Source organism: Aphelocoma coerulescens, chromosome 1 (assembly GCF_041296385.1).
Source record: "Aphelocoma coerulescens isolate FSJ_1873_10779 chromosome 1, UR_Acoe_1.0, whole genome shotgun sequence".
In the NCBI taxonomy this organism is placed as follows: domain Eukaryota; kingdom Metazoa; phylum Chordata; class Aves; order Passeriformes; family Corvidae; genus Aphelocoma; species Aphelocoma coerulescens.
In genome coordinates, this window is record NC_091013.1 from 23637651 (window position 1) to 23781829 (window position 144179).

The 144179-nt window shown below is 36.9% G+C and overlaps 1 protein-coding gene across 2 annotated transcripts; it reads left to right on the top strand.

The window, feature by feature from the left end:
- The first annotated feature begins 57863 nt into the window (after positions 1-57863).
- On the top strand, positions 57864-120229 carry PRKX (protein kinase cAMP-dependent X-linked catalytic subunit). 2 transcript variants are annotated; one of them, XM_069003953.1, is made up of 9 exons: positions 57864-58299; positions 82711-82879; positions 87001-87264; positions 93586-93705; positions 99521-99616; positions 103254-103311; positions 105388-105465; positions 108529-108677; positions 120185-120229. In XM_069003953.1, exons 1-8 carry the CDS (start codon positions 58116-58118, stop codon positions 108652-108654), a joined length of 1095 nt encoding a protein of 364 aa, XP_068860054.1. In that variant the 5' UTR covers positions 57864-58115; the 3' UTR covers positions 108655-108677; positions 120185-120229. The 2 variants fall into 2 exon arrangements, with proteins under 2 accessions (XP_068860054.1, XP_068860047.1); XM_069003946.1 differs by lacking the exon at positions 120185-120229 and adding an exon at positions 109096-112796.
- Positions 120230-144179: the final 23950 nt, after the last annotated feature.

Consider the following 144179-nt stretch of genomic DNA (forward strand, 5'->3'; position numbering starts at 1 on the left):
GGATAGTCCATGACACCAGCAGTTTTCCTAATAAGGAAATGGTTTGGGTATTTTTCAGCATAGATTTGCCTTTTGCTTTCACCAAGAATGCATTTCTTTGAGGCACAGTGTCAAAATGAATCCTGCAGATCAAACAGCCATGGATATTTTCAATGTGCAAACACCAGCCTGAAAAAGTGAGGAACTTGAATTCAGGTTTCCTGGATGACCTGTTAAACAGTGCTTTTTGTTTAAAGAGACCTTGACATCATCATCATCAGTTCACATTGTTCAGGACAGAGGAATGAAAACAGGCCACAACTCTGTGTAAAAGTGTTTAAAAGAATCAAAGAATTACTAATTATATTTTATTTCTGGCAGAGGTGCATTTCTCCCAGGGCAAAGTGGGGTTTTAACCTGTAGCTAGCAATTGGAGCCTGTTTTCATTGTCTCACACTGAACAAGCTACGCTGTACAAGTCTCTTCTAGGAGAGTACAACTCCCTGCTAATGTTTCTGCAACCTCCCTTAGGAAACTCATGACACTGCTCAAGGTAATTAATATTATCTTCTCCGTTCAAGTCACAGCTCTTGGACAAACATTTTGCTCTTTTTCTTTTTGTAGTCTAGCCAAGAAACAGCAAATGTGATATAGGGGAAGAAAGGGAGTAAGTGTCTGTGCCACTCTAACAGGCTTGGCATGGGCTCAGAATGGCAATAACCTCAGATAAGAGCTCTTCTCTACAAACAGTAGGATTTCCCACCCCCACTCACCAGATCAAATAAACAATGATGGATTGGTAAAGCACATGAACTCTCCTTTCTTCACAACTGACCATAATTCATGATGGCACAAGATGGGCAGATAGCACAGACAGATGTTCAAGCTCTAAATCTCTTAAGAACCGGGCCATAGAGCTCACTGATGCCCATGACCTTTTATTTCAGTCTTAGAATCTGGCCATGCATCAGCTGGGTACTACACAAGCTCCACATACTTGTTACTCACCTTAACTAATTTCTGTTTCCTGCTCATAGCTCATTCCTTTAAATCTGCATAAATTAAAGTGCTTATTGTTTGAGCAATGCCATTATAAAAAGCTGCTTCTCTTCTCTCCATAAGATGCTTATTTTGAGAAGCTGGTATGGGCTGGGAGGAATCCTGACAATGGTACAGGAATCACTAGCAGGGAAAATTCCCTGACACAGGAAAATTTAAGAGATTCAAATTCTTTGGTCCTTTGTATCTTCTGTAGAGAACATCTGAAAGTTTCCTGTAAAGCTTCCTCATGCCCTTCTCCTATGTTCTGTAGATGAACAATCCTGATGCTTTCAGACACAAGAAGTTATGTCCCTTCAGCATAAGAGTGACTAAATTATTTTGGCACTTACCAGCTTTTATGTGACTATCCAGGGAGAAAAATTCTATGCCCCTGATACTTCTTTCAGCAAAAGGCCTTGTGTGTCAGTAATATTAAGCTTTCATACTAGATAATAATCCATGGTGGCAAAAATAGATACAATAGGCTCAAGTGGCAAAACCTTTGAAACGGCAATAATGTTGGGGGCAGGACAGGACATAAAACTGCTTTAGATAGATCCATTTGGCCTTACCATTGCAACTGCTAAAAGGCTGTGGATGCCACTAAGACACTTTATATTACGGCCAGGGGCCCCCAAAGAACTCAGAATAACAAATCTGTTTAAATTAACATCTCTGTTTGTTTCCAGCTTCTAATGTGACCTATCCTATGGATTATGCTACTAGCCCAACAAAGTTGCTCTTTCCAGGATACATTTACCTTTCACTTACATCAGCCCCATTGATAACAACGCTGTGGTATCTAAGCTGGAGAATTGTTTCAAGAATGGGAAGAGGTTTTGGAGTTCATGCCTGAAACACCCAGAGCATTTCTTTCTTGTCTGACCCAGACATACAGAAACCCTGGCAAGTCACAGCTCTCCCAGCAGCAGGAGCAGTTTACAGAGCTGTGCAGCTGTGTGCTGTCAGGATGTTGTCTTCTGTTCTCATCTGCTGAAAAAGTTAAACACTGTGTAGAAAGAAATGGCAAAATTTTTATTGCCAAGTCACTGGACAGAGTGAGTCTGAAAATGATGCATAATGCTGAATCTTTGAAACTCATATTTATTAAAAAGAGAGAAACAAAAAATTTATGCCTCATGATAAATGATCTACATCTTAGTGGAGATAAATAACCAGCCACCTATTCTATGAAATATTGTGACATTTTTGGGCTTTTTTATTAAACACATAATCAAGATGAAAAAGGTGTCCCTGGTTGAAGTTCTCTCCTTCCCAGCTTTGGAATGTCCTTCCAAAGGTAAATGAAGCATTCCAGATACAGGTCCCTCAGGTGTTGTATCATAATTTGTGGGCTACATGCAGAAAGTTTTTTAATGGGTTTAGAATAAAATAGTTATCATAATTGGAAATACATTTTCCTTTCAATGCATTTTTATCAGAAACTGCATTTAGATAGCATATTCCAAACCAACTCTTAACAGCCATGCTACCAGCAGTCCAAAAAGTCTTTTTAGAAATCAGACTAGTAAAATTATCTGAAATTACTTACCAGAAGAAACTGAAAGAACAAATTTACTCCAAGGGAGATCTCAGTAAACAAAAATGCTAAAAACATTATTTAGATAATTCCATTAACTTTTTTTCTTTGCTACCACCCTAAGTTCTGCAAACATTTACAGTTTTTTATAATGTATTAGGATTTTTGGTTGGTTAGTTGGTTGGTTGGGGTTTTTTGTTGTTTTGGTTTGGTTTTGTGGGGTTTTTTTGTTGTTGTTGATTGGTTGTTGTGTTTGGTTTTGATTTTTTTTCCCCAAGTGTGAATTCTTTTGTAATTTTTTTTGTGATATTTTGTGAACCTTATTCAATACCTGTGTTTCTACTTAACTTGCTTTTCTTGATGCATTTTTTTCTTGCCTTCACACAATAGTATGCATTGTTCTAGTATCAAAATATGTCTGACCCCTGAAGTGTTCTTGCAACACTCAACTTTCCTCCTCCAACACTTGTCTAACTCCTCCTGCTTATGTCAGACTCACTATTCTGCACATGTGACATCTTTGGTTTTTTTGTCTTTTCCATAGTGTTAATAAATTATATTCATGCCTAGTCTAAACATAATTTCTTGGAGTCAGATTTTAAAAAGCTATACTTACCACTTTTTTTGTGAATCTTCAGTTTTACAGAACCTAACTTCCTCTTCTCAAGGTATTTTGGGACTAAAAACATGGTTTGTAACTGATCTTCAGATACTGAAGACTCAAAGGTCCTACCAAAGCCACTTGAATGCATGGGGATTCAGCATCCCTGTCAGTCCCAGAAAAAAAGACTTTTGGCAACGTCTCAGTTCATCACTTACAAGATCTGGTACTTCGTTAGAAATAAAGGCTGCTTAAAAGCCATTTTAATCCATTGATTCATCTCTTTTCACAGAGCACTTTCCCACTCCTTTTCCATTTAATACTTTCCTCTTCAGCCACACTGTTTATTTTCATTCCCCATTCCAGCTGCAGATCGGGCCTCTGGACACCTCTCTGCCAAGACTGAGAGAACTCATTGTTAAGTCTTTAATCTTGATTCTCTCTTCCCCTCCCCTCTCCTGGCTGTCGTGGTTGACACTTACTCTTCCTGCAAAACAAATTGCTCTACCATGTTAGTAAAAAACCATTCTGAGGTGGCACTAGTCTTTGTGCTTGCAACAGAACTGGGTTTCTGATATCCTAAGTTATACCACACTTCACTGTTTTAACCTCTGCAACTCACAAAACACTCCTTAACAATCACTAATTGCTAAAAAGCTTGGCACTTTTGAGGTTTAATTTGTCTTTTCAATTCAGATTTTTAATTAAACAATTTCTTTAGGATTCTTAAGAGCTTTATCTCTGCTTCAGCTGGGTCCATATTTATTTTTATTAACCTCCATGCAAATCCGAAGTGTTTGGTATTATACAGACAAATAACGTCTCAGACTCATTTCTATCCTGCTTGATTTTCTTTTAATGTGGGAAAATATTTTCATATAATTTCCAAAAGATGCTTAGAAAAAGATAGCAGTACTCTTTAATTCAGCCGTATACTGCTTATTTCTTTGATGTTCGTTGCTTCTTTTTCTGAGTCTTCCTGCAGAGAAGCAGAAAGCCTTTGAGTGTGCAGCAGGGATGCAACGCAGAAGAAGCCCGTGAAGCCCAGCTAGGCATACACTACTCCAGCTCTATTTTAAGTGATGGAAAAGGACACAGAATTCCCTATTTCTATAACAGGCAGACAGAGAAGAGGAATGCATGGAAGTGAAAGTGCCCACCTTGAAGGAGAAAGTCCCCGCCCAAGGCTTTTCTTGCTCTGTACCAAGACCTGGATCCCGGTCCCAGCAGAGGGTGCTGCTGCTTCATAGCGCAAACGGGAATTTCAGCCGGACAGAGCCGATTGCTCTAGGCACAATGATGTCATGTCGTGACGGAGGTAACATCTCTCCTAAAAGCGACAAGACAACTTACATATTAGATATAAGGCAAAACTCATCCAGATTACAGAAAATAGAGATGCCTGGGTGCCTTTATGGTCCACATTACTACAGATGTGATCCCAGCAATTCAGTGTGGGCACTAAAATAAAGTATTTGTGAATATGTAGTGAGCTTAGAGCTCAAAATAAACGAGAGTTTTCTAGACAAGCATGAATTTTAACAAAAGTTAAATACTTTACTGCAAAGAGTTAACACTAATGTAATAACACAAATTAGGTTTGGCGGGAGGGTGCAGGTGCTTTTAACAAGATCTCTAGTTGCAGGTTAGCAATCTCTTTCCTCAAAAGATACAGAGAAGCTGAGACACAAAGATGAAAAACATCTGCCAATCACTCATCAAGCTGCTGTTAGAGGTAGGAAGACATCAAATCCTCCTAAATCCAGCACCAAGAATATTGACAAGATACTTCAGGTCATAACTCAGAGACTTTTAAGTTCTATAAGCTTGGACCAATCAGTCTTGCTAGTCAAATGGGATTTTTCAGCTCTGTACTCTCTCACTTCTTAACAGGAGCACAAAAATTATTCACCACACTGTGTAAGACCAAAAGTCCATCTAGCTGAGAATCATTTTTCCACCGATGAACAGAAGCAGAAGCCAGAACATTGAAGATATTAAACCACAGAAAGTATAATCTGACACTTTGCCACTTTCTACACTATTTTTCAGCAGCCAGCTGTTCCAGAAATTTCTGAGTGTGTGAGTGGACTATGTTATTAATTAGTCAATGATGATCTATGCTCAGCAAAAGTTTTGAACCCTTTTCAAGCTGTTTCTGGACTCCACAACATCCTGTGGCACTAAGTTCAATCAGTTAATTATCTGTCTAAAGAAAAACTACTTCCTTTGTTTGTGTTAAATCTGCTGCCCAATATGTTAATGTTGTACTCTAGTTACCAGAACAGCAAATACCTCTCCTATAATCAATTGGGAGAAAGATGTCTCAACTGTTTGGCTTGCTTACACAACTTCTGACTCACAAATAGTTTTGTCACGTTTGTTGACTCTGGATATCAAACAGCAGATTCAAATCTATTTTCATTTTACTCGTACCACTGTCTATATCATGTTGACCTGAATAATTGGATTTTAAGTAAACCCCTATAACATAAAAATGAAGAGATTATTAGTGTATTTATGTGTTGGTAGAAGTAGCTTTTCTCTTTTTATTGTCTTGTCATGAAATATCCAGTGCTAACTAATGAGAGAAGAAGCATAACAGAGTAGATAGCTTTTGGTTTTTTGTCCAAGACCTTTCCTAAATTCTGGAATTGTTATTTTTTTACTTGAAACTCTATATATTAAAATCTTGACTTCTCATGGACAAAATATTTAATTGACAGCAAGAGGATGCTATAGCCTTAATTACCCACTCTGCAGCCTCTGACTTACTTTCTGGTATGAAAACAAAAGCAGTAACTATGTCATAAAAAGCATCAACATTAAAAGATTGGTAGCTGTCAGACACTCTTCATTAATATTTTAGTATTTCTCTACCATTACACAATGTTCAGAGAACTTTCCCAGACTCAACCCTTTACGGTGTTATTCCTTTCAGTGCACATCACCACCACCATACCACCCACCACCCAAAACTCCTCCCTCACTTTTCCTGCTCCTGTATTTGCAGACAAAGCCCTATTGTACTTTTTTACCAAAATAAAGACATAATCTATACTTTAGAACTGCCTCAAACTCTTGGCTGAACAAACAATAACATCAGCTGAACACTCACATCAGCTGATACCTCTGTAACAGTTGTGCAGCAAGTGAATCAAGGACTGATATTGCAGATTATTTTGATAATTAATTCCCTGGGGAAACTCATTTTCATCTGGGGACAGTAGCAATGGTTCTCCAAAAGGAAGAAGAAAGTCAGTTCTTCCTTTACAAATTCCCTGTTGATGCAGGACAAACTTGCAATTAGAGTACAAAAGAAATAAACATGACTTTAAGGAGCAGGTATATATGTGTTACATTGATTTCAAGACCAAAAAGGCAAGTCAAAATTCCCCAAAATTATTAAGAAAAACAGTGTATTTATTTGTTTAGCCTGTAACAGGGTTAGACAGGACAGAAACATTGCCAGATTTACTATGACAAGACTAGAGTTCCTGATTATGCAGGATAGATTATGGGGCAAACAATGCAAATGTAAAGTCCTTGTTGTGAAACTCCAGGCAATTCAGTTGGTGGTAGTTCTCCTGACAAAACAAAAGGCTATGTTCAGAATTGTGTAACTTGGGTGGGGCTATAATGAAATATCCGGCCAGATGATACACTTGGTATTCAGTGGCTTAAATTATTCCAAGGAAATGTGTCCATGCCAGCTGAAAGATTAAAATAAGAGTTCAGTCTTGGTTCTCAACAAAAGGGGTGTGCTGGCTGGTAAGTACCCTGGTGCAAGGAAAGGAAAGGCCCTTATAGGATCAGAGGGTTCATCTTTGCTCTCCATTGTCTTTACAGAGTGTTACTCAGTGTTCTCCACCTCAGCAGATTCTACCACAGCTACATGGGAGCAGGGCCTTGCTATTGTACTGAACAGCCGCAGTGCAAAGCCATTTCCCCATTCCTGTGTGACAAGTTCCTCAAAATGAGAAACCACGGTAGCAAAAAACCCCTTCCAAAGTCAGCAGCCAAAAATTCCCCTGGCAAATATATTATCATGATTTTCATCCAACACCAGGTCTTTTACTGGATCTTCCTCTTCCTGGATGTCTGACAGCTGCTTGGCCTTTTGAGCCACTCAGACCTCACACATCAAAACGGGTGCTTTTTCAGCACATGCTGTCATCACAGTTTTGGAGCAGAGACTTGCTACTTCACTTACTTCGGAACCATAAGTGCAGAGGGCCAACATGCACAGCCTGAATCCTCACTGACCACACAACTGGGGAAGAATTTAAGTAATCTGTGCATGGATGGGAGCACTGTTAGAAATTCTATGTCTTGTTACAAGTATTTCATTTAATTTATTAAAAAAACCCCAAAACAAACAACCGAAAAACAGAAAAAACCCAGAAGGGTGGATTTGGACTGATTGGAATGACTATTCACAGATTTGGGACTACTACAGAAAGAGTAGTGGATAATTGTGAGAAGCTGAAACTTTTCCCTTGTAGTTTCTGCATTTTATTTTTGTTATTTCAGTTCTTTTTAAAAAATTGTTTTAAAAGAACTCAGGACAAAATAAAATTTGGGCTAACTGAAAATATTTATTTTTATTATGGTTTGCTCTTTTAACCAGTGCTGTTCCATCATCTTTGTGTTGTTTGTTCGACTTGAAGGCAGTGGTAGGGTTTTAAACAATGTTTCTTAGCTCCACGTCAACACTCTATCCCAGTATTTTCATTAACTTTTTGATAAAAATGGCTGAATGATATCATTCAATTGTTGCATGAGAAAATTTATTTTTAAGCAAACAAACCCTATGATTTTTTTTTACTCAGTTTCACTCAGCCAGAAATAGAAACTTTATGAGTACATCTGCAAAATATTTCTATAGTTTTCAGTTAAATGTTTTGCTTCTGGACAATCTTCACTAGAATACTTCCTTAAAATATTTTCTGAGAATAGAAATATATTAAAAAAAAAAAGTGATAACATTTTGCCTATATCTGCTAAATGTGGTTTTGCTTTGTTTTATTAATATTTTTCTCATTATATATTTAAAAAGCTTTTTTTAATCTGTTTTTGGAGAATGTCACTTTTATTCACTGCAAAAATTCACTTTCAAAACAATCCTTTTGGCAACAGAGAGGAAAATGTTATCAGAGGTAGAGGAGGTTAGTTATCAGAGGTAGAGGAGCACAGTATCATATTACAAATGCTCCCATCTATTAAGCTTTTTACTGTTGAGAACTAGAAACACTCCCAAATTGTCAGGAAAGATACAGAAACACATTTGATATACCCAGCAGAAATAACAAGCTAAGGCTGCTTCATAATCAGCCATGTGGAAAGCTGATCCCACCTCCCTGCTTTGGGTGAGCTTTTGAGAGCATTTCATTCCAATACTGGTAAGTCCTTCCTTTCATACAGGTTCTTAGAATCATAGAAAATGCTGAGTTGGAAGGGACCCATCAGGATCACTGAGTCCAGAAAGAGGTTGTGAGAGACTGTACCAAAAGCTTTGCTGAAGTCCAAAAAGATTACATCTACTGGCTTCCCTTGATCAGCCAGGCAGGTTACCCTGTCCTAGAAGGAAATCAGGTTCAACAAGCAGGACTTTCCTCTCATGAATCCATGTTGGCTGTGACTGATGGCTGTGTTGTCCTCCAGGTGTTTTTCAGTATTTCTCAGAATAATCTTTTCCATGCTTTTACTGAAAGCAGTAAAATGACACTGACAGGCCTGTAGTTTCCAGGGTCATCTTTCTTTCCCTTCTTGAAAGTCAGAACAACCACTTTCCAGTGAGCTGAGACCTCTCTGGATTCCCAAGACAGTTCAAAAATCTTCAGAAAAGGTTTTGTGATGATATCAGCTCTTTGAGGATCCTTGGATGGATCCCATCAGGCCCCATAGATTTGTAGAGATGCAGCTGGAGCAGCAGATCCTGCACAAGTTTAGGGTCAAGTGGGAGCTGATCATTCTTTCAGTCATATACAGTTTTGAAATATGGAATTTGCTCCTTTGACAACAAAGGAGCTAGATGGAGTTGATGTAGGCTTTGGTACTGATTACTGTAATCAGTAAGAAGAAAATACTGTGCCCTGAATCTACTCCAGCCACTTGCAGCACCATAACTGATGTTCATGGAATGACAGAGTTGCTACAAATAATTATAAAAGCACCTTTAATAGGGGGCAGCAAAGGTCATCTAAGATTTTAATTTCTAAATAGCCTTTTTAGCTGTGATTCTGTGTAAGAAATATGCAGAGATCAAATGTAGTTAAATAAGTGTTGCATAAAAACACAGAATTAAGATGAAATTGATAATGGTTTTTAAACATATTGAGGCTTTTTTCTCTCTCTTTCAGCTTGTTTTGAGCCAATGACCCTATCTTTTTTTACAAAGTTGTTGATATTTGCAGTGACTTTTCTTTGTTCTAGTTTCCAACTACTATCAAATTATGCAGCAGATGCAGAAGTATGTTATCTTGACTAAAATATCAATATAGGTTTGGCCAGTTTCCTTACAATAGAGAATTTACAGCTGTAATTTTATATATACTTTACATTTCTAGATTGAGAACTGCAATTTGTTCTATAGAACTACATTTTGACTGTTGGGCTAGGTTTTCTCTCCAACTGACACCTTAAAGTTTTCTCTCCAACCGATACCTAAACTGATACCTGAAAGTGGTGCAAAATTTAGCTGCTTTCCTTGTCATATTTTATTATGAGAATTTTAGGCTATTATTTTTGATATAGCACTTGGCTTTGCCCCTGGCTTTCTGAAAAAAACCAAGTGGATATTTAGGGATTTGTTTGGTCTTCTATAGTCCTGAACTCCCTAAAAATGAGGCTCATCTGAAACCATCCCACCAGTTATGATCACAAGGATGTCTCAGTTTGACAGCCTAATCTTTCGTAGGGCTTTTCTTTTTTGCAGAGGCTTTCTTTCATCAGCCATCTCATCAGCATGATTGACTAAAGACTTAGCTGAGAACCTACAAGGACTGCTGCAAGACCAGATAGGTTTCCGTTAGCAGGGACGGATTATGATATAGATCTTGAATGCTTTTGGTTATCGGTGGTTTTTGTGGAATGAGGTTTGTATTTCATTAATGTTTATTTAAGGACTGTCAGAGAAGAATCTAGAGCAGTTAGGATGTTTCTTTGAGTAGAAGGAATCTAAGTATATACATAAAAAGATGGATAGATATGTTCAGAGGAGCATGGTTAGTTTATAAGCTCTAGCACTCAAAAGCTAGAGAACAGCAAAGTAATGTATCCTGTGCAACCCTTGGATTACCCTGCAGTTTCTATTTCCCTGGCCACACACTCTTTTCCTTTCCCACCAGTGAATATCCTTTCCAGTGTGCAGACTGAAGTGTGTTAGTTCTTGTGCTCCTGCCCCTTCCTGTCCGTTACATTTCAAGCAGATGAGCCAGGATGCACTTAACCTGCTAAAATCAAGTGCAGCCAACATGTGATATCTAATGCCACTGCTGATCTGTTCTCTTTCCACATCTTGTTTGTTAGTCATTGTCCAAAATGTGTCCCACACCCTGTATAATGCACGTGACTCAAGGTTTTTTCTAGATACAAAATTATTATTTTCCTCCTGGGCTTCCCTGAAGCCTGCTGTAGTCACCAAGTGATGTGCAAACACCAATTAAGTTATTTTCACAACATACCAGTGAGACAGCATGCTATTATTATACCTAATTTACATGTGGAGAACTAAGGTATGAGGAACTGTGGTTCCACATGTAAGGTATGAACATCTTTAACTATACAAGTTGAGACCATTCTTGGAACAGAGATGGCCTATTAACTAAATGAGGTAGGGATACTGTTGGAAAATAGCATGTGATCCTGTAATTAAAAATGAAGTCATACCACAAGTGCCCGATAGGGTCAAATGAACATTACTCAAGCAGAGGTAATTTTGATATTTCCTAATCTTTCAAGCTAAATTTATAATCCTTAATCATGTATTTTAATCCAGATAATATTTGAAAATTGTAGGATTAATCCTCCACAAAATCATAAAAAAGGAAATTTCATTAGATCTCACTATCCTGACTTTCGTGCAAGTCATCAGAAGGGTGTGAGCTCTTTGGCTTCACAGTGCAGTCCTACAACACCTGGCTGCCCCAGGCTGTGCTTCTGCAGAGGTCTAGACCCATCTCATGCTAGCTAAAAAAGAAATCTGAGAGGAAAACAACTGCAGTTTCTTTTCTGGATCAATGAGCACTCACAGCAGATAGGTAATATGAAACCACAACCTGAAGCAGCAGCATTATCTGCGGGGGCAGGATGGGTGTTTTGGTTGGTTGGTTGGTTTGGGGGAGATTTTGAGGGCTATATGTATGAGCATTTGTTTCTAGAGACACTGTTTCATCAGCAGGTTTCACGGGGGTTTTGTAACTTTAGAGGCTCAAATATGTCCAGTTTGAAGAGAAAGGCATTGATTTACTCAGTCTCCCAAATGCGACCCTTGATGTTTCACTTGCACATTGACCTCTGCTGGTCAGATATATTTTGAGCTGCTTCTAACATTTCTCCTACTACTTTGCTTATGTTTGTAATAAAGCTTCATGAAAATAGTTCTATTAATGCCTACATTTAAAAATGAAAAAAAGAAAAGAAAGGGAAGGGAAAAGGGAAAGGGAAAGGGAAAGGGAAAGGGAAAGGGAAAGGGAAAGGGAAAGGGAAAGGGAAAGGGAAAGGGAAAGGGAAAGGAAATAAAAAAAGAAAAAATAAGAGAAGAGAGAAGAGAAGAGAAGAGAAGAGAGAAGGGAAGGGAAGGGAAGGGAAGGGAAGGGAAGGGAAGGGAAGGGAAGGGAAGGGAAGGGAAGGGAAGGGAAGGGAAGGGAAGGGAAGGGAAGGGAAGGGAAGGGAAGGGAAGGGAAGGGAAGGGAAGGGAAGGGAAGGGAAGGGAAGGGAAGGGAAGGGAAGGGAAGGGAAGGGAAGGGAAGGGAAGGGAAGGGAAGGGAAGGGAAGGGAAGGGAAGGGAAGGGAAGGGAAGGGAAGGGAAGGGAAGGGAAGGGAAGGGAAGGGAAGGGAAGGGAAGGGAAGGGAAGGGAAGGGAAGGGAAGGGAAGGGAAGGGAAGGGAAGGGAAGGGAAGGGAAGGGAAGGGAAGGGAAGGGAAGGGAAGGGAAGGGAAGGGAAGGGAAGGGAAGAGAAGAGAAGAGAAGAGAAGAGAAGAGAAGAGAAGAGAAAAGAAAAGAAAAGAAAAGAAAAGAAAAGAAAAGAAAAGAAAAGAAAAGAAAAGAAAAGAAAAGAAAAGAAAAGAAAAGAAAAGAAAAGAAAAGAAAAGAAAAGAAAAGAAAAGAAAAGAAAAGAAAAGAAAAGAGAAAAGAAAAATCCTTATCTTTCATATTGTCAGATCCATAGGCAGTCACTGTGTACTCAGTAGTATACTCCAGAAACTGGCCTAAAAATAAGACAATTGCAAGATCCAGCTATATTATATACTAACTTATTCCTCAAGGAAGGCATTTTACTCCTTGTCACTTCCCTTGTTATCTTGAACAATTTCCATAATTTAATTGTGGGTTTGGTTTATCATTTGTACACATGGCTTGAGTCCAGTCTTCTCATATGCAAGAATTTTTTTGCATTTTTATTTTGACAAAAGACAATAAAAGCAATGAGTTCTATCTAAATTAGAAGCTTCATTTTATCTTTTAGTTTAAAACCTACAATCCACTAACACCTGTCAGGCACAAAGACATATCAGGAAAGTTTAATGATATCTAGATTAATCATACATATACATACATATATATCAGAATTGTGACTCAGTGTATCCACCTAGCCTGTGATTTGTGCGTTAGTAATATATCCTGTGTATCTCTTTGTTACACAGTGCAAGGTTGTCCTTGAAAAGGGGATTAAAAGGTCTCTAAATATGTATGGCTTTAGGAAAAATTATGAATATTCATTACTATTACTTAGGTATTATTTTTTTCTATGTGGAAAAGGGTGTTTTTTAGGGTTCTTTTACGTCTTATGGCTGAGAATCCAGGAAAATCTGCCAGCAGCTGGAGCTGTAGGTTTGTGCAGTAGCTCACACATTAAAAGCCCTGGAAATACCTGTGTATTTTATTATAAAACAACTTTCTCAGAACTACAGCCTTATCTGTTTAAAAAAAGAAATTGAGTAATACAGAAGTAACACTACATCTTAAAAGGATTGCTTTAAAAAGGTTAGCTCAGAGAGATTTTCCCCTTGAATTTGCTTTGTTTGCAGTCAGTGACTGCACTCCTCCATAGCAATATCTGTCCTATGAGTATTGAGCCCTCAAGGGTTTATCAAGTCTGCTCTCCCTCTAGTGCTGATGCTAACGTATTCACACTCAGGAGATAAAGGGAAACACATCTGATGGCACACCAGAGGCAATATTTCATTGTTCATTTCAAACTCCTTTTCCCAAAGAATAATGACTTCTTTCCAATTCTCAGGAACCACCTCTTACATAAGCACTACATGGGTTGATACCTTTAAAATGCTCAGTGCTCTGAAGCCCTGCTGAAGTCAGTGGGAAATGAAGTGCACTTTTCTTCTAAGAGTGATCAAAGCCTGGCCGAAGGGACACCTATCCTGATGGTCAGAGTCATTACTCACACTGAGACAGGAGTGATCCCTATGAAATGTGGAGGTGCACACAAAGCACTGTTGCAGACACAGAATACGAGAGTTTTCCTTCATGTACAATCTGCCAGGTCTCAGCTCCTCAAGGCTGTCCTCAGTCTTTAGCTCAGCAAAACACTTGAGATAAGTACAAAAGTTATGTGTGCAAATATTCATACTTAAATAACACTGAAATGGGTAGTATTACTGTATTATTAAGATTTATCCTCTCCTCTATCCTTTAATAGCTAAATTCTCCTCCACTTGCCGGAGACCCCAGAACAAGCTTGGAAAGCCCTTGGGATCTTTCCCAGGCTGAGAACTCTCAGGAATATTTATCTGCATTTCTAGCCTTATCTGTCCTGTAAAAATTTTTACAAATAAAACATCATTCACTTGATTTACAAGGGGGAAAAGGGGGTCAGTAAAGTGGCAAGACAAGGTTTTGCACCTTTTTCTTTAGGTTTTCCTTATTTTTAAATATCAATTAATTTTCTGCAACTGTTATATTCTATTTTTACCAGAATCTCCTACTGATTTTTTAACACTTTATTTCAGCTACAGGCTTCTCAATGTCATTAGCCTATTTAATCCTGCTTTGATTTTAATACGTCATTGTAAATCAACAGCAAACTGGATATTTGAGCCCATATGGCATCTTCATTGTTACCCTAAGCATTTCATTACCATATTCTGAGATTTATTTATTTTTTAAAGCAAACATTTTTTGCTTTGTCTCTAGGATGTTTCTGCAGCTTGTTGATTAAGCTACAAGTTACAAAGTTTGACTTCAAGCCCTTGGGGTGCTCTGAACCCACACTGAGCAGAGCAGAGCTTTCCAAAATAAGCTTGCTAACGTCAGAAACTCTTGTTGCTAAGAGAAGAAGCGAGTGTAGCCTGGTAAAAGCACGTTGTTTCAACAAATCCATTTGAACTGTCAGCCAACCTGTCCAAAGACAATGGAAGTAGCTTTAAGCAATACATGCCGAATTGTTACATCAGCCTGTTTTACTGGAGCAAGAAGATATGGGAAGACTATTGAGGAAAATAGCAGGGGGAATAAAAAAAACATATTCTCTACTTACACAGATTGCAGAATGTATATGTGTTCTATCAGTCAGAAAACTAATGGAGGTGAGAATGACCTACCCCAGGCTAATAATGTACAGTACATGCAAGTTCTCAAAAGAATTTCCAATTAAGCTTCTTTTTATTACCACACTAACCAAAGGCTCCAGTACTGCATGGTACATTACTTTTGAGAATTAAATATTAATTTAGATCAGAGGTATGTATTCCCATCCCAGCTAGGAGGAATGCTACACAATACTGACCCTCCTCTAGGAGCAGCATGTAAATTCTCCCATACTTCACAGCCTATACAATTTACACTCAGCTGCTGGACCACCTGGATGAATATCTGCACTGTGGTCCTTTATTTTCTTCAACTGCTAATCCATTAGAATGAAACGCCCTACAGTCTTGCATTCTGACCTTCTTTAAGACACATGCAAACACACACACATGCCTGAGAAGATGAAATTAGAGTAAAATACAAGAGAATCCTTAGTCTTCACAGATTACAAAATGACACATTATACTGGTTGGATGGATAGGAATTAAAGACTTGTCACTTTTTTGAAGGTTCACAAACTTTACAAATAAATGGTAGCTATCACATGTTTAACTAATGGCAGTGGAATACAACTTATTAATCCCTCCTGTGTCATCAGACAAAACAGAACTGAGGCTCCACAGAGTGAAAATATCCAGTGAGTTTCAGCATGAGAAATTTACCTTGGCAGGAAGACCACTGCATTTGTATGTTTGATTAATTTATCATGTGTTTTATAGAAATTACTTACATATTAGTGGGACTGGCTTGATTTCTCAGCAGAAAATTATTGTATCTCAAAAATACTGAAATTTAAAAAGCACAGGAAGAACAGTTTGTGTGGTTTGTGTGTCCTACCTTTGCATTTTCTTTCAATTTATTGCATTTTAATTCCCTTTAAATCATTGCAGGATGAAATGTCATGTTTTAATGACCAATTTGCATAGCATTTACGGATACATATACATTTATACCAAAATCATTCTGGTTTAAATCCCTAAAGTAAGAAGAAAATATCTGTGCTCAAAAGAGGTAAAAAATATTCCCATTTTAGAAAACAGGTCTTGATTCAAAAGCTCATATTTTAGTGCTGTTTTTATTGGCTTAGAAAAGTTGTGAATCCTCTCTTATGGAACACATACAACTGACACTGACTTCAGGGACATTCAGTTCAGAGCAGCTCTGCCTTGCTTATATGTGTGATCATGCTAATTGTTATGAGGAAAAGTCTTTAAAATAACATCAGAAACACCCCCAAACTATTGCTTTTATCATTCAGACAATACTGGAAGGAAAAATCTGTTTTTCATGACCCCAAACTAATTTCCCTTGGAGTTTAAAGACCTGGGAGACCTGGGATTTCTCAGTGGTCTTTCCATTATATGCAATAGGTGTTCAAGTAGAACTTTCTGCTCTCTGGGCTTCATTCATGTTCCCCCTTACTACGTGGTTCTCCTGATTTTAAGACTGAGCACCAAACTCTGCCCTGGTTTTCTCAGTGTTATCATTAAACTAACTAATTAGCATTAAATCTGTAAGGTCCTGTCCTGGAAAACTCTATGTTAGCATAGTGTACTGGTACTGCTATTATCTAGTACAATGAATTGCAAAATAATTGTCCCTTAAATACAAGTTAACTCAGCCACGATCTTTTGAGATCACTTGCAATATATATCTGAATAAGACTCTAGATAGATTTAATAGACAAAGTTTTTTGCAGGGTTGTAGTTCAAGTTTTTATATACAAGACCTTGAAGGTGAAATGTACAGTTATGCAATCACAGGCAAAGATTTAATGTCCCTCTAATTAGAAACATGACCAGTTCTGTTAATTTACCTGAAGGAGGAAAGGCTGTTCAATGGAGTGAGCATTATTCTGGGCCACAGGAGACTGCAGCTCAGCTCCCTGCTTTTCCAGGTATCTCCTCTGTGACTTTGTCTCATATATACTCAGATTCTGAAAGATATTTCGTTATCTGCTGTTAAAATTTTATTTAATCTCAGTCAGTTGCCTAAGTCAAAGAACTAAAAATAACATTATGAAAATAAGCAGGGATGTTTAATATCTCTGAATATTCCCTATTCCACTTAAAAACACCTCTTTTGTCTATAGCATTCCTTACAAATGTGTCCTTGGTATTGTCACCTGCTTGATCTGCTTTAATACAAAGCTCATTTCTTTCAAAACCTTATTCTACTACTTACCTATCCTTAAATCCTTATTTCTGTGCATCAGAACTAAAATCTTCCATGCCTTTTTAATTTACTTAGAAACTGGGATGACTTTAACTGAATTGTTGCAAGAATAAAAACACTTCAGTCTGAGAAATTTATATTAATTGAGTTTAGATGCTGAAGTCAATGTACTTCATATTTAAAGAGCTTATGTGAATAGCTAATCAAAACTAAGCACTAAAATTCAGGAAATTTAAGAATCCACACAAAGTAACTATCTGAAACATTCAAACAAAGCCAAGCTGTAGAGGTTTTTGAATAAATCAAATTCTGTTGATGGCAACAAATATGATTTTTTCAAAATATAATTGAATATATTACTCCATAGAATTTTTATGAGAAAAAAAGGACTAAATAATTTGTTTGATTCAACTTTGATTGTCTTCACAAATTCCAGTAATAGAGGTTGAATGTGAAAATACTATATGCAAAGAATACACTCCAAAACAAATACACTCTGCTTATTCATTAATGCACAGTGATGACATTATTTTCAAAATTAATCTCTGGAAAAGTGTTACAGATGCTGAAAAACATGAAGTTTAAAAGAAGACATAACGTCATCTTTCTACAGTTTTTGAACTTTATAAGTCACAGTTCATATCTTCAGTAAAAAGTTCCTTTTTCTGATTCAGAATATGGTTTTAAATTCCAACTTTATTTTTAAGAAAAAATATAAATACCTAGCAAAATTGGAATTCAGGACTTTCAAACAATCAAAATGAAATATTTACTTGGTCAGTTAAAATTTTCTGTTTGATTACTGGATCATGAAAATGCTTGGCATTTTGATTTATTGTCTTGCTGGAAACATTTATTTAAACTTGAAGTATGGGAGAGGTTTTTTTCCTACTTTGCCTTCCTAATAGCAGTCAAAGTTGATGTTTTGTTTTTTTCACCAGGAAAGATCACATTTGATTTATTTGGCAGCTGGCATTCAAATGGCAGTTTAAACTTCAACAGCCTGTTGCACAAATTTTGGAAAAGCCATCTCTTTACCTTTGTCAGTGTTCCCTTTCCCACAACAGATTTTAAAATTTAACATGTGTGACTTAACAAGAGAAGTCTTTCTCTTGTCAGCATTTTATAATAGAGTAGGGATTGCTGTTTCTAAGATATATAATTGAACATTTACTCTGGACTAAATTTGTTCAGCTGTGGCTACGTCAGGCAAAACAGAAGAATCAGAACCCTTTTATCATTGTGCATTACAAGACATGGAGTTTGCATTGTACCTTCATTCCCCACCACCTCTCTAAGTACCAACCCTGCTCCTTACTTGTGTTCACCTGCTTTTTAATTAGCACCTTGCAAAGCTGCCCACCTGCAGCAGCTCTGTTCTCACCTCACTGCACATTACCCATTATGTCTCCACAGCACACCCTATGCAGAAATAATTTTGTCACTACATCATTACACCTCCTTCCCTTGCAGGGAATCCAGGCAAAAGTCACCTGCTTAAAATGATGTTATCCTTGGGGAGCAAGAGCTATTAATTTTCTTTTAAAAAACATTAAACATTTTCACACAAAAATCTTGCATATCCAATATCAGCTTTGCAACCATTAAGATCCGTGTAAGGGGTTGAAAGAAAAACCAAAACAGAAACCCAGAGTTTTCTCTTTGGATCTCATTAGCAAGTATGCCAAACCACTGCCAAAGGTTTTGAAATGTTCCCAGTGTTGAAACATATAATTTTCCATTAGGTGTATTTCTTGTAAAGTCACACCAACCCTGTTCTGTTGGGCTGGTTGCTCCTGATGAGGGGTTCTTTTACTTTTCTGTGTTGCATCACATTTTGTGTAAATCACATGCACATACAAACACACATCACACTCACCCATGAGCCCAGCTGCTCATGAGTAACTTAGCTGAGAAGTAATTCAGCAAACCCCAAAAACCTTACGAACTTCAGGGGAGTCTGACGCTGAACTGGGAGTCACATTTTGAACGGTAGTAAGGAACACTGTTTTCTTATGCATTCCCATACAGTGGAAGGACTGTGTTCCTCTGAGCCTCTGCCACGTGAAACACATCCTGTCACAGAGTATATTTTCCTCAGACTCCCAGACAGGTGGGCACATGTACATTTGTGAGTGTATGTATTCAGGAAGTGCATAGAGTGATAATCTGCACTCATACTCTTTAAATAACTAATTGTGATTATAAATGATAAATTACATGCAAAATGGAACTTTAAAAAAATATTATAGGGGCTTTAATTTTTCCCCTTCACATATTTGGTGTCTTATGTAAGTAAAAATAATGAAAATTCTGTTATTTTATTAATCCCCTAGTGACTGTAATTCTGTTTCTATGTGATCACTTGTATCTCTTTGAAGCAAGTAGGATAGGGTGCTAAATGCTTCCCCAGGAGGACCATCATGAATCAATATCATTTTGTGGTCATGTTGCAGAGTTGTAAATAATTTCACCAAAGCTAGCAAGGAGTCCTTAGACAGTCATATGCTCTTAAAACCAGAGTCTTGCAGACTTCACAAAACATAAAATTACAAAACACAGTAATGGAATGGGAAGAAACTGGGATCAAAATTACTAAAATGAATATGCTTACAAAAAAACAAGGAGCAAGGTTTATGTGGAATGACATTTTTTACCTGAGCCATGTCCTCTGCTTAGCAGGGTGTGTTTGTGCCCTCAGTGTGGTAGATTACTGGTCTCCAGGTAAATTCTGTGCTGTTTACTGGTATTTTTAGGAAAGGACTGTGTAACTGATCTTTTTTGAATAAAACAGTCCTCATTCATTTACTTTAATGGCAAAACAGAGTTAGGATGAAGAAAATCTACAAGCAACTTAAGAGCAAAGACATGTCAAGGAAATTGCAGAGTATTTGAGATCAGAGCTTTCAGCATGGAAGATCCTTAAAAAAATTTAAAAGCCTGTTGAGGGATGCAATATGCAATACAAGTTAACTGCCATATATTTATATGAAAAAGTCACAGACATTTACGATGTAGAGATTGTGTTGCATGTTTGTAATTCAACAATAATCAAATATTAGTTTCATAGTGTGCTTTTCCTAATAACACTCCTGTGGATTAACATTAAAGGATTTCTGTCAATGAAGTACAGTTAATTAAAACTCAAATTGGTCATACAACATAAATATGTCTAATGATTCAGTTTAAATATTTTTTTAAATATTGAATGAAAATCAATATAGACTGGAAAATGTCATTAATTTGGAATTTACTGGTTGAAAAAAACCTTTCTTTGCCACACCTTTAGAATGGGAAAACTCCAACACATTTCCTGTTCTAATTCCTGTGCCAACTTGCACAGAATATTTAGTTCCAATTATTGCACTACTTAGCATTTCTGCCCAAGAAACCCAGCCAAGTGTTGAGATTAAATCTTTATTTAAATTATAAGATAAAAATAGTGCCATGTGCATATTTTTTCTCCCTACCACATGGTATTAAGACCTAGATATGAATCTCTGTAACAATGAAGCAGTGAAAGAAGCCATAACTCTAAAATCCTGTTGAGAAAACACACATTATGGGGTCACAGAGTCACAGAATGGCTGGGGTTGAAAGGGACATCTTCTGGTCATCAAGTCTAACCCCTCTGCCCAGGCAGGGCCACCTAGAGTTGGACCATGTCCAAACAAACTTTAAATATCTACAAGAATGGCAACTCCACAACCTGTCAGTCTACTCACCATCACAGTGAAAAGTGTTTTGTGACATTCAGAGGGAACCTCCTGTGTTTCATGTGTGTCCAGCGTCTCTGTCACTGGGCACCTCTGAAAAACAGCCCATTTCTGTCTTCTTTATAACCTCCCTTCACATATTTATACACGTGAACAAGAGCCCCCAAAGTCCCAATTCAACTTCATGTATCACAAAGATTAGTTCAAACCTGTTTTATCATTCTGTCAATGTTTCAAGGCTGGAGTAGGTTGCAGACAACTATTGTAATCCCTAAACCATGGACATCTGTACTTGGGAAGGTGAGTCCTGATGCTGTTTAACAGGGGTGACTTTTTGAATTTTTTTTTTTAACATTGCAAATCATCCTGACAGCCTTCTTGGCCAGTCAGTAGAAAAGCTCTATACTGGTTTAAACGCAGGCCTATCCCTGTGTGTGTTCATACACCCCAGAGAAGGGACAAAGTAGCTTGACTATGTTTGTACTCACCCATATAGTCAAAACTTCAGACACAGTTAGGGCACAAAACATACAAAAAGTTAAATGTCTCTGATGAGGCACTTCAGCATTTATGCACACTGACAAGGAAACACTAACAAGAAAACTGCCTGAACCTACCTGGTAGGATATGTTAAACCCATTCCATTTGGGGAATCCAAACCAGAGTCATCTCTTGGTCCTTGCCCCAAAACTAGCCAGGGGTCGTGCTTTGTAAAAAGTAGGAGGATGTAATTTAGGCATGCATGTCACCATCCAGCTTTTCTATACCCTAATGATTAGAATATTCAGAAGAGATTCTTTTCTTTTATCAGTGATACCATCTTCTAGGGAAGTGTTCAGCAGCCCAAATAAAGAATTGACCAACAGCTGGATGACTGTATAGCCAAGAGATAAAAGTAGTTATTCTTCTTCACAATTATTTCTTCTAGATCACACTATTATTATTAATAATAAAAATTACATTGTTTTAATTATACTAGTCACATATAATTGACTAAATCTACTTGTGAATCTACCTCTATTCTTTGTTCTTTCTTCACCAAATGAGTTCCAAAATGTCTCTGTGCAGTCTGAGAAAAATTGCTTCTCATATGTCAAATAAATGAATCCTACAGAAGATACAGATTATGAAAAGTATCTCACACACACATAAATACTGAAATGAATGTGCTTATTTTTCAGTGCCAGTGCAAGTAAGTTCTGTCATTTTTGTATACAGCCTTGGGAATCACAGCATCAGTTATCATTAATCAGAGGAAAGAATACAATAAATACCAAGCTGTATAAAGAAAAATAATCTGTACTTTTCTGACCACTACCAAAATAAAACACTATGGGAACATAAGTTATTTATAAGACCTATAGGCTTATATACACAAAGAATTTAGCATTTTAACCGGACTTGACTGATTAAAAATAATATCCTAGTGAGTAGTCAAGACCTGTATTCCAAAAATTCATACATGACATCTATCTAAAATATATTAGCAACACAACTGGGAGAATAGCTCTCAATAAACTATTTCTTGAAAGAATTATGGTGCTAATGAAATACATGCCACATTCTCAAAATGCATTTTTTTCTCAAATGCTTTATTACCCTCTATCACCCCAGCCAAGGGGGGGGGCAAGCATGGGGGTCAGATCTTGCTAAGTCTTGGAGATGACTATGAAAACTTCTGAGGAACCACTCACTGTTCAATCTGTTACATCTTTTTGGTCACACAATATGGTTTCTGCATTGTGAATGGAAGCGTTCATAGCCCCTATTTGATTGAATTCTTACACCTTCAGGCATAAAAAAAGAGACCTTGAACAGCAGTGCAAATAATTTCACCATTTATGGCAGCCACAATTGACTACAAGATATTCACACACACAAAGGTGAGAACTTTTCTGCCAAATACGCACCAAACCATTCTGCAGTACAGTAACACTTGCATCTATTGAATGAATTCATAACTTAAAAATGTCATTCAAGTTTCACTGATATCTCTGAAAAATTTGTGGAAGAAAATATGTCTAGCACCTGTGGGTTTTTGGATATAACAGAGTATGTTCTACAGAAGCTATGAATTACAAAAATTTTTACAGGTACTTTTCCTTGTTACTTCAGTCTCAATATGGTTTTAGTTGATCTGACAATGTACAGTTGTTTCCAGGTGCTCTTTAAAAATAAATGCAGTTTGGGCTGTTCTAGTTTTTAAGCTGGTATTTACAGCTTCCCTGTGAAGTGTTGTGTGGATGTGCTTCATATTTTAGTTCTGCAGAGTCATAAACACAGAAGGGAAAATGATAATGTAGAAATCCATAGATTATGGACATATTCCTACAAACTTTCTGCTGGTCAGTAGTAGAGCTGACTGCTGCTATTAGCAAAAAATGGGTATGGTTCTCCCAGGTTTCAGCCATACAAAATAGTGTACTTACATCCTGTCTGTATGAAAGTAGTTTTAAACCAGTTAACTTGGCCAAAGTAAAAAGAAATTTTATTTTCATGAACATAGACTCACAGAGTGAAAAAAACCCCCATAAAAGTCTATATGTAGCACTCCAAATGTTTGAAAAATTCATGTCTTAATCTCCTCAAAGATTGCTGATGGGCAAATATATAATTCAAATACAACAATTTCTGCTATTTTACTGTTTGGGAGGATTATTATTTTTTTCAAGTTCTTACAGTGACAAATGCTTAAATTATTTGGATAAGATGAAAGGGGTAAACAAAAAAAATTATTTTATCTTATTTAGAGTATTTCCTCATCTATGAAACTGTTGTAACTCGTTGCTTATTCCGGCAGAACACATTTTATCTCTCTCTGTTTAAATTAGGGGTATTAATATCTATTGGGTCACCTAAATATATAATTGCATAATATACAGAGCTACCCAGTGTTTGGGGCTTTTTTATTTAAGGAAAATAAGTTATACCTTCACTAGTCCTGTAACACTGTAGATTCATGTTCCCTACACACCAGTGTGTTGAGGAGGTGTAAGATGAATTGTGTCTCCAGAAGAGCAAAGTATTTCCATATTTCAAAGCTGTGAAGCTTCATGGATGAGCAAACAAGAATAATCACTGGTGCACACATTTGTGTCAGAGAGCATTATGGATATATATTTCTGCTGCTGAAATCTTTATTTTTTTAATGTGCTAGATTATTAGATCATGCACAAGGCAAAGTACTCAAACTAATATCTAGTAAGCCAAAATAATTGTGACTGTTGTTCCTTCTTAGAGGTCTGTTTGTGGGATTTTATAGTTCCTGAAATATAGCTCTAGTCAGAAAAAGGCCATATCAATTATTTCAAGGTATCTCCTAAGAAATTGAATTTACATATTATCACAAGAAAAGATGAACACATTTAGAAAAGGTAGTTTTTAGGAGCAGGTTAGTTGAAAAGGATTTTGAAATGTGAAGACCACCATTTTGTTTCTATTAAAAACAAAGAAACACAGAAGGTTCCACTGGAGCAGCAGAGAGGCTGAAATGAGCTTTTTGACTAATCAAGCAAACAAATAAACAAACAGAAAACCCAAAAAAATCGTTTGCATGTCCCTGTTCAGAACTGCCTCCCAGCTGCATGTATTCCTATGGGAGCTTCTCAGAATATGTGGCAGGGAAGAATTAATCAGTGTTTCATTTAGGTGCTTGTTTTGGACTTCATTGTTTATAAATAAACCAATCTATTTGTTTGTTTATTCCTTAGTATACTGTGCCTTAGAGCAAAACCTGATAAAATGTATTAGAAATTAAGTATATATGTTTCTATTAATGCTAAACACATTTTATAGCAGTTATTAAATCAATTAAGATTTAGTAGATAACTGTCTCAGGCAGAAAAACTTGCAGGATGGTTTAATAACCCTATACTAAATAATGAAATTCCATTAAATTACGTAGAAAATGAACATAAAGAAGAGAGTCAGCAGATCAGAATGTAAAATTTTTCTGAACATACATTAAAATCAAAGAGTAAAGTTATTTGGTGTTTAAAAGAAAGAATAGGATTACTATGCAGAGGCCATTTTTCATTAAAATGTTATGCATGTTTATACCTACTGTATACAGATTAGAGTTGTTCAGTTGTGTAAAGAAGATAAAAATCCTACTGACTGAGGATTTAAACAAAAACATCTGTCATGCATATAAGGCACAGACTATGCGTCTGTAATAATATGCATTGCCATGAAAATGTTGTAACAGCTGTGAGGAGTTGTGCTGCCAGTTTGCCAAATGAAAAACAAAACCTATTTCAAACCACAGAAGACTGGAAAATAGAGCAAGCTCTGGCATGCACTATGCATCACATTTTATACTTGGATTGGTCAAATGGATATCTGGTCTCACTTCGTACAAGTATCACTGAATTAAGATTTCTGAAGCAGTGAAAAGAAGGAATAGTAGTCAAGTAGATGTAGACTCACAAGTAAGAATACTCAATATTAATTTCCTACAAAATTACTAATATGCCCATTTACAGCAGCAGGAAAGGTGATGAACTTTTATTATGCCTTTTCCCCTGAAAAATTTCTTTGGACATAGACAGAAATTTATAATTCTGCTTTGCTTCTGTAAACATAATTTCATATTGTAATCACAGATTATTGCCACTTTTTTCGGTTACTCTTTTTACTTTTAGAGGTCAGAATATCTCAATTCAGTTAGAATTATTGTAGAAAATTGTTTGGTATCAGATTTTGCTGTATTTCAAAATAAAGAGTAACAGTATGAAATACTTATCTTAAATACTTTCAGAGAAAGATGAAGCAAGAATGCAGGAAATCCAAATAAATGCACCAAATAAACAATACCACACTACCACTGTAACCGAAATATCCCATTGGGATGTAATTGTCCTCTAATGACTGCAACAGAATGCATAATTTTAGCTTAAATTTCAAGTAAGAGGGACATTCATCCCTAGATATTAGACTGAGGCCATCCTTTTTTAATGCAATATCCAAAATAATGCAACCTCACTTCTGTAACATCAGCCAATACCTGTCCATGGAGGTTCAGACTGCTGATGAATGACAGCTTTTGTCACCTACCAGGTAGAATTAAGTGTCCCAGTCTTAAATTTAATCTTTTATTTTTATTAAAGAAGTTGACTTTTAAGTTGCAGTACTGTTTTTAATGCCTTCAATATAAAAATGTAAGCAGAGCTTTTATACAATAGCTAAAAATTTTGATATATAAGTACTCTTTCCCCACCTACTTCGTGCATATCGAAGTCACTACAACTGAAAACTTGTGGAGATATAACACTTCTCCAGCACTATTTAGTTAAGAGAGCAGGGGAAAGAATGGAGAAAGGAGTGAGGGGGAAGACATCAGCATTAAACTTTGCAATAAAACAGAATTAGGATTTGCCTTCTTTAGAAATATGTTCTGTGCTTACTTAATTAGAGGTAGTATTATATTGCACAAGCAGGCAAAAAATTAAAGTTATAGTAGCCTACCTTCATCACTGCCTATTCTACTTTGCAGATTTATTTTCACCTCTTATTCTCTTTCAATGAATTTTTACTCAAAATTTTGTTTTTGCACCAACATGGATCACTGTTACATCCAGTTTATTCTGTGCTGAAAGCAATTTGGAGAAGCAATAAAAATGAAATGTCATCTCATAAGAGGTGACATAATAATGAAGCAGTCCTCTTCTACCCAAGGACTTCACATTGCCATACAAACATCATTCCTTTCCTTTGAATACCTGTTTCTATGATTGCCAAATCAGCAGGCTAAAATCTTATAATCCAAAAAGCCAGTTTTCCCTATACCATAAATCAGTCACCTTTCACCAAAACAGAATTAGAACAAAGAGACAAATTACCAGCTTGGCAAAAGGGCATGTACAAATACTATTGAACAGCATGGCATGATTAAAACACAGGTTTTAAAGATGGTCTTGTGTCACTCTTGTTACCGAGCTCAGGAGTGATACTAGTATTGTCCAACTGCTAAATTTTGTAAGAGGAATTCCTGTGCTACACAGGTAAGTCCCCAAGTACAACTTCTTTGAAGTAGTCTTTTGGACTATGTGGCCAAAACGTCCCTATGTGTGGTCTTGCATGACTGAACATAGACAGCACCATTCTTAAAGCTGTAGAAATAGTTGGAAAGAATGATCAGCAAAAGTAGCACAAGACTATTTGTTAGCACAGAATGCTAGTTGGATAGATGTGAAAAGCAAATACAGAAGCAGGAAAAAAAAAAAAAAAACAACAAAAAAACCTCCAAAGGCTCTATTAATTACAAATGTCTAGATATATATGTCATTGAAAATGTGGAAATGTGAAAAGTCTGATCATTAGATTTCTTATTTTGCCAAGATGAACTGTTAAGAAATACACACACACACATATATATATATATATATATATATATATATATATGTATATAAAAGCATATAATTATAAGTGTGAATGTATGTAGAATGAAAGGGAACTCTCTGTGAAGTTCTGAAGTGGGTGCGGTTGCTCTGGCTTCATCCAGCCCAGGCTAAAACAGGTTCACAGGTGGAGAGTTCAGAGTCTCTCTAGGCAGCAGGTCTGGCCTTATGTTCTTAACCACTTTGAATCTACAGATATGTATTTATTATTCATCTGTTATTGAAGTACAACACCCTCATGGCACAGAAAAACAGTCAATGTTGTCATGGGTATTTGCTTTGTTCTGCATTGTTTATTTATATAGAGAATACTTAACTCCCTGTGATACAAACTGAAGAAACTAATAGACACTATACAGGAAAATTTTTCTTTCTATAGTTAAGAGTGAAAGGATTTGACCACAGGAGGTTGTACTGATATTTTCCCAGGTACTGACAACTTAAAGCTTTGTAATCAGTTCTTTTTATCTAGCACTGTATAATACCCCACTTGCTGCAAAACTGATCTCCAGTATCACAAGGGCACCTTGAAATCCATGTTCCTCTGAGCTAAAGTCCCTGCATTATACTAGCTGCAATCTGTAGCAATAGTCCAGATATATATACACACAAAAAACGTCTGGGACACTCTAACCTGGATTCACATTCATGGCTTAAATGGAGGCTATTTTTGTTCAAAAAATAGACTGCCCATCAGTCTATTTGTGTGCACAGTAAAAGAAAACAGAATTAAAGGAGAATAATTAAAACCAAACCCAGAACAGTTATATAAAATACAGTTTGGGGGGTTAAATATGGTCTTGATCCAGAAAACTTGGGGTTTGAATGGTCTTTTTTGAAGGGGCAGAGTGGAAATTTATCTACACATTATCAGTGTGTAGGTGTCTAAAGACCATGATGAAAGGGAATTTATTTTTAAAACAACATGTTGTCAAAACTGGCATATGCAATTTGATCGGGGACTATTTAATTACAAAGCCTTATGCCATACACTTATACAAAAATATCCATTAGAGTGATATTATCCCCTTCTTAATTCATCAGGATGGCAACAGTTTTTGCCTAAAGCTTTCTGAATAGCTTCCCCTACAAAGTTAATCATGTTTATCACCTATTTTAGAATTAGTTGGATTTGTATTATATTGTAACACAAATGTTTTCAAAATATTTTGGAAAGCATTTCAAAAGACAGACTTAATCCAGTTCTGTCTGCCAGAGCATCCACATGCTGAACCTTGAAAAACCACATTACTGCATGAGTCAAGTTTCTCTCATCCTTTCACCTAATTTGGTTCTCTGATTTTTATGCCAGCTATAAATGTAGAAATATTTAGAGTCAGTGCAATGCTTGATGGAAAATCAGTTTTCTATTCGAGTAGATTCAGTGATTTAAGTATTTTCTTTTATACACACACAGAATAAAGCAAATACTTTACATAAACACACTCTAGTTTTGATGTTAGTTCAAGATATAGTTAATGACTTAAACACATTAAGTCTGAGTACCCTATCACTGGATTTTTTTTCTCCTTGTGACTAGAAAAGGGCATTCAGAAGTGTCACACCAAATGGTTCTTTTTGCTTTCTCTCTCAAGCAGCTGTAGAATTACACGAGAAGAAAAAAAAAAATTGAGAGTGTTATATTGAGAAATGGGCATGTTCGTGCATGAAGTTCAAACAAAATATGCTGGCAACACAGAACAAAGTTCACCAGCTAATTCCAAATACATTCTTTGGGTAATTTTTCAGAGGGCAGTGATCACAGAGTTAACGTAATAAAGGCTCTTTCAATAAGTAAGCTTCTAAAGGAACTAAAAAATCCCTTCTCTTGAAACATAGCTGCAATGCCAAGCCCCTGCCAGCACACTGCCTTTCTGTGTGTCTGCTGTGTTCTGTATGCGGGCTACTCTGCTCCCTAAGTTCTCCTGACCTGTTTTTTCTCCTGTTTGTATCTCCAATGCAATATTTTTCCTCTCCATGTCATGCCTTGGAGAAAAGAGGGTCATCTACTCTGTCAGGCTGCATCCTGATTCCTGCTAGAGTTCCTTTGAATAACAAGGATTCTCCTCACACCCCACTTCTGAAGTGCAAGTCATATGCAGACAATTTTGAGCTGGTAGAGTGCTCCCATTATAGTTCCAGGTCTATAGGTGTGGCCTGGGAAGTGAATGTATCTGGCACTGCTAGGATCGAGATGTGCAATTTAGGTTAACCCCCATGAAGACTACAGAAAAAACTATACTAATGCAGAACCCCAAAATGAGAAGGAAGCTTGGAGATGTCCTCAGATGGCAAGCCACCATCACCAAAATTAGAGAATGTGACTGATGTCATCAGGACTCAATCCCACTGGAAGTGGGATTAGTTAGGCTGGGAGAGGTGTATCAGAATATGTAAATATATGCTAATAGACTTTATTCTGGCACTAAATTTGAAGGAATCATGCATGGAAACATGTATATAATTAAACAGTCACCCTCATATCTTAACAGGATGACCATGATCTATCTCATACCTTTGATGTGGTCTGCCTGCCTATACCACACAGTTATTTTCTAGACAACAATCTACACATCATCATGAATTCAAGCTTTCCTCTATTTTTTGAGTACATTTTCCTTTATTTTTGAGTATATTTTGCATAATTTTTTATATAGGTTAAATATACAGTTTCTTACGTCTTCCTGCTTTAATCCATTCAATAACAGTTAGACCTGAAAAAGAGTATCTGGTGGTATAGATCCACTGTACATCCACAAAGACAACTTAAAGCCAAAACACATACACAAGAGAGGGAGAATAATTCTACAAAATGCTTTTCAGTAATTCTCCATAGAACAGCCATAAAAAGCATTAAGTATAGAGATAGGTGAACACAGCTGTGGATTCTTCTGTGATTCTGTATCAAGGTCTGTTCTGTGGATAATCCTTTTAGAAATGCTCTTTGGCCTGAGCTAGCATGTGCCAAGTTTCTGCATCAATCATGACATTCTGCCTTGCCTAGATAGAAGCGAGTCAACAGCTAATGCGATTACATGGCCAGGATAGATTTTAACAGGAAAATGGTTTAGAAACTTGCAATTGGATTTGAAGTGATAATTCCTTGATTGAAAGGTAGCTTTTCATGTACTAATGCTGAATGACTATTTCTAGCAATGGAAACATCACAAAAGTAAAAAATGTTTAGTTTTCTTTTTTATTTCTTTTTAAGGCTTCAGTTTGTTAAACTGTTTGTCACTTGGTTTAGAAGTCATTTAGAAGTCAAACATTTCTCTGAATAGAAAGAAAGATCCATTTGGATGCAGTGGACACGTGGTGATTGTCAAGATACTTACTGCAATTGGGCTGTGAGCTTTGCAATCGACATTGCAGCTCTATTAGAACAGTCAGAGATATCCATGAAAGTGTAATTATAGTATAATGAAGATTATCCTATTTGCAGCTGAAAGTTGCTTATTAAATACATGTGAAAATTTAAAGTATTATATCCTAGTAGTTCTGTACTATTTCATTTTAGCAGAATTAATTTTATCTCAATAGCCAAAATCCATTACTTTAGACTACAGGCTGAATGCAAATCCCACTAATTGGCTAATTGCTCCATTTCATTCAAGTGAACAGCAACTTATTAAACATCAACTTTTTGACTGATTTCCCTGTCACCTATATTTTTTCTGAGTTTACTGTGGAAACACAGGAAGCAGACCATGAAACCTGAAATTTTTGCCTTCTGAATAAAAGGGCCTACCCCAGCATCAAGTTTTAACTGCCCCAGTCATTCAGCACAAAGTGTAAACTTGGCTCTAGTAGGAGCATTTAGAAGGTGCTGCAAATCCAGAAGAAGATGCAGTATAAAGATGATCCAAATAGAAACAAACAGTGCTTTAAATGGAAAATCTTGGAACTTTTCCTGGGTCATCTTACTACAATTTAGCAGTTAGCAAGTACTTGATAATTTCAGTTAATCAATATTTAATTTTTTTTAATGTCTCTGCAATTGTAAGCACTTGCATTTGACCCACATTTCTAGCCATGAGAACCTCTTAGGGAGTTAGCTGGCTGCCTATAGTCTGAGGAGCTTTAGTGAATGCGGGAGTCCTTACATGTACTAAGGCTGATGCTTGGTAAACTCTCAGTAAATCTAGGCTATGGTAAAACATTGTGGCTTCTCTGCAACATGACACATAGAGGAAATCCCTCCTATTAGGTTCCATTCCTGTCTCAGGTTGCTTTTGTCTGTTGGTCCTTCATCACTGGAGAAAACCAGAACAGTTTTTCTATGGTGGCTTTCTATTCAGTGGACATCTCTGCATTCCTTGCTCTGCTACTAATACTAATACTTCTTTCTACAATGAGATTGGGACTGGTATCTTTTTTCCTACATTTTTATGTAGGGTTTTTAATACTACTTATTAGGTTCTCCTCTTTTTAAATATTACAATTGAGTTTATTGTTGGCAAAGAGGCTGGACTTTTTGCATTAAAAACTGATGTACTCATCATCCTTGTTTTTAAATAATCTATTAACACAAACCCCAAGAGTACCTTAGAAAAACCCAAAACCATACCTCTTATGAACATACCACACCTACATCAAAAAACGCTGATCACTCTCCTTACAATCTCATTAGTACATCCGAGCCATCTGCAGTGCCAAAGTAATGTATGACCAAAGATTCAGCCAAAAGCAGGTCGGCTCTAAGCGTTTTTGTTGATCTGCATTAGACCTCAGACTATGCTCAAACACGACTGATAAAAGTGGGTTACCTCTTTGTAAGGAGGGGGAGGTAGCAGCAATGTGCAAGACTTTTCTTCCCAGAACATCGCTGGATGTTGCCTAGAGATGTAATGGGAGAAATGCGGGCTCAAACTGAACAGGGTGGGTGGGTAGTGCTTAAGGGTGGGATGCATCTGATCTAAACCTCATCAAAAGTTTCAAAGGGCTGGTTCACATCCAGCAACCTGGCTCTCAGTTTTGAACTGTGCCAAAACAAAACAGGGATTTAAAAATAAGACTCTGCATTGTGTCTACCATCATCTCCCTTGTTCTATTTTTTCCCCAAATAAAATTGCAATGATACAGTCCATCAGAAAGCAAGGAAAATGAAGGAGTTTTTTCAGACCATTTCCCAGTGAACAAAGTGGTGATTCAAATGAGAAAGGGTAAGCAAACAACTGATTTACAGTCCACATAAACCAAAGGAAGAGAGAAAATAAATCAAGTCCATCTATCCTCCTGGCCTTCATAATTTGTTAATTAAAAAAAAAAAAAAAAACAAAACCAAACAAAAAACCTCCTCTAACCAATTTAGGTTGGCTACTAAGGATGCCTGTTTCCTAGTTCATTTTAATTATTTTTATTTTGTTAATTACTTTTGAGAATATTAACGTTAGCTTTAATGTGGAGGTTCCTACTTCTTTGTAATCAGATTAAGTGATTCCAATGTCTTTCATGTGTTTTCTAGTTCTCTTTCAACTGCTTTCATAACTGCTTGCCTCTATTTATATTTCTCCTACCGCAAAGCCAATGTCAGTAAGATACTTCTGTTCTTGCTCGTAATAAATGTTAAATCTGCTATTTTTGGAAAGAGGCTCATCACTGTTTGTGCTGACTAATTGCTTTTATTTCTTTCATCTTGTCTTCCATTTTCCATCTCTTTTATTTTGCATTAACCCCTTACATTCTTTGGACAGACATCTAGTGGAGCCAGGCTATCGTGGTGCTGACAGCTCCTTAACAATACCCAGAGATGCTGGAGTGTTCTTGTGTCACAGGCTGCAAAAAACACCACCACTTTCTTGATATGGTCACATTCACAGATAACCTGTGATGAGTGCCATGTTTTCCTTTCACACTGCTTGTTCCAGCCTAATTGAGCAATGGCAGCAGGGAGACATTTTTCTCTTAGCACTCATCAAGATGTAATAACAGGGTTCCTATTGTTAGGCAGGCAAGCCTTGCTTTTGTTGGCACCAGTTAAGAGTTTTAATGTAAACATCGGCCTCAAAAGACAACATACTCTTAGTTAAGAGAATACAAAAATGTCTAATAATAACAACATATCTTAATTTTGAATTCCGTCACATGATTCTGAGATTGCCAGTATTTTAAGTCATAAACTTAACACCATCATTTAAGTTAGAGCAATCCTGTAAAAGACATGGACATCAGAATACAAAGTGGTTTTCCCACTCATGAAGCTTGTTTAAAGTTAGTAGTGAAAACAGCCAGAGCCTTGTCACAAAGAAATGGATGTAAAAATAAAGGTCAGGAACCTGTCTCTCTCTGCCTCTGCCTTGGCCAGAATAACCAGTCCAGCAAAGACATGGAAGCAGCTCACTTTGTGCTCCCTCAAAGGATAAAGGGACAGAAAGGGTGACATTGACATGGTACATTTAACAAAATACAGTGCCTCCTGTTCTTTGGTATTTGCTATCAGACTTCATTTTATTTTACTCCAGGCCTGCAGGTATACAAAACACTCTAGGAGCTCCTAGTCCAAAATTCCTTTCAGTTTGGTATATGCTGTCCCTGCTCTACTTGTGAAAAACAGACCTTAATAAAAGAGTTAGCATGATTTATATCCAACTGTTAAGTGTTGTTTAATAGTGTAAGTCTACCTATTATATATTTCTGTAAGACAGATAATTTTAGGGGTAGTCAGAGGTAGCAATAAGCGTTGGTATACTGGCCTTCTCTCTCCTGGTTCACAGAAAATGAATGGAATGAAAATGTCACTTGATATTTGGTCATTACTATTGTTTTGATCCACCAGGGCAAAATTATACCACAGTGAAATGCAAAGTCAGAAATAAATTTAAAAAGCAGTTCTAAAATGTCAAACTTGTATGTCTAACACCAGTTAATTAGACCCGTGCTCAGACACATAACAAACCTGATCACCAGTTACTGAGGTCACAGGTCACTTGGTCTCCCCTGAGCCAAGTGTCTGAGTTTGCAGATTTTGGTTCTGGTTTCCAGAGCACTGTTCAAATGTAAAGGTTTCTAAACATTACTTAGTTTATTAAAAAAGTCATCAGTGACCTTGATGCCTTAGGTTTTAACTTTCATATTTTTCAATTTCTGTACTGCCTAGTGTGTAACTCTGAAAGTTTCTTGTAGCCTGTTAATTTCTACTCTCTCATGCTAGGTAGACATAACAAAGCCTCTCCAGGCCTGCTCTCCAAGGACACCAAGACTGTCCTAGGCCAAAAAGTATAAACCAAAGAGTCTCTAAGGAAGGGCAAGCTGAGGGGAATTACATCATTAAACTGAAGCTTTAATTGGAGAATTAACCCTCATATGCAAATGAACCAAACCTATAAAAGCGTGAAGAACTCGTGACCTGTCATCCATCTTGGGGTCCATCTTGGCAGTAGCCTCTGGCTCCCCAGGGGCTACCTTTGAAGGCCTTTCAAATAAATACCTACCTTTATTCCCTTATTCTTGTCTAGTCTCTGTTTTAGGTGGCCTCTTAAGCCATCAGCCTGACAATAGATAGCCACAGGATCCACAATATCATTAGTACCAGAGAGACTGGTCATAATGATATTCATTTTTCTATTGTTCACATAAAGCCAAGGGTGATGACTGCCAGATCCTATCTACTTTGCTTAAATCTTACTGCCAGGGAAAGTTTATAATATGATTACAGACCTCAGCACATTGCTGCATAATGTCAGATCCTTTTCTTTAAACTGCCATCTTCCAGATTCACAATTTTTATTTAAAATGCCTTTAGTCCCAAAGTTGTAAAACATAAAACGACTGTGGAATCAATGCAGCAATCTCTCTCCGAGTTTACAGTCTGGAACAATGGCTTGAAATAGCATAAATTGCCTTGTATTTCCTGGCAGGATGTTATTGCTGAAGTCTGGTGACAATTCTCTTAGAATCAATTATCCCACTACTGATTCTACCATGTCACTGCTAGGTAATAACCCACACTAGATGTACCTGCAGCTTTTGGCAAATGTTTGCTGTGTGACTTTAAAGACATTTACTGCACTTCATGGTGCCTACCATACAATTTGAATGCAATTCACGTGAAGGCATTGTGTACCTGTTGTATCTAAATTATCTAAATTGTCAGTGATATCCATGTGTTTATACTGCACCAGAAGAAGTTACTGCTGGGTCCAAAGAGACACCACATAAATCTTCCTCACCTCCCAGAAAACTTTCCAGCTTCCTAATACGCAGTGAATACTGCAATATACAGTGAATGTGCCACAGTCATCTTTCTGTTTTCTGACAAATTTATGACCATGCTTTCTTCAAGAACTGTTGAATAGCTTACTCTGTGTTGGTGGGAGGAAAAAAAAAAGCCAGAAATAGTATTATTTACTAAAGCCAGATGCTGCCACCTTCCTGAAAATCATCTAGTTTCATTTGTTTAACATAAGGAAAAGAGGAGGAAAGGAGGGAGCAAGCAATGTAGAATAAACTGAACCCTGCCCTCTGAAAGTGGCGTTTGGCACACAGACAACTCACTAACCATTTCTTTGTAGTGATAATTAGCAAGTCAGCTTCTATCTCTTTATTGGTTTTCCTGTTCAGTTGTTTTTGCTATCATGATACTTTCAATCACTTTCTTTCTTCCCACACAGTAAATCTACCAATAGATGAATTATTCTGGCACTATTTAATATACTTTTTTTTTTTTTTAATACATCTAAACCCCTGTCCACAGGGTTTAGATGTAGCTATTTTTGTAACATGAGTGAAATTGCATTACACAGAGTATTTCTGTTCATTTGCTGTGTCACATCCTTTGCAACCCTAATACTTGTGTTTGGTACAAAGTAGTTTACAAGCTAAATATAGTGACCACAAATGAAGTACTAGTTCATGATGAGAGCAGACTTCTGGGATTACAGTTACAGTCCCAGGGTAGCAGCATTCCCAGAGGGCAGAGAGATGTTCAGATGAAAGAGGAAGGCAATAAGCCTTGGAGAGGATGGCTTGACACAGCTTCCAGAGAACAGTTCTTTTTTTTTTGCTAGGCTGTGTTTCTGATTTACCTGTATTGTCACAACAGCTCCAAGGACACATCATGACAGATTTTCCCCCAGTTGTGTACACAAGAAATGTTCAGGAAAAAGTAATGTTGCATTCTGCAAATGTTGAGGCCTCCAGATATCAGACAAGCTCTTCGATTCCCCCTGTCTATGAGATACCATCTTTTCACTAGGTTTCTTTCATTTTATTTTCCTCATCTGCACTCTTAATTTCTACTTGTTCTTACATTTTAAAGGAAATTTTCATTAATTTCTGCTACTACCTCTTCCTTCAATCAACTGTATTTTTTTCATTTATTTTTCTTTCCTATTTTTCCTGAGGGGGTATGAGGGATTTTTTTCCCTAAAAGTACAAATAGATTGCTTCTCACTTCCATGATGCTAGGAGGGCAGATCAAGGAAAAATAAAGGATAAAGAACACAATTGAATCAAAAATATCTACTTTGCATTCATGAAGTGCTTATAAGAATAAAATCTTTCCACTGATTGTCTAGTTACAATCAAGATGCACATCTCAAGTGCAACTAGTAAAAACTCTGTGACTACAGCAATAAAGCTGCAAGAACAATACAAATCAGGCAGTAAGGCAAAAATTACTCTGGCAGACAAAGTGCTCTGGTGAAACCTGAATGAGAAAGCAGCTTCTAGAAACAAAGTTTCCTCTTCAGCATAAAAAAACCCCAACAGTTAGATTGCAGAGAGATATTTATCCATGATAGTCCATACATTTCACAGTCAATTTTAGACTGTTGAATCTAAGGTCAAGGCAAAGAACAGCCCAGACTAGATGAACTCAATGGACGAAATCAAGTTGTCAGAAAAGACCAAGCAATTAAATTAAGATCACCTCTCCCATCTTGATTCAGTCTCCCACTATATCATCTGCAATAGCATGGATGTTGTTACATGTTCATTATTCTTTGGCTACATACAATGAATAATTGCAGTACATAGTGTAAATGGTGTTTATTTAATAGAGAGCAAGGTAGTAATTTTTCAAAGCCTCCAGCTGCAGTTAAAATGAAACTTAAGGCACTGTGATGACAATCGTCTCCATTACAAGAGCAGACTCATGGGAGCAGATCCTGGATCATGCAAATAAAGGTAATACTTTAACATGAGACACAAGCCTCTGCTTGGCCTTTCTTAATTTTGAGTACTTGGAAACTTTGTATCTCCTTAATGTATCCTTCTCTGTGTGTATTTTCCAAAATCTAAACTGAAGCAACAGAAAATAAACCATAAAGGGTTGCATCATGGTGATGGTCTGCATAGGTCACCAGTAGAATGTTGATGACATTTGATGTGTGTCTACTTCAACCCTAATTTCTGAAGAGCAGCATGTGACTGTGGTCACAAAGCCTTTTGCAGTCTTTATCAAGTATTTTCCTTCTTTTCCAATTTTTTCCACACCAGGCTTTTCCCCATTACTTACCTGTTTTTTTTCCTTTTCAATTCTTCTTGACTCCATAACAATGATTTCCCTCTTTCATCATCTCACTCCCAGTTTGTCCATTTTGTCTCAATACTTCCCTAATAACCTGATTTATCCCTGATTATCCTGGTGACAAGATTGGGTTCCTCCCTGTCCTGGCCCAGATCTGCTGAGCTCAATATCACAATCTCCTCCTTTGCTTTCAGCTGACAGTCTTGGAGTTTCCACCTCCGTATCTGAGGCAGGAAGTCAAAAAAAGATTTTCATAAAACTATCCTCTGCTTCAGAAAAGAGGCTTAACAGAGAAGCTCTCTCTCTCTATGAACTCTACAGAATTTTAAAACTAAATGGCTTTTTATCTTGCAAGCCTAATTTTAGCTGGTAAATGCATCACCTATAGTGCCTGGGCAATGACAGTGATGATGGGAGTTTCCTTATTTATCCTGTGATAGAATCTTAAGTTTTTTACTGATGAAATCTGGGTAATCTACCCAGTGGTTTTATATGGCAGTCCTTCAAAACCTAAAAAGCCTGGATTTTGAAAGGGACAGCAAAAAATGAGGGAAACTTGGCACAGTGCACTGCTTCTATTTTCATAAGCAAATGTTCAAAAAGGAACATTCTGAATCTTGCTATTGTATCTAAACAATCAGCCACACATATAGATTGAGTGTCTGTAAGAAATAAATTTTACAGCACTTTAAGGATACATCTTTTTACTTTAACACCCTAGTAGTAATGAATGTATTGCTTTTAAAACATATGTTATTTATCATAAAAATAAAGATCCCTAATATTTTCTTCTATGTGACAGGAGTTAATGGGAAAATTATCCTAAATATGTATCTTAACGTGATCTTTCACAATATCTTATACAATAAGAGTACACTAATATATCACTTGTTCCATAAAGACCTCCACTATGTGGAACTATCATTTTTCCATTTATTCAGAGCAAAGCAACAATTAGATCCTTGTATTAATTATAACACTGGCTATGTGCTGGTGGATTCCATCGTACAAGGCTAACTCTTGAGGGATGGCTTCTCTATAATTCATGACTGATATTTATTTGATTGGGAGATGTAAGCAAAATTTCTCACTGAATATATTTAATATAAAGAAGGCTCTAGAGTTCAGATTTTCCAAGCACTTTCATGAAAGTCAGTCACTCTGATATTTAAGGTGTGCGAGGTTTTTTATATGGAACATTATCCGATTATCAAAGGTATAATTTCATATGGATTTATTTATATTTAAATAAATAAACATTTATTTCTGTTAATTTCCACATTTGTTTACAATGGTTCAAATAAGATTGATAATGTATCATTCATAAGAATAAATTTTATTTGAATGAGTCATTTATAATTTGAATCTGAAAATAGGCGCTCTAGTGGAAATTACCTGATTTTAAATTGTGAGCATCAATCTGAACTCATATAATTGCAAAAATTTTCAAATACTATGATATAGCTGAGCTATGTGATTTCATACTACACACCCAGTGTATTTTTCATCTGTTTACGTGGTTTCTGGGGGTCATACACCATATCCCGTGATTTAATATAAAAGCTGGTAAGAGGAAAGGATCTCACTCGTGTATTCTGCCACTACATTTTCCATGTATTGGAGCTAGTTTGTAGGTCCACTTTTAGTCACATCAACCTCATTAGGAGCTAAAATACTCTCCAAAGTCCAAGGTGTTACTGCCACTAATTTAAAAAAAAAAACAAACAAAACAACTGGAAATATTAGAATGGCATAAGAACAAAAAAAGTTACTGAGTTTATCTTCGTCTACTGAAGGAGGCTGGACCACTCTTAACAGAGGTTTCCTACACTCTCTTTCACTGTCTCTAATAATAGAAACACTATTTTTCCACTAAGGCAGCTTGTTCCTGTTATTAATTATCAATGTGGTTTGAATATTATCTTTTCCCATTTAACTTAAACCTCTCATGTTGCAAATTCAGTCAATGTGGTCCTTGTCCTCTGGTGGACATGGAAGATAGGTGAAAACCACAATGCAACAACCTGTATATGCTTGAGGATTTATCCTTAAACAGCCCTATTTTTCTAAATTCATTCAGTGTTTTCAAATTATCCTTAGAGATCATACCGTCTAAGTCTTTTGGCATTTCTAGCTCTACTCTGAACTTACTCTAACTTGTCTATATCATTCACAGAGAAAAATATCTAAAAGTAGACATGCTATTTTAGCTGAGGCCTTACCATATCTGGAAAAAGCAGAAAAAACTACTATCTGTATTATGTACAACACAGCTGCTAATGCCTCCTAGAATGAAATTTGCTTTTCCTTTAACCACATCAAACTATTGATTTACATTTATTATGTTGCTGTAGAAGTCTCTTCAAAATGCTTTTCTGCAATCCTTCTGCCTAAAGAAGGATTCCCCATTTTGTCTTTGTTGGTTTTTTGGTTTGAGGTTGGGTTTTTTTGATCCCCTAGTGCCTTACTCTGCTTTTTTCTTTACTGGATTTCATCTAACTGACTTCGGATGATTTCTCTAATTTATCATATTCATTAACTTCTCACTGTTTTTTTTAATTGAGATATTTTACTGTTGCAAAATTTAATTAATTCCTTACTTAAAAGCTATAGCTTTCTACCTTGATAATTACCCTTCTTTCATGCTATCTTTCCATGAGACCCTACCTAACAACACTTCAAATTTTCTAAGTCTCCCTTGCTGAAGTATACTTTGATCTTTTCCTCCTCTTCCATAAATTCAGCCTCTTCCTAGAATCCCAAATACATCATAATCATATACATCAACATGTTTCATGTCTTTGGATTTTCAAGTGGTATTGTCTGGCTAGTTTGAATCACACCTAAAACTGCTAGTACCAACCATTTATTGAAATAAAAATATTGTGTCCATCTGACTAGTTATTATTCCTTGTGTGAAAAGCAAAATTACCCTTTCAAAGATACAGGCTTAATTAAAACCATCTCCCATAGCCCTGCTATTTTGATGTATTACATAGCTACACAAAAATAGCCTCATCCACACCTACTCCTTCTGTTTGGCAGTTTATAGTATATCCTTACCATTAAATTAACCTTATTTTTTTTCCCTTTCATCTTCACCCAAGTATCCAACCACACTGCCTCCTCCTGAACTTCAGAGCAGGTATGTGTACATTCTTGCTCCACAGAGCAACAGCTCCCTGTGTTTGTCCTTCAGCACTGGCAGGGTTTCGCCCTATATTTAAACTAGACAAGAGCATTGTAACTATTTCACATAAACTTGCCTGCGTGCTTTTCAGGGAAAACAAATGACCTGTTGTAGTGACCTGCCTGTGTACCAGCCCAAGAACAATGCAGGCTAGAAGTGCATGGAAGGAGAAGCTGGCTGAGTATTGATTAAAATGGATGAACATAAAAAAGCAGTATTTTATTAACACAACAAAAGGCCGCACAGCATAGCCAAGCGAGTAAACAAGGAAAATCTGTAACAGCCCTATAATTATCATGTAAATTGAGATTAATAATAGTAGAAATACTCATCTCATGCTCTTCTAATCAACAAATAGTAGATTACAGGGTAATTAGTAGGGAATTTATATATGATTATTAGGCTCTAGATTACATAGTGACTAATTATAGTAGCAATGTGAAGGCCTTCAATGCCAAGGACCGTGGAATCTTCTGGCAAAAAGTACATAAATTAAAGATGTAGCATGTCCTAGAATTGTATACATGATCAGACATGGATATCAATATAACATAATATTTATCCATTTCTCTAAAATAATGAAAAATAAGGCATCTAAATAATTTAAATATTAATTAAATATTAACTATTTCTTAAAAACACACAGTAACTTATCAGTACAAGATTTAGTATAAAATGCTATCCATGATTTTTTGAATGACTGTGGTGATAAAAATATCTTCTTTATTTTTGTTAATTTGAAAAAAGGACAATTCAGACAGAATTTTAAAGACTAAGCAGTATGATGGACACATGCTATTTTTGTGACTGTCACTCCCAATTAATTCCAATGAGCACTGTATAGGACAATCTCTGTCCTTTCAAATGAGGTCACATCCTTAAAAATTTAAGCCCAATGTGAATTCTTCCCAAAAATGCAAAAATAAATGTATGAGATTTTCTAATTCAATCAAATATAAAACTGGCTTCGTATGCCTACACAGGGACAACAGTAATATGATTTTCTGATGTTGTAGAGTATGCAGCAGCTGTCTTGGTTGAAACTGACAGACACTGAGCATTAACAAAACTCAGACTTTAATTTAGGAGCCCGAAGTGAGCATTCAGTCTTAAGTATAGCAGCCTTAAAATCAATCCTCATAAGAAATTACCTAAAAGCACTATTTTAGCATGATTTTGTTACAACAAGGATAACTTATCTCCTGGAAAAGCCAGAAGAGTAGATAACTTCTGGGCATTAGAGGAGAACATTTGTACAACCACTGTCATACCCCCTCCTTTTATAAATAATCTGCTTTCTACTGCAATCCAAAGCAGTAACAATGATCTTAAAAATTGATCAGGACCCTGTAACAAGCATGAAAAGAGAGCAAAAGAGGTAATGAAACACAGCATTCACTCAGCATAATGTAATCAGAAGAATACAAAAGTTAAATGCTAGTAAAAAAATTAAGTTTGGGGTAAAGAACACCTAATTAGAAAAAATATAAAAAGAGTGTAGAACACTCTTGTAGCTGTCTAAACCAGCTTCACTTTTAAGTTCTAGTTACAAATGCTAACAAGATCAAAAGACTTGTTCTCAAGTGAACAATTTGACATAGCATGCTTCATTCTTATATTAATAAGGACCTGGGAATCTGCTAGACAACATTAAACTGTCCAGTGCTGCTCAGCCCTATGGAAGATGTATCAGAAATTGTGCCTGAATTGTGCCTGAATTCCTCTTGTCAATTAGCAGTTCTCACAAACTGTGAAGAGCATTACAGAATCAGGAAATACATCATTCGATCTGTGAATCTTCCATTACTTCAGGCAAGAATTATTTTTGAAACTCTACAACTGCCTGATTTCTTAAGAGAGTTAACTTGGGAGGAGACCAGGCATGTACATTTCTTCCCCTGTGCAGTGCACAAGACTGGCTTTGTTGCCTCTCTGACATCATCCAGCCTCCTTAAGTTGGTACAAAAATGTGATAGTCAGAGGAATCCCACAGAAAAGAAGAAATAGTTATTGAGTAGTCTGTTTTCTAGCAGTAGTGATGCAGGGATCAAAAACCAGGGCTGTTCTCAACATGAAAAGAAGACGAGGGAGCCTGAAGCTTCCTAAGCTCTTTCTCTTAATTTTTCACACCTTGTCTGCAGGGCTTTTCTCCAGGGTCTTTTGCCAGACAAAGCTTAGTAGTGAGGTGACTCCAGTGTTGTGAAGAACACAGTGAGGCCAGAGGGGGAAATGGATACCTTGGGCTGCAAGATGCAGTTAAAGCAGCTGAGTTTATAATAACTTACATAGCTTATAGCATACTCTGTCAGCATATTTCTACTCTTCAGCTGAACTTTTAATTAATATCATTTTAATTAAATAATTATTAAATTCACCTGGTAAAACACAGAAGCAGCATTGCTGCACTATCCATCACTGCACCACAGTTAAAAAGACCTGTGTAGTACTTGCATGTCTTCACTGCTTCCAAAATCTTGATTTAGGATAAGTATGGATTCTCTTTCATACTTCACAGTGAAAAAAAATTCAAACTTTTTCCTCATTTTCTATCCTTTCTAGGAAGATTCCTCTGTTGTATGTACTTTAGGCTCATTTATTGTCAATCATAGCAGTAATTAATCAACCCATTAATCACGCAAAGAGAATTTTTGTCAAACATATTTTGAAAAGTAAGGTTTCAGTTGATAAAATACATATGTGTGAAATGGATGAGGACAGAAAAGAACCAGGGCATATAAATTCTATTAAATATTTATATTCCTGCAAAATAAGTAAAATATTGAATCATCATTATACCAATACTTTTTAAATACACATATGCATTACAAAAACTGATACAAATGCTGCTACAGAAGGTGAAATAAATCTAAAACAGCAGAAGGAAAGGCAGTTGTGAGTGGTAATGAATGAAATATGCCAGAAATTGTTAGTGTTTACAGAACTGAAAAAGAGATAGAATGCAGAATAAGTAAGTTTGTAGGCTACTAAAAAACAAATAGTGACAGCTCTGCAACAAAATGCTTTTATTCCAGAATAATGAAATAGATTAAAGATAGGGAGAAATATGGAGAAATATAAATGCTAAATATGTCATGAGGAAGAACAAAACACAGTTAAATGCAGATGGTACCACAGGGTTTAGTCTTCAAACCAAAAGCCATGGTAGATTTCACTGATATGATATATATGATATGATATGATATTATTTTGACATTCAATTACAAAAGAAAAGAGATTGTTAAATATAGAAAAAACAGAGATGTGAAATAATGGAAGAAGGCTAAAAAATGTCAAAAGCCCCACAGAAAGTATAATAGCACCTTGATAATAACTGTTGAGAAATTCATATGGGTAGCTGTCCAACATTTGTGACGATGTGTTTCAAAGTTAGTAAAGAACTATGAATAATAAAAAAGAAGTCAAGATCGGCAAGATCTTGAGTTAAATTTGGCTCTAATGAGATACTGCAGTAATAGGACTAGAACAAAATAAATTTTTTGTCAATGTAAAAATGACAGATTTCTTTTTCAATGACGTGAAGACAGGCTCTTCCCACATACTTTTGACAATAAGGCCAAAATAATAAGAAAACAAAATACAACACCATGTCTATGTTATAAAAGGTGGATAATGCACCACAGGGATGCAAAAGAAATATGAATACAAAAGAAATCACTTGGAATGAAACCATGGAGTTTATTGTCAAGGACTACAGTTTACAGTTCAACTGTGAATGCAGTCCTAAGAATGCTAGAAATCACTAAAAACAGGTTTCCCTACATTTGTGTCTCTTCTGACTATTCTTATTAATTTTGGTGAACCAGATTATTTCCTAGGTACAACAACCAATTTCATAACCGCTGTACATAAGCAAACATAAGGTGTTCTGTTTTTAAGAACACTGGATCTTAAAAACACCTTTAGCTTACATCTAGATTTAGAATATAATTGTTCTGACTCCACTATATCCTGTAGCAAATCAATGGCAAGGCATAGTTTGACAAAAAATAGGTCTGTTAGGTCATTATCTTATGTAGGTTTCTTCAGCTGCAGCACCATCGCATGTGGCTCACCTACCTTCTCTTTTCCTGATCACTCCTTCCATCTCTCTGGGAGAGCTATTATTGTAAAAGTGTGGTGTCCCAAACCAAGGAACTGGTGAGGCTGCAAAAAACTCTCCCTTTCTATGGCATCACTTTTCAGTCTGATGGCTTTGCCAGGACTGTTCACTGTGTGAACAGTGAACACAGCTGAGGGGACAAGTGGAAGGGGCAGAGGGAAAAAGAAACAATTAGCTAAGGGCTGCTTAACTTGGCCTGAATCTCATTTTACCCCAGTGGCTGAGGTGACAAGGCACCTGCATTTCCATCTTGACTTTGTATACTTATGATTTGCCTATCAAAGGTAAATTCTTAGCTTTGTCCAAACCACACTTGCCCTTGCCTTTTCTGACCTCCCACTCATGGATGATTACTAGCTCCTTCCTCAATGCACTGGGGTCTGTAACTCCGGTTTCAGTATTACATTAGTGTAGTTAGCAGTGCTAACTCTTTCTTCTTTTTATGCCACAGAAAAAATCAAATTCTTCAGAGAGAAACAGAGAGAATTTTACAGAGGGAAAATAAAAAACAGATAATTCACTTGCACTCACAAAAAGGGATTTTTTTTCAGAAAAATGTTTTCTATATGAAATAAATGTGCCTGTTTTCAAGACTCAGTGAAAAAAATAAGTTTTCTATGAGATTTTCAAAAGATAAACGAAGATAATGGCATTTTACATCATAATTATATACTTTTTAAAAATTGGAAAGCATAACTCAAAGAGACACTCAAGTAATTAGTATGTTTTCAGAAGAAAAATATTAGACCCTTAATAATGTTTTGTTTAAATTTGAAACATTTTGTTTCAAACTAAAACATGGCAATATAAATTGGGATTCTAATCTAGTTTTAAAGTTGCCTGAGTTGGATAAATGAACTTCTTAGAAAATATATAATTTTCACTAGCATACACCGAGATAAAAACAGGAATACTGAATTAGAATGAAATAATTGGTATACGACTTTATGTTCATGTTTACATTTTACAAAAGCAAAAATCTAAAGAGTAAAAATGTGAGTTCATAATTTGAGTTATTTTTTGGAGGCACATATAAGATTCCCATAAAAGCTGAACACTGCTTTATTGTAATGAAATAAAGTTTTGCTAAATAAAGACAAACAGAAATTAGCAGAAATCTTTCTATGGTATATAGGAAGAGGTCTTGAAGGGCTCCAGAGGTCATATAGTTTTCCCCATGTTAAAATAATTCCCTACTTATTTATGAGGCTTCACCACAGAGCAGATATTCTCATGGCCTTGACTGATTGTCACAGCTTCAGCAGAAACACTTCTCAGAATTGAGGCAGACCTTTTTTCAGAATTTTTTCAGAATATTTTTATCACTGCTGTTGTATTTTGAGATACCTGATGCATAATCACTTCTTGTGACAACTTACGTTATATCTGTAATAAGGGGGAACCCAGTCCTTTTAGATTATATTAACATGTGCAAACTAATAGAAAATATTTTCATTATTTGGGAGGCCTTAGCACAGAGATCTACATGCGTCAGTGATGTATCACTTGCCAGTCTTTTATTTCTGCACTGCACTGTAAGGTTCATTTGGCAAGAAATAAATTCATAATTTCAGTAAATCTATAAACCCACAAAAATATTCATTTCTAATATCATATTTGCTTGTATCAGTAGTTTGACTTTTGACTCTTTTACTGCTTTGTGAAATCAAAATTTAGTACATCTTTGGAAACGAATAAGTTAGGGTGCTGCAAAGGGAATTTTTCAGTTTGCAGCAATCCTGTCATGAGAATACCTTTTCCCTCTCCTTAATCATTACTTACTGTCAGAAACCATCAGTGTGGTACTTTATTTCTATGAGATATTCCTTGCTCAGTGCTTATTTCATGCTTTTGGATTAGCAAAAAACAATTTCACACCCAGTGAAATTAGTGTTGCTTGTAATAAGAATATGCAGTTTGAAGCTTCATTCCGCTGAACTGGCCTGATTTGATACAATAGGTTCCTAGAGAGCCATACCTCTATTTTAAATGGTTCAGCGAGATCAAAGGTATTTTTTTTTCTTTCTTTCACTCTACTCTCACCACAACTGGAGAAAACATTAGAAGAGTTTCAATTTAGTAAAGCACTTACTGTTAAGTACGTGCTTAACATTTTGTTAGTCAACAAAGTGCTTAAACATTTCTTTTGTTCCTATTGACTCCAAATCACATACAAACTTAAATGGGAAATGCATATAATTGATTTCATAAAACAAGACCAAACTGAGAAATACATTTCAAATGGTCTTACCCAAGAAAAGCTGCCATTTGTTTTCATTAAAATTCATTAAGGATTTTTCCTTCTCAAAGTCCCTGAGTATGGCTGGGGAGATTAAATTGTCAACCTCTGAAACCCAATCTAAAGTTAAAACCTTTCTCTCAAAAAGCTTTGAACAAGTATCAAAGTTTTCATGTTATGTTCATCAAATAGCTACTGATTTTAAGAAATAAAAATCATCTGTAATGTAATGAGATTAAGATATGCACTATTTGTAATATTGCCAAATAAATGCTATCAGTGGTTTTCAAATCATCTAGTGAAAACCACTTCTCACTGAATCTCAGAAATAATATCACCAAGTATTTTCACATTTCTTCTCAAATGTTCAAGTCATCTTTGGGCTTTTTTTTTCCACCATTAAATAATAAAACGGAAACAATTTTAATAGAACAGCACACCACTCTACTAAAGATCTTGAATATTTATAATGAATGAAAAAGCTACCAATGGTAACTTTTACTCCATCCCAAATAACAGAGTAGAAGAGTACTAAGTAAACCTGTAGAAACAACTTGATGTCTCCATTGTCCAATTTAGCCTCGTTACTCTACTATCTCTAACACTGTCACAATATGATTTTCACATTTTCAGCTTTTAAATTCCTAACTTCTGAAAATCTCATGCATGCCCCTTCATTAAATTCCTCACTCTTCCTATGTAACAATCCCTGGAGGCATAGGTTGGCATGGTCAAGTATTACCAGTGATAGAAAAATGAGGTGGTCCAGACTAAAGAGCATACGCTCATTGAGAAACACCTCACCAGTGTTACAGTCACCTATACCCTAAAACTTGTACCTTGGCATTTTTAGGGAAGGACTTTTATCTCTTCACTGTTTCTTTGTGAAATCCCTGTATCCCCTTACATTTCTTGCTGAATTACAGTAATTTTCTTCTTTCCAATATTCCCCAAGTTCCCGCTGTTCAAACACAGATACTAAAAACAACTGACAAACCTGGCTAAACCACTGCTAAAGAACTTCAGGTTTCTCCCATTAATTTTAGAAACAGATTCATAGATTCATGCACTACTGCATGTGCATTTATTACCCATTTCTCCTTTAGGATTGGAAAAGGACAGAGCTGTCCAGGAAAGTTATGGCATGAGCCATGGTATGATCAATCCAAACTTCAACTGTTTCTATAGACTGGGTTTCTCAGTCCGCAGTGAAATGTAAATCTGCTGTTCCCCCCACTAGAAGTTGAGGAGGAAGCTGAAAAAAGGAAACCCTACCAACACTCTCCTTCAAAACACTTTCCCCAAGGCTCAGAAATCCTCAGCAGACCTACTCCTTAGCCCTGACACCTGGAAGTCCTGACTCCCACTACCCTGCCCACCCCGCTTTTCCAACAGAAAACACTCCTTCTCTTTGGCCTATATGTCTGCTATTACTTATTATTTACATATTTTCATTTTTCACATATTAGATTTTCTTATCATGAATTTGGGTATAATTTTTAATGGAGAATGTCAGAAATGTGAAGCCATCTAGCAAAGTTTTTTTCATTTTTGCGTAGTAACCTTTGCAACTGTACAGGTGTCATTGGGAGATATGAACCTTGTTGAAAGCAATGAGACTGCTTGGCTGTCTGATGAAAGAGTTTCCAAAAACAGAAACAGACAAGAAACCCACAACATATAAACATGGTTCTTACACTCATGAAAGCAACACCACTGATAAAATGGTTAAGGGAGTCAAGTATCTGAATAGTAACAGTCACAAAAAAGGAGTAACCAAATAAAGATAAAAACCTTATCCCCCCTGTTACAGGACCTATCAAGCAGTTAAATGCAGCCCAAGCTAAAAACGGGGGGTTTTGGGGTTTTTTTTAATAAAAATATATAGTCAGAGCTATTTCAGTAAAATAATTTGTATATATTTTTGTCTCTTTCATATACAGGGAAAGAGAAAGAAGGAAACTAGAGGTTGGGGGAAACACCAACAAAGATTCTTTTCCTGTAATCTGAGACTTCCCAAAATTATTTATTCTTTTACAAAATTAATATATAATTTTTGATATATTATCTACTAGTCTCAGACATCAGTAAGTGCAAGATTCCTGTTAATTTCCACTAGGCTGGAATCAGTATCTAAGCAACCATTTTTTCAATACTTGAAGTATGCCATGACTAACTAATCATAGCAAACAAACAAACAAACCAATCCCAAGTGTATGTAGATTACACCTGATGCAAAGTCTCTGTCATCACAGAAATATCCCTGTGACTATGAGTAGATGAATGGATGATGAAAAATTATTATGGCAAAAAGAGATAAACACATTGAGAAATTTTCCAAAACACTGGATATAAAATTTGATAAAGTGAATTTATTAATGATGAGATGTGATTTGTAAATATACTAAGATCAAAGCTGGAAAAGAATGCTTGCAATTATTTTTAGATTATTTAAAGCATTTCTTCTTCCTAAATGAATATTTCCTCTGATTCAAGCACTGTCTTCTTCATTCCCCTCAGACTTGCAGGGAACTGCACTGGCAGTGCATCAATTGATGCAGTAACCTATCCCTTGAAATGCTAGTAGCTTAAATTTGAACTGTTGGATTTTACATTTAAATAAATAATCCTAATTTCATCTGTATAAAATTTGTAAAATTATGTAAGTCTGAAACCTGAATAGAAGAATGACTGTGTACCAAATCTTGGCCTTCTAAAAGTTTTCATTCTTATATATGAATGAGTGATCTGTTCCAGCTGTGTAAAGAAATGATCCATCACCTTCCAATACACACAAAGTTGACTCAAAGGCCAGAGATCAGCTGCTAAGTATAGCAGAAAAGTTATGTAATTAGTTGTTTTGCAAGATCAATGAAAGGTTGGACTGCTCATATGCTACTGAACTCAGCTACATTCATATTCTGTATTGCCCAACATTCATGACGTTTAATATTTATGTTGACTACTTCACAGATTTTATACTACATCAAAGCAATACAAAATGGAAAAAAAAATGTGCCAGAAAGTAGCAAAAAGTGTGAGACTATTAAATGAATTCACAAATAAAGCCCTTAAAGATAAATTGTCCTTCTTCTTCAGGAGTTATTGTGACCAGCTATGTAATGGGCATAACCTAGGGTTTGCACAGATCTATAATGATCATGTATTAAATTGACCCTTAACTCTTCCTAAATGCCACAATGCCTTTTTTTTTTTTGGCTGAAGTTCATAGTTAAATGAGCATGATTCCTAAGAAATTTCATTTTATTCTATTTTCATTTTATATTTGAAATATGATCCTTTCTCGGTTTCATGCTTTTGGTTTATGATCCCGTTCATAAAGCACATAAGTGCATGCATGACTTTAACCATGCATGTAAACATGTGAACTCAGCTGCAGTTATTGAATCACTGCACCTTGTGAATAATTCCATTGGCTTTAACAGAATCGAGGCACTTGCTTAAAACTAACAAAAATTAAGTAGGTGCTTAAATACTTTGCTTAATGAGTCTGCAATGACTCTCATGTATTGAACAGTTTGTGAACTGAACTGTGAACACATGAATGAATCACAGTTATATCACTTTGAAATTGTTCAGCAAAAGAGATACTTGTTTAGCAGAAAAAGTTTGAATATCATATAAAAATTTTATTTCATATGTAAGAGTAATGAATTTAAGAAATCTAAAACTAATTTCTTCACCTTCAGTAGTAATCAGATTGTAAGGGTATCAGTAGAAATATCTTGACGGCTTTTCTATCTGCTTTAGCCCATGTTTCTGTAAGCACATTAATTGATAATAAAAGATAAAAGTATAAATTAGGCCAGCTTGAAGTGTTAAAGTGGTAAGCGTGACATTACAGAATGAATTTAGACTTTATAGTATTTTAATTACATTAAAAGCAGATTAAGAATATATTACTTCACAGCGGAAGACACAAGTTACAAATAATAAATGCATAATTCATTTTGCTGAATTCAACTGATAATGTCCTTTCTTTTCAATTCAATTCCAATTTTAAAGATGCAGCTATCATGCATGCAAGCATTTTGTCTTAAATGAAAAAAAATAACAAGAATTGCTTACATTTAGCCATGAATATAAATATCTATAGAACATCTCTGTATACTATTTGTAAAAGTTTGGGGGCTGTGATTTCATCTTTGTTTTAGAGATAAACTGCAAAGACTTGAAAAGATTTGCCTAACCTTGGAGTAAATAAGATTAAGATTTTGCTTAGCTGATTTTAAGTGCTACAGAGGTAAGAGAGAACGACAGTCTCATCCAGAATCAATCTGAGTTAACTCTAACTGCTTATTTCCTGATAGATCTAGGCAAAGAAAGGAATCCAGAATACCATCTACCATCTGACAATCTAAATGAGGTGCCCATCTCTTTCCTCTGATTCTATGGCCAGTTTCAACACCATTGTGAAGTGATTTAGTCATGCAGAGCATAAAATCATTTAGGTTTGAAGAGATTTATGAATGAAGATATCTTTAAAAACTATTAATAGGAACCTCAACTGCAGCCATGTACATCTATGAAGTATTCAAAGTGCCGATTCTTTTTTCAAGGGTTAGTGCATGAAACAGCAAAGGCATAAGCAAAAGAAAGTGGTGGATAAAACTGAACCAGCTTGATAGAAATGCAGTCTGGCTCAGAATTCCCCATAGCTGTAAGATTAGGGCACCAAATGCCCTAAAACCTTGAACATGGCAAGGGTTTGGGGAAGTGATTTGGCTAGAAACCCTAATAACTTTACTTAAATAAATCCCTGGGCTAATTCCTGAACTGGCTCACCAGGAAGCTACCTGAGTGTCAAACGCAAAAGCAAGGGCGTGGGTGCTGATGTGAGAGAGGGAGGAGAACAACAGAATTGTGGCAGCCTAGATTTGGATCAGGTTAAAATGAACCACACCTGAAGCCCACATAAATTGTGACATGGGGAAAATTTGATGCTAAATCAATGCAGATATGATGGACTCTGAGGCCTGACAACATTCTCACTTTGATGACCATGACTAGAGGAAGATTTTAGCTGTTTCTTTTTTCTCACCAAGTCCTTAGTCTTGGATATGAAGATACCAATATGAAACCAAATAAAATTTCAAAAATGTTGAAGTAAAAGATTTATTCTGTTCATGCATGAGATGTGCAGGTCTTAAAAAAAAAGACATATGCAATTTCACTTTAAAAGGCTTTTAACTATTCTAAATACAGGAGAAAAAATGTTTTGTCACAGAAATGTTACATTTATCTAACTGAGAACTCCTTGTGGAGATAGTTTAATTCTCTGAAGCTGGTAGCAACAGATAGGGTTTGTTATTCTGTTTGACTACCCTGAATGCTATAAAGTTGACATAATGAATGTCTTGCTATGAAAAACAACAACAAAAAAAACCCCATAAAGCTCAAACCAATTTACTCGTTTGTGGAATTTATTATTTTACACTAATTTTTGAAGAAATGGGGTAAAGTTTTTTAAAATACACTATAGCTACATACCATAAATTGTATAAATAAATGTGAATTGAATTATATTTAATTTACACAACTTTCACAGAATTCCACACAGCAATGTAGCAAACACGTCCTTTCATTGGCACAGTTTGTGAAGTAGGAATGCACAGTCTGGGAGAACATGTCCTAAAACAGCATGCAGTAACTCAAACCAGGGAGGCTAGAATGAGAGCTCTTCTCATATAATTAAGATCAAAAATTCTGGATATCCCATTTTCTGGGTGACTGCTGTAACCTGCACACTATCCTGAGTATTCAAAATGAGATATGCCAGTGCCGATGTACATAACTAGTTGTTTGGGGAAAAGAATGAACAAAAAGATGTCCTAGTGCATTGCTACTTTATTCTATCTTTGAACTGAAGCAAGTAGCAGTACCTGACTTCAAAGAGCTTGTCCAGCACGCTGGTGTTTCAGGGTCTTCTCTCAGCTAACAGTGTTCCTAGAACATTTTTTTTTTTTGTAAAAAATTGGCCACAACTTACTTTTGTGAGGGGAGCAGTTTTGCATGCATACATGATATACTTTCAGAATGCTTAACAGAACAAGTTCCTCAGCAAATGCAGGCAAAGTAACATCTTGTTTCCAGATCTCAATCTAGTTTTGGCAGAAGCTAGGCACAAACTTGCTCAGACTGGGCAGAAGTCTAGACACCCTAGTAACAGCATTTCCATGTTTGAACTGGCTACACCAATGCCTTTCTGAAGCAAGGAATCAACTCAGCAAGACTCATCAGAAACACGGTTTTGGATGTAGGCAACTCTGTTATAGTCTTTGCATTTAAATTCTCATTTGGATACAGCGATTATACTCATCATAATTTAAATGCTTTTAAAAAAAATGTTAAACATAATCATATTCAAATAAAAGTGTGATAGTTGCTTTATGAGTGTGTAGATACATTCGCATAGTGTGTGATTGCTCATTATACAGATGGGCTTATTTCCATACTATGAAGGAACTGCTTCAGATGGGTGGAATAATTTCCCCCTTCCTTTGTCACAGGCTGGGATTTTTTGCACGAAAGGGTGCTGGTTTACATAATAGGGCTTGCCTGATCATGAACTTCTTTAGCAAAACAAAACAAATGAAAAACACATACCAGTACTAATTATCTTTACTAGTTATGCTTCCTCCTCAGAGCAGTCCCATGTTTTTAGGCACTGTATGTAGTGTGACTAAAGGAGATGATACGGAGCTATTTATTAGTAATAACCACCACTGAAGGACTTCTCCATTTCCTCCCTACAGGTTTGAACAGGTTCTCCAGCAAACTCATAGTAGTAGTTTTACTATGATGGTGATGGTAAAGATATGCTTTAACAAGATTTGTAAGGAAAATTATATATTTGCAGGGAAGAAAGAAGGAGGCTTTCAGGTAGACAAAGACAAACCTGCTCAGACCACAGGAAAGACTCTTTTGTCTGCAGTCATGGAGACATTTAAATGACTGATTCCTTTCCCAGAGATCTAGGCGCTTAAATCATATTCCATTTACATGGAATGTGTACCACAGTGTCCCCTCAAAATGACAGAGAAATGATCTATCTATTCAGTGATAGATAGAAAGTTTGTTATCCTTTCCATCGGTTTAATATTGTTAACTAAAGGTTTCCTGGCAGAAAATAAAAAAACTACAAACAAACAAAAAGGAAGGAATGGGAGGAAAGTTAGTAATTTAGGACGTAAAGCAACATTTAAATACCAGTGTGGTTGTATGTGCTGAAGTTTGACAAAGGTTCATATGTGAAAGGTTGCAGGGGATAACCAAATTGACACCTGGAACTCTTTTGGTCCCTGAAAATTCTGATCTTACAAAGGAATATAAGTACACTGAACATTTTTTGCAGCTGAAATAGAAGAAGAATAAGCCCTAACTAAAATAATAACTTGAGAAAACTATTCAAACTACTGTTCTCTGGTTTTTTGGTTGTTTTTTTTTCCCCTAAATAAAATCTCTTTTAGAAAGGTCTTCACTGTCTTTGGAAAGAATCATCTCTAACATCTGGTATTTTTAAAGGAAAACAAAAATAGAACTAACCATTGGTGTAAGCACCTGTAAGGTAAAGGAATGGAAACATAAAGGCGGTAAACTATTTTAAGATAAAGGAACCTAGGCGTAGGCACCTAATGCATGTGTGGGGAAAGTGAAAAAGCTGAGAACTATGAATTATCAAGAGCAAACGAAAGGCCAAGATTATTCAAAAAGTACCTGTGACCAAAAGTTCACATTTTAAGTTAAAATAAGAGCAAAAAATAAAGAAAAAAGGAGTACAGGGCTGCAGGCTTGCCTATGAATTGTGTCCAAATTGGACAAGAAACTATGCTTCATATCCACTATTACAATCTAGTGGGCAGCTCTACTTGCACTTGCAATTCATGAAGTTAGGAGTTTTGATTCTCAACCTCACTGTTGAGGTTCCTCTCCCTGCCATGTAGTCCTGGGAGAGGGGCCCTGGAGGGGAGGCACGGGGTTTCCCTGCCCCTGGTCAGCCTCATTCCCCATGGGTTGTTTTGTGTTCCCCTGCGCGGGCAAGGACCCTCGGGTCCCGTGATTGCCTCAGTTCCTCGGCAGAGCCCCGGCCATGCGGCTGGAGAAATAAACATCTCTGAAACATCTAGCAAGAATCAGTCCATATATATTTCTTTCCACGGCCTCGTTGTCTGATACATGTGTTGCAGTATTCCCACTGTAACACCTCACTGTATGTAGAAAGAATATTTTCTTTCCCTGAAGTATTGTGAATAATAATCAGTATCTGCAAGATAAATTCTAAGTGGGTTATACAGAGGTGGCAAAGCACACTAATAATATGTTGATATTCTAAATATAAACATTGCAATTATATTGCCACAACTACAACTGGTAAATGCCTTGGACACAAAGGAAGGAAGCAAACTTTAATCTTTAGAACAAACACTGCATCAAATGGAGCTAATCCTGTGCTTAGGAACCTTGCCGATCACAACTCTTTTAAATGTGTGCTATCATACAGGCCACCAACTGTTGAAGCATGTCAGTAGGAGGCTCTTTAAAAGAAAGTTTTATCATCTTGGATGCAAGTAATTTAAACATTAAGTAAAATTTGTAGCATAAATGGAAATACCAGTTGAAGATCATCAATACCTTATGTAAAGTACTTTATGTCCTTTTTAACATCTGAGCAGTGAAAGATTTCTTAGTTTTTATTGAAAAGGAAAGGTTTCAGGAAGACCAAATATCAATTTTCTTGGGTAGACTGAAGTTATTATTGCAAATAAAAATTATTATTGCAAATAATTATCACAATCAGCTTGTATCTTTTTTCTCAATTTGCAATTCTTTGGCTAAAAAACAAAGTTACATTTTTATACACACTGAGATTTCTTCAAAGTTTTAATATTTGTTTTTCAAACTGCTATCTTAAACAACATTTTCAGTTAATTGTTGAAAGAGCTTTGTTGGCTTGCGTACCTTTTTATCATACAGGAATTAAATTTACAGCTTGCCAAGACATTTTCAATTTGCAGTTTAAGGACTCTTTAAAATACGTCATTCAAGGCCTCTATCATGGTAAATCTGGTATACAATGTACAAAACATAGTCACAGAATAGGTAAGGCTGGAAAGGACTACAGTGGGTCACCTGGTTCACCCTCCCTGCTCAAGCAGGGTCATTCCAGAGGACATTGCACAGAATTGCATCCAGATGGTTTTTGAATATCTCCAGTGAGGGAGACTCCACAACCTCTCTGGGCAACCTGTTCTGGTGCTCAGTCAACCTCACAGTGAAGAAGCACAAAGGGAAGTAAAGCTGTAAAGTAGTAAAGGAAGTAAAGTAGCAAAGCAAAAATAGAAGTGCAAAACTTGCATTCCAAACAGTTTACAAATGAAATTCGAAGTTTTGGAGCAGAAGCGATGTCATCCTCCTTGACTGGTGACTTCACAGGCCGACAGGACACAGAGATGACCTAACGCTTTTCCAAATTATTCATAACTCTTCATGTCAACAAGCTAAAAGTGCATATCATATCCTCTGATATTACGACTATAAATTGCACTCTAAGGATGCCTTAAAATTCGGGATAAATGTACGTAAATTTTAATTCTTATAAACAATTTATATATTTGTACTCATTTTTTGTATGCACACAATTATTCCTCATTATTATTGAACCTACTCCACACAGAAACGAATAAGCCTTTAATTCTCATGATGTCACATTTAATAAAAAGGAGATGCCAAACGCCACCTGTGTGACTTGATTTACGCATCAGCTTTGCAGATATCCTGCTCACTAGAGCAAGAGCTGTGAACAGGGTAAAACTGGGCCAGACACAGGCATGAAAAAAAATTAGGATCTCATTCCCAATTTTGATGCGTACGCTTTATCGTGACTTGGTTCACACACCAATTTGCCCTGTCTTCTAGCATAATCGTCAACAGCTTCTTGGCTGCTCTGGAAGGAGCTATACTCCACTGCTGCTGCTGCATGAGGCGGGTGCCTCCTTGCCTCGGCCGAGCGCAGCCCAGCACTCCCGCCAGCCATCCCCAGCCACACGAATACCCTGCGGGCTGGAGCAAGGGACGCGGACGGCCTGTGGACGGCGCGGAAGCCACACCTGCTTGGAAACGGGCTGTAAAATAAGGCGTGGCAAACCCTTTGGGACGTGTGGGGGGAGCTACTCGAACAGGCGCTCCCACGCGAGGGGAACGACCGGCTCTTCTCAGGGCTGTTATTGTGCAGCCGAGGGGGGCCCGGCTTCCGCTTCGCAAGGGCTCCACCGCTCATTTTTAACTTTCTGCGGGCAGCGACGGGATCGTCCCAGGCGCCCCTGCAGCACTGAGGCAGCGCGGGGCAGGCGCCGGCACTCCCCTCCACCCCCTTCCCCGCAGCCCCGCCGCGCTGCCCCTCGGGCGGGACGCAGGGTGGGAAAGGACGAGCAGAGAACACCGGGGCTGTCACAAGGTCCCAGGCCGTGCCCGCGGCGGGGGGCGAGGGCCACGCTCCCGCTGTGTGGCGGGGCCGCGCTTCCCCCGGCCCCTCCCCGCCCCGCCAGCCCTCAGCGGGACGGTGCCGCAGCGGCAGCGGCAAACTCCGCCCTCCGCCCCGCGTGTGGCGCGGCTGGGCGCACCCTCGCCATTGTCTGCGCGGCGGTCCTTGCCTGCTGCGGGCACCGGCGGGCGGCGCGGCGGTTGCGGCCGCGATGCTGAAGGGCTGCGCGCCCCCTTAGAGGCGGCAGCGGGCTCCAACCCTGGGGAGCAGCCACCCCGCCTGCTGAAGACTGAAACTTTGCGTCCCCGCCGCTCCCTCTCCTCCCCCTTCCTCTCGCCCTTCTCCATGCGCTGAGCGGCCGCGGGGCGCCTGCTCGGCCCCATGGACGCCTTCAACGCTGCCAAGGCCAAAATGGGGGCGAAGAGCGGCGGCGAGGCGGCGGCGGCGGGAGTGGCCGCGCCTCAGCCCGCCGTGCCGGCCCCCAGCCCCGCCGGTCCCGGCTCGCCCGCCGCACTCGAGCCCGCTTCCTACAAGCTGGAGGACCTGGAGACCCTGGCCACCGTGGGTGAGTGCGGGAAGGAGGGGAACAAAGGAGCTGCCGAGGTGCCTATGACCGTGCCCGGCGGGAGGTGGTGCCCCAATAGCCAGCGGCCCCCTTCCCCAGCGCCCTCTTTTTTTGTGTTTTTTTTCTCTCCGCCTCCCCGCTCCGCTCCCCCATCCCCGCTCCCTTTTCTCCCGCCGCGCCACCGCTGGCCGGTGTGAGGGCAGCTGGGGGTGGCTGTGGGAGGCGGAGGAGGACGCGCCGCAGCCTCGGCGCGGTTCGGGAGCCGCGCTGCGGGGCTGTGGGCATTGTACGGCCCCGGTGCTGCCGTGTCGTTGGCTCTGGCTGCGGGATCTGCGGTAGAGCAAGCCTGTACCCGGACCCGGGTTTGGCTTGTCTGTGAGATGAGTACTGCCACTGCTGAAGCTAAAAGACCTTTTGGTGTAAAGCCTCGTTTACCTGGTTTAACTTCATTTACCTGCATCATGATTAAAAATTCATCATATAAATTAGTCGCCGGGCCAGGGAAGAGATCAGACAGGTTAGCCGAATGCAGCTGAGCGTATGTCAAACCCGCGTCATGCTGTTGCCCTGAATATTGATACAAAGATGCTTTGCGTGTGTAGAATTTTGGTAGAAGGTTTTCGCACCTGGTTTAAAAGCTTTTATGTTCAACTACATGGAAGTTTTATTCACTTCTTCATTATAGGACTGTGAAATCATTTTGGATAGATTTATTCCAGTAAATAATGTGAGGCATATCTTAATTTCCCCTAAGCTCTCTTCAGCCAAAAAGGTATGATAGAAACCCTTTATTAGTGAAGTTGATGGCTTTAAAAATGGAATTTGAAAGGCCCAAGAGTGTTGTTATCAGTGAATAACACATTATCTTCTCTTGAAGTGCGTTGTGTTTTGAGATAATATTCCAGTTTGAAACGTGGGCAGACATTTTACTGATAAATTATTTGAGATTATTAAGAGACTTCTTGAAAGGGTTGTGATGGTTTTTTTCCTCCAGAAGTGGTTGATTTTCTTTATTACATCATGACCATGTGGATACAGTAGTCATCACTTAAGGATGAAGTTACAGATTAAGACTTCAAGTGAAACACAGATTGCAGAAAAATAGTAATTTTGAAAGAAGACATAGTACTCATGAAAATATTCCTGAGGCCAGTGAAGAAATGTGGAAATAATCCTGGTGTCAACTTTAAACTGTATACCTTTTTTAGAGTGTTCTTTAAGGTGCTCTTTAGAGGCTATGGAAAGGGAAAATTGTGATTCCACAGGATTTAAAGAGAGACTTAAAGTGAGACTGCCTGTTATGGAGTTACAAAGAAGGAAATAAAAGGTAAAAGGAGGAGATAGCTGCCTGTCAAGGCACTGACAGAATACATAGTCTCCCTTCATTCTCTGACTTCCCTAGCTTGATTTTTTTCTTTTCTTTTTTCTCTAATAGCTTTGCCTGAAAAGATGACCATTCTTTGCATCTCTTTTGAACTGTGTCATTAGTCGTTTTATAGAGAGAATAAAGACAAAATGCAAAACTGGAAAGGAATGAAACTGCACAGATAAATACATAAGGCCTTACCTTGTCAAAGAAACTGAGCTGGCTTGTTGTAAGTTGATTGAAAAATGAATTTAAGATATACCTATGTGCTTCAGTAGAAGTCTGTGAGAGGGTCTTGCTCCTGACCAGGAAGCAATATAGCAGCCTCAAAGTGATACTGAAACTGAGCACGTGAATACCTGCTCTGAGTGGCTGAGTTTATAAATGATGCAGTGCCCTGCTAATGCTTCTGTAGTGCATCTGGGATCTGAGTCAGTAAGTCTGTGTGAGGTTGGGCTGCTCTGTGTGCACCTACAAACATGCTGCATTGGAGTCCTGATTTAAATGGGCTGCAGGTTAAATCAAATAAAGCAAAATACTGCAGGGTAGTAGAGTAGATGTGTAGTTTATCCTGAGAAACTTTTTTGCTTGGCTTTTTAAATTCAGTTAGTTAAGTAAACTGTAGATTTATATCACATGTACTGAAAGAGTATATCTAGAGTTGTTTTTAGCAGCGGTTTAAGTCTGTATTACCTTATCCACCATTTTGATCTCCCTGCACGAATAGATGGGATTAATGTCATCAGTTTCACTACAGCAATTTAGAGTTGTCCGCAGTTTGACTGCTCTGGTAAGGATAACCATTTTCTTTGTGCTGATGTTCTTGAAGGCTGTGTGCTCTGAGATAATTGGAGATGGGAGGGGAAATGCCCAAAAATTACGTAACAGGAAGTTCTGGTATCTCCTTTATTAGAATCATTGCTTGTAGGTATACCCAGGCTTAGAAATAGTTATGGCCTTGGAAGCTATCAACTTGAGAAAGTGTCAGAATAGGGAGGTGAGTTCCATGTTCTTGCAGCTGTTTATGAGTAATATTTAAGGTAACAGAGTATGTTGGTGTCTGTGAGATTGTAGTCATCCATGACTTCATCCAGCTTCTCTCTGAGGATGCAATAAAATCCATGTAAAAAAACCCAACAGTTGTATACCTGCTTTGAATATAGCAACTACTGTTTTAAGTATCCTTCATAGTCTCAGAGAATTAAAATCTCTCTGTTAACCTGACCACCATAATGCAGGCTGGATTGCATGGGTTTTCTGTGATTTCTGCTGTGCCTGGTTTAGCAAAGAACTTATTGCGAAGGTGGGAAGGGCAAAAGGGAAGTACAGTTTAGCATAACGATTCAGGGGACATTTGTCTCCCCCAAACATCCCAGGACTCAACTTTTGTTCTGTTGTTTGTGGGCCCTTTGTTAAAAGGCAACTGGAGCAGAATCTGGGTTTGCTTTGAAGTGGAGTTCCTTAATGCTTAGTTGATAAAGTGGAGTCACGGCTTTGGGGAGGGCACAAGACTGGGGCACAAACTGATTTCTGGCATTAAGAGAAGTTAAACCAGAAAAATATTTCTTTAAGGGTACTTCCTGAGGGGTTGAAAATGTGTCTTTGAACCTTTGAAGTGTATGGGTTTTTTAACTAGTCTTTTTATATGAAAGTTGAACACTCTTGCTCTGGAGCTGTTGAAGGTGCCTGGTTGTCCTCCTGGTTGTTTTGAATTAATTTTCCTTTCAAAAGAGGTCGAAATACAAATGTTTGCTCAGCACACTCAGAAACTGCTGTTCAGGTCAGGCTGAAATACTCTGTGAATCTCAGTGAATTTACATGCTCAACTGTGCCAAGATTGAGTTAGTTCTGTGCTGTACAGAAGCAAAAATTTATATGCCATGACCACCATGTTCATTAAAAGTTCATGGGCCATGCTTATCTGAACTCATTTCAAACTTCTGTTGGTCTGGTCAGTGAAAGAGGGAGACTCTGAACACTAGTGGCATAGTTTGTGAATCATCCTTGGTTTTGTTGAGCATTTAATATGGGCAACCTTCCTGTTCCAGAAGCCAGAGTGCCTACAGTTGGACACCTGACACGTATCGTGAAATGGAGATGCTAAATTTTTAATTATGCCATAATGAAAAAGTAATTCAGGTAAACTAGAATAAGTAATACAGGAAAACCAGAAGGTACTTCTTCACTTTTGAGTAGGTGAAGCTGGGAGAAGTGTTACGTTCCTAATTGAAATGCATGGTAATAGGAAAGGGAGAAGGAAGAGAATACCAGGAGGAGAAAGATGACAAATTTTTTCTTGCCTTCTCTCCTCTGAGATCTGTTTCTTGCCCCCTTTTCAAAGTGCAATGCATTCCATAGCAGGCTTTGTAAATATAAATTTGGGTTTGTGAATCTGTTCAATCGATTGAAATGTTTTAATAAGAGCATTTTTATGCAAAAGGATTCTTTTAAACTACTGTTCCCATGAAGTGCTTTACACTAAACAAATGCAGAATAAAAAATTGGGCATACCAGTGTTTTCATTTTTATGCGCATGGGAAAATTTAAAAAAGTTCATGGGAAAAATGAGGCGCTATGTATTTTAAAATACTTGATTTCTCTATGTTCACACACATAATATGCTAGCCAAATACATTTCAAGTGGCATTGTATCAGCAGGACAGTAGGTGCACAGCTGTAGTCTAATGCAAGAGTATTGTCTAAGTAAGAAATTGTGCCCCAGAGTAGCCAAGTTCTTTACAAGAAAAGAACGCTGGTGTGTTTTTTCCTTTTCCTGGAGGCTTAAATTAGTTCAGTTTCTTACCACGTGTTATTTTTGGTTTCACTACCAAAGTTGTCACCTATTTTAAATTTTCTAAGGGATATATTAGCATTTTTTCCCTGTTTTGTCACCTTTTCTTGATACTGACATGATAAATAATAATCCATGATTTTACTTGGCAATGTTCTTAAATACCACAAGTTTTGAAAGAAAACATGGTCTGAATGTTGTGACTGTAGTGGTGACCTGAATTCAACATTACATTTGAATGTCTTTGAGACTTCAGTCATAAAGCTGAATGACTTGGATTTTGGTTTCACTCTCTGTATTTCTTACTTCATTTTTCCCTCCCATAAAATGACACTTGTCCCAAAATAAATCATTATTGTTATAGCTGGTGTTGTAGAGAGAAATGACCAGGTGTGACTCAGCTTTCTTCCCTTGTTTTTTCTGTCATCCACTGCTGAGGTGAATTCCAATACCATAATGTTTTTTGTGGATTAGGCAGCAACAGGTCCCTTCCCATAAGTTTCTTGTTCTCTTTAGGCTGGAAGAAAATGGATTGAAACAAGTATTCTCTTTTATCTTTCAGAGAGGTCAGAAAAGTGAGAGTGTATGGAAGAAGTCTGAACATGTGAAAATTGAAAGTTCACATTTCTGCTTTTCTATCTTCAGTGTTTAAAATCAGTCTTGAGGTAAATGGAAGGTGTTTGCCTGTCACCTGTTTCTTTTATCTGAATCTAGTTTAGATATTTAATTGATGGCAGAAAGAAATTCAGTATTCTTTTTCTGATATTGTGAATTTGACTGTGTGTTATAGAACAGGCTTCAACACTCGAATACACTTCTTGAAGATAAGTAATTTAAGTCCTATAAATAGCCCAGAGATGCCCAGAAGTGCCTTTTGCAATGCAAATAATCAAATAATCTGGAACCCAGCTACTACTAATATTTCAGAAGTAAGAAGCATGCAAAACTCACCCACAAAACTAAAAGCACCTAACACTGTACCTTTCCCCTGCAAGTTTGTGCTTAAATAAAACTAATGTACCGGGTGAAAATACTTTGGAAAAATTCCTCTGTTAAGTGTTGTATCTCAGCTCAAACTGAACAAGATAAGAAACCTGAAAAGAAATACAGATTTTAACTATTTTTTTTCTTTTTTCTTCTTCAGTGGGAAGAAAGAGGAACTTTAAAGTACTAGGGGTTGAGAAAGCATGTAGGCTCTTAGGACTTGACTCAATTTTTTCTATGTTTAGGTTCCTGACTTTGTGTGTCTGGACTGTTTGTAGAGGACAGGGAGAACAACCTTTTGGAATGAATGCCTTTATATTTGGGCTTTCATATAATGAAAACTTAGTGAAACAAATCCCTTCCTAAAGTGTGTTTAATCGTGGTTTGGTCCACTTTTAAGGGTGATAGGCAGTATAACTGAAGAAAAAAACCAAGTGTGATGGAATTTATATACCACTTTTGTTTATTATGAGAGACATAGATGTGTATACAGCAATGAAGAGTGAATTTTTGTAAAGTAACAGATGGGAACTTGTGTTTACCTTCCAGGGTTTTGTCTGGGCTCTTTTTAACCAAATTATTTAGCTTAGTGTAGTTCCCTTACTGTTGACACTTACCAGTGTAAAACATTTTCAGTATTAGCTTTTACTACTGAGGAGTAATTTAACATGTTATCTTTTCTTGGGAAAGCATCCTTTTATCTCTGCAACGTTTTAGAGCGTTTTTTAGTAGCATGAAATTGGTAAGTAAAATTTTGCTGGGTACTGTGTGGTAGTGTGCACCTGGGATATTTAGGTGTTAGAGTAGAGCAATTTTCAAAATAAGACTGTTTCTACTTTCCCATAGGAAGACTTGTCTTTCAAATGACTGAACAAGTGTTGGTTTCGTTCTTTAAAAAATAAAGAAGGGAGAGGTATATGATACAACATTCTTTGCTAAGAATGTTCACTTTGTGAACTGGACTGCTTGCACTTCATATTAAAGCACTGGTTCAATTTTTCGTATAAAATACGGGGATTTTTTTATCCTTATTTTTAATACTGGAGTGGATCAAAGATGACAATCTGTAGGATTTGATCATGAAAACTTTTCATTTGTCTGTCCGTTTTCTTCTGGCAGTTTCTTCACTCGCATCCAAGCTTGAAGCAGTTGCTAGCTGGTCTGTTAATTGATTGACAGTAACTTTTGTGTAAATGTGTTGTTGTTTTTCTCCAGGGAATCAATTGGTCTGCTTTATGTTTCAAATCAGACAAATTGTGTATGTGTGTGTGTTATTTATTTATTGATAACTGAAGCACATTAAGTTCAATGAAGGAAGCATCCTTTTCATGTCACTGAACTGTGTGGTATAACCTATTTGTGTATGCTGCTGATGGTGATGGAATGTTAGAGTTGTCTGCTGGGTTGATCTGGTCAGTGGAACTGCTCCCGAAGTATCTGATTTTCTAGTCTTGTGACTCTCTATTTGGTGAGGAGAGTATTTCATAGCCCTTATGCCAACAAGCTATCATGTCTATATATCAAGAGACTAATTTTTATGTGAAATCTTTGTTGTTGTTTCTTTACCGGATATTTGGTTTGAATGTCACCTACAGCTTTCTCAATTGGATTATACATTATATATGTAAATACACATATATATTTAAATTTATACAAACTCATAAACTTTAAGTTTTACCATTCTGCAGCTTGATAGAGGAAGAGTGAGAATATGTAAGTCTTCTGCTCATTTTCTGTCAGCATATTTGGACTTCTTAATGGCTATCACACTTACCAGATCTTTTTTCTACAAACACTTCATACAGTACCTACAGCATGCAGGAGTGTTTATAAATTTAATTTTTAAGCTAGGATTTTATTTTACTTCCTTAAAGGATTGATTCTGAACTATTTTTTCATGGAAGATCATGTACCTGTTGCTAATTTGATTCTAATATGCAATTTGTATATTCTGGTGTAATTATTTTGTATTTATTGAAGTACTGGTGAAAAGGAACTCAAAACAGAAGAGCTATGTAGTATAAACAATTATTAGTAGTTGTAACCTGTAACTTAGGCATGTGTCGTTTTTTGTATGTAGTCTTGGTATTGTCTAAGGCATATTTTTAAAAGCAGTAAAGCTAACAATGCAGTAAATTATTTTGCCTGGAAGATGTGATTATAGACCCTCTGACATTGTCTAATACAAGAGGAAATCAGGTGAAGGTGCCAAGGTGTGGGATTTTTTTAATTTGGTTGGTTTTCTTGTTTGTTTGTTTCTTCATGTGATTCTTACTAAGGAGGTAATGGCTGATTACCAAAATCCTATAAAGTGACAGTTTAAGGTGTCCACTATACTGTGTTTTTTATGAGTTTTGGAATGGTTCTTTGCTAAAATGTGGCTTCATACAGAGTGCTCTTGGTATTTGTTAAAGTGTTGTTTTGTTTGTGTTGGTGAATATGATGACTTAGAGCAATTTGAAATATTAATAGTAATGACTCTGCCATTATTGTTGAAGGTGCAGGGTACTCTCTGGATGGAAACAAAATATCTAGTTAGTACTGCTTTTTATGCCTCTCAGGTATTGCTCCAGTCAGTAAATTAAATGCTCTGAAATGATTTAGGTAGTTGTTAAGAGAGCTATCCCTCTACAGACTCTTCCAAAAACAGGCTAAACTGGGTATAAGATTTTTACCTTGGCTGGTCTGCTAATGAGGATGCACTGTAATAGCTATATGGATGGCAAATGTAAAAATGAAGAGGCTGCTGGCTGACTGTGTTCATATTGAACTTCTGGGTGCTATAATAGCAGACTCCTCATGCCACTGGCCCCAAAACTGATGACAGACTTCTAGCCTCCGACCTCTTCCCTCCCAGCTTGGAGTGGCTTCCTACAGCTCTTGGGTGCAGGAGATGATAGCCTGTAAAGTTTTAATTTGCGTGGCTTGCCAAAAATAACTTCAGAGTATGCATTGTAAAATTTTAGTTTGTTGTCAGGAAGATTAGGGGGTAACTTGTTGTCTGTCGCTGGAGAACAAACAATGAGGACAATGCTGGTCAGTCTGTTTCTAAACTGGGATTTTTGTCCCCTCTTTTATGAAAAGTTTTCAGGTTGCTTGTCAGTATGTTGAGTTCGTGTTCTGAGGCCATTAAATTCTCCCTGACTTTTGTGACTTTCAAAGGCCTATAAAAACTTTGGCACTATGTCTTTATTTAGGCCAGCCAGTTGTCAAACTCAGAAATGGTGAATTTAGAATTTATGGTGAAGTGGCAACATTTTTCTTCCTCCTTGTTTAGTAATTGACACAGTTCAATTCCCATATTTGTAGAAATTGCTCATTCTTTTATATATTTGGAAATAATGGAATTTGGCTTATAATAAATTTAAAAGACATTTCTAAAATTTTCCCAGTATTGTACCTTAATTCAAACTGCTCTGTTTGAAAGCTTTTCTACATCTCTTCTAGAGTTTTTACAGTGAGTAGCAGTGGTTCCTTGGATCTGTTCATGGAAAATTTTTCTTGATTAAAGTTGGGTTTGTTTTGTTTTGTTTTTTTCTGCTACAAATGCCAGCTGGGAAGAAGCTGTGAGAAAGACAGTGTGTTCTACAAGACAGAGCCATTAGACGGAAAACAAAAGTAACTGAGAAGAATCTGAAAAAAAAAATTAACAGTTATTGCAAAATGTTTTCAAAAACATGAAAATATATTTCTTCTGGGGGGAAAAAAGGATATTTTAAAAAATGTTTTATTTTCATTTCAGTTTTACACATTCGTTCAGTTTTATACAATGATCAGTTGAAAAGTATATACAAATTGGGGCACATCCAATCCTGATGCTGTAAAGCTTGTGACAGCTATCCATGTTAAGTATTTAATAAAATAAACTATATTCTTTGTTCTAATAAGTAAGGAGTTTCTAGGTTTATCTCAACTTTTTATCTGCAACACTTGACTTACTGTAAGCTAAAAGATTTATTTTGGTGGCAGTGGTGATAATTTTTTGCTGTCTTGGTTCTTAGGCAGGCCTAAATTTTTCAGTGCTTCTAGATTACTGTTGGTTGTGGATTAGACAGAGTACAGTCTGGTTTGTTTGATGGGATAATTCTGTGAAAACAATTCTTTTAAAATTATTTTGAACATGAAATACGTATGTGTGCAAGTGATGTTTCTTATCGGTGAATTCTTGATCTGTTGAGAAGAGCTTAAAATACACACTAATTGTAAGTAGGGAAGCAACACTGTGAAATGATAAATGAGGAAGACAACTGGTTTTGTGACTAATTAACTGGTGTCTCAGCAAGCAGTCTTTTTTTTTTTTGTTAGTCCTGACAGGTTGGCAGGTAAACCCAGCTAACTTAAAGCTAAAGCAGGCGTTGGTTTCACAGTTATTTATTTCATAGTTTAGTGTATGCCTATTTCACATTGCTTTAAGAGTTTCCTGTGAGTGTACCTGGGTGACAAAAGCCTGCAATATAGATATATTGGTCTTTGAATCCAGATCTTAATTGCAAGTGAAATGCTTTGGCATAGTATTTGGATGTCCATCTCTGTGTTAAATATTCTTTTTGAATTTTGCTGTCTTTGTGTGGTTGCTATTTGCATTTCAAAAAAGAGGTGAAATGAGGACGTACTAAAGTAAATACATAGTAAGAGAAGGCTGGCAGGCAGTGGAGATAAATGCATAGGTGAGGCTATGTCTTTGGTATGGAATGTTGGAGTTCCTACTAAAAGTGGTGTTGGAAAAAAAAGGTAGGATGAGGGGGCTTAATGCTGTTTTGAGACACTTGCATTTTGTTTAGGTGGGTTTGTATTTCCGGTGTAATTGTTTCTTTTCAGTGCAAAACTGGTAGAACTGAGTGAAAGTGTAACTAGAAGCACAGTTGGGTGTTCTATATGACTGTAAGTGAAGAAAGTGATGTCATTAGTTCTTGGTTTGGTAAGTGTAACTGAATTTGTAGTTTTTGCTGGGTAATACTGGGTGCGCAATGTCATCTATTCATGTGGAAATGAGTCAGCTATGGTGCTTTTTTAATGGGTTCTCTGATATGCTCAAGTTGGGCACTCCTGCATGAAATATGTCTGGTTTATGTCCTGTAATGAAATATATTGATAAACCTCTCTCTAATCTTTGTATGTTTTGGCATTTAAAATATTTGGGCAAGGGGGAAAAAATCTGCTATTAGCAGCTGGGTGTAATAGCTATGGAGAGATGCAGCACTCCAGATTGCTCCCATAATAGTTGAGATTTCTAGTCCGATTGGCTTTCATTTTTGATAGAAATGTTAAGAGCTGCATTGTTTGAGAACAAGCACAACTTTGTTGCTTGGCCTCCTTTGCTTCTCTGAAATATGATTCTTGATTGTAGTAATAGGACAGGAAAAAAAAAGTCATCTAGAAATGCAAGGCCACTTGGGGGAAGGGGGAGCAAAGAGAAGGAGAAAAGCCATACTGGGTTTGATCACTTTGCTCTGGAGAGCCTTCTACAGTATAGTTGTTATGTTTTATAAGCAAGACAAATCCTTTTTTTTTTTTTTTGGGGGGGGGGAGGGTGGGGTGGAGACTGTTGAATAATTTACCGTAAAGTACAGTCATCTCTAAGTAGTTTTGCATGTCATACACAGACCTCATTTTAAAGACTGAAAGTAAACTTGACTGAAAAGGCCACTATAGTGCTTAGGGACTCTTTAAACATTGATTGTACTTAGTTTGTCTACTGGCATGTCCCACAAAGGCTAACATCTAGTTTTTATGTCAAGAAGTATGACATTTTATTAGTTGTTGGCACAGCTTTCTTCTGGTACCTTGTGAGAAGGTGTATTTTGTGTAGTGCAGTGCTAGTTTTTTCTTCCATCAGTGATGTAGGTGGGCCTCATGTATATGAAACAATAATTTCATCAGTCTCTGTCCTGTCTTCGGAGACTGTTACTTGTTCCTAGGAAATCTGCAAGCATCTGAAACAAGCTTCAGTAGCAGTAAATACCTAATATGCCTGATAATTTTTCTTGTTTGGCTATTTCATCTGTCTTCAAGGAAGAAGTATGCCTTTTGGCTTTTCTACTGAAAACTTAACATGCTTCAAGTTTTGTAAAAAGCGTTCATGGATAATAATATAATAACAATCAGATTACCCGTAGCTTTCAGTTACAACTGATTTGAATTAAATACGAGCTGATGAGCAGGCCCAGATAGATTGGTTTTGTGTTTATTTCTGATGCTTAAATCTGTCCCTGCCTTCTAATTTTAGCAGCTTTAAGCTTGTGTACTATTCTTTTAAATGTAAATCCTGAATTACAAGTGATATTGAACTGTTTTTTCTTTAAATTGAATATGAATTAAAATACATTTCTGTTGAGCTGTGTGCTGTGTCAGGTATAATATTGAGTGACACTCAGCAATGATGTTTCAGTTTTGGAGAAACAGTCTGCAAAGGGCAAATCAAGTACTCCTGGTGTGTGAACTATAGCTCATGAATTCAATTAGCTGTAATTTAATCTATCCTATCAAAGTGGTGTTGGATTTGCTCTTCATTACTTCCTTTACTGCAGACTGTGATCCTGTTTTTAAGTATATCAGACTAGGTTCAGGTAATTCTGAGGTTGTATGAGGTGAGAGAATTGTTGAGTAGAAGTAAGAAGCAACTATGGCAGTAAACAAAATAAATTAACCTGAGTTTGGATAAATGGATGCATGTGTATACATGTGTTATATACTTACATATCTACTTATGTAAGTATATGTTGCTAAGAAATCTGACATATGATGAAGACACACATAGGATAGCAGAGTGAAATAACAGAAAATCTGAAAGAAAAAGTTGATTCTTAGAAAAAAAGAGTGAACTTGGTTTTGTTTTCAAGATTTGAGTATTCATTAAATCAGAGGATGCTTTGAAATGGTTGAAAAGGACCTAAAAGATCATCTAGTTCCAGCCTCTCTTCTGTGCGCAGGGACACCTTCCACTAGGTTGCTCAAAGGCCCATCCAACCTGGCCTTGAACAATTCCAAGCAATGAGGTGTCCAGAACTTCTCTAGGCAACCTGAGTAATCTAACCTAACATCTGGCTTAAACCTACTTTCTTTCAGTTTGAAGCCATTCTTCTTTGTCCTGTCACTATCTGCCCATGTGAAAAGTAGCTATTTTGTTTTGGTTTTGGTTTTTTTAGCCCTCGTTAATTGCTGGAAAGCCTCAGTAAGGTCTCCCCTGAGCCTTTTCTCCAGGCTGAACAACCCAGCTCTCGCAGCCCGTTCTCAGCCCGTCTTCACAGGAGAGGTGCTCCAGCCCTCTCATGACCTTTGTGTTCCTCCTTTGGACCCTTTCTAACAGGGCTGTGTCTTTCTTGTGCTGAGAACTTGTACACTGCTCAAGTGGGGTCTTACCAGAGCAGAGGAGCAGAATCCCCTCCCTTGACCTGCTCACCCACACTGCTTTTGATGCAGCCCAGGATGTGGTTGACCTTCCGGGCCGTAAGTGTGTATTTCTTGTTAATAATTTCAAATCTGATAAATCCTTTATTATACATATATATTTACTCTTTATACCTGTTCGGAGACAGCTAATAGTCATTGCAAATGAGATATATTCTATAACCTTGTATGTCAGTCTTCCTTTTGCATGGGAAAAAATGTATTGTGTAGGGAGTTCACTTCTATCCTTGCCTGTTCGTGACATACTACATCTTTCCACCTGTCTTTTTCTGCATTGCAGAGGATAAACAGTGGCTGATCCATACAACCCTGAATATAATGACAAATTCAGACCATGGTCCTTTTCTGATAGAGTATTTAAATATTAAATTACCATTGGCATGTCTTCAGTAACATTAGATATTAATACAAATAATATTTTCAGTCTTTAATTCTACTAGTAATATAATTCTTGGGCACTATTAGGATTTTTTCTAAAATGTTTAATTGATATTTGAGAATGGAATTTGTAGACTAGGATTTTGAAACTTAATATTTGTGTTAGGGCTTTTGTTCCAGTTCCATATAAAATATAACTTTATTTGGATATTCTAGACTTACTTCCTCTTTCTTGCATAATAGCTCTTTATGTGGAGAATATTGTGATGTTCATTCTGGTGCCAAACAATGGTGATTTCTTCACCTTATCTTGTACAGAGTGATACTAATTTTTGTAAGGTATACTATGTGAGAATTTGGAAAGGTAATGGAACACATGAAGTAAATTCTAGATACCTAAGGCATTGTTATTCTCTAGGAATATCAGTTGATATTCCTTCTGAATATAAACAAAGCCTTCCTTTTGAAGAATACTTTGTTCCACTCATGAATTCTCAGTGTATTAACCTTTAACCAAAAATAAATATATCTGCAGTGCTTGTTCCAGATTGAGGTAGTGTTTTAGGGGAAAATTCTTGTGGGCTTGTAGTTTGATTTTGTTTTGTAAAACTTCATTTACGGAATATAGAATGCAGGATAGTAGTGGCACAGCAACTGCTTGTAACTTGTAGATGCAAAGGCATTGTTTCAGCCTTTTGGAAAGGCGTTTCTTTTTGGTATGGTTACAATGCTGAGTCATTTGTGCATATTATAATAAAATCTCTAGTACTTCACTACAATCCATTCAAAACAAAGATCATACTAAACAGAATTTTTAGAAAAGGTCATAGTTACATCAGAAATATTTTTCTCTATCAGCATAATAGCTCAAGTGTGAGGATAATGTTTTGAATACCGTCTAAGACTATTGTGCTGTATAAACTTGAATAACATATGTAAGATTACAGAACATAGAGAGAAATTCAAGCTTGCAAATGGGATACGGTTTGAAATGTGTTTATTTGTACAAACTGTATCCTTTCTTGTGTGCAGTGTTAATCTAGATCAGTATTTTGAAAAAAAGCTAGATGAGTGAACTGACATTTTTAATACCACATTTGTGACACTGAGTCAGTAAATTTTTCTTAGGTAACAGTGCTGAAGATTATAAAGCTGTATAGGTATCATTTGGCATAGGTTCATGACCTGGAGCATGAAGAATTTATTGAGTTGCCAACAATTCTTTTTTAAACCTCATAAATTTATATACTTCCTTATACAAATTAGCATATTCTGTTTCAGTAGTTTCCATGTCATCCCACATGAAATCCCACATGCACTTACCAGACCATGTAACTTTCAGGTTGGTCTCTTCTGTCTGAATGGAGACTACGCACTGTAAACGGCTATCAAACCTACGTGTGTAGAGTCAACAGAGGGAAGTAGGTACTTCTGTGTTCATAAATTGGATGTGTAAAACCACTCCATTGAATACAGAAGTACCTTTTTTCTCCTCTGTTGAATTGCAGGGGATTCCACATGGCTGGTCCAAAGCTAAGCTGTGCAATAAGTGAAGATATTCCTCGCTCATGGTGTCTGGGGAGGCTGTTGATTCTTTGCTTAAAAGATGGGAGAAATTCTGTCTCTCACCTTGTTTTTGGGTTACAATAGCAGCTTGCATACTCTTAGCCTGCAACTTTGCTAGTTTCATTTTTTTTATATTTTACAGAGAGTTTTTGTAAGTTTCCACCATACATTGGAACAGACCGAGAATAATGGCATTCTTTCAAAGCATACGCTTACTGTGTCTTTTGATGTCCAGCCATGAGGAAGATGGTATGAACTAAATGGTGCTTTGTGGTAATCTATCTTTGAGAGTGGGAAGCACTCCAGTTTTCAAAAATACCAGTCCTGAGGTTTTAAGATATAATGTGAAAACTGAACTTTCTGATGTTTCAGGTCCTTAACTGCCGCTCAGTGGTTAGGCTTTGTCTTCAGTGGGAATGTCCAGAGGTTTTGTTTCTCTTGTTTTTCCATATCCTGAGTTAGCTCTAGGTCAGTTTAAAATTTAAAAATGAAGGTGAAGAGTTTGATTGGAAAAGAAATTGAAAAGTAGGTGTTGGCCACCACTGAACTTTGATTTCATTTTGCTTTCTGAATACTAGTGTATCAGGTTTTCAACCTGGCCTTTCCAGCTGACTCTCAATTGTGCTGGTATGTGTGTTCTCAAACATGAAAGTGTGTTTCTGGACTAGGACCTTCTGTGTTTAATAATGTGATAACACAGAAAATCACAGGGAATAGCTAATCCTGGAACACTATTCTATTAGTTGCCTATTTATCCATTTCCTGAAACACATGAGAGAACTAAAATGTCCTGAGTACATTTAAATTAAGTCTTAAGTGTAAGTTTTAGATCTGTCTTCAACAGAAGCTCTTCAACATAATTTCAGTCTTATAGTTTACTATCATTGTAGTACATATTAAGTAATAAATAGACAATCTGTCAGAAAAGTATTTAAAAATGCAGTTTTTGACACTGTGTGGAATGCATTCTCTTGATTTGTGTCTGATTTAGCACTGCTTTCAGGGAAGATGGAAGTGAAACGTAATTGAAAGGAATGTATTATAAGAGGTACTAGTCCCTCAAAGGCTTCTGTCCAGCACTGGAGAAGGAGGAAGTCGGTCAAGTACAAACAATGTGGCTTTTATTACATTGGGTCAGTAATAATAAACCTTTGTACTTTAGCAAGATTTTTTTTGTTTGCTTTTTAAAAGGACACTATCAGGGATATTAAGCCTCATGCTTTCTTTGCATTAACATGGGACTGACTTGCAGCAAGTAGCTGTTTCAGAAAAGCTGAGTTTCAGGACACACCAAAAAATGATGATTGCGTAAAATCTTACAAGTATGAAGAGACATATTTCTGGCTTGAAAAGAAAGGTGGCTAATCAGATACCTACTAAATGCCTCTATTCAGACTTACCTAATTCTGAGGGGGCTGCTAAAGTTTTGATCTGTGCTGTTGCATGAATTTGGTTTTTATTAGATTCTGCGTAGCATTAACTTTTTTGGAACTAAGTGCCTCTAAATCTTTTACAGATTATTGCATTAGGGTTTGATGCTTAGTCATCAAAATTTTATTTTTATTTATTTTTCTGAGATGAAAACATGAGTTTTGGGCCCAGCCATGTTTTGTAGTTGTTTGGCTGGCCAGTTTTATTTTAAGGTTTTCTTTTTTCTTTGGGTGTAATTGTAAGCTTTGTGTGTATAATTGTTTCATGACAATATATGTGACCTCGTATGTTCAACTGTAAGCAACTGACAGTTCAAAAGATGTTGGAACAATATTTCAAGTACCTGAAGAGTCATGTGACTTCTACAGAGGTGCTGTTTTAAACTTTGAAGACCTTAATGATGGTTTCTTTTAGTTGAAGTTACCTGAAAAGGGCTTTAGTCTGCTGAAACTTGTAACTCCTGTGACATGACAATTTGTTTAGCTTTGGTTGTTTCATTTTGTTTTGTTGTTTTGGGTTTTTTTTCTTTTTTTGGTGGAAAACCAACTAAATTTCTTCATGCTGAATTTGAGTAAAGCAACCAGCCAAAACAGTTCTGTAAATACTTCCTGTCACCAGGGAAACTGAAGGTGAAGATAGAAGTGCTGGTAAACGATGAGAGAGCTTTACTGTCATCTTGGGTAAAAATTTGATTATGAGAATGACACTTAGAAACAAAGCTTTTTATATTTCCAATATAAGATGTCCCTGCATAGGGTTTTTTTTTCCCTACTTACCTTTTTTGGAAGGGAAAAAAAAATCACTGGGAAACACTTCTCATTAACTGAACAGAATAAATGGAAAATGGTGTGTTAATGATTTACTTGAAGTGATTCTTTATGTACTACCAGAGGTAAACTACATGTTATTCATCCTTGTAGAAAATTAGAAGAATTACTCTTTTGGCTTAGACTGCTTCTGGGATTCCAATTCAAAATATTGAGTGTAGTACTAATTTCAGCTCAAGGAAGCGGGAGCTATATGTTCACAACTCACACCTCTTCACAGACACAAAATCAAACAGTATCTGAAGAGAGATTCATCACTTTGGATTGTATTATAAAATGTTTCTGTCATAACATTTTTACAGCAATTTTTAAACAAGACAAATATTGTAGACTAAAATTTGGGATTTTATCATACCTGGGATAGTACTTTACTCATCTTGTTGATTTTCCTTCTTTTTGCCTGAGTCTGGGTTATTTTGTGTCCCATTTTGTTTGTGGTAAGTGGAAGTGTAACACACTTGAATTAAATATAAATATAGTAACTTTTAGCCTAAATGTCCATTTGTGTTAGATTTCATTTTAAGGATGCTGTTTCATAGTGGTTTTAAATACTTAAAGCCATTAGAAAAGGTTAACTTTGAACATATATTTATTTAGAAAGAATCCTGAATTACTCAAAACTTGATGGGAATTTTAAGCATCAGTTAATGTACAGAAGGCTTGGTGTGGGGTTTGCATGTCTGGCTTTTGTTGTTTGAGAAATTATTTGGAAGGAAACTATAGGTTAAAAATTCTTCCCTTTAATATTTACATTCTGAGAAGCTCTTAGTTCATGTGCTTATTTTAACCTCTCCCTACCTGAAAAAATAATTCTGTGAATAGGATTTGAATGACATAACCTTTTAAATTCCAAAAAAGGACTGTCTTCTAGTATAATTTCCAATTTACAGATTCTTTTCCTGCTATTAAAATGTGACACTTTTTGTTAATGCTTTAATTACCTGAAATTCTCACCAGATGAAAGAGAAAATTTAATGCTTTCTAGTGTTTTAGTTTGGCATGTGTTACTAGCCAGACAGGTACCTCATTCTTAGCTTAAATATACTTGTCTTTTAAAACATGATAGGGATAGGCTGGTTTATTTTAATTATATTAGTACAGACTGATAAGCTTCACTTTTAGCTGGTATTTGGTATCATTTAAAATAAGCTGTTTCCACAGGCCTCCTTCATTTAGTCCAGCAAGTAGTATAAAATTTAGTTTCTAGGTGGAAAAAGAAGTTCATCTTTCAAGGTTTCTATTTGAGCTGTTTTTATAAAAAACTCCAGTTTTCAAGTTGTGACCTATCTATACTTCAAGTGTAATATTTAAATAGGTAAAAATAGGAGTAATAATGATTTTGCAATGTCCTAGTTTCAATATGGAGTAAACATGTCATGAATTGCAGGTCATGAAAGGCAAAGAAAGAGTTGCAAAAATACCATTGAAGAACCAAGTAGGGAAATACTAATTCTATGAGAATTGTTCTGAAGATTGTGGATGTTAAAAGTTTTGAGAAGGGAGATGCATTTAGAATCAGTGTTCTAAGAGTTGTTTAGAAATTGAGAGTAACCAGCAATCTGGATACTTTCTGGTTTCATGTATTTATTGGTCCCTAGTATTTCAAAAGAAAGAAAGAATAAAGAGACAGAAGAAACTTTCAAGAATTCTGCTTGTTTTGCTTAATGACACCTTGATACTTAAATAGTTTTGCAGAGAGACAATAATTTGTCAGCAAAAAAAAAGAATCAAAAACCCGAAATGACAGAGGAACTTGCATCGTTGGTGTTCAGTTGATTGGCACTTTCTGGAAATCAGAAATGTGTCTCCAAATTGTGTGAAAAACAGGAAACTCTGCTGATGGGTGTTAATTAGCCTGGTGATTCCCATGTCCTTAGTTCTTAAGGATTGTAGTTCAGAAAGATTTAAATGGGTGGGTTAACAACGAGTTGTTGACACAACTTTTTGGTATTCTCTGGCATATTAAATCTTGTGTGAAATTGAAAAGAGACTAAACCGAATTCCGGGTGGTGAAATGTAGTTTTAGTGGTGTGTTGTTACAGACTCCTTGTATGCCAAGTAAGAAGAAACCTAAAAATTGCCAGGTCTTTGGGATCTTTGGAAAGTTTTTACAGCATCCCCTTTGAGTCAAAAGCTAGGCTGTACTTGGAGCACGCATGGTTAATTTTTTTTTTTTTTTGTTCAACTGAGCTGGGATAAAGAATTAATGATACTGAGCTTTCAGTTGGTTTGGCAAGGGGTGAGGCTATCATCCAGAACAGAAGAGAAAACCACTGGTATGCCAGTGCCAGTAAAATTTTTGGAACAGGTAATCCAGTGATCTTGCCCGGAATGTGACAGGCATAGTTCTTGCTGTGTTCTTGCTCTCATCATTGCTAAGTAGACAGACATTTTCTTTATTCAAGGGGTTCTTGATGTAAATGGAAATGTAGTGTTCATAGGACAATGGATGAATAAGAAGCATCATAGAAGCAAGCTCCTCTGGCAGGGCTGCCAGTGTGAACACTACACACACATCTCTGTTTTCTATGCTGTTAACATCTTAATCAGACTGTGTCTGATTTCAGTCCATATCACTGAAGGATATGAAAAAGCTTTGCAAAAATTGTGATCAGACATTTCTTTCATTTATTCAGCAGTGTGAGAAGCTCAGTTCTAGACAAAAAAAGGACATCCTATAAAGCCTTCTCTGACTTTTGTTATTTTTCTGACATGTTTTTCAGTGTTAGATCTGAACCCTCTAGAGTAATGCAGATCTATAAAAGCAGTGGTCTAAGATTTACAGTGAGCAATCCACAGCTGGCTTGCAGATCAGTGAAGACACTGAATTTGGCATTTTCAGTGACATTGGTCTATGGGTTGAAACATTAGTAAAAATGTAGACTTCGCTACTGTGGTGTCCAAAATCATCATCCTCATTTTGAGTTGCCCTGTTCATGTGCCAACCACATCTGTTGTTGTAGAAGCCCACAGTTGCTTGTGCCTTGTGGTTTTCCCAAATCTTTCTCCCGAGTGTTAATCTTCTGATTACCAGTCTGTTTGGGCAGGCTGTTTTTCCTTTGCTGTGCCACTTTTCCACTTCTTTGTCAAGAATTACTGACAACCCCCGTTTCCTAGTCTAGCCTGTTCAAGTTCCATCCCAAAATAAGACAAAGATTAAATGCCAGACAAAATTTGACATTCAGTAGTGAGTTTGTAATCTGATACAATTCACTTAGTTCATCTCTGATATTTAACAGAATTAAGTGTATTGTGCTTGTGGCTATCAATAAAGACTAATGCTCATCACAGTAGGAAATGTTTCTTCTAACTGTAAATAAAAGTGAATGCATCTGATGGCTTTTGTAGGCATCTGTTGAAGTCAGGGCCAACCCTTCTGGGGCTCAGAAAGCAGCCCTCAGGGTCGCAGAGCTCACATGACCTGGTTTATTCTTCATTAAAACAGATGGTAACTATCTGAGCAAGGCAAACTTGGTTTTAAGGAAGAGCTGGGGATTCAAAGGATGGGAAGCTGGAACAGCTGGGTCTAATTAATGGGAGCAAATAAAGAAGAGCATTGGATTAGCATTAAATTAGTCATTTACATCAATAGCAAAATAGTAACTACATGACTACTCACTCAATTGTTTTAGCTGATCAAAAGTTGCAGGATTGGTTTACCTAGCATCAAAAGTATCTGAAATTGCGTCAGAAATGTTCCCACATTCTTTATTCTTTTCTGCTAGGCTTCAAAGAGAACAAAATCTTGGAAACTGGCTATGGTATTTTGCATGGTATTAGGGAATCCAGCTTGTTCTGTAAGACTGAAAATACCCTACTTGTGTTTGATACCTAGGCCAAGTTGGTCCTCTGCAGGTTTTGGCCTCCTCTCTTTAACATGAGAAGATTACCTAATGGAGAAGATTGCTGGCATTCCTTCAATCTCTGCAACCACATAAAATTTGCAGTGGGATCCAAGAATTTTATTGTTTCTGTTGTAAACAGATTTTACTGGATTAGTGGTTAGCACTTTGCATATTTTGTTCTGTTTGCCCATTTAGTCCTGAAAATCCTGAATTGTGTTGAAAACAGCACAGGCGCTCTTCACTTGCCATTGTTACTGGTGGCCACAGATCTTCAATCGCCATAGGACTTAGCAGGGAAAAGGGGCCTGTGCGAGTTACAAATCTGCCTTCAGACTTTGTAAGAACAGCTATTTTCTTGAGGTGTGATTTCCTCATGTAGGTGCTTTATTTTTGCTCTGAAACTCTGGTAGTATGTACTATAATGAACAGAAAGGTAGGATTATGTATGTAGGGAGTGTATGAAGCCATTGCTCTTCCTTCAGCAGGATAGTACTTGGTAGATCCCAGGACTAATCTAGAATGGTGCAGTGTCCCTCAAGTTCTCTTGGTTTGAACCAAATATTAAATAAACGTCATTAGACTAATGTAAAAATCTGTAAGCAATATTTCTCTTAATTCTTATGGACAAGTATAGAATATTTTCATTTTAAGGTAATCCTAAGGAATGTTTACTTACCTGTCACAAAAGGTCAAATTTAATCGGTTCACACAGCTGAACTCTGAGATGATGAGGGGAGAAAGTTGACAAGTTCTTTCATAGGGATTAACAGAAATTGTTCTGTGAATTTAGTGTCTCATTCCTGGAGGGTAGAACACAGTGGTGCTTTGGTGGAAGACTAATAACGCTGCCCTTTTTTGCTTCCAGAAACCTTCCTGCAAATTTATGGAGCTGAGCCTTCATCTTGTATACTGCCACTTGAATGCTTCAAGATTTTAGTTTTCTTTTTATGAATCTGAGGGGCATAATTTCCACCGAGTCACAACACAACATGTTCTTAAAAAACAGATTTTCTTGACTATGCTGAACAACCACAGTAACATCTTGTTGCAGCCTCCCACCTTGACTGTCATCCTGTTTCTCCTTCCTCCCTATCAATGGCAAGGAAGAAAATTTTAAAAATGTTTGCAGAAATGGCTAAAAGTATGAGCAGGTTTGAAGTGAGATTTTGAATTACAGTATTTTATGTATGCAAAATTTATCTGGTTATTTGAAGACTGGCTAGGCATAAAACAAAAAGCATAACAATTAGTCTCACAGAAGAGTGGTGGGTGTGTGTCTGGGTACTGCCAGCTAATGCAGGCCTAATGGATTTTCTGAGAAGACTTGATGGGGAGAAAATGCGTATTATGAGAGGAGATGTCTGAAAACAAATGTTAGAGGACTTCTTGGTCTGTATAGTCTTGATTTTCATAGTTGCTTGGAACTGTGCTAAAGATGTTTGAAAAAAGACTGCCTGGGATCAGTTCAACAGTAAAACTGGTTAGGGAGGTTCTCTGCTCTCGCCTGTGTGTGGTCTTCTGGTTTTCCCAGAGGCTTTCTAGATTAGGTCCTTGCCACTATTCTGGAATAGCCTGCTAGGCTTTGCTGTTCCTGGCAGAGATATTTTTAAGGAGGAAGTGTTTCCAAAGTTAGAACTATTGCTAAATAGGTCCCTGACAGGTTCCTTTTTGAAAAATAGATGGAACTTATGATTTCTATTATTACTGCTGTTACTTCGGAACAGTGGCTTGTAAAGTTAAACCAATAGCATAGGGAAAAGTAAAGCATTCTAAAATAAAAATTTCTAGAACAAGTAGAACAAGTCCTAGAACGTGTAATCACTAGAGACTTAGGAATAATTAGATACATGTTCACTTTTGACTTACCTTTTGAATATGTCTGTGGAAGCAGTTTGTTCATACAAGTATCAAAATGCATGTAAAACCACATTTGCTTTTGGTGTTAGTATTGTTAATTTCCCTGAGTCCAAATTTGGAAGTTTTAAAAATGAAAGATGGTGTTCATTTGCAATATGATTATAGTTATTCTTCACAGTGTTTTTACTCAGAATTTGAATTTCAGCTCCTAATTCAGAAATAACCCAAGTTAATTTCCTTTGTCTGTGCATTCAGTGTAAATGTCAATAATCAGTATTTCAAATAGCTTGAACAGATGCCTCTGCTTGGAAGCTTTTGGGCCTTTTTCGTTTGTTTGTTTTGGGATTGGGGTTTTGTTGTTGTTGTTTTGTTTGGGGTTTTTTGTTTGTTTGATTGGGATTTTTGTTGGGGTTTTTTTTGTTTTGTTTTTTACTGCAGAAGACCTGAGCAAATGAAGTTTACAGGTATGGTCATGTAATGTGACTACATTGTTAAAGGATTTAATTGCCTGATAAATTTTCCAGGGTAACCTGATGGTTTACTTTGCTCTAACAGCAGGCTTTTTCTGAGACCTGTATACAGATTTCAAGGTTAAAGAACAGTAACTCAGGACAGGTGGGAATGTAAAACTTCTTTGATAGACTCTTTTGTGCTTGTACAATGGTAATCCTTGATGTGTTTGTGTAGTTAGAAGTTTTATCTTAAAAACTGGCTTTGAAAGCTGTATTGTTAGGGGAGCTGCACATTCTGTAAAACTGGATTGCTGGAGTTGGTAGTTTTTAGTTTGTAAGATGAGTATTTTGTTTTTAGTAAATGCTGTGTCTTAAACAATATTATAAGTGACTAGAAGGGAAAACTGTTAAATAAAACAAAATGTTTTAGGTGAGAATACACCTGCAGAAAACAAGTACTTCAAACATAAATTGAACCTACCAGATGCCAAAACTCCGTTGTTTTTTCTCATTTCCCCAGTAATGCAATTTTAGAAGTTCATTTGTTTGTTTCTTTCTCCTACCACTCAAAAATATATTTCCTTTCACATACATACTCCTTTCCCTATACTTGTTACCCATCCTAGGAAATTGTTTTTACTATAAATTGATCATAACAGATCAACACAATCCAAAATGAAGTAACAAACCAGTGTATAATACTGTAGCAGGTCTGTGTGCTACCTTTCCTAGGGTATGGGCAAAGAAGAGGATGATTGTCAGCTTAAGTATAAGCTTTTGACTTTTCTGGAGAAAGTGACCTTTTACAAGTTAGGCACTTGGTTTGAATGCCAAGTGTCCTTTATAGTGGCACATATTTCTGTCTGAGAATGGGATTAAAAATATCTGGTGCACTGTTGTAATGGAACCTCCATGGCATTGTTTAATGAGCAGAAAAACAAGCAACCACCCAATGAGCTGAAATGTGTGTTCATCTTCAAATGTGTAACACTGTGCTGCACAACAAATACCAATGTGGCTAAATGTGATAGTTTTAGCTTTCATTTCAAGCTAAAAGAGATACTCAGTTCAGTTATATACAATTGTCTTGAGTTCAATGTACTTTAAAGGAACTTTAATGACTGTTGAATAGAGAAATGCCTAATGCATTATTTAAAAGTCAGTATGTTTTGATTTTCCTTTTTTAATTTTTAGAGTGAATTGGAAAAGGAGTACGTTAACTACAAAAAAAAGGATGCCAGACAGCTACTGTTTCGAAGTGATATGACACTGAAAACTATAAGCAGATTTAAAAAAAAATTTTTATATTTAGAAGGATCAACAAATTTTATGTATTATTTCCCATCACGTCCTTATTCTATTGAATCACTTCACCTCTCCGAGTACATTTATGTGTATCATCTCCTCACCTGAATAATTGGAGTTCCTGTGTGTTTTCATTTAGCAAGTTATCTTTGTTCTTTTTCCCTTTTTACAGTAAGTTGATGTTTCTACTTCAACTTTTCAGGCACAGGTACCTTTGGACGTGTTCATCTGGTGAGGGAAAAAATGGGCAAGCGTTACTTTGCACTGAAAGTTATGAGCATTCCTGATGTCATTCGACTGAAGCAAGAGCAACATGTGCACAATGAAAAGTCTGTCTTGAAAGAAGTCAACCACCCATTTTTGATCAGATTGTAAGTTGTTGTATTTTTAAAATTCATTTCACTCATACAGAAAGTGCAGTTAAATTACTCCAGAGTCTCATTGCAAGTTCTTATGTACTTTACTGACATCAAGCATTTAATTTCTATTATGTAATCTAGATTAAAATGGACTTTGGAATAAAGTATGTATTTTAGAAGAATCAAGAATTTAAAATTGAGAGGCATAATTTAAACATTCAAACAATAATTTATTATAAGGTGTTTTCTCTCTTATTTTTACACTGCAGAAGAGACATTTTCTCTTGAATGAGGGGAAAATGCTAATGAATTGTTAGGATTGGCTCATCAAAATGACTTCTAGAACGATTCTTGATGTTAGAATGGTGATGAAAGTATTTCTACATGTATGTGCTGTAGATACTGGGAAATAGATAAAGATATTCCTAGATTTAAATATCTAGTTTTTTAAAACTGAAATGAACTGTACTTTTGTAAACTTTCTTTTTAAAGAGTTTAAATAACTGCAGCACTTCTTCACTTCTTTGACTTCAGTATTCCTGTATTTGAGATTGTAAGTGATGGAACCTATTGAGAAGCATGATTTAAACACAGTTCATAAAGAATACTTTTTTTTTTGTGGAATTGAGGTAATTCTAATGATCCCAATGGTCCCATTGTTAAAGAGAGAAAGAAGGTATCCTACTTTTCTGTTCGCAGCACCACAATGCTTCTTGTGTGTCTGAGTCCACATCTGTTAATGGGATAATGAAACCTCTGGTAATTGCAGAGTTAATTTCCATTTGTATTTTCTCATTCGTGGATACAGGGCTGGCTATTAACCAAGATTTGTTTCCATTTATCTGCCTTAATCAGTTTTACATAAAATTAGACAAAATTAACCTTAGTTAATCTAGCTGCAGGGAGTGCAGCTTCCTCCCATGGTTAAGAAAGTATCAGAGGGAAAAGAAGAAGGAACAGCGTGATAGTCATCCAGAAGATGGAATGAACCCTGCAGGAGGAGGCTTTTTCCCTGGTGTGGTGTTGGCTTTTTCCAGCATCATGATGCTGTTAGTGTTCAGAAATCCTGTGTGTGGCGTAGTATCAGTAAGACAAGTTTTAGAGTATGCAGAGATTGAGAGTCATGGAGGAAAGCAAGATGGAGAGGCTGAGTACATCTGATTAGATGGGTTGAAATATGGATGGAACAGGGGAAACAGGATGTTTTATGTTTATCTATGTACATTTGTAAATTCTTTAAGAGAAAACCCTACCATAACCAACAAGGAAACTGCCAAATAAAAACCCCACGTCAGTAGGTCTGTGTGTCAGAACAGCAGGAATGGAGAAACTTGGGTGAGATGTCAGAGACAGGGATGGGAGGATTCATGTTCATACAGAAGTGATGAAAAATCCAAACAGGTGAGTTTTCCTGGATTTCATTCACACCTTATTTACAAAATAACAGATTTTTGAGTTGCCAAGGGATGCAACTCAAATAGTTCAGTTTGTGTGCAAGGCAAATATTCTTCATGTCTTCTAGAGCTCTGCCTTTTCTGTTGAAATGTCCAATGATATGTTGCATCAGCTGTGCTCATGTAGTTGTCCATGTGATGCCTTTTTTTCCTTGGCAGAGGAGACTCCAAGCAATGTAGCTAAAGTGAGGTGGTTAAAATTTAGGTCACAACAACATTTATGTGCTTTAGGTTAAACAAGCTTTTGTGGATGATTATCACTAGAGTGTATGACAAATAACACTTTCTGCAGCTTTTTGTGTGACTAAAAGCTTTTTTCAGCCACCCCCTGCCCAATATATGTTTGGGGTTTTTTTCTTTTAGTTACTATAAGTGTTCAACAAAAATGAGGAAGAAACTATATAGTTCAGCTTTATTGCATTTAAAGTGTGTTATCTATGTGATCTGGTTTTTGTGTTTTCAGTTAGCTTCACCATCTTAAACACTGATGGTATTTTCCTGGTTGCAAAAACAGGGAGGAATAGGTGTCAGTGCAGCATAATATTTCAGGATTTTATGATGGAAAATTATAAAGTAATGCTGCATGTAATTCATTTCCCGTGTTTGGAAATTCCATATGTCTTCCTATATGTAAAGAGTTATATTTTTTTTTTCCCTGTTACTTTTGAGAAATACCTACTCTGTATATAGGGAGGTACAGTGTTTCTGTAGACACTGGAGTTACTAGTCTACATATAATGTCTTTCTAAACGCTTCTTAGGTGCTTTTGCAACAACTGATCACAGGAGATTCCTAGGCAATCTTTACTGGTGTGTTTGAATAACATGTCATACTGTGGTGCAGCTTATTACAGTGAGGTGTAATGTTGACCTGTTTTTGAAGAGAACAAGAATTAATAAAAATCAACTATGTCTTGTAGTCGTGTAAGCTAAAACAGGTTGGTTGTCTGTAGGAGTTCACAGTGGCATCCACAGTTTATGTAGTAAAGCTGAATTGTAGAGTTAATGATACCACACATTATTCTAATCACAGCTTTTGTGATTTTTTTTCTATTTTTTTGTATTAAATTACCGTTTAAAGCAATCTGAACTGCAAGTACTGAAGTTCTTCATTTTGTTCTTTTTCATGTATACCAAATAATATATCCATTTTTCTGTGGATAGACAAACCTTTGAGTCAATTGTTGAAGAAGTTAATTCCAGTAAAAATCCTGTGCTTAATGATGTAGATACTCCATTTTTGTCCCTCTGTATTGTCAGATTTTGCTCTTCCTTTCCCATAAATATGTGGTTTGCTTTGTTTCTCCCACTCCTGCTCTTCTTTCATTGTTTATTGTAGATACAGCTTTGCCTAATTACCTAAAATATATTTGCAGAATGTTTTTGCATGGTCAATAAAGATACTGTGAACATCACATCATCAGTAGCCAATTAATGATGTTGATGACTGTGATAGGGAAGAAGTTCCATAAAAGCAGAAAGCAAGCCTGGACTCTGCTTTCTCCATCACTGACGGAATGGAAGAGCTGTAGCTGATGTCTGTTACTCAGTCTTATTTCCTTGGTTGCCTCGGTGCTGGTATCAAAAGTAAAATCTTCCTGAGTAAAAGTCATTCATGTGTTAGGGAGCTCGGTTTGCTCTGCTTATCTTTCCTGAGGCTCTGTGCCCTGATTAAGCACAGGGTACTTGTGATACTGCAGAAGCACTGACTAGAAGCTAAAGTAGCTTCTGTTCTTGTATCACTGTATCAATAAAGTAGGTAAGGATACAGTGTTCTCTACCTTTTATTACGGAATTAGGGATCGTTCTTTGTTTTAAATGCTAGTGTGCTTTAAGATGTTACCAGATACTTTCTTCTTAAACGTTGAGCTACATTGAGGGTTGTGGTATGTGAGTTGTTTAATGTAGATAGAAAGAAAACCAGCATAATTTAGGGGAATGTGGAAGATTCCTGTACTCTATAATGAAGCATTTTAAAGCCATGTATCATTTTCTTTCTTCTTTACCTGTTATTTACATGGCTCTGACTACCACAAAAATAGCTCTTAAGCAAAAGGTGGTAGTCTGAGGAATGGAAGGTACCTATCCTTAGATTAATTCTGAGGTACAGAAATTAATCTTGTTTTGCTGTCATTTTTGCTTTTCTATTGCTTTTGTGAAAGATGCCATAGAAGAGCAAGCATTGGCATCTGACACTTTAGTTGGGATTGTGTATCTCACGGGAAGAAGGGATAGGAGGAGAGAAGGATAACCCTTTGATGTCTGGTTTTGAACATGTTGTCATGAAAATCTTTACAAAAGCAGATTCTGCCTACCGCCATCACTTTGGCAATGCCTGATAATATGAAATGTAGGGTGTGTAACAAATGTGTGGTCTTTATATCAAGTCACTTGTTTGGTGCTTAGAAGAGACCTGTTTTGTACGATGACACAGAATTGTATCAATTTTTTTTCTTGGCCTGTGCTGTACTTGAGGAGAACTATCTGGTTTACATTGCAGGTTAAGCAGCTACTTGAATGTCTTAACGTAATCCTGCTGACTTCTTGGGGGTTTAGTATTTGCAGACAGGGAATCAGAAATCAGTTATGTACGTAGTTGGGGCAGCAGAGGCCATATCTACTTATAAAGCAAATCAGAGACATAATTCCTTCATTCAATAAAATAATATTTTTATTACAGATTTTGGACCAACCACGATGAACGTTTTTTATATATGTTAATGGAATATGTGCCAGGAGGAGAACTTTTTAGTTACCTGCGCAACATGGGGCGTTTCAACAACAGCACAGGACTGTTTTACTCAACAGAAATTATTTGTGCAATAGAATACCTGCACTCCAAAGAAATCGTTTACAGAGACTTAAAACCTGAAAATATATTACTAGACAAAGAAGGACATATCAAGCTTACTGACTTTGGATTTGCAAAAAAACTGGTGGACAGGTGAGTGGGGTTTTGTTATGGTAATTACGTTTTGCATGCTAAACAGTTAGAAAAATGTTTTATTTCAGGTGCTCAGCATTTCATTTAGCATTCCATGTGGTTCACTTATGTCAAATCCCTTAATATGAAGGAAATTATCATCTTACAATGACTGTATGGAAACCAGTATTACCCCTTAGGTATAACAAGGAGCAATATCACGCACAAGCAACCAGAGAAAAATATTTTTATTTTTCTGCTTTTGTATATTTAAGTTTTCAGCAGTCGTGTTGTAAAAAGTTTCTTTTAGAGATTTTTGAAGTGTAGGAATAACATTTTAAAATGGGATATGGTGGTTTCACTAGCCTGTTGCTAAAATGAAACTTCAAAAATCTAGACAAAAACCATAAGGCCAGCTTCAGCAGGACTGATCTATTTAAATCTAGTTTCTATATTGCTGTCAGTTTTAGTTTAAAATTTAAAATATGTAAACTTCTTTGATAATGTAGAGGCTCCCCCCCAGCCCAGTGATTTCTCAATTCTTGCTCTTCGGACGGCTCTTCCAAGACCATAATACATGTTTCTAAGAGTAAGCAAGAGCATTGGGATTCAAGAAAAGGGACGTGAAACCTACTGTCATATCAGGAAAGCGGTGTGACAGGGTTTGGTGTTATGCCTTTGAGTCATCTCTTGAGGGATACCGTATTTGATTGTTCTGGTTGAGGCGGTGTCGTGGTGAGTTAGGTGTTACGTAGGTCTCATCCTCTTCGGTCATCAGCCTGTTTGATGCTGCTTTTGCAACAAACGGGTCCATGTGTGAGGAGAGTAGGAGAGTTCTACAAGATCAGTTTGAAAGGAGAGTGGATCTGAGGAAGCTGCTTAGTAGATCCCTTATGAAGTAAAAGTCAGATGAGACAAATCCAATCACAAAATGTAATCAAAAGTTCTATTCACCTTTAAGGTCTGAAAATCTGTTTTAAAACCATAGAATTTTATTATGAACACATTTGAATTCAGTTTCCACTGCCCAAGCAAAAAGGCCTACAAATTCTGGCCTTTTATTTTAATACTTTGTTTTTAAATCAAAATAACTTTTTGCGGGAAGAGATTACAAACATCCATGTAAGAAAGTAGTACAACTCTTTATAAGACATTGTCATACAAATTCTTAGGACTTGCTCTTTACATGTAAATACTGCCACTTAGTGGTAGTTCCTATTTTGTGGGTTTAGGTCACAAGACAAGTAACCCTTCGTTAAATAAGGTGATAGTTCACATGAGAGTATATTTTTCAACTTGGAAGATGAATCTCTAAGAATAAATTTGTTCAAATATATTTTAGGATATTAAACTAAGTTACCACTACTGGTTTTAATTGGGTTTGTGTTCCCTATATTGCTTGGAGAGCAGTGAAGTTGATCAGTTTGTATTGAATTGAATCATGGAACATTATAGTAGTTCTATATTCATAGCTGATTTACCTTCAAATGTACAACAGGTAATATAAATACAGAACATAAAATTGGAATGAACAAGGACATTATCAGTTAGAGCACGGGTAGTTAACCTGTGCTAATCTGGTTTAGCTTTTTGTGTTACGGGGTTTTTTTGGAACTACGTAATATTCTCACCACTAGCTGAAGTAATCATCACGACATTGGTTTTGTCACCGTAAATATACACAGTTATCAGCCTTTTATCTATTAATGCACTCCAGTAGGTGCTTTTGTTTATGGCATAGCCTATTTGATCAAAAGTATAGGACATATTTTGTCATTTTTATTCATGGCAAACATCTGTGCACATGACTCTTAGGTGTATGGATGTCAGTGAGTGTATAGATGTGTGCATGTATACAGTATTCATGAACTGCGAAAAGAAGTCATGAAGTATTTATGTTTTTCAAACATTGTGAGGTAACCTGCTCTCAGGATCAGCAAAGACATTCCTAGAAAGAAGATACAGTACATAAATCAAAAGATGGTCTGCACAAGATTTTGGATACAACTGCACATTCCAGATACATAATGCTTCACACTAATGATTGTGTAGCTGCCTAATTGGCATTTTTCTGTACACATTTTCCTTTTTTCCCATTACCGTGTGTGAAGGGATGAAATGTTCACCATGTCGCCCTGCAGTTAAGCTGCTCTTTAGAAAGAGTGTCTGGCTCGTAGCTCATGTTCCCGCTGTGGAAAGCAGCCTGCACCTGTACCTTCCTATTAGTACAATTTCTGAAGGGCTAGGCTCTTAATATTTTCTTGTTAGAGACAGAGAGAAGAGAGGAGGTTTTCTTTGCTCCTTCTGTTCTTTGTTGGTATGTCCTTCTGTTTATCCTTGTTCCTCCCTTTTTACTCATAGTGTATGTGTAAAAATTCTAAATTTTTCTCCAAAACAGTTTGTCTTTGCCTCAGCTGCTGTTTATTTCTTCTCTTTTCCACCTTGATGTTGCTTAACAGAAGACTTAATAACCTTTTCAGTTTCTTGTAAGTACATTCATATAAAATAGATGTGCTACTACTTTTAAAAGGGGGCAATGTCAAGAAGAAAGATGGGGAGGGGGTTTTTATAAATTACTGTTACCTGAAGGCTGTGAAAAGGATTTCCTTTGACCTTTGCAACTGTTACATTTTTCTCTTTCTGAAAAGCATATGCCTCTTTTTGGGTATAGTATTTTCACTGAAAATTTTTTCTGATCCGATTTCCTTTTTTTGTGGTTTTTGGTAGGGTTTTTTTGGTTTGGTTTGGGGTTTTCTGGGGGGGAGTTAATTCCCGTGTTCTTTCAGAGAATCACAAAACTAATCTGCATGGAATTTTATGGATTTTTTATGGGCAGGTTTCACTTAGAAAGTTATAAAAGTTTTAGGTAAAATTAAGACTTGAGTTATTTTTTTTCTGGAATGTTATTCACTGTTAATTTTAGTTTATTCAGTTTACGTTCCTAAAAAAGAAATTTACCTGTGAGTCTTTCTAGAAACTTGAGAAGTGATTAATCTTAAACATACTTGGGATAGTTCTGCACTGTTGCTTAAGCTGGATGTGCTTCATGACTGTTCTGCACAGTGGATTGAAGAGAAAAAGACTAAGTAAGACACAGTAAGTCTAGTTTGCAAAGTGTATAGTTTGTCACTGTAGAAGGAAGCAGGAATGTCTTGAAGAACAAACTTCCGTCAGCTGATACAAAACAATCTTTGTTAAATACAATTATAGAGAAACTGCCAGAATACCAAGACAAACATGGTTAATCTGGTTCCTATGCAGAAAAGCTTGTCAAGTACTACAGAGATGGATGCTGAATAGTATAGAATGCTAAAACGTATTAACCATTGAGACTTAACTTCTTCACACAGTACTCTTCAAAAGTTTCACAAACTTATTTTGTAGCTTACCTTTGTAACCAATGTAGATTCTTTATTTTATTTCATGTTTTAAATTTACATGTTCAACCTTATCACTTACCTGTACTTCAGCTTTTATCTTGAAAATTCAGAGTAGTGAATATTTTGTAGCAGTCTAAAGGGAACAGTCTATTCTTACTTTTTTGCGTTGTAATTTTTCTTCAAAAAAGTTATCTGAAGTTTCAGATCAATAGGCAATAGTCACAAAATAGTAATGATAAAAAAAATTAAAATATTATCTTTTTGTAGCATTTACTTCATGTGTTTTCCAAAATACTGAATAGTTTGTTTCATGACCAACAGAAGACAAAACAGAAGTCGTGATCTTACAGCACAAATACACGTCTTAAAAAAGAACATAAGCTTCTTCCAAGTTTTTGTGTAGCTAGTAAACATAAATTTCTTGATTGAAATTAAGGAAGTGGTTAACCTGGTGGTAATGAATTTTATTTCCTAGTGCAGCTAGGAGACTTCAAGTTACATTGGCTTTAATTCAGTTTTCCTCTTGCTTGAATAAAAACACAGTAAAACTGTCAGCTGGTTCATTTGCATAGCTGGTTAAATCAGTATGATTAAGTCACATGATGGATACAGCTTTTTAAATTTGGGAGAGGGAGAAATACTTCATTTTAAAAGATGACAGAGGTTTGCTGTTACTCTTCATTTTGTAGTCCTGATCTAGGTAACTGCTAGATGGCAGTAGCGTAAAGCAGCAATGTATGTGAGAATTCAGTATGCTCGATTTGGAAAATGAGAGTTTATGGTTTTTAGACAAATTTATGATCAAAATTAAATATGTATTCTTTACACTTGCAAATGTAGTTTCAAGAACCTTGAAGCACATCGGATGCAAGGTGTGCTTAACACTTCTGACAATTTAGCTGGAGTAATTTGGTTTTTGCCGTAGTAAAATGAAGCCTGAAGAAGTTCAAGTCATAATTCTTAGATTTAAAGCCTTAACTGACTGTACACCTACTCTTTCTTTATCTTAACTGTTTTTATGAATCAAGGCTGAGGCTTAAAAACACCCAACCAAACAAAAAACATCCCAAAAACTTCCTTTAAAATATTTCAGAGAATCATAGAATATGCTGAGTTGGAAGGGACCCATCAGAATCATTGAATCCAACTCCTGGCCTGGTGCAGGACACCCCCAGGAGTCACACCATGTGCCTGAGAACATTGTCCAAGCACTTCTTGAACTTTCTTAGGCTTGGTGCTGTGATCACTTCCCTGGGGAGCCTGTTCCAGTGCCCAGCCACCCTCTGGGTGAAAAACCTTTCCCTGATATCCAACCTAAACCTCCCCTGACTCAGTCTCAGGCCATTTCTTTGAGTCCTGTCACTGGACTCAAAGAAAGAGTGAAGAGATCAGTGCCTGCCGCCTGCCCCTCTGCTTCCTCTTGTGAGGATGTTGAAGACCACAATGAGATCTCCCCTTGGTCTCTTCTTCTCCAGGCTGAACAGACCAAGTGACCTCAGCCTCTCCTCATAAGGCTTCCCCTCCAGACCCATCACCATCTTTGTTGCCCTCCTTGGGACATTCTCTAGTAGCTTAATGTGTTTTTTTTTTACATTGTGGTGCCCAAAACTGAACACAGGACTGAAGGTGAGACCGTGTCAGCACAGGGTAGGGTGGAACAATCATCTTCCCTGCGTTCTCAGAAAAAAAGAAGTTGAATTAGTAATCACCTTTAGAAGTAATACTATTCATCTTACTGCATTTGTTCAAAGGTGTTTTACCAGTTTGGTTGGAGAAAATCTTCCTCTCACAAATACTCAGAGAGGTTTTTTGGTGCAAGTTAGAAATCATGTGTGGTGACCATTTGTGACTATATTCTTTGTCATACTTTACTAGAACTCCTTTTAAAATGTGATACACTTTTCTTTCTTACTCTGTGCTGTGATTCCAATTTCTCTTGAACTGGTAGCACATTTTCAAAGTTTCGTCCTCTGACTTAATGTTGGGGAAGGGTAATTTAATCAAAATGAGAGCATATTTTTTTCTCAAGTGTACATTTAAAACTAAATCAAGGGAGTGAAGCCAGGCAAATTGTACATGGGCATTTTTACAAAGAAAAGTTCACATTTCTGGAAGAAATTATTTCAGAATATTCTTTTCAAATGTAATTTGGTCTGTGTAAACCTAACTGCTTAGCTTCAATTTGTTTTGTTTCTTTATAGAGTTTGAGCCTCAGTTAGTTAGCAATATAATAGTTTTATTCTGACCTTACCATAGAAAGCTATGACTAAAAATGACTTTAAATTATATTAAAAAAACATATTGCCTACTTATCTCACACTTGCGTAACTACACCTTGTAAATATTGTAAATAACTAAAAATACAAAGTGTTTACCTTTTAGTGACTATTGTGGAAGTGACGATAGGTTAGATTCCAGTACTCTTTGAAAAACTTTACCTAGATCATAAAACAAATAATCTTTGATTTTCAGTAGTTTAAACTACTACTTCTTTAAAAACTCCCTCCTTCCCTTTTTTTAATTAAGCTTTGTTTTGCTGGAGAAGGCCAATAAGCTTGTCTTCTGCTGGGCCTGTCAGAAGTAGTCCATGAACTTCCAGGGTCTACAGCTTACAGAGTGAAAAAGGCTGTCAATAATTCAAAGCAATGTATAGTCTGTTGGGTAGAGTACCACACCACCAGCTGGGAAACTCAGTACACAGATATTTTATGCAGACAGGAAGTTTCTTAATTTGCGTAGATCTCTGTTCCAGGAGAATTGGAGAACATCATCAAAGCAATCTGTTTAGATCTTGTAGAGGCCTTTCTTATTTCTCTGTTTCTTTATACAGTAAATACATAAGTATATGTTGGGTACTTCTTATGTGTATGTTTGGTTTTTCCTATTACTGTTGTTTCAGTTTCACTTTGATCTGCTTTTGTTGTTTGTTTTGTGTCTTTATTTTTCCTTCTTTTGCTCCCAGAACGTGGACACTCTGTGGCACTCCTGAGTACCTTGCACCAGAAGTTATACAAAGTAAAGGCCATGGAAGAGCTGTGGATTGGTGGGCCCTAGGAATTCTTATATTTGAAATGTTGTCGGGGTAAGTGATAATTACTATATCACAGCAATATTATGTAATACAGAATTATTTGCTATTTCTGTTTACAATATTTGGATTAGCAAATTTGGGTTAAATTTGTTATTGATATACCAGTTTAATTTCTGCCTTTGAAGAAAGGAATTGGGAAGCTGTACAAAAGAACATATATCACTGTTGTTATGGGAATATTTTAGGTTTTTGAGTTCATTGGTTTTGTTTGTGGTTTTGGTTTTGGGTTTTCTGTTTAGTTTGTGGTTTTTTGTTTGTTTGTTTTTGTTTTACTTAAGACTTTTTTAACAGCTTCTCTTTTCCTTATCTGTTTTGGAAATTCAAGTTTTGTCAAAGTTCAAATTTTTATTCATAAAATCATTTCTATTTAAAGGGTAAAGAAGAGGACAACTTAATTAATTTTCGGCATAGTGAAATCCTAGTTCAGTGAGAACTTCAGTCTGTAAAAATGCATAGTGGCAAAGTAGGAAGACGTTTATTAATACAGTTTGTATTGCAACTGAGCTCTGGTTTTCTTTAACCCAGAAGAAGAACAGGGGAAAGCTTTATAGGTCTGTTTGAAATCAGTTTGCTCAAATGCTATTTTTGGTGTTTTGGAATTTGTTTGATAAACAATGTTTCCAGAAGATACAAATTCAAACTGAAGAAACAGTCTGGCTTTAATATAATTAACTGTTTGCAGCTTGTTAGTATTAGTTAGATAAGAGTAATTGTCTCAGTTTGCTCTGATTTCAAAAAATAAATGTTTTTTTCAGTAAAATAACTGATTTAGGGAGAGTGTGAAACTACTTCTGTGCTAAACAAGGCATCTGCATGTTTTTCCCTTTTTTTGTCTTGATTGTGTTGTTTGAAGGTACTTGCGAAAAAAGATTGGGATTTTTGAAAGCAATTGGCTTTGCCGTGGTGGGTGCTATATGACAAATGCAGATGCAAGCAAGACTTTCATAGCTTACAAAGAAACATAGTATATTTAATCAGTTTGATTTCACAGTTCTTAAAACTTCTGCCTTCTGCACTACACCTTCTCGGTCCCCAGGTGTGTCAGGAGTCCCCTGTGGCCTTTCCTTATAAATCTGCAGCCTTGTAGAATGATCAGAACCAAGTGTCCTTGCTTGGATTTATTCATCCTTTTCTCTATGCAGTACTGTCATTTCAAAGTAGCTTTGGTGACTCTTCCAGTGTTTGGACAAGCTTGTAAATTTGCCTTAGCAAGTAGTTCGCCTGATGGATGGGTGGTCACTTCGGAGCGCTAATCCACTGCGTGTACTGCTGTAAAGTCCACCCAATAGCAACACAACTTTATCCCAGCACAGCATTGCTACTCACTGCTTGCTTTCTTAGTGTCCTGAAGGCTTGTATATGCATTGACTTTGAATCTCACGGCAGTTGGTGGACAGAAAAGCAATAAAAATATATAATAGTTGCTGGCTGACCCAGGCAGGCTTGGCTGACTGGTCTGATACAAAATGGTTATTTATGTAGGCTGATCTGTACAGAGACGAGGCTTCACCTTTCTTCCATCGCTCCCTGTAAGGTGAGCAGCCCAAGTTGGTCGAAAGAGTCCTTCTCAGAGAGATGAAAGGAACAAGAGATTCCCAGCAGGCTTGTTACCATTAATCTTAGTCCTAGACAGCAGGAAGACTGTAGATAAAAGTGTCTGGTGCTGTAATACGAGCGCAGGTGCTGCAGTCACCCAGCTGTGATTTACCTTCCTGCTATGGGTGTCAGTGGGACCACTCTCTGTTAGGTCTGTGTGGTCTCAGTGTAAGTGGATATTGGGCCTTTTTTATTTGCGTGCCTTACAGTGTTGTTGGTGGGATTCTCTCTGCTAGACCACTAATAGAGACATGGTTTACAAAGTTAAAATAGTGACTACAGGTGGTAATCAAGCAAGATATTTGGAGTCCTTGAGACCTCAAGACTGCAGGGTACTGAAGTATGACTGCTGTATATTCTGCTGAAATATGACTGGTATATATTGTTCATAAAAAAAGGGAGCAGCTGCCATTGTTTCTATGTAGGGTCTTCTGTGTCATGACGCCATCTGGCTCAAGGGATGGGACCCGGATTTCAGGGTGGGGGGATGGGAAGGAGGTGCCTTAATATGAGCACTTTGGCCTTTAGAGACTTTTAACCAATAGAGAGAGATTCCACCAATAGATTCCACTTTTCTAAAAGGCAAGTGAGGTTTTATGTAGACTGATTGACAGAGCAGCTGTCTGCTGTGTGTGATATTCTAAGGTTTTTAACTACAGTACTTGTATAGACGTGCTGTTCATAATGATTGAATGCTGCTTTGGATAGGGATTCCATCCAACACTAAAAAACTAAACAGGGTAGCATTCAGTTGTTTTCCAAAGCTGGGACAGGGGCTTACCACAAGCTTGGTTTTTTTGGGATGTTTGTGTTTGGAGATTTTTTTGTCTGTTTTGGGCTTTTTTTGAGATGAGCGTATAGATAGATAGTATTTTCTTAGGATTTTTTGGGGGAGGGTTTAAAGGAGGGCAGGAATTATGGCTTGTGTATGTTTCTTTTAGATGGAACGGTTGTCACAATGAGTGTATGCTTTTAGCATTTCATCAGCTTTTTGCTGTTCTTGGCAATAATGTTTTGAAGCACTTTTCCTCACCAACTCAGGATGTGGCTAGATATTTACTATCAAGGCTTTTATTACAGAAGCAGTCCTAGTTAACTTTATCCATCAAAATTCAAAGAAGATTTAAGGAATCTGAAAATACTTGAAGGTGAACAAAACCTGACTTCAAGACTAAGTTATTGTCTGCAAGTAAATTAATGTAAGACATCTGATAGTTTTTTCCTGAAGTTAAGTTTCTCTGAAGCCCAAAAGCAATTGAAAAGTATTGGTAGATGTGTGTAAAAGGAAATGGCCTCTCTAAAAACAAATAAACAATCCCACACCTTCCTGTTCTACAGTGTCTTATTTCCCTAACTTAATCTCCAGAGGCCCATGTAATTCTCATTCTGCACAAACTAGGTTTAAGGCAAGGTCCCATTTAGGTTTAGCATAGTAAGATACAGAAAAGGGAAAGAACAGGGAGAAGCAAGGGTGAGAAAAAATCTTAACAGATGAATAACACCAAGCTCATAGCATTAATCTAAACAAGCTAAACAAATTGTCAATACATGAGTTGGAACATCTGTTTATTTTGAGTAAATGAGTTCTGTTAAAATTTAATGCAGAGAAAAATATACTTGTTATTTAACATTAGATATGTTAGGCAGTAATTGTACTGTTATCAGATATGCAACTAATATGAATTTTGTGATTTGATGTGGGCTTTGTGGTTTTTGTCTGTGCTTTGCTGGTCATATGTGAGGTGCTGGTCTGTCATTTTAGGTTGGTAGTGGTTCCTGTATGCAGTTTCATATTCTCAGACCTGTGTGTTTTCCCTTGAGGTTTTACAACTTCTGTTTTTCAGACTGTCTTTGAGACTCATGTCCATGTGCCACTGTTATGCTTCAGTTAACAAAATGAATGGTTTGCAGCTGTTCTCCCATTTACAGAGATTATATTTTTTTGTAGCTTCTCTTCCGTTGGTGAAAAGAAGGCAGCTGTTTGTGTTGTGGTGTGAAGAAAGTCTGAAACTCAAGGGGATTTTTGTTGATTTATTAGGTAGCTTCCAGCACAATACTTGAGTTGTTTTGTCTGAAATCTGTTGAAGGTTGACATTTACAAAAAGTGTCAAAATCAAGTTACTTGGTTTGTCCATAAGAAAACTCTGTAATCTTTCAAAGCTATTCCCATTTTGCCTACAGTTCAAATGCACTTTAGGCAGAATTGCCATAAAATTGCTATACAGCCAAGTGTGATTTAAATTTCTCTGAAGAACTCTAGACACAGTAATTTTGGATTTTCAAAGTGGGAAAGCAAAGAGCAACTTAAGCATGTAAATATGAAAAAAATTATGTATACTTCTATTCTTCTTGATTTCACACCTCAGTCATGTAATCTGCTTACTGCAGCTGGCAGATTTGTAATACGTAGTTACAAGTTATCATTCTAATTGCTTTATGCATTTATAGATTCTAATAGGTAATAACAAATAGAAAATTGTCAGCTTGCTGTGGAGACTGTGAAGGATGTTAATATTGCTTGACTAAAAAAGAAACTTTATATGATAGTCTTGCTTGTGTGGGAAAAACTTGTGCATGTTAAATACATACCATGTTTTCCTTGTTCTTTAGTGTCAAAGCAGGAATTTTTAATAATACAAATATTCATCGTGAGATTCTTCACTTTCCAGTTAGCTGGAAAGTAGTTTTTCGTAAAGAAGGTATTCTGGCTTTCTGAACACCAACAAGAAATGTACTTTAGTCTTTCCCTAACCAGATAGTTTAGTCATGCTTTTCAGTGCTTTGAATTATTACTTTTTTTTTTTTTTTTCCATAAGCCTACAGACAGCTTTACTTTATTATTATGGTGGAATTTGATTTTTTCCATGGACGAATTTTGCAGTATTTCAAAGGGAATGCTAATCCATTTGATCCATCAGCTGAATAATGAAGAAATTAATACTTCTGAAAACATAATGAATATAATGTATCGTACTTGTTGAGGAATAAGCTAGTTTGAGTACCATAAAATTTAAAAAAGAGCCTGAAGAAATGTTTTCATCCTTGTTTTTGTGCTACCAGTGATTTCCAAAGCCACAAGCACTGTATTTGTGTGTGTATGCACACAGTTAAGTTCTCTGAGAAAGTAATTATAAAACATTAGGGAGATGTGAAAATATTTTAATTAAACTGTAATAGTGGTTGGATGTTATTAATATGATCAACACTCAAAACCTGTTTTTTTTTTTAAATTCTGTAGGGATTTTGAGGCAGAAACATAGTAAGAGGGTTGTTTGAGTCATGTTACAGAGGGCAAAGCAGGACTGAGATTAGTGAATGAGTTATTCCATTCCCTTAGAAGGTTTCCTGTGGTAACTTTTAAGAACATGACTGACACTCAGAAAGCTGTCGGCACCTGGGCTCAGCTGGCTGTACTGATGTACCCTGAGCCTCTTGCAGCACTTGGGGGATGTACTATATGAGAAAAAGAAGCACAGCAGAAAACTGAGTTCTTACTGTAACTGTACAACAAGAAGTAGTCTCTCTGTTAGCTCATAACTTCATTAAGAACTTCATAAACAATATAAATGTAGAATTTTAATTACATTTTAATTTACTATTCATCATGGGGAGGATTATGAAATGAAAACTTTATCTGTCCCACACAGAAAGGCAGCTGCACTTGGAGAGTTGTGAGTAGTCTGTCTGTTTCAAACACCTTATCTAGCAAAACATACTCGAATTCAAGAAGTACAACAAATAACTGAACTGGATAATGTATTAATGTGAAGACTCTTTAACACTTTAGACAGAAACTGGTAAATAAGGGTGTGCCTGCAGTTACAGGACAAGGCCAAAAATGGTAGTGCTCTTTTGCAGAGTATATCCCTGGGTTTTCAAGGTAAAAGCAAATAATTTTTTACTTTTAACACTGAAAATTTATTTCATAAATTATATTTTTACTGCATTAATGTAACAATTTAATATTTTTCTATTCTATTGCTATATTTAAATTTTAATTCTGCATTCAATGTGTTGCATACAAAAATGTTTTCTATTTTGCAATGGTAGCCTTATGTTATTCTTCAAGAAAGTATTTGATTGGTGGTGTCTTACCAAAAAGAACAATATAATCAATTACTTCTGAGGGGAATTGCTATAACATAATATGGCTTATAAGATTTTTAGAATTTCTTTTTCTAATACCTAAAAATTTTCTGTATTAAAATAGGTTTCCTCCATTTTTTGATGACAATCCATTTGGTATATATCAGAAGATTCTTGCTGGCAAAATAGATTTCCCGAGGCATTTGGATTTATATGTAAAGTAAGTCCATAACTCCCAACGCTTTCTTTTCTATTCTAAACGCCTCCTGAGCACTGTTTCTAAATAATCTTTTTAGAAGACCTGATTTCAGATTCTGATTTTCTGAAACATCATGTTGGAAAATGTTATATATTACATTTACACTTGCAGTCCAAATAAACTTAGATACCTGGTAGACTTCAAGGTTGGCATACAGTTTTAAGATAGTATCTGACTCTTTTCTGTGTATTATGGGATATTGAATGCTTTTCCACCTTGTGCAAGCCTCACTGGCTTGTACTGTAAGAAGGTAAAGAGGAGAAATATGAGGAGGTAATTTGAGTAAAAATTAGAAGAGCAGGAAGACAACATTAAACTGTTTCTATCTATAGATACATACTACTTAAATCATTCTCAACATAATTACTTTAAAGAACTCTCGTACTTCAGAAGTTCTAGTGTAAAACCAACTTAAATTTATGATAGTGGGGGCCCAGTTCAATATGCAGTATAACATATACATATAATGTGTGTTTAATTCTCAGTATTTTGCAATTGTTAAAAGTACATTGCAGATGAATTTTTTTTCTATTTAAAAACTCCATAACTGAAATAATTTTTAGTAAACATTAAAACAGAAGAAATGCAGTTATAAACATGAAGTTTCTCTTAAGAACCAGAGATAATTGAGTGAATGAGTGAGGGATTGAAGACAGGAACTTATTTTACATGTTAATCATTCATGATGTTTTGTTAGGCACTTGCTTACTGTCACAAATGGGTAAACAGATAAAAGCAAAACTAATCGTTTGAGACAGGTTTTGGTTTTTGGTTTTTGGTTTTTTTTTTTTAGCCTCCACTGAATCATTGGGTGCAGTGAATGAAGCATGTCTGCCTCCCCCTTAGGCTGACGAGTGTCTCATATTTTTGTCTCTTTGTAACAGTTTTCTCCTAGTAGCTCTACACTGTTTCCAGCTTAGTGTAGTCTCATTGTCTGGTCTTCCTAATCCAATTGGTACTGGAAGGAAAACTGGTTATTTCTTGTAGTATTCTGTGCACTGAAGTATAATATTGTGATCAGAAGCTGGAACACCTCAAATTAGGTTATCATCAGTAACAACCCATCTAATACAGTGAAAGAAGTTACAGAGACTGATAAGGTCACCCCTGAGCCTCCTTTTCTCCAGGCTAAGCAAGCCCAGCTCTCTCAGCCACTCCTCACAGGGCTTACCCTCCGGACCCTTCACCATTGCCCTTCTCTGGACACGCTCCAGCATCTCGATGTCTTTCTGGAAGTGAGCGGCCCAGAACTGTACACGAGAACGCTAGGTGTGGCCTCACCAGTGACAAGTATGGGGGGACAATCACTGTCCTGTCCTGCTGGCCACACTGTTTCTGTGGCTTCACTTGCTTTCTGCAGTGAGTTGTGAGCACAATGTCTTGGCCCTCAACCCTTCTCCCTTCTTTTAAACCACAATATGCAGAACTGGGTAGTCTTTGAACATATCTGCATCATTAACTTAAAGCAAGTGCCAGGATTATTTTGTCCAATTAAGTCAGTCTGCTTCTTACCTTACTTTTTTAGCCTCTTTATTTTCTCTCTCTTCTCCCAATAAGTCTGTATTTCAGCCAGAAAGAAGACTATCTTGGGTCCTGTCACACCTAGACAGTGTCTGAAGTATTAGTGCTATACAGTGTTTTAACTCTTTGTTCTGAGGCAGCAGAATTATTTCCCTTTCTGAACTCTTCTCTCCCTAGGTATATGTACTGCTTGAACTTACAGGCATTGACATTATTTTACTCACCTACCCCCTATCACCCGCACTTTTTACTTTCCGAATTTGTACCACTTCTGCTTTCCCACCTGCTTCATGAATGTAAATCTTTCTTATTGCTTTTGTAAATTTTTCTTTGAAAAGCCAGTTTTGGGAAACTCCAAATGAAATGTCACTGGAACAGCACTTTAGTGATTATTTGTCTGGAGAGACCTTCATGTAGAATTTGATTCTCCAAATACATACAGCAGCATATCTATTGAATTAATTTTAACAAGATAATTTTTACATTATTTTTTTGATCCAGTGTAGTAAAGAAGTACTAAACCATCTATTATTTGTTTCAATTCAATGGATATTTCTTCTGTCCAGTGCAGCAAGTATCATCTTTAAGCTCATCCCTTAACTGTTCTATGATGAATTTTTGAAGGAAGCCGAGAATGATCCATGAAATGTCTGGTTTTTTAGAAATAGGAAAGTGTCTTTGGCCATAAACTCTGTGAATGTCTTTTTTGGGTTTCTGGATTTCTTTTCAGTCCTACTTCTTTTTTAAAGTGTGCTTAAAGTCATCCTTGTAGCCCCTTCCGTAAGAAATGGTCTTTTTTGTGAAGTAGAAAGGGATATTTCTGTGAAGGTGACTGTAAAAGGAGTTGGTCACATTTAATTAGATTTAATCTAATTCAAATATTGATTGTCTGGAATAATCATGAGTGTTTTAAAAATTGCTTTCTACATGGACTTTTTTATTCATGTACCTGGTAATTGAATATTCTTCCAGTTGAATTTTAGAATTGTATTCCTGCGAAATGCAACAGCTTTTTAAACAGTCTAGCACATTCAGTTCATACGTTCTTTCTGCATACACACTTGTGATTTCAAGGATAGGTGACACAATACTGTTTGGGGGGGGGATAGTAGATGTTACAGATAAGGATGGAAAGAGGCCAGTGTGTCATTGTTACTTTGTGTTCTTTTCTGTAAATAAAGCTGTTGACTTTTTTTTTAACCTTTCATATTCTTTAAAATTGGAACTAGCCATATTCTGTAATCCCCAGCAATTCATGCAGTATGTCATCTCCCAGGACTATGTGAGATTGTAGAAGTAAGGATGGTTGAACTTTTGTTATTTCCTGTCATTGATACTTTATGCAATTAGACCAGAATGCCATTTTTCTAAAATTAACTAACAAAATAATCTTTGAGATAAAACGTAACTGCTTATGGAAATATGAAGCCATATTTTTCTTTCAACTCATAAGTAATCAAGCTAATTTCATAAATTATGATACTTTTGGTTTGTGATAGTTGTTTGGGCCTTAATATTTGAAGAACTTTGCTATTAAAATGGAAGAGTTTTATATCTGTTAGTCTTTTGAAGTGTTGATTTAGTGTTATGTAGGTAGATCTGTTAAATGAACCAGTATCTCGGTGAGGCTTTTTGTTTTCAATTAAATTATAGATGATACTAGTTTAAAGCAGAAGACTAACTCTTCCATGGTTTCCCTGGATATTTAGCATAAAGATGAGGGTGCAGCTTTATCTGTGTTTTTAATATATATTAGTGTTGAGTTCTGACAAACAGACTGGAGATCCGTTTTGAGATTTGGAATGCCCAGCAAAATACAAAAATACAAAGAAATAAATGGTGCTACTTGTCAAGGGGCAGGGGAGGAGAGAGAGTTTGTTTGCTTTGTTTGTTGAAAGAGTCTAAAAGCAATTTGCAAGAATTCTGTTAGATTCTTTTTTATTGCTTACTCTTAAATATCCTAAAATATGAGGAAATGAATGGGTCAAAGGGAAGTATGTTGTATTCTGTAACACTTGGATGACAGTCAAATATAAATTAATTCTGTTTAACAGAGAATATGTTTTCTTTACTTCAGAGACCTTATTAAGAAGCTGCTTGTGGTTGACAGAACAAGACGACTAGGAAATATGAAGGTCAGTGTAAAATCTTAGGTGTAACACAGAACAAGGTTGAAAGAATTCTGTAGGAAATACGTAGACCAGCTCTTCATAAAGTTTTTGTTTTTATAAGCATGAAACAGATACATTTTCCCATACATTACTTTGGTTATGCAATCCTAAATGCAAAGTTTAACCTGTGTATTTTTGTTTTTCTGAAAATCATTCTCCTATTTGGATTAATGCTATCCTTCATGATGGGTTCCCTCAGTCCTCAGCGCCACCCCCACCATCACTCCCTTCATTAATTTGAAAAGCGAGATTAGACCAGAAACTTGGTATTAAGTCCTGTAGTACAGGGTGACAGCTCATTTGGTTCTTTTTTGTGGAGGTGTTAATCCCAGAAGGAGCACTAATCAAATCTGAAGTTTAAAAATTATTTTTAGGAGTATAAGGATTGTTGTAGTACCATGATATCTGTTCATTGTCTTGGTGGGGCTGATAAGAATAGTCAAATACTCTTCCACCAGGAAGAATTATTTACCCTAATCTGAACAGATTTACAAAGACAATAGATACTGAAATTAGCTTGTTTAACCTTTCATTTCTTTAGAGACATCTAAAATTTTTATTTCTCTGGGCAAGGAATGTTAGAGGTTTGCTTTTTGGCCCAAAGCACATTGGATGGTAAACACAGGTGAAGAGGTAAAAGGTGCACAATCATCCAGGGTTTTCTTAAAATATTGATGTAAGTATAAATGCTTAACCAGCTGTCCAGTGTGTTCTTTTGGAGCCTTTTATGGCACAAACTTACACTAGTAAGAAAAAACAGGAAATAATGTTTTTCTTATCCTTTGGAATCCTAGTGTTTTTCAGGAGGATTTCTTAAGCTGAAAATTTATAAACTCAAAGTGAAAACTTGCATATTTTTTGGACAGTTTTGAAGGAAAACAAGAACAGAACCAAATCTTGACTTACTCAAACATGGGTTTTGGGAAATGTGTTTGGCTGGTTTTTGTGTTGTTTTGGGATTTTTTTTAGTCTGTGGTTGCTTAGGTTTGTTTCGGGGTTTTCCCTACAATTGACTGAAATGCCTAAATCAAAACCAGTTCTAATTAAAAACAGATTTTGGGGTGGGAGCAGTAGGGGTCAGACTTGTCTGATCCTTTTCCACGATCATAATTGGTTTAAAAATATGTAAATCCCATTGGACATTTTCTGGTGAAGCATTGAGTCAGATCTGCTTTTGAGGGAAGTAGGTGATACTGTTCTCCTCGATGCCTCATTGGATAGGAACATGGATAGTTCCACTCCACATAAATCTGAAAAAACCCAAATGTCTGTTACGCTTCATTTTGTGGAGCTGTATGTGCCATAAGCTTGAGTGCTGTGCTGTGATCAGGCCTGAGACAGAGAGCCAGGTGTTTTTCCCTGGTGCTTAATGCCTTGAGAATGAGTCTGTGCTTGAAAGAAGCTTAATCATGAAAAAAAGATAGATTTTTGTTCCCTATGTACATAATCAAAACAGGCAACCCAGAGAGAATAATCATTACAAGGCAAATACACCTTTAACTGTGTATCTAAAATGAAAACAAATGTTTTAATATATTTACTTTCATAACAGTACTGAGAACCTCTTGCTGTTAGCATTAAATGACTGTAATATTTGAAAAAACTATGTGCTCCCTAGACATTATTTTTATTTAAACACCATCAACTGCCAGTTATTTTTTTCCTAGTGCAAGAATTAGAAAGTATATCTGAATAAAAGTCATTGTCTAAAATGTTGGAGAAAACAGAAGTAAATAGGACTGTAGTGAATAGTTTTGTGAGTACTTTAAAGCCTGTTCTTGATCTCCCTTGTGTCAGAAGAATGCTAAAAAAGTCTGAACAAACCCCAAATCAAAAATGTTTGGATTTTATTGCTGGAACTCATGAACTGCTAGGGAATTAACACTATGAATTTATCCTTTAGAATCTTTTAGTGATTATCACCTGGAAAAAAGAAAAAAGACTGTTGGTCTGCTTTGATACCGCAGTTCTTGTAATGAAATACATGGTTTGGCTTACATGTAGCTTACAAAATAGTTATTTTGATTTCTTTCCTTAAAGAATGGAGCAGATGATGTGAAGAGACATCGATGGTTCAGGTCTATAGACTGGGATGCTGTACCTCAAAGGAGACTAAAGGTACTTCTGCAAATACTGTATAGACATCACAAGGAGAAATCATTGTTCATTTAAGCTGATCTGTTGAAGGTGTGTTGGCTGTTGCAACTATGTGTTTGTGTGTGTATGACCACATGCCTATACACGCACTTAATCATAAATGCATATTTGCTCTTTTGCAGTGCAGAGTTAGTTGTATGAATGTCTGTTTGCATTTTTGTCTATATACGAAATGTCTAAAAGAAATCCCTGCTTTAGTTTGCTGAAGCTGATTAGTTAATACAAAATTTAGTTTACAGGTTTAGGGTTTTGTAAGTGATTACTTGTTGTAAGTGGATTTTTATTTGGGGAAGTGGAGGGGCTTGGTAGTTTGTTGGTTTGATTTTACTTTATTTTCTTTTTTTCCTTGTCCTTATATTTATGGAAGTATTTTACTCTGGGCTTTAAATTTTGTGCCAAGTTCAATTCAGGTAAATGTTTTAATAAAATGTAATGCATATGGGAGTAGGAGGAATAGGGAAGGTGAAAGAGAAGGATTTATGAATGTAATTCTAACATACTTCTTAACAGCACTGAATTCTAGTATTGCATGAGGGCAGATGCTTGCAAAAGCTATCAACACTGCAAAATGTTTTTTAAAGTCCTTTGGAAGTAAAACTGCCTTCTTTCTTTCCTTCCTCAGAGTTCTAACTTTTACAATTCCTTACAGCAGTGATTTTCTGTAACAGAGGTTGGGTTGCCATATGCAGTCAATCAAGTACCAACTAAACATTTGTTTATCTTTTCTTTGCGTTAGTTTCTTCCACTTGATTTCCAGGTATATCTTGAGTTCTTGCAAAAAAAAAAAAAAAAAAAGAGATGAGATTAAAATGTTCTTGACATATTCCTGTAAACAACATGTAATACAAAGCTGTAGGTGACTTTTCTCTTTAAGAAAAATAAGTTTACAGTGTTTCAAATGTGTGGGTTTGTTTTATTTTTAATCATTACTGCACCCAGCTGATGTTTTATGTATATGCATTGTAATGAAGTCACATTTTTCTAGCTATTTACTATAAATTCTGTTTATTGAAACCTCCAAAGAACATAAACTGGATAAAAACCTGTTTTATAAGTATATAAATTCTGAAGTTCATGACAACCAAAGCAATAAAAATCAAATAGTATTAAAAAATGATCATTAGATGTACAGTCAAAAGTCTTGGGTCCAAACATCCTTTGTGTGGCATTTTTATTTTAAAAAGAAATTTAAAAAGAGTTACTGTAGCATTCAGATTATTATGAATACAAAACTTGTTTCTTAATCTTTGTGATGGTTACATTAAGCTCTTAGAAGATGAGATGCTACTTAATGAAACCTTAGAGTAGGGATGTGAAGTGGATCAGAATTTTACTTGATTATTTCTAGAGGCAGCTATATTCTTCAGAATTTGTTTCACAATTTCATACTGTTGAAGAGATTGAAAATATGAAATAATACACATGATGCCCCATTTTCCCCTGTAAAAAGCATTAATTTGTCTATTGTACAAATGATGCATTGTTTCATGCTCCTAATAAGGTCTTAAATATCAGTATCATATAAAAAATAGTAATGGTTGAAAGAGAGAAAATCACTTCATTAATCATCCTTGCTCTCTTTTCTTTTGTTTTTTCTTTCTGTGTGACACTGTACAAAACTGTTTTGGGGAGGAGGAGTACCAGACACTGCCCACAGTGGAGCAGACAGTTCTTTGGGGCACAGCAGATTCTGCACATTGTTTTCAGCATCTGGGCAGTTTCACTGTGACTGCCAGACACAAAATTAGGACTCTGCTTTTGGCTGAAGGGTAGAGGTACTATCTTACAGGGACCTGTGCTTTCCCATTGAAAACCTACTGATGATGACATCATTTTGAGAAGCCCAAAAGATCAGATAAAATCTCATGAGCTAGTGTAAGCCAGACTTCTATCTTTTTGAGGAGATGCAGAATAGCATTTATAGTTACAACTTCATAGTTCTGTCTGTGGTATTAACTTCAAGCCAGTTCAGTGATCGTTCGTAAGGTTTTCTCATTCTAAAGTGTTCTGTTGGACTCAGCACGATAGGTAAGCTCTCAGTTGCTGAGAAGAGGATAGAGAGGTGAATGTCCCTTGAGAGAAGAAAAGGGGTTTGCCCTTCATTAACCCCTGCAATTAATGAAATGTTCATGAAAGCATCTTTACCTCACTGTCTGTGACCAGAAGTGCAGAGTAGTCTCAATGTTAGATTTAAGATGACTTAGAACTACAGGTACTGTGAAGCTGACGAGCAATACTAGAAATTGAAAGGATTCTCTGAGAAAACAAATAGAAAACAGATACTTCTCTTAGCACCTTCAAGTTTCATAAAACCAATCCATTTGAATTAAGCTTCTTTTATAGCCATCCTTGTGAAATGAGTTATGGTGAAGCAATTTCTTTACCTGCTTGAATTTATTGCTAGGTTAGGAAAAATCACAGTAGGTAGACAGAAGTAAGTAATTTCAACCTCTTTGAAAGCAATCAATCTGTTTGAAAGGAGGAGGAAGGCGAAGGAAAGGCGAAGGAAGGAAAGCGAAGAGGAGGCTTTTTTCCTTCAATATGGAAGCAGTTTCCCATGCTGCTCTGGAGATTCTTAGTTGGAAAGAACCTAATATGATTACACACCTTTTTGTTCATAGGCCACGGAAGAGGAGAGGAATGAAGAAGAGTGGCATATTATGCTGTGGTAACATGTCCCTGGTTGTAGTAACATGCTTAGTTGTAATTTTTTGCAGTAGTTACCTTCAGTCTGCAAAGCAACTAAAACTAGTGCTCAATAAAATAGGTATCTGTATTAAGTGTATTAATTATCTAAGTGACTTTTAACCACAATATTTAACTATAAAATTGGCAAAGTGTGGGAATATGTATGTGTTGCTGCAAGCTTCTCTCTCTCATGCCATTCATTATTAGGGAAAAGATGAACTGTAAATCTGTACTCCATTTGTTTAACAGATCTTTTACAGATTTTCTGCTTTATTATGATGGAGAGGAGCTCATTGAGGAAACTACTCACATTTTTGTTGTGCTTGTTCTGACTAGCCTCCCATAGTGCCCAAAGTATCCAATGATGGGGATACTTCCAATTTTGAAGCTTATCCTGAAGATGACTGGAACAAGACACCTCCAGTACCTCCTAAAGATCTAGAAATTTTCAAGAACTTCTGAATGTAACATCTACACTGGACAAGGTATGTCCAAAAGTCAAGAGTGCTCTTGAAAACATTGCAGATCTGTGAGTGCGAGCCACATGCAGAAATTGCATTTTCTGATTCATAATGCGTTACGGAGTGACAAAGATCACTAATCTCAGAGGCTTTGGTTTTCTACAGTGATGAAGAGTTCTATGCATACAGATAAATTTAAGTCCTTCTGTCCTTAAATCTTTTAAAATAGTGTGTTAAAAAGAAATACCTAGATTGATTTGACAGATAAGGAAATGTGATAGTTCTTAGTTGTAAGGTTTTTCGATGAAGAAAGCAGACTTCAGAGAAATAAGATTGTCAGATTTATTCTGTACCCTGGATATTCTCTTTTGTAACTGATATGATATTTGTTACTGAGTTCAAATACTCCACCTTGAGTTTTGTGTTCTTTCTTTTGTCTTAGAAACTGGAAGGAAATTGAAGTGCTAAGAGCAAGTCTGAAGAATAATGGAGTTCAGATATAAATGAAGATTTTCTTTGTGACTAAGAATGATACTGCATTCAGATATGTGCATTAATATATAGTAAATGTCTAAAAAGATGGAGGCAGGCAGGAATAATTTTTGCTGTAAACATTGGACATTAGTAAATTGTAATAATGATAGTCTGCAGTCTGCTCTGAAGTAGACTAACTAAAATGGTATTTTTAGGATTTTTTTTTTTTTTAACTTATGGTTAAGTTTCCTGCTATTCCCAGACCCTTTTTGCATAGTTAACTCATAGACTTAATTTTATAAGTTTATACTAAACTTGTGTAATTAAAAGCACAAATTAGTATATATGTATATAATGAATACAGTACAACTAAAGCACAGGAGTTGTGCAAAGATGTAAATTTTTGTACTTTGCAGAGTCTATGATTTTTATTTTTCAAATAATGTTTTTCAAGAAGTTCTTTAGGAATAAAAGTCTTAAAAAGGATAAATGAGTTTTTCATCATCTTATATACATTTTATAATTCTTTGTAAAAAATAAAAATAATTACGTTTTAAAAAAGATTTGTACCTAAAATTTCCAATGCCTCACACTTACAACCATAGTACTTGAAAGCAGAAAGACAAGGGCATGTTTTATTGTTGTGTAAGATGCATCTTAATGGCTAATTTATGAAGTTCTGTTACAACTGTGTCTCTTTGCAAACCAGAATTTTGAGTGGTTATACACTGTCTGAAATGAGATTCCTCTCATGAAAACTGTTTGTAAACATGCAAGTCAGTGCATAATGATAAAAGGGCTTTAACTGGCTCTGACAGTAGTTGTTCCCTCTCAAGCTTGTTGTCTTCTCCAAATGTAAAGCATGAGCTGTAACAGACCTTTGTCATTGGTGAAATAGTTGTTGAATGCTGGGCACTTCAGAATATCAGAGGGAAGACTGAATATATAGTACAGCCTTATTTTTCTGCTCCTCCTTTTTTGAAGATGTCCTAGTACCTGCTGCCAGCAATTTTGTATGTACAGAGTTCAAACCTTAGATGCGCAGAGTCTTTTTTTTAATCCTTGCTAACATCTTTCTAGCAGCTTGAGCACACTGTGTTTTGGAAGTGTTTGCAACATTGCTTCATTTTAAGTAGCACTGAATATCAGTATGTGCACATGTATGTATCTATGTATATGAATGCACAGAAACATGAAGGTAGATTGTATACTAGTCAGAATCTCTTTTTTCAGGTTTTTTTTTCATGTTACATATTCTGATACTTGTGTTAATATAAGGGAGTTGATTTTGAAGCGCTTCAGTTACAAAAAGCAGTTACAGTCTGTAGGATGTTGTGGGTTTAGATAACTTCTAGTGAAATTACCATATTTATGCCAATTTTTTTTTTTTTCTCAGAGCACATCAGCTCTCTGGAGTTCCACTACTGTGACTCATGGCTCTACATAATACTGTTAAATTAGATCATACAGAGACAGATTTTCCCAAAAACTACTCTCCACATTTTTGATCTAAAATGCAGTAAGAAATGTAGGCTGAAAATTTGCTACTGAAATTACCATATTTATCATTTTATGGCAGATCTGTTACTGGGGTCTCCTTGTGGAAAAGTGACCTCCATTTTTTTTGTTTAAACAATACAGAAGTGCTACTGTGAACCTGTAATTTCTAGGATATTAGATTATTTCTTCATAAAGCAAGTGTAGATTGTATAACTCTTTGTAAAAATGCATAATGTGTAACAAAATCAGGATCTTTCAAAATGATAATTCTGGGATATCAGAAAACTGTCGTGATGCAATCAATGCAAGTTGATGGCCACAGCTGCCACTCAATAAATATTGTGTAGGAATGTATAATGAAATACAGGACAATGCATAGGAAATTACAGTTTTAACCTAGTATAAGTACCTTATTCTCTTAAAAAAAATAATCTGGCCCACTATATTTGTATCTGTGGAAGTAGTTATTCTAAATCAACTGGAAAAACTGAAACACATAAAATACAGCTTACTTTGTCTAAGGGGGAGCAAACAGTTTGGGAGTTTTCTTAATGTGCAAGCTTATGGTATTTTTAGGACTCTGAATACTACAACATCAGTTTCTTATTGAAAAATTTGCATACTGCAACAAGAAAGTGTGCTAAATATAGGATTTTTCTTCAAATTTCAAAGCTGCTCTGTGTCTTCAGATCTGAGGAAATGAAGTTGAATTTGAATAATTTGCCACAGTGGTGGTTAGAAGTTTTGAATGCTTGAACAACAGGAGATAGTGGATTTTCTTTTTATGAATCTTAGCCATTGCTGGCAGTGGATGCACTGACACTCGATAGAGACTAAGGAAGTGAATACAATGTTAATAATAATGGTAATCCATTGACTTTCCATTGTTTCCGAGCCATGTGTACATACACCTAACTACTGACCTCGTCGGCATGCTTTCTAGTACAAAACTGCTTTCAATTTTTTAAATTAAAATCCTGAACTGAAAAATAAAACCAAAACATTTTGAAGCATTATTTTAAGTGATAAGTTATTTTCTCTACAGTCCTGGACTTAATGAGGTGTTATTACCTGGCCATTTCATTTATTTGCACAAGTGAGTCTGCTTTATATTAAGTCTTTACTGGGACTTCATGGCCCACTAATGTAGTTCTGTCTGAGTGCTCATGCAGGTAAATACTGCACTAAGAACTCTGGATTTATGGATTTTTTTTTAAGAAGACTAGAACATTTTTTTAGTTCCTATTCAAGTAGGGTGTTCTCTGAAGTTCATTTCATTTTGATTCTTTCTGTTAATGTGTACTTTTGCGTATAGACTGTTGCATAAGGACTGTTGTCTTGCGAGAGAGCCCATAGGCCTTTGGTATTCTGCATCAGTGAACAAGAATGTTAAGCATTAAAAAAACCTTTATTTTTGAGTTTTATATATATATATTTTTAATTGCCCAATCTGAGGTTTGAAGTGATAAACATGAATTGTAAACTCAATTGCCTTGTAACCAAATGATATAAATGCTTCATGATTTCAATGAAGAACATGCTGTAGATTTTCCTGTAAATTAGCTTGATCAATGAATATGTGTGCTACTGAGCTTTAACTAATGTGATCTTCCACTGTAGAAAGTCATTGTTATGGATCAAATATAGGTACTAAACTATGTTTAAATGGATGAACAGGGATTTTACAGTTTTGAAAGCAATGAAGATATGGCTGTTCCTCAGCCCATCTGCTTGCCATTCAGAAGAGTTGTGATGCAGTGCTTCCTATGCTATAGAATTATTTTTCAGCTTTCAATGACTGTAGCATGAATCCTTTTTGTACTGTACTGTGTACAGACTTCCCATGTTTTGCACTTTTCTATGGCAAACCTTGACTGCTTTATAAATACTCTGTTGTGTAGTAAGTAGTGATAGTGGTAGCAGGCATTTGTGTGCTGCATAATCTGTTTGGACTGCTCAACTTGCAAGGTTAACTTGGGCTAATGTTGTGTGTTGGCTGGTTGCTTGTTGTAGCTCACATGTGTAAGTACTGTTCAAAGTTACAAAGTCAGCCCTCATTGCACAATGAAAATCACTGTGATCTGTACATAAACCCTAGTAAAACTTTATTGCTGTTTAATTTAATGTAATACCTGTCAAATCTGGATTCATTTAATAAATCTTTATATCTTTTCAAATGTTTAAGCCTAGTTTGCTTCCATTTATGTTGGGAGGAGATTTGGATTCTTCAACTAAGAAAATGGTGAAGGGAAGACTAGAGGACTAGAAAAAGAACTGTTCCTTCTTTTCATGTGTTAAATCTTTTCAGAACAAAATACAAGTGTTGGAACAGATCTTGGATGGTTTGGAAGAAGCACCAAAAAGTACATTTTCAAAATCATTTCAGGTAGTGCACCAGTAATGAAGTGTTAACTCAGACTTCTCAGTAAACTTCGATTATATGACCCTAATTGCTTTGGCATTTTCACAGCTTAATGACCTGAAAACTGTCCAGAACACTCATTTCAATCTGTTTCTTTAAGCATCAAGAAATAGTCTTACAATGTCACGAAAAATATTCTTACAATGTCAAGCACACGTAACTTACCCTTTATTTATTTCATCTTCCATCAAGAACTTGAAAAGTACCATTTTTAAGAAAATATGTTTAGCTGCTTGTGTTAAATTCCTTCTCCTTATGTATTTTATTTCTTACCCACTAGATATGGTAATCTGGCAGATACAATTGCATAGTCATAGATCCGACTGGATAAAGTTTGGAGTAGTTAAGGGTTCATTTTTTTAAGACAGAATATTTTTTTTTCCTGCCTGGCTTCATTCTAAATTCTGTGCATTGATGTTTTGCTGTTGTAAACCACTATGTTGTGTGCTTCAAGAGACTGCTGATGGAAAGTGAAGGAACACTGCAATGAGTCCTGGCATGCTTTTAGACATGTCTTTGGCATGTATCAAAAGAACTTCTCAGTTAAAACACAGAAAGTTTTTGAATGGTAACAGTAAAGCAATTTGTTTGGCATCTTGTTCATACCCCAGCCATGGGGTGGAGTTTTTGTTCATTTGTTCTGAGTGCTGTATCTTTTTTGAATGCCCATGTAACTTGCTATCTTATCCAATAGAGGCCATTTAAAATACGCTATTTCACTCATTCAGGGTAGGTAGGTTTTGTTGGACGACACTCACTACTCCCAAATCTCTCACTTCATGCTTCATTGGGCCTTTTTAGGGCAAAACAGTCTTAAAACAGCATTTGACAAGAGCCCACTGTTCTGTGACCCACTGTTAACCAGTAAAGGTGTGATACTATAAGGAATGGTAGAAAGCAGCTGGCACTGTTACATCTGGATACTGCCCAGTACTTTGTGAATTCTTGTATAACTCACAAATCGAGCCCTTCCTTGTGCAAACTCCTGCTAGCTTGCTTCAATCTCAGCTTCAGAATTCAGGCAGCTTTTCACAGGGAAGGTAAAAGGCTCTCCTGCTGTTCCTTGTAGAAGTCTCTACCTTCTGTTCTGCCTTCCATGCCCCCTTTTCATCTACCCTTCAGAAAATCACCACATATGAATGTATGTCAAGCTTTGTATTTAGCCTTTAAACCAGAAATACTGTAAAATTTTAGCAAGCTGAATTGTATGAATTTCTTTCTATATATCAACTACTTTTTTAGATTTGTGCAATCTTATGTCAAACAATTATTCTGTGAAAAGTGCAGCAGTCAGTGGGGCTATTATACCAACTTTGACTTAAGGTAGATTTCAATGCCAATGAGTTACTGGGGCAGTCGAGAGTCCTAACACCTTTTACTGCATCTGTAATTCAGGCCACTGAAGTCTCAGAGGTGCATCCCAAAACTGGTATGCGACCTGAAACAACAAACGTGGGCCTGTCGTACTTCTAGTATGCAGAACTCTAAGGTGCCATGCAGGTGCTGTCTCTACTGTACTGGTTTTTACATAATCAGAGTACAGATAAATACCTTCTAAACGTCTGTGTCAGCTTAAACAACTAACCAACTTCAGGTTTGGTTTTTTTTTTTTTTAGTCGTTTGTTGGTTTTTTGTTTTTTAATTCTTCTCTCCAGCATATTGTCCCTATTCTGGACTATTGTAATAAAGAAGATGAATGAGAGAAAAGTGTTTTGGGAAAGCAAATAAGCTTGAATTGGACTGCAATCCAAGAAGTAACTTGATAGGCCTGACCAGTACCTACTTGCAAATGCACTTATTCTATCATTAAACGTTGTAGAAAAAATTGTGCCTGTTTAGGTTTATGCTGGCTTTTAAGCTAAATTTCCTGGTTTTCTCAATATTGTATACAAAAATGTCATTTTAGGAGTCAGTTTATTTGAACTTCAGTCAATAATTGTTTTAGTTTAGAGAATCCTTGATAGTGAAATCCTTCAGTTGGAGAAGGACAGTGCTTTACAATCATCATGCTCTTAATTTTCTGTCCAAGTGTAAGCCATGTAGAGGAGGTGGTTGCCCTTTCAGTGCCAATACTGTTGCAATTCACATGGAGAAAACAGCAGCTTGCTTGAGCCTGCAGAGCCTAAACTTAAACCTTGAAGGACCAAGTCTCTTCTTTGAGCTGGTTTGTGAGAGTATAACTGAGCAGCTTAGCAAATACTAAAACTGAGCTGTAGAAAAACTCTTGAGCTTTACAGTGGCAACTCTTCAAAAGTTAAGCATTAGAGAGCTCAGTTTTTGATTTGGAATACAAAACCAAAAGATTCTATGCTGTTTTGTGCTTCTTAAGTTTGGTGAACAAATGCAAAAAACACAGAGTGATTCAAATTGTGTGTATAATATCTAGGGGCTTCTTTGGCCTGCTTCTATTTTCTCAGTTAAAAAGACACTGTAGTTGAATTTAGGACCCTATTCTAATCAAAGTGCTTGTGAAGCACCTCTTAAGTGAAGCAGTGCTGCTAGGTTGTATTAATATAGTAAGTAAAATATTCACAATTGGCATGGTACTGATAACCAGTTTCCTTTGTGTTAAGCTTTTGACAGGGTACCCTTCCTTCTTGGACCAGAGTAAAAGAGCAGAGGAGGCTGCTGTTCTGCTAAGTTCTTTATTTCATAGTCTCACAGCTTTCTTGAAGGCAGAGTTCGAAGGAGGTTACATGATAAAGGCAAGCAGCAGCAGCAACAGCAGGCAAAACCAGCTTCTTCTATATGCTCTATATGCTCCATCTATTTTTTCTTACAGAAGTGTGGATTATATTTGTTAATTGACCAATAAGATTAACACACGATTCTAGTTTTTCTTTTCTTAACCTGTCCTGGTCTAATTCTAACAGTCGTAAGCCTTACACAGGTGTTACATAGGTATTACACAGATTTGCATGTACAGTTTCTATCAGTTCTTACTGATGTGAACACTCTATCTAAAAAATATGAACAGTGTAATTCTATCTATATTTTGTCTAAAGTAAAGAATTCTGTGAAAAGGTAACACTGCTGCAGCAAGAATTGTGTTTAAGGTCTCTGCTACAGCTTTTTAATGTTTGAGGCACTTGGCATATATTTCTACTGGAGTTAAAAATCTATATTTCTATTTCACTTTGGTGTGGCTTCACATATTTCAGCTTGTCCAAAGGTTTTAATTCAATCCCTGTGCTTTGGCTTCCCTCTGGGCCTGAGTCCACAGGAGCTTTCATTCCAACACCTTTGATGCATATTAACTAGGTGGCTTAACATTCTGTTCTTAGTTTTTTGGTCAAGCTTTTACCCATTCTACTAGCAGGTTTTGCAAAAAGTAAGCACAGGGAAGTAAACAGAAGTAGGTAAAATATATTTTTTCATGTTAATAAAGCTGAGCTGTGAGTTGATATGTAAACAAAGGACAGCAATCTTATGTAAATGCATTATCCAGGAACAGCAATCTCTTCATATTAATAAATTCCTGCTTTGAATCTATTCAGATTTAGGTTTTTTAGATTTTATTTTTCTTACTGGCCTGTGACTTAAAGCAGCACTGCAGTCCTGTGCTGTGACACTTGTTCCTCCTGCCACTCTGCCATCATCCATGTAGCAGCTGTAAGTGAGCCTGCTGACCCAGCTGATCTATCAGAAATGTTTCCCTGCTGGGACCTGAAGTTTGGATCAAAAGCACTACTTCCACTTAGTTTATCTGAAAAGGAGTTTTCAATAACTGATTGTGGCTAAAGTCTTTCTGTTCTCTGCAGGTACTTGCCACCAGGGAGTGAGACTATTGCAATGTGCTGTAAAAGAAAAAAAAAATTCTAACAGTGCATTTTGAACCTGTTCTCAAATATTTACATAAAGCTCCTGTGACTCATGTAATCCCCGGCAAAATCTGGGTGATGCAAAAAGGAAAGTGTGGTTGCGGATCACTTAAGCAAGTGTTGTTAGGGACTGAATCTGTTCTTTAATTTCACCATCTGACTACTGAAGAAAGGGAGATTTCTAATAATAGTAAAAATTATAGTAATATTTATTTTTAAATAGATTTTCTAGGCAGTCTATCAGAACATGAGTGACCATTACCCTTGAGTCAGGTTTTCTTGCTGACCCTTGGTTTTGAGATAATGAATTTTTGGATTTTGAAAACATCTGAAGTCTGTTTCAGAGACTAGATTCTGACAGTAATTTTCTATTTTTTTTTTTTTTTTCTGTGACTGGTGATTATTTATATGCAATATATGGCAGATTTGAAATTATGATGTTAATTTGTTTAAAATTTTAATTAATATGCTGAACTGGCAACCAAATAAGAAAATGTATGTATTCAGTTTAAGAATAAGATATTTAACCATATCAGAGCTTTGGATGCAAAATATTTTAAGGTTGGAAACAGAATAACTTTGTCTGAATAAACAAGTATCATGAAGGTGAGTTGATTTCAGTTCTTCAGCTGGGGATTAACACTGGGAGCTATTGAATCAGGAATAAAAAGAGGAAGTTTTCTTCAATTCCACTCTTCCAACCACGTGTCAATAATTATGAAGTAGTAAAAGTGTAGCTATGGCAGTAGCCAATATCCAAGAGTGAAGCTAGGATATGTACAGGGCATTTCTCAAAGCTGCAGCCTAGGTTGTGGTGATGCCTTGCAGCTTGTCCTCTGTTCTGTATCAGGTTTTACTGGGGTGCATTCATGAGTCACCTCCTGAGAACAGATCGTTGGTTGTTGTCACTAAATGCCTTTTGTATCACTTTGAAGTGTAAATCTTTGATAGAAGTATAAAATCTTACTTCCTACCCCCAAGATCAAGGTTCACCTCAATGGAAAAGGAGCAGCCAAGTTAATAGTATTAATCCTATCTTTTCTTTTTTTTTTTTTTTGTTACAGCATCTCCATGAAATATTAAATGGTTTGAAGTTTGACATGTGATACCACATTTCTTAAGCAAAGGAGGGTTTGCACCTTTAAAAGATGGTGCTTTTTACCAATTTTGTTCTATTTATGTGACACATGGAAATTGCCAATATAAGACAGTTCTCAGCTTCTGAGTTTTCTGCAAAGTAAAAATCTTTTTGTAGGTCATGTTTACTAAAGGATGGGATTCATGGAGTGAAATAGCCTTCATTAAGATAACTTAACCAGTCTAGGAAACAAATTTCCTTTGGGCTTGTAGTAACAGACAAGATTTGCTGAAGATTTTTTTTATATTTCCAAGTATAAAATAAGATTCAATGATCAAACAGTGATTATTTTTGTTATTGCAATTAAAAATTAAATTGACTTTCTTATCACGCCAGTGCCAAAGTAATGAACAGTACTGAAACTTACTTATTTTGTTGTGGTCTATGTGTTGGATTCTTTTCTGTTTTCAAACCGTCAAAAATAATAGCAATTAATACAATAAAACATGCAAATGAGTCACATGAAAGACAATGAGAAAGAGACAAAAGAGAGAGAACACATCCTATCACGGTAGAGTATTTAAAAGGATTTCCAGTAACATGATTAAATTAAAATTCTTTTAAACAAGGCCTTAAAGATACAAAGCTTAAGGATCAAATAAAATTTCTCCTATTAATGTCAATAATTCCATTCACCCAATTTATCTCAGTTTGCATGTTTGGAATAGTGGGAAGTTAGTAGGGGTATATGTAAGTAGCTGGAAGAAGAGGGTCTCTGGGTAATGTGAAAACCTTACTTTCTACAAAATGCTCTAATGGAAATGTAACACTGCAGAACAAATGTTTACCTGTGGCAAGAAGGGGGAAAAATATATCTGCATTGCATTTATTGCCTGGTATCACCATAGCACATTTAGGCAGTGTGCCTTTATTTGCTTGAGGGTTAAATTTTTTCAAATTGAAAAAAGGACTGTGTGAAATAAAAATCTTCAGTGCTTATTTCCTTTGATACTGTATCCTCTTCTGTAAGAATAAAACCAACAAAAAAAACACCACCACCCATGAAGCAGTTGATTTAAGGCAGATGCAGTTTCTAGGGGTAGAGTGAGTACTTGAAACTAAAGAACAGCAATGTCTCGGGAATGGGAGAGGAAGTGTTACATCCTTGGGTTTTAAAGTTTTCTTCCAGAATCTTATGCATGGTGCCTTATGTTACACCAGAGGAGCTCAGGAGTTCAAGGATCAATTTGAAACAGGAGAAGGAAATACTTAGGAAAATTTTTCACTTGACCATCTCACAGAAGCACAGGATGGTTGAGGTTGGAAAGGATCTCTGGAGATCAGCTTGGCCCAATGCCCCTGCTCAGGCAGAGCCATCTAGAGCCAAAACAACAAAGCAGTATTTTGTATTCATCCTAAGTGACATTCTTAGAATTGTCCTCAAAAGCTGAAATATATAAAACAAATATGTATAAAATATACACTGCTCTTTTTTTTTTTTGGTATTTCTCTGAAAAATAAAGCATTTATTTTTAGATGAACCTTTTTTCCATTTTAAAGTTTTCTAAACAGACACTAATAACAAGGTATTATTCATTAGTAATATAATTCATTGTTCTCACAACTTAAACTTCAGTGGAGTTGTGTGGGAACCTGGAATGCACAGAATATTTCTCTGCCTGTTTTGAAAGGTTTTACCCCCCTGGACAGTACTGGTTTTGACCTTTGTCCATGGGAAAACTTGCCTAGCCTCTGGAAAGAATTAGAATCTACAATGGTGTGAATTAGGTGATAGAATGATATGTGAGATTATCACAGGGTGAAAAATTTAGAGTTTTTAGGTCTATTTGCATAGTAAATAGATAGAAGTAGAAAACCTCAAAATGGAGGATAAGTTGCAGTTAAAAGCTTCTTTATCCTTCTTCACTAACTCCATATTTTGCAGCAATAGTGATCTGGGATGATTGGATACAGAATTCTGCAGTGCCTATCTACGTGATTTAGGAACTTGTTGGACATTGGTAAAAAAGTGAAGATATCTTGTGTTTTAAGCTTTCATTGGGTAATTTACCTTTAAAAAGGCTGTGAAATCTTGGTAAGTTGTCTTCTTGCTGCATTCTCTGCTCTGTGCTATGTCTAGGCCATGCCAGTGGCTTGTATCTTTGGATAAGAATTAATAAACACCTATCTGGAGACTGAGAAGCATGAAGTCCCATTCGCCTCCTTTTTCCTCCAGGCAAAAATCTGATCATCTCCCCCATCAGGGAAGACAACAATTAATGACACGGACAGTGTTACCGTTGAAATTACAAGGTAAGAATTTCGTTCAGTTCCTTGTCTTCTCAAGTGCTACAGGAGGACTACTTAACCTCTCTGGACTTAATAGAGGTCTGAAGTCGTGAGGAGGACCATGTGTTGGTGTCAGCTGCTGCACACTGCTTGCTCTTGACAAGCAAGTCCTGAATAAAGGTGGTGCTGGATTTGCTATCTATGGACAGCTTTGAATTTTCATTTGGAAGAAACTGACTTTGTTGGTCAAGTTCATGGTAAAAAGTTTTTACGTCAGTGACTTCCATGTGTAGAACCGCAGTTTCCCATATGTAATAAATCCTTTTACCTCAGAGGTGTTGTAAATGGCCATGCCATTCAACCTTGATTCTCTCAAGTCTGACAGTCAGTTGGCCTTTCTGTGGATTGCAGAGGCGGGTTGAAGTTAGTACAGGACTCAGTTCTTTGCAAACTGAGGGACAGAAATTGGTGTGCTCACTAGTTGTTGGATGTGCACTGAATCCAAAGAGTGGCTGTTCAAAACACACCTGCATCAAACAGAGAAGTTTCACAAGAAACTTGCTGCCAGTTCTTTTTATAGTGATGTGACAACCTGACAAATAATCACATCTTGTGGCATTGGGCTTGCATTTCCACCAGACATAGTCTGATTAATAAGTGCTGATCCTACATGGCCAGCTGCAGTGTGGGAAGAGAATACATCTCCACTAAAAAGCCCATGCAGGAACCATGAGCCCAAGCATGATCCTGTTTGGTTTGCCAGCCAACATTTATCACACGCAGATGGGAACGAAGCACAGCAAGACCTCTAGGAAAAGATGTTACCTGTTACCTGTGTCAGGGAAGGCATTCAGGGCAAAGGCTGAAGCAGCCTCATGTCTGCTGCTGGGGCTGGGTGACAGTGTTGTGCCGTAGGTCTAAAGACACACACTTGCCTGCTTCCACCTGGTTTTATTTAGGCACCCCAAGTGTATAACTACCATATTGCTCATGCAGGGGGCCTCATGTCAACAAAAGAATTCCCTTTAATATTTGTGCTTTTGCTAATGCACAGTGTACATCTTCTTTTCTCCTCCACTGAAAACTGTGCTATGGGAATTGGCCTGGAATATGTATAATTGAAAACAGAGGGAAGCTGATGCCATTTCCAAGTTATGCCTTTCTTGTGATATGCTCCTCATTTACTTAAGCATCAGTTTATGTACATACATTAATAACACCATATATTTTTTTAATACCCCTCTTTTGAATTACCATATAATAATTTAACAAATCATTTCAAAGTCAAGAAACATTTTTCCGCTGTTAATTAACAGAGCCTGAGTTGTTCTTTGTCCTTTTGGTGACAGAAGTATAGAGGAAGGATTGTCCTCCCTCTTAAAAAAAAAAAAAAGAAAAGGAATAAAATAACCACAGAAGTACTTTTAAAGTATACTCTAGAGTCATATTTATTTTTAAACAATAGTAAATCATTTAATTGTTTCAACCAGGCTTAGTTCCAATCAGTTCCAAATTGGGAGTTAAAATAATTGATCTTAGAAAGATGTACAGGAAAACAAAAACACTCTTCATCTCTCATTTCCTGTTTGAACTGATGAGAATTTGGGCTCTTCTTTAGTTAGTTTGGCATGCAGTGCTCCCCCATGAACTCCTCTAGACAAGGATCACAGAATGTCCTCTTCTCACAAGCAAAGCATGAATTTATAATCCAGTGTGTAATTTTTTTTTCTTTAAAAATGAGACCATTTAAAACAGCACTATTAAAAACATTCCAGTGGTTTTGTACTGTTGGCTACAGAAGCAATTCCACTTCCAGCCTGCAATATGTCTAATACGTTATACATTGCTCTCCAGTGCTGCTGATCACAATGTTAGTAGTGTAATACATAGTAGTAAAATCACAGCGAGATAACAGGGACACCAAGATAACACCAAGTGCTCTGGTTCCTCCCCATGGTCCTGATTGGAAAAGGAGGGATATAACTGGATCAGGAGATGGAAACTCTGCCCCAAGAATTTAAGTAAATGGCAGAGGAGCTTCAAAATGTCCTTAGACAAGAGGAGATTCCACACATCTCTGAAGGGGCTGTGTTTGCTCTCTTGGGGCATCAGAGACTTAAGACACTGAATGTAGACTTGGAGTACAGGGAGTCTCAAGAGTTTTGAGACTTCAATCCCAAGACTTTTTTAGTGTTCTTGTGAGTCTGAAAAACTTCACAGACTTGAAATATATATTTTATGATATTTATGTCTGCAAATACAACATCACTGGGTCAGTGAGGGTGATAATACAAAACAGTTCATTTAACTCAGAGGCATCTGATGGGACTATTTTATAAAACAAGGACAATTTTGTTTTTCTTCTGGGGTTTTCTTTTCTTTTTCCTTATTTTTTTTTCTTTTTGTTTCCTGGTATTTTCCAAGAAGTTCTTGCCTATAGTGGCACTTGTAGGTTTACACAGATGAAAACAATGTTTAACAACTGAGTAACCATTAAAGACTCCCTATTCAGTAGCTCTTCTGTGATTTAAGAAGTCTGTGATGTTCCAGTGCACTGCTATCCTTTTAGGTTGCCTTTACTCACTGAAAAATAGTTTTGTCATCACATGAATGGCGCCTATAAATCTGGCTAATACTTGAACATGGTCATGAGATTGAAAAGATTATTTGTCCTGTAATAGTTTAGGACTTTCCAAGCACTTCAAGAACATAAGTTTCTTCATATGTGTGTGAGTCTGTGTCTCTTAAGCCAGTCATAGTGGGTTAACATCATAATGTTTCTGTTTTAACACAACAGTGATTATTAACTTGAATGTATAAGTCAGGCATTTTGAGGGGAAAAATGTATGGTACATGGGTTAGGACCAGAGAATGTGAAGGAAAAAAATGAACAAAAAACAAAGTTGGATCAAAGTTTCTATTTTTTTGCTTTAAATAGTCTCACAGAGAAGCAGCTGAGAGATTTGTTAAAGACAGAGTGATTCAAGTGATTTGATTCCTAAGAATGCTTCAACACATGATTTCACAGACAAGAAAAACTTTTACCAATACACCAAAATACTTACAGATCCAGGTCCCATATAGGGTCTTTAAAAACGTGTGATTCAACAGGCTGGAAATGTGTCATCTTCACGTACAACAAGTGTGCCATGATCCAGTAAAGAGCTTCTGCAGACTTTTCTCACTAAGATCTTTCCATACTATCCTATAGACGCATCCGAATAGTGGGAAAAACTCTGAAGGCCTGCAGCACACTGGAGTTTTGATTGTTGTCAGACACTACTGAAGGGAGCCTGGCACCCTGAGTCACCTGTTTCAGCCTGAGTCAAGGCTTAATACCTTCCAGGTGGTTATCCAGCACAGTCACTGTAAATGACCTTCTAGAGTCAAATTAGTCCTTAAATTAGTACAATGAGTACTTAAAATTCTCTGATACTTTTACCTCTGTGAGTGTGGTGGCGATGTAAAAGCATCCTGGTGTGCAATGTGCAAATCCAAGCACCCACACTTCTGCCTCTCCACAGACTTTCTGTAACAGCAGCATAAACACGGGAGCCAAAATAAGGAGGGGTCTTTTTCCATTGTGTTTTAGTAAAATGAGAGTCTGCAAGCGCAGTCCAAGAGGAAGAAAGGAAAAAGAGCTTGTGCGGTAGGGCCTGTGGTCTGGGATTTGCACTAAGAAGTCAAGTGACAGCCAGAGAGTGAAAGCAGAGCTCTGACAGCTTGTGGGGGGAAGAGGTGAGATATGAAAGAGCAACGGGACAGGAAAGGGAAGTTGTCACATAGCCAAAATTAATTAAAAAGAAATGAGGCTGAAACGACTTGAATGGAGAGATTTCATTTGCCTTGCATCCTTCTTCACTCAGATTAAAAAGCAGCCCTCTTAGAAAGCAAAAATATTTAAGGGTTTTTAGCATGTTTCTCCCTAGGAATAGGCTTGTTCTTTCAGCCTGGGTCAGTCAGCAGAAAAATCCCCTTCTCCCAAGAGGGTTGTGGAGTGAGAACAGACCTGTCTCACCTCAAGCAGCTTTGCAGAGCTGCAGTCCTGTTCACTGCACAGGCAGGGCTCCTGCTCCTGGGGGCTGCTGCCATCATTTTAGCAAAGCTGATTGCCCTGCTGTGGGAAGCCCTGGCTTCTTTAGCTCTAGAGGCTGTAAATGCACAGTTGTTTGTCTTCTTCTTGCAGTCCTTTCTCTTTCTGTTTTTGCTTTTAGTGAATACTATTCTATTATATCGTGAGTTACTTAAATAAACTTATTTATTACTGTAGTTTTGTGTGAAATAGCAGAGATTTTAAGATGGAATAGTGGGAACTTCCTCTCCTTTTTTGAGGTTAGGTAGGCAGACAGACATGCTCACAAGATGCCTCAGTCTGATTGAGTGAAAGCCTCAAATCCTCTCTTACAGATTGGCACAGGTAACTGCAAAACACTGTCTCCCAATTCAGTTATTTTTTTTTGTAAAATAATGATTACTTAACCGGAATATAAAAAGAAAACAGAAGTTCAAAGACCACTGTTTACTTTCTCATCCCTGACCTTGCTTTTTCTTGAAGCTAGGTGGTGCTCTAGGGGCAAGGATCAAGTATGGATGGGATTTTGCAGCCTGGTGAGGAATCTAGGGTTCCATCCCTGAACCAGAGATTATTGCTGGGCAAGGTAAACCAGTCTAACTGGGAAGCACACATCCCTTCTTTCTCGCCATCCTACCTGCATTTGTAGTAGTCATAATTTGTAGTTGAACACTTGGGAACTCGCTCTCTTTCTAGTCCTGAGCCTGTAGGATAGAAGACCTTGGAAATACTGTGGGTCCCTGTCTTCGCTTATTAAATATCTTTTGTTCCTCTTTCCTGAGGAAATTGAAAGGATAAGGAATAAATAATGAAAAACAGGTTAGTTATGTAATCATATAACAATCAAGTAAATAAACAAAATGCAAACAGCTCAAATAATTACAGTTCTTTTGCAAAGCCTTGGCAGTCTGGCTTAGTGAGTTTGACTGTCTCCATCCAGCTAAGACCCCACTGAATTTGCAAAGAGACAGTGCTCATGGAAAGGAGGCTTGCTTGCCTCTCTGCTCTTCCACACATAACAGTTTCCAAGCAGGAAGGAGAAGCAGGATACCAGCACAAAGCCCGTTTCCTTGCCCTCCTTGTATTTTTAATCCTCTCCCAAAGCAGGAGCAAACAGCTGTGAGGCGAGTGCAAATCATTTGCTCTTGGTCATATGTTGAAGAGCTGCTGTGCCCTTTCATGGCTGTGAGCACAGTGATGATTACACTTACATGCAACAACAGTTCTGGTACAGCTGCAAGTCCTGGAGTGCTGCAAGTGATACAAATGAGGTTGGCCAAAGCTCCTTCTATCACAATGCATTCCCCAGCTCTGGGGTCTACACTTGTATAATGTTACAAAGGCTTTGGCCAAACTCCTTTCTTCCCCAAGGAATCTCAGCACAGCTCCCTCACCCATCACAAAAATCCAAATCAGAATCACATTTCTGGACAATGAGCTGGTCTCCTGGTCCCAGGCCCAGCTCCTAGGTCTGGCTGGGGAAGCATATAACAGCCTTGAAATCTGCCCTGAACACACTGTGGAGCAAGAGGAACATTCGTCCTGCCCATCAAAAAAGCTCACAGCAGTAAGGGGAGATGGATGTGCCAGACCTGGATGGAGCACTTGATGGTGCCTAAATTAAAGGAAATAGAGCTCTCCTCCCACTCCTCAAATATCTATCTCCTACATTGATTTTGTCTGATTTTCCTCTAGCACAAGAAATTTAGGGGGTGGAAGCTGAGATCATTTTCTGATAGACCAAAAACATATGTTAACCTTGAGTGCTATCATGTTTGCCTCCAGCAGCCAAGAAACCTCCATTTCTGCTCCACATTATCATGGGGCGAGACTTTGATCAGCAGGAAAAGTCTAGGGAAATTCTCTGTGGAGAACAAAGATTTGCTGGTGTGAATCAGAAGGGTGGCTGCTCTTGCTCAGCTGTGAGGTCCCTGGGAGTGTGGGTCGTCTGTTTCACTTCCTTGGTGAATTAACTGTGCATGGTCAGTTCTGCTCATGGAGGGAAGGAAATTCTGATAAATCAATAATCAGGAAGTGGACTTGCAGAGGATGCAGATGGCAAACCAGTGTCTTCTCAGAGTTATTTTCAGGGACAATATTGACAGGGGTTTTTTGGTGTATATGATGATTCCAGCTGTCACTGCATGGAAGTTTCACATTGTGAAAGAGAACATTTGAGTAAACAAGAACCTTGGTTTTTTTCAGTTTGAAATTGTCTGTGCAATCCTGTACATGTAGGGATTAAAACTGAGAGTTAGTTAAGAAAATAGCAAAAAGAAAATTCTTCATTTAGGGTATCTGGGACAGTCATACCAGGTGGCCCTCTCTCAAACTTGAAGGGTGGACTCTCCCAGGATCAAGGCAATCTGTAGTCTGGCTTTCTTTGTGTAAGAGAATGGCAGACTTAATGGCTTAAAACTTGCTCTGATAATTATTTTTTTCTGTATCTGTTCCTGAATCTTACCTCTAAATGACCTGAGATGGTATTCATTTTTCTGAAGCCAATGGCCTGGGATGTGGATACTCCCCTAAATATCTCTAATCAGAAACGTTTGTAATTGATATCTGTTTGTGTACATTTGTTTATTGGGAAATTAGAGCAGAGAGACATCTACTAAATTATTTTTATTAAATCCTGGATACTGTGTTCTAACTGGAAAATAAAACATTTTGCAGAAAGGTCTTTGATATCTAACAAATCACCAATGATGTAAGTAGGATTTTCTACCTAATATTGTTATGGGTATGTTGTTGTTACTCTTTGAAGGTTCTTTAAATACATCTCAACAGGAGTGCTAACAGCTGTGGATTCAGGAATAATGAATGCAGTTAGTATTCAGGAGATCCAACTGAATTTGGAAGCTTTCCTTCCAATTTACTGTAATTATGTCACTGGAAGAGGTGCTGTTAAACATGTTAAGGGTCAATGAGAGAGAATTTAATTATATCATGCTGACAGTTCTTTTGCTTTCCATGCAACGTATTAAGTGTTAAAACCCTTGGACTGATTAGTAGAAAAATGAAGATTAATGTCTTATACTGTAAAGAGAAGGAAATCTGCCCACTGTTAGAAAAAAATGAACCCTGATAAACTGGACAGCTATAATCCTTTTATGGGAATGACTAGGATAACAGAATATGACATTTGGCTTTGTTAATGAAAAAAGCCTTATGAAATAAAACAAAACTCAGATGTTTGATCACTTCAGTGTGATATCATGTAGGCAGTCGCTGCCTCCACATATCCTCACTGTACACTTTGCATGCACAATTCACTGTGGAGGGGGATGACTGGAAACAGCTGCCTTGCCTCAGATACTCCAGATAGCAGCTTGTCAAAACAATCTGCTGGTGAACAGGGAACTTGTTGTGACTAAGTAATTTTTAGTGGATGTTTCATCAATTTGTGTCATTTTCAAGGCTTTTCTTCCTTCAGGATTTTCTATGAGTCATGAGCAAGAGTCATCAAAGACAGCTAATGTTAATGTTATTTGCCATTATGGATTATTGTTACTCTGCCCCTAACACACAATTTTACAGTCTATATGTGTTTTTATCAGTTTTGTACTGTGTTCAATGCAGATGAGTTTACTTTGTGACCAGGCCTCTTGGATGTGAGTCATGCAAATAATTAATAAAAGTGTCATCCACCCAGAAATCTCAATGTCCTGGATATTACAAATGGCAGTCATAAGGGAAAACTGATGTGCAAAATGAAGTTACTTGCTAAGGGTCACTTAAATGGTCAAATTCAGCCTGCTATCCAAGACTATAGACCTCCAAAGCCTGTTTTTTCTCTAACTGATCCTTTGGTAACACCAATGACGCAGGAGCACAGCAGAAGAAATAGGCACCATGTAGCTTGTGTTCACGTCTGTCTATGTTAAAATAAAAAGCAAGAAATACGGTAGAGTTGAGTTAACAAAGACTTCAGGACAGCTGATATAACTCTTCTAAAATAGCCTTCTAAGAAGGTGCTCTGCAGTGGTAACAATATTTCAGATTTTTTGGAAGTGAAGGCAAATTCATTGCACTTACAGGCTTTCTGAAAACCTAAACCAAAAGATTGGGGTGAACATGCACTGGCTTTTTTTCCTCACTCACAGGAAAACAAACACAAACTTGTAGTGTTTCTCAACTTTCTTTGACTATGCATTTGAGTAGGAAGCATTATTGAGAACAATGTTTGAGTTTAATGGAAATACTGTTTTTTTCAACAACTGTGAAGTTACACAGCTTCATAATCCTGAATATTTTTTAGTATCCACCTGCCATTGTTTTTTGGATATAGTGATTAATAAGTATTTCATCAACTCCTCACAGCTTTGTACTTACAATATTTTATGCAAGCCACATGATGAAGTGTTTATCATTTGGATGAAATAATGAAAATGACCTTATTTGAATTCCTCATGTATTGCTGCCAAAGTCTGTAACAATAATGAAGATAAATACAAACTCAGAATATTTTAGTCAAGCTTTTGTAATGAAAAAGAATCATGGACAATATATTCAACTGTGTAATTGCTTTGTGGGGACTCTGAGATAGAGCAGCTGGTTGGAAACAGAAATAGTTCAATTTGCCTCATTTGGGTGTGTGTTTACACAGTGAAATATTCTTGCCTTGTACATTAAAATTGTGCAAGACTATAAAGACACCCCTGAGTCCATATATGAGGGTGTAAATGTAACATGGTATAAAATAGAGCCACAGAGATATTTTTTCAAAAATAAAAATCTCTAGTTCTGAAAACAGAATACCCTTCAAAATACCAAATTGCAACAATAGCTGTAGCCATTTCCATGTTAACCCTCTAAAAAGCACTATTCAGTCATGGAAATCAATACACCTATTAATATATCCACACAAACCTCTGCTCTTTTCTGGTATTTGTGTGTCAGACACTTAAACCTGTTTTAGCTGCTCCATTTGAGACTGTCTGCAGAGGAAGAAAACAGGAGCTGCAGGAAGCAACCCACCAGTAACCTATCGGGTTTCACTGAAACTGCTGTGTGGGATTAAGTGGAGAGATTGCAAATAGAAGGAGAATGGAAAAATCTATGCATCTTTGTGTCCTGAGGCAATGTCTGACAGTTAATTCAAGCCTTCTTAGTCCCATATATGCAGTGTCTTATCAGCTGAGAACCAGGATTTTGCTGCTGAGTTGGAGCTCCAGGATTGCCTGGCTGCTGAGAGGACATGAGAATTGCTGGTGTTCCCAGCTGACTTGATAACAGCAGCCCTGGTGCCTTCTGCTATTGCCTTGGTTTCACAATAAATGCATAGTTGGTGGGTGGCTGTTTCCAGTCAGTGGTTTCTACAAAGCTGTGTTTAGCAATAGTCATGGAGCTGTAAAAATAACCATGCCAGACTTTCCCAACAGCTCTCTTTCCCTTACACTGAAAGGCAAAATATATTGCTTGCACTTCCCACACCCTGGACATAATTTTAGGGACTTTCATTTTTAATCTCACACATCTTAGTTTCCTTTCACCTCCTTTCCACCCAGAAAATACTAGATGAAATAAATACTGGACAATACTAGGAAAAGTTGTAGGCAAAGCTATGGGTGATGGCAAGTCTGTAAATAAATATCACAATTCTGTAAGGTGCTCTTTGGCCTCTATCAGTGCAAAGATGTCCTTGTATCCCTTGTTTGGTTTTTCCATCTTTGTGACTATCAGCTCAGCTACAATTTCCAGTAGCTCATAACATATGTTAAAAAGATTTTTTTTCTGATCATAGCAGAGATGGTATGAAGCCTCAAATTGTGGAGTCTGGATCTGTCATGATTGGACCTATTTTCAGACCCAAGGCTGCTAGGTGTGGAGAGAAAAGATTTACTTGATCAGTCTGCACATCTCTGCCAGGCAGGCGTGTTCCCCACAGCACATTTTCTAGTGTTAAGTCTAATTTTAAATGTGGTTTCCTCCACTTCCTTGCACTAGCCTTTCACACTGAGTTGATCTCATTGTCTGGCAGCTTTTCCATATGTTCAAGTATTTGCCTTCTCAGTTCCATCCTATTACTCCTAATAAACTCCCTCATACCATGTTTAATAACTTCTCCTCTTACTACCTCCAACTATATGCAGATGATTATGTTTCCCTCTAGTCAGAACTTGATCAGTTTGCACATGCTGAACACATTAGGAACTTCCAGGGTTTTGTGTGTAGAATACTGGCCACATGTCACCAGGATTTTCTGAAAGAGGCCAGTCCCTCACATGTGCCAGTGACCTGGGAGCATCAGTCCTGGGATCTGCTGAAGGTTTCTCCAGTGGGAGAGTGGCCAGGGGACATCTGTCCAGGTAGGAAGGGAAGCAGGGGGAAAGACAACAAGAGAGACTTCATCCCTTTCTAGCACTTAGAGGAGAGCTGGGTGTGGGTGGCAGGAAAGGAATTTTATTACTTTCCTCCTCCATCTCTCCCTGCTTCCTGGTGCCTAATCTTTATTTACCATTGCCCATATATTTTAGTCTTCTAACACCTCTAAGATGTGTGTGTTCAGCTAGGGCAAGGGCCCTGGACAGGCACAGGGTGAGCCAGGGGACAGTCCTGTGGGACCAAGAGATGCTTTCTCCCAGTTGTAGAGGAGAAAGAGGCAATAGGGAAGGAAACAGTGAGATAAGAAGGAGACTTATCCAGTGTCCTTGGATAAGGACACTGCTAATCCATAAATAAAAAGAATAAGTACCCCTCATGTTAAATTTAGATGGATCTAGACAATGCTTTACTGTATCATTTGTCTGGAGAGATTAGGATAGCAGATCTCATTCATCCCATTGTGTACAGATTTCTACAGCCAACTTGCACCTCCTTACCATGAAAGAACTTACATCAGCATCATATGCTCCTGAGATGTACAAAATTCTCCTTCAGCTGCTACCTTATCTCACAGATATGTAGCTTCCACTGCCAAAACAGCATAGGTACATTTAGTCCATCACTGTCCTGGCAGACACAGTAATCATTGTGGTTTTGCTGATATTGTCCAAGGGGCTGATTTTACAGATAGATCTACTCTGAGTATCTCAACTAAATAAGACTGTGCCAAATATAGTGGGTCCTGGCTTTCCTGGTATTTCTGTAGAGAGAAAATTCATCCAGTTTGTGCAGAATCCATTCAGTTTCTTCTCATCTTATCAAATGTGAACAAACATTATCTCCTCTCCAGTATGTACCACTGAGGAAAGTCCTTTCCTGCTCACAAGTTTATGCTATTTACACTTGGTATAAAATTCTTTAATATTCATAGAAATGGGGAATGGAGCTGAGCTTATTTGCTTTTATGGAAGAAAGCTGGTCCACAAGGATATCCTTCTTTATGACTTTCAATATAAATGCTGAACAGCTAAACCATTAAATAACAGAGATGATAATTGTTTCATTTTGTGTAAAAAGGTGTTCTTTCAAGCAGCTAATTAAAGAAAAAAAAAAGAGGGTGAGGATCCCAGAGACAGCTGGGACAGGTGCTTCCAATGACATGGGACAGCTGCTCAGCGTTAGCTTGATTACTGGGTAGCTAAATTAGCTCACTACAGGGCTGTTTGTATCTCCTGCTTAGGCATCTGTGCTTTTCATAGGAGTGATTTTTGCTGTGGGTATGGATTGGTCTTTACAACTTGGCGCAAACAATAAATCAATTGCTACTCTCCTGCCTCCCAGCTGAGTGTCCTAATCATTGTGCTATAGATTCCCACCTTCACTGTATCTCTCTGCTTCCTCTTAGAGTGAGCATTAAGTGGCTTCCATGCACAGCTTCCCTGGGGTATCTGAGGCTTGTTCCCACCCCAGCTTCGGAGGAACTTTGAGTCTGAATCCCTCCAAGCGGAAGGAGACTTTCAGTGCTCCAGCACCAAGGGAAACTCTCTACAGGAGTGTACCTAAGAGAAGTGGTCTTTCTCTATATCTTCCATGTATCATTCTTAATGAAAAACTCTGCCTGGACTCACATTTAACAGAGGTTTCTGGCTTTTAAGGGGGTTTTCTTTATCAAAAAGAGCACTGAAAGACCAGAAATCAGGACTGAAGATACCTTCCTACTTAACATTTTCATATAAATACTTTATTACTCACAGGGCTGTATTTTTAAAATAATCATTTTTGAATCTACCTTTTTCCCTTGCACAATGGAGGAAGGCATCAGTACTTTTGCTCCCTGTTCCACTAGGAAGCAACGCATCAAAATCTGTCTGACCTGCCCATAGATATTGGGCATTTCCACCTCTGCTGGTTCACCATAGAGAAACCAGTGTGTTGGGGTTTTTTTGATATGAATAAAATCTAAATTAATATCAGGCAACAAGGTGTCCATGAACTAACAGTGAGCCTTTGTGGCCAGGAAGGCCAAGGGAATCCTGGAGTACACCAGGAAGAGCATTTGCAGCAGGTCAAGGGAGATGATCCTGCCTCTCTACTCAGCCCTGGTGAGGCTACATCTGGAGTGCTGTGTCCAGTTTTGGGCTCCTCAGGACCAGAGAGACCTGGAGTTCCTGCAGCAGGTCCGGCACAGAGCAACGAAGATGATGAGGAGAATCTCATAGGAGCATGTCATAGGAGGAAAGGCTGAGGGAGCTGTTGTTCAGCCTTGAGAAGGGAAAACTGTAAAGGGACCTGATCAATGTCTATCAGTATCTGAAGGAAGGGTGTCAGAGGACAGAGCCAGGCTCTGGTCAGTGGTGCCAAGGACAAGAGGCAATGGGCAGAAACTGAAGCACAGGAAGTTCCATCTGAACATGAGGAAAGACTTCTTTCCTGTGTTGGAAAGAAGTGGGTGACCATGCACTGGAACAGGCTGCCCAGAGAGGTTGTGGAGTCTCCCTCACTGGAGATATTCAAAAACCATCTGGACACAATTCTGAGCCATGTGCTCTGGGATGACCCTGCTTGAGCAAGGAGGTTGGACCAGATGACCTGCTGTGGTCACTTCCAACCTTAAGCCTTCTATGATTCTTGTGTGTGTAATATAAATAATCTCTATGCCTAGTTTTCCTTTCCTAAAATACATGTGTCAGAATGAGAAAGGAATTGGGGCAAATTACACCTTTTCTAAAAATATATAGATATTAAAAATATACAGATGTTTGTTTTATTTAACTGGCCAGTTGGCTTGTGTTTTATATCATAATGTCTCCTGGGTAAGGACTGTGCCCTCTTTTTGGTTTCTAGCACACTGGAAGTTTGTAGTTTATTTTTAGGTAGTAATTCTAGTAAAGGGATAAATTAAGAAACATAATCAAGAAATAGGTGAAAAGGGGTACCAAGATGTCTGTGTTAAAAACATTTCCATTCATGACATCTTCCCGGAGCTCATTGTTTTTCTAGCATAACACTGAGTAAAATGAAAATAATTTATAACTGCTTGCATTGTCTTGAAGCCCAGAATGCGACTTAGAAAAATAATTTGGGATCACAATGAAAATGGCTCATTACCGAAGAAGTTGAAGTAACACCAGATTTAATCCATCATCTATTTATCTGCCAGTAAAATTGTGCCTTGCATGAATTTCCTGCTCTGCCTTTCCAATTCTGCAAGTTAATACGTACGGAAAGTTTCTTTTAAAAGAATATAGAAATATTGTGCTGGCATTAATCAGAGAGATTTTGTCCTATCGGAAAAAATAATAACCATCACCATTTCAGGGGTGCTACACTCAAAAGCCTTATAACAGGATTGAAATGCTCTGAGGGTGGAGGAAATGTCTGGAAGTTGTTCAATGCAGCCTGGACTTCTTTTTTTTCATTTGAAATGAAAGCTGAGCTGTTCAAACATGAATGAGAACAATAGTGGCTTTTAAAGGAATGCAGTTGGGAGGTTGGCTTTTATTGGCAGTTTGTGCAAGGTCTGTGCTTCCAGAGTGCTGTCAGATACAAATCTGGAGTGACTGAGGAGCTGGATCCAGTCTCTTGTGTTGCATAAACTAGGATTTGGTCTTGTGGTGCACAGACCATGATAGTGGCACCAGCCCAGCAATAATCAAAGACAGACAGGAAAGAGAAGAGTCTCCTCTGGAAAGGGCACTGTAAAAATTGAATTATAAAACAGAATATGCAGATTCTGCTTGGCTGGGTGGAAAAGCCCACTGTTTCTCTGTTGTTGCAGTAAGGTTTTAATTAAAGGTAGGTTCTGGTTGTAAGCGTTACAGCAACTGCATCTGGATGGTACTTAGGTAAGTGATTAAAAGTAGGGCTTTCCCAAGATTTCAGAGGGAAAGTTTTGCAAAGGATTTTATCTTGACAGATTTGAAGCTTCTGTGAAATCAAGACGTAAAAAGAAATATTCAACTATTCATTGACTGCTGCTGACCAAAAATTATGTTAAATCTGTTCAATCATTTAATGTCTCTCCTAAAGGAAAGTCAGAAATGTGCATGAAGGAGCAAATAGTTCCCAGAATAGGGAATCAAAAAGCACTGGGCAGGTCAAAGCACATTCGGATGAGCTGCAGTAATACCCTGAAGAAGGGAGCCTGGCAGGCAGAATTGTTATAATTTTATTATTATTTATGTTACCATCGCCCCCAAGGAGACCCCTTTGTGCTACAGTTCCTCGGGCCTGTCCCAGAGCTTTTGACCTTCTCTCCACCAACCTCTTTTCCAAAATCATGTTCTGCAAGGAGGATACTGCAAAAAATATGAAATACAAATTAGACATATTGTTACCAGACTTTTCCATGTAATTTGTTTTTTAAATAGAAATGACCACAATGATGAATATATAGTGATAGGTGTAAAAGTCAATATTGACAACTTAAACCTATTCAAAAGGGATTGTTTTTAAATAGCGGGAATGTTTAGGTGATCTGAGTACATTGCAAGGTATCAAGAATTTCTCTTCTCATCTTGACATTTTTTTCTGGGACTTAAGCTCCATATTGAATAAGCTATTCTTTCCGAGAAACCATGTTCTCCCAAAGCATCCTTTGATGTTATAGGGTTTTTCACCCAGTCAATACAGAAGTGGTATTTATGAGGACATATTCCAGATATACTGCCACATTTCCACCACATGTGTGTGTATTGAACTATCTTTGTCTTCTAACATGACAGCTTTATCTCGGAACAAGTTTCTGAAACTCCCTCTTACCTTGTAAATTCCTTCGATGCAGTTGTATGGTGTTGAATTTTATGTAAAGAACCAGACAAACATAGCAGGATTTAAAAATTCTTTTTATCCTGTTGGGTTGAACACATTAAATAACTTGAACAAATCAAAAGAAATAATAATATTTCTGGAATCTCAGCATATGCAGGAGTATACTTGTCAGAGGTGAAAAAAATCTATCTGTGTTTATACTACATTTGGTAAACAGAAAAGCCTATGAAATCAATTTCTTGGTTCTTAAATTGAAAAGTTCAATAAAATTAAATCCTTTTATTAATAATGTTTATTTTCCTTGCAGTACAGCTATAAATCCTGTCTAGACCCTACGCTGCTAAGTTTCATATAAAGGTAGTCTTAGTCTAGAAGGTCCACAGCCTACACTCATGCACAGATAAGAAAGCCACATAAAGGGAGCACATAAATATGGAAAAATCAGTGGAGAAAATGAACAGAATACACAGAGGAGGCCAGTTCTCCATAAGCATTAGCTTTAAATCCTTACTTGTCATTATCTATTATTGATAGACTCAATTACAGGTTCAAAGAAAGTAATTAATTCTGACATCATTATAGTTTGATTCCTGATGTTTGTCTGATTCTGGCTGAATGGGAGCCTGTAATGCATAAAGGCTTCAAAATTTTGATCAGGATTTCAGGAATGGGTTGAAAGGGGCACACACTTCACAATATGAGGATTTGTATCACTGCCTTCTCTAGATCCTCTGCATCTGTGGTCCAGTTGCCAAGTGGGATTATTTAAGTCATTCTGTCCTTAAGCTGTGTGAGAGAAGGAAGCAGCCCAGGTGCCCTCAGCTTCAAGCACAGAGAGGGGTTTCTTACCTAGGTACTTGCACACTGTTCAAAAAAGCTGGACTTTGTCCCTGATAGGGAGCCAAATTTCTATTTTCATCAAACATGTGACCTTCCCTTTTCCCTTCCCTTCCCTTCCCTTCCCTTCCCTTCCCTTCCCTTCCCTTCCCTTCCCTTCCCTTCCCTTCCCTTCCCTTCCCTTCCCTTCCCTTCCCTTCCCTTCTCCAGCCTTTAGTTTTTTTGAAAGAGATCTGTCCTTAATATATATCAGGTACAAGATCTAAATCAAAAGACCAAAAATAGTCAGAAAAATCAGAGAAGGAAAAAGTATCATAAAGAGTGACTGAAGTCTCCCAACCCCAGGATATAAATTTTATGAGAATTTTACTGGAGTGAGGCTATGACCTCTGAGCATTCTGCATAGGCTTGGTCCCCTGATTCTGGAGATCTCTTGGAGATGTTGATTTACCTTCTTACAGAAGTCAGGCTCTTGGGAAATTGTGCATATCTGTATCTTTCTCCAGAGTAGAAGTAAGGTACCTCCCTATATCTGAGAACTGACAACTGTACTTTCAATACACCAGTTAATAAATGAAAACTGCCCTTTTTATTAAACAAACATTCTGACTCTTTATTGAGCACAGAAGTTGTAGACGTTTCAATAGTTTTGCTTGTTTTTACAGAAACCAAAGAGAAAATCTCCTTTCATTTGTAAAAATATAAATAAATTCAAACAACCTGAGTTGTAGCCTCTGCTACTAAAGTTAGGAATGTTATGTAATGCATTAAAAATGAAAACCTTTATCCAAAAGAGATGAATATTTTATATGAACATTAAAATAGGTGTGGTTTTACTACATTCCACTGCTTTAATAATACAATAGACCCCTAAGCATAATGGAGTAGGGTAAGTCAGCATGGTGCCTGCTTTATATTGCTGAAATAACTCCCAAGAATAGTAATGAATGTGATCTCAGTGGATGCACTATAAATCATATTGTAATGGATTTTCCCCTTTGAATGGCCGGTTGGCAGATGAACGTGGCTACATAAAGGGGAAAGCAGGGGGATGAAAGTACAACAGAGTCTGTTGTTAGGATATTGTTGCTAGCTATAAGTTCTTGCCTGTTTTATATGAAGCCTTCCAGAAAATAGTACTTTAGTAGAATGTACTGCTTCACCTTCTGAAGTCCCTTCATTGAAACTTGGGAAATTGGAAAGAGAGGAAACAAGGCCTCCAAAAGAATAACACAAGGAATGAGAACATTTACCATCTTCAAAATCCAGCAATTTTCATGGAGTTACCTCTGAGGATCAGTGCCTTTGTTGATTTTCTGAGAGGGTTTCCTGGGTAGTTTCTATAACTGCTTCCATGCATGATCTCCAAACTGTTATTATGCAGTAATTCTCTCTTACTTGTGGAAAGGGACACTTAATTTTCTAATTTTCTTAGTTGTCATATAAAAATTATCCTTTGTGAGTTGTTTAAAATATTTTCACAAGAGCTGTTGATCTGCATTCCATGACCAAGTTCTCTGCTCTTGCAAATGTGCTGAACTTCACAGAGGATGCTGAAGTGCACCCCGTTAAACTCATTCAAACTAGGTTTGGTAGGGCTCAGCAACATCAGTGCTTTTCTCTGCAAAGCTGTCTTGCAGTTTCAGATATTATTACTATGTGTGTGGTTAGGGACCAACAGCACTTCTACTGATATTGGATTAAGTAAAGTAGTACTGATGTTTTTACTCTTCGGAGGAAATGGAAGGTTTTTATTCCAGGTTAAGAAAGTGTGGCTAGACAGATTTTATGGTAGTTTTGCCATTTGGTACTGCCTTTGTTTAAAATTGTTTTTACTGAGAGGGATGTTCAGGGAACATAATACCTTGTATTACAAACTATTTCTTAGTATGTTTATGTGCTGACTTTCTTCAGTAGAAAGACTTTTTGGATTCAGATTATTATTACAGGAGACAGAAGTGGTTGTCTGATTCTGAAAATTTTAAACTGAGGGTTTTCTTCTCTCATTGTTATTAAAAGGATAAATATCTCAGAAGGTATGTGGAAGAAAAGATAAATTGTATGGATGTTAGAGTTTTTGTGTAACTTATTCCTATGGTTAGGGAAGTAGACAATAATAAAATGAGAACAGAGCTTACCAGTATTTTTTTCTACCAGTTCAAGACCGCCATAGCAGTGTGAGAAAACAGGTATGATTTGGAGGCAGCACTTTGGAGAGAAAATAAATAGAAGGCTAAATTAAAGTATACAAGTGATATCTACGTTTCTTGATAATTCTTCACAGACATAATTTCAAAGCCCTAGAAGTCAAAGGAGAAGATAAGAGACAGAGCGATTGGTTGGCATTCATCCCAGGAACTGAGCTGCATATAATTGGATTTCATTAGTCTTCCTTTCCTAAAAATTGAGGATATAAAAACAAAAAGCCTGTTATTTTACTAGAACCCTTTATTTTACATTTTAGCAATCTCAAATTTATCTGTTTTCATCTGTTTTGGGTAAAGCCATGTGAAGTGTTATGTACACACCTAAAATCTTTAAGACACATTTAAAACTTTTAAGGATATATTTGATTAAAGAGGTATTTGGGCACAAAAATTTAATTAAGAATGTGGAAGCAAACTTTCTACATCTGTATATTTCTAAACTTTGGTTTCCAAACAACTTGGTTTTTGTTTGTGTTAGTGCTTGAACAAATAAATATTTTATTGCCAAATAATAGTCGTAACATCTTTTGATATGGCATCATCTTCTCCTGGCTGTTACGTGGACTGTCTTTTGTCTCTTTTCCTGTATCCTGTCAATGCCTGACTATTGTGCATTGTTTCTTGAGAAATACCGTCAGTGCAGTGAAAGTAGAGGGTGTACTATCTCTTGAAAAGGTGTTTAAAAACACCCAGGAACTTCTGGTAAAACTGAAGGCAGCTGTTTTTATCTTAAACTGGGCACTATAATTTTTCCTGGAAGACCTAGGCTCACTGATGTATTATCTCTCTGGAAAAGATATTGCCAGTGGTCTTTTTACAGTTCTGAATGCTTTAATGTTAAATGGTTCACTAAATAAGGAGAAATGGCAACACCCATTTAGGCAGTTGCTGTAAGTTTTGCTTAGTGGGTTGAGCCTTAAAACTCTGGGAACTCCCATCTGTATACACAGCTCATATAAGAAAATCATGTGCTTACATCAAACTCTCTTTTGAAAATATGGAGAATTCTCACAGATCAGTTTTCTGGCCCGTTTCAACAGTGCTTTGTGTGAGTCTGCACTTCCAGGGAACTGTCTGGGAAGTAAGATAAGGATGCTAAGACATAAACTGACTGCCCTATTGCAGCACAAGTGCTGTGGCCAAAGTCTTATTAGATGCACCATATATTTCCAGCAATTTTCCTCCACACATTCTAAATGACAAAGATAGGTACGAGCTTTCATGTTTCTTTTAGAATTTTATAATCAGTTTTCCCACTTTTTTTACTTTTTTTTTCTCTACAAAATCTTACTTCTTGTAATAACTTGTGGTGAGGAGACTTTTCATTTTTATTAAAAAGCAAAATATAGAAATGGAATAGGTTTCTAAAGCCTATATTCAGATGACTAAATCTAGAGATGTGAAAAGGTGATCTAAAAGTGGAAGACATTTTATTAAAGTGGTATTGTGGCCTTTTTACTGGACTTAGATTTGAGGTTAAGATTCTTGGTTTCTCCTGTAGCAAACAAAGGCAACACTAACATCTAAAACACAGCAAGGAGCTGGATGACTTAGACAGCTTTGCATTTAAAGAGGAATGTCTGGCGAGACTTCCATATGGATTTGACATCTACATGAAAAAAAGGATAAACCAAAAAAAAAAAATCAGGAAAAAACCCCTACTTTCAGAAATCTGGCGTCTGTACTTACATTTGCAACTCTGGCCCATTTCTAAGATAAGGTGATGGCGTGAACCGAATTAAAAGAAAAAAATAGAAGATAATTTGTTTTCAGGACTGTAACTATGTTTCAGATTTTACTTTGGGAGGGAAAAAGGAGGTAAGATTAGAGAATTTTAAGTGAATCTTTTTTCCTGCAACAAACGACAGAGACAACCTTTTTATTTCTTTATTAAAAAAAAAGAAAAAGTTTTTAAAATATCTCAGAACAGAGAACATTTTTTCAGGCAAAAGCTGTCCCTTTTCTGCATTTCTGAATAGAAACAGCAGAGGCATAAACAGGAGAAATATAGAAACTCAGAAACTCTTCCATATCTTACAAAATAAAGAAATAAAAGAAAAGAAAAAGAGAACACGAGAAGCCAGGAGTCACACTGTGTTTTCCAGTACTCTGTCAGTCTCAGGACCACGCCCAAACCTGCTGAATTGTTCAGTTAAACACCCTTTGCACTGCTGATTGTCCTAGAACCCCATCTCTACCCAATGGCATTACCTTCACTGCTCAAACTTTATCCACTGTGAATGCGAAGCAATTACAGTAAACCTCTACTGAGCAGCATGAATTTACAGTCTCTTCCTTCTGTTTTAATGATGTATTGGCTTACTGATTTATTTTCCAATCCAGTTTCAGGTTTGGATTCAGTGTCTGGACTGAGGAATGTTGCAGCAGCAGCAGTTGTTCATTATGTTTTCTTTCTCATTCCTCCCTTTTGTTTGTGATCAGCCCTTGTCCCTTCCTCTCCCTGATGAAGTTCTAAGTGCAGGGCTAATTGTTTCAAAGGGACAAATAGATTACTTGACTCAATTAACACACACACACACACACACACACACATACACGTGTCTTCCTTTATTTATGAACTTTTTGGTTGTTGTTTTTACTTTCTATTTCAGGAGCCTTAAGGTAGTTTTGCCTCAAAATCTGCAAGAGAATTATAATTAATTGTTTTATTATTTTTTATTCAGTGTCTTTCCGGAACAAAGTGAAACGCATTTGCTTCTTACAAACCACAATTTTCTCAAAAGTCTGCTACGCGATGATGTTTTGGAACAGGGGGACCCAGTAGAGGTCTGCCCTGCTGGCAGAGGTATGACAGCTCAGTATTTTGTAAGATGATATTTTGTATAAAATCTCAAGCAGTTCCAGCTGGCTTTTTCGCCTGTGTCCATATGGGAAGGGGAAGGAGTGGCTCTCAGAACAGCCGTTTCCAAGCCTTGTGTGTGCTACTGTCGAGCACTTGGCCATACCTGCATCTCAGTTTCCCCGATACTTTTTTGTCTGCCAATGTTTATTTCAGATCACACCCATGCCCCTGCACATCACATGAATAACATAGTGAGGTTTTGGAGCACTGGAGTAGGTCCTGAGAGATGCTAAGCAGTTAAGATATAAGATAATGGTAAAGTAGGAGCAGCTGGAGGAAGCAGACTGATCTCAGTACCACCCAGACCTCTCTCCAACGCTGCCTATTATTCTTTCCTGAGACATCTGGCTGCATGACTCCATGCTAAATTTGTTGGAGACTGGCTTCTGCAAGAAGGACAAAGCACAGTTTTATGGCAGTCTGTTGGTTCAGTGGTGATCTTGATAAACCTGGGTTAAATTTAACAAAAAGCCTGGAAGCAGAGCCCAGAACTCCAGTTCCCTACAGATAGGGTATCTGTCAGGAAAAGTCAGAGTCACACATTGCACAAGCTCAGGATTAGGCCTAGGAACTGCTTGGGTGAGATTTAACCTAGAGGAAAGCTAAGAAAGTGGTGTCACTTCTTCAGAACTGGCTCCTGTTTTCAAACATCTTCTGTGTTGTTGTAGGACCATCTGACATATTTGGCACGATACACCTTATCAGACTGTGCAATAAAAAATTGACTTAACAGGATTTATGAAATTACCTTTGAAAGAAGTAAATGCTAAATAGATACACTTTTTATAGTAAATATTTAATAAATATTTTCTGGTGTTTTTGAGAAGGAAAAAAGTGATCTCCATTGCTCTCCTTTTTGATCCTCCCACAGAGTGACAGAAAGAAATCATTATTACTCTGTGGAGGTGTTGTATAGCAGCAGTTGTGGAATATCAATGTACAAGGCTCATAAAATCATTTACAGCTTTCAGACTCTAATATATCATGAGAAGTTTTGTTTTAATTTTTGGTTCTTAGGAAACGGTACACTTCTAAAAGCTGAGGAAGAGAATGAGAAAGGACCTCTAAAGGCCAGAAACTTTTTTTGATAAGAAATTAACATATTTTTTCTGTTTTCTCAATGATAACACTCAAAATATAATATGTAAATGAAACACACAGTTGCTTTGGTTGCATAATAATGAACACATTTTAGCAGGGTTAAAACATAGATATATTTTGAGCAGTCAAGCCATGTAGTAAAACAGATGTGTTTTTTTCTTCCAGCATATGTGAACCTTGAACTGTGTGCATTTTTTATAGCAGAGGAAAATGTTGATTTACTGTAATTTTTATATACATATAAAAATTATACGTAACTACATACACATGCATATGTATATACCTGTCTAAAAATGTAGCCTAAGTCCCTTCTGCCTAAATTGGATTTTATTGAACTTAAATGAAATAGTGATGAATCAGAGTTTCTGCTTATGGAAAATTCTGAAATTCCAGTGTCATTCTAAGGATTCTGAATTTGAATATTCGTCAGCACAATCCTCCCAGGCCAACACCAGTAACTTTGCAAAAGCATTTTCCATAAAATGTCGTTTTTGAGGGCTGACTGTTTATGAAGTGAGATCTTTAGCTGAGAAGTATGGCAAGGCACAAGAATTGTTTGCCATTGAAGCTGCTTGTCTGTGGCAGCAGCTACCATGATCTTGGCCAGGACAGGGTTTTCAGAACTGGTGAAGCTGGTGATGTGTAACAGTAGTCCATGTGAGTTATTACTTCAGTAATTATGAAGGTGATATGCCCAGCAGAGAATGGGCTACATGGGGTTTTCCTTGCATTCCAACTTGTGGGGAGTGACAAAGCAGTAGCTAATAGAGAATCCCTTCAGAGATATTTCAAATAAGCATGGTAGACTGATGTTCATTTGATTCCATGTAAATGCCCACCTGGAATAGTCACTGCCCTGCTCAGCAGGAAGTTCACTGTGCTCCCATCATGATTCAGTGGTGTCTGACACCTTCTGCTTTTTTTTTTTAAGTCGCAGTACCATGAAGTGGAAAGCAGGGAAGAAAACAGGCTTTATGCTTTTATTTACTGATAGTGTTATAGAAAACTTAATAGCATTTTCACAACCCAAAATTTCTCCTGTAGAGTACATATAAGCCATCACAACTTTACTGTACCTATTTGTTGGAGTCATATTTATCTTTCCCCCCACCCAGTTTTCAAACAATTGAGTTTGTATTTTTAAGATGCTGGACAAGCAATAGTAGGAAATGGCAGGTTGTGGAAGTTACAAAGCCAGGTCATGCATTTGCCCTCAGAAGCTGGGTAAATTGGTCAGGATCCAAAGCTTTTTGATAAATACTTTCTAAATCTTATATTTTTAAACATAATAAGAGTGAAAACTAGGTTTGCATAGAAGTCTTCATTATTTTAGGACTTCTGTGCCTGTGTTACTGGACACTCAAATTTGGACATTTTCAAATACAAAATTCATGTATAAGCAGACACACCCAGACACTTCAGACCAAGATATTTTTTCTGAGCAAGCTTACTAAAAATGATTGAATTTCCATTCAAGGACACCAGAAACATTTTCCACATTTCCTAAACAGTATAAGAGACCAGTTTTGAGTTATATGGGTCAGCATGCACTAGAAACCTATTTTACCAGTAAGTTTCTGAATCTGAGCTTTTCCTGACTGTTGATTGCAGACTTTTATTTGGAAGATACAAACTTGTAATGCAATAAGCAGTGTCGATTTCATTCAAGGTATGTCCAAAATCTGCCTTCTTGCGCTCCTTAAAAAAGTTTGGATATCCTCCCTGGGACTGTTTCTGTAAATAATTCAGGATTGCTACACTAGGG

Bases quoted from the DNA above. Each gene is read 5' to 3' on its own strand.
- PRKX (XM_069003953.1), top strand. From the start codon at position 58,116: ATGGACGCCTTCAACGCTGCCAAGGCCAAAATGGGGGCGAAGAGCGGC. The intron at 87,265-93,585 runs GTGAGTGGGGTT...TTTTGCTCCCAG, and splicing joins GCAAAAAAACTGGTGGACAG to AACGTGGACACTCTGTGGCA. The intron at 93,706-99,520 runs GTAAGTGATAAT...GTATTAAAATAG, and splicing joins ATATTTGAAATGTTGTCGGG to GTTTCCTCCATTTTTTGATG.